The 128,952-nt window shown below is 28.0% G+C and overlaps 1 protein-coding gene across 1 annotated transcript; it reads right to left on the minus strand.

The window, feature by feature from the left end:
- Positions 1–52,118: 52,118 nt before the first annotated feature.
- Positions 52,119–116,416, minus strand: LOC107453043 (small subunit processome component 20 homolog). The gene is made up of 62 exons (XM_016069706.4): positions 116,204–116,416; positions 115,918–116,065; positions 115,137–115,198; positions 113,668–113,738; positions 112,671–112,859; positions 112,497–112,581; positions 112,295–112,354; positions 111,742–111,819; positions 111,397–111,537; positions 111,171–111,314; positions 108,701–108,835; positions 108,275–108,346; positions 107,160–107,326; positions 106,074–106,208; positions 105,420–105,626; positions 103,676–103,811; positions 103,309–103,368; positions 102,617–102,769; positions 102,383–102,536; positions 101,045–101,255; positions 100,470–100,646; positions 99,338–99,589; positions 97,544–97,634; positions 97,329–97,414; positions 95,516–95,641; positions 95,269–95,435; positions 93,244–93,322; positions 92,961–93,156; positions 92,166–92,243; positions 91,957–92,036; positions 89,515–89,750; positions 89,285–89,417; positions 89,096–89,183; positions 87,968–88,041; positions 87,761–87,884; positions 86,492–86,653; positions 86,195–86,353; positions 85,889–86,026; positions 83,349–83,635; positions 79,675–79,781; positions 78,972–79,111; positions 77,501–77,643; positions 75,541–75,697; positions 74,343–74,441; positions 73,461–73,628; positions 72,365–72,528; positions 70,727–70,865; positions 69,559–69,675; positions 69,307–69,477; positions 67,945–68,073; positions 67,751–67,861; positions 65,660–65,809; positions 61,330–61,449; positions 60,701–60,763; positions 58,813–58,944; positions 58,596–58,728; positions 57,750–57,910; positions 55,854–55,925; positions 53,930–54,097; positions 52,961–53,087; positions 52,702–52,847; positions 52,119–52,334 (listed from the first exon to the last, which is right to left on the minus strand). The coding sequence occupies exons 1-62, from the start codon at positions 116,246–116,248 to the stop codon at positions 52,188–52,190; spliced, it is 8,250 nt and encodes a 2,749-aa protein (XP_015925192.1). The 5' UTR covers positions 116,249–116,416; the 3' UTR covers positions 52,119–52,187.
- Between the last annotated feature and the right edge of the window lie 12,536 nt (positions 116,417–128,952).

A 128,952-nucleotide genomic window follows, 5' to 3' on the forward strand; every position in this document is an offset into this window, starting at 1 on the left:
ATAAACCTGACTAAAATTAAATTGACAATTATGAAATCGGGGCACAAATTATTTGAGATGGTGATATTATGTAAAATACTCCACAGATGAAAGAAATAATAATAATAATGGATTGAAATTATGAAAAGACACATCTATAATGACGAAAAACTGAACTTCATTTAATTTGTTAGGGGGGCTCATTTGATATTGTTTGATAACTTCATTATCAAATAACTTTATTGCTTATTCAGTAACTTCAAAATCCTATAATAGGACTTGACCCTCTATTTTCAGTTAAAGATTTGGATTATGTAAAAATTATTTAATTTCTTTTCGTATTTCGGGTTTAAAATCTATTCATATTTTAAACTACCTAATGATATAAATTAAAAATAAACCCACTTCAATTAAATGAAATTGAGATCGAAAAATTATCTCAATTTATTTACAATTTAACGACAAACTCAGCCTTCCACAAAGGATGGGATTTGAATCTATTGCGATTAGATATCTCTTTTCAAGTGTGAAACGTGTTTATTTTTATTTTTTTCGAAGTAAGGTGTATTTCTTGAAACACATAATTTTTAAATAATTTAGTGACTTCCGATAACCCTGCCACCAGAGAATCAAAATGAAAACTGCTGCAGTTAAAAGCAGGGAACTTTTTTTTACTGAAAAATTAAAATCTGGAATTAAAAATGGTGATTCCTACATAAGACTTCGAAGCTGCCCTTCTTCACCGCCCCACCCCCATGGGTGAGGTTGGGGTATCGAGACCAGTGAATAGATCTTTAGAAAATATTTGACACATTAGACACCAGATACTTATTTCTCAAAATATTTGTCTGTCCAATACTTCTCATTCTACACCCTGCTTATTATTAGACACATATTTTTAATACAATAAATTAGTCTCCATGCAAGTCTTAAATAAGTAAGAAAATAAATTTTTATTCGCGATAAAAGACATAAATAAGCCACGAACAATTTACAAGCACAGATGTATTCATCTACTGGGAAATACTTGCGTTTTAAACCCATTCTTCTGAAAACGCTGGCACAGTTTTATGAGAAACACAGATTGCTGGTAGTAGGAATTTTTAACTCGTTAAATGACTATCCTCTTGTTCTGTAACGCAAGGTAGATAAACAATATTTCAATACAAAAGAACAGTTTTCTGATTTCATGATTCAAAAGTAGATAAATATCAGTCCAAAGTAACTAATATCTGATTTTATGATTCAAAAGTTGAAAAACAATATTCCAAAATAACTCTTTTCTGACTCTGTGATGCAAAACAAAATTCCAAAGTAATTTTTTTCTTACTCTATGATGCAAAAGTATATTAGTGGTATTCCAAAATAACTCTTTTTCTTATTCTGTAATGCGCAAGTAGATGAACAATATCCCAAAGCTTCCAGTAGAAGAAATCTAAACTATAAGCATAATAGTGCTCGCACTCCTTATCGAGTCCTTATTTGTTGCCTAATGTATTTGGAGTCTTCTTCAATCTCGAAAATAGTTTAAGATTTAGTTACTTAGTAATGCATAGATCTGTAAAATTTAAAGCCTTGGCAAAAGATTTTTTTTTTGTAACTTTTAATAAGAATAAAGATAGTTTCTCTAAAAATATTATTATTTCTCAAAAATGCCATTTAGAACCTTCTTTTACTAAGCTCTTCAATTTTTTTTCTTTAATCAAAGCAATGCGGGATCCGTCTCTAGATCTACAATAAACGTGTGTGGCATCCAGTTCATTGCTTTTGTTTGCGCATCAAAGAATTTACAATTAAAATACAAAGTAACTTTTTAATGCAACTTTCAATTGAAGATAATTGTTGAAGCAACTTATTCAAGCGAAATCCGTGCTATGCGAACAGGTAAAGTTATTTAAAACAACAACAAAAAACCCTTTCACTTCGCTAAGAAGGTTAAAAGAAAAGAATAACCTTTGCATAAGATCTCCTACCATACAAAGACTATGAACAGCATAGAAATCACCTTATTAAGTTAATGGACTCTAAAAAGGATGTAAAATAAAATTTAAAAAAAGAACTTCTTTGCTTAACTGGTTTTTGAAATGTAATACAATGTTGCAGTCAGTAACTATAAAGTGTGTTGGGTAAATCAGCTTGATTGCATTATTATTGATTTCACCCCACCCCCATCAATTAAATAATGGAACAAATGTCCCCCAGATTGTACACTTCAAGTCAGTTAAGGTATGTCTAACCTTGTAAATGATTAGTTTGTCTTACCACCAGGTAGCGTTCTGAGTTGTTATGAAAGCTTCTATCCTTTGACATGTTGGAAAATAAATAATACATAAATTAATGAGTAAGCTTATTGAACGAGATAAAATGACAGTATTTTGAAGATGTTGGGACATTTTTCTCTTTTTCTAATTGCTCTTCCCTGAAACTTTTCATTTTTTTCATCCAATATATTTAATCTCTGCCATGTAATTTTTTTAATGCTTTCCGCATAAACAAATTTTGTAAACCGAGCATTTAAAAGGGGCATGCATTTCTAAAATTTAAACTTCGTTTTCTTAAAACAGCGTTGTTGTTGCTCGCAGGTATTATTAAAGTAAGGAAGAAATGATATTTTTTTATGAGTATTGTAGTATGCTTTTAATTGTTTTTCCTTAGAGGATTTTTCAACTACTGCATTTAATTTCAGTCATGTAATTCTTTTTAATGTTTCCCGCATAAAAATAACTGAGATACAACCAATTTTGTAAACCAAGCTGTAAAACGGGAGCTTGTATTTTTAAAATTTAAATTTCGTTTTCTAAAAATTTCTCACCGTTCATCTTTACTCGCATTTTTAACAATAAAGTAAGATTACTTCAAAATTATTAGAAAGTATGTTTCCAAATTTATAAGAATCATTCAAAATGAAAATTCAAAATATTTAATTTTTTATTTTTTATTTTTTTATTTTATTTATTTATTTTTTTTTAAATACAGCTGTTCAAAGTGATGATATGTAAACCTTTTTCTTGGCAAATCACAAAAAAAAAAAAAAAAAAAAAAAAAAATGTGCTTCTGCCCTGCATAATAAAAAAATGAATACATCCTTCAAAGACATCATTAAGAATAAATACTACAATTTTAATTCCAATAATTTGTAACTCGATTTCAATATCGAATTACTTTTCACAACTCATTTTGTTATTTACGCATTTTTACTAGAAATCATCAGCAAATTGACAGCCAACAGCAAATAAAAATATCACATCCTGTTACAAAACAACAAACTAGGATCTAGTAGGTGTGAAACAGAAAATACATTCTAGAACGCTTTTCTTGGTGGAATATTTTCATTGAATATTCTTTAGCATTTTCCGAATGACCGATTCCGGTGCAGCGGACGTCTGATACCTGTAATTTATACCGCTAAATATCATTTTTCATTCGACCCTCTTCGGGCAGTGTATTTGTCCGCTTCCCTGACGTGAATACTTGGCATTCACCTACCAAATAAACACGCCACAAATCTTTGGTAAAATGTCAAGCTGGGAGATACTGTAGCAATTTTTTAACCTCGCACCAAATATTGTCAAAAACAGATTTATTAGAAAGAGGAATTTCTGAAATAACTTATGTTTTCTTTTTTCAGTAAAGAAAAGAAAACACTGCAATTGCGAGGTACTTATTTCGTTTTTCTATACATAGGGGAGAGTGGGGTCAATTGTAACATTTTTTACTTAACTATTCTTAACTAACAAAAAATCCAATATATTATTAGTATTAATTGACAGACGAGTAAAGTAGACTATCCTCTACTAGAAAAAAAATAACTACCTGGTTTTAAATATTATTATATAAGTGATTAACAATTTTTGACAGTCGTGCACTTGTTACAATTGTCCCCACAATTGTAACAGTTCATAAATTCAACTAAAACAGAGTTAATTATGCATATTATCATAGTTGTGATATATTTTTTTATTGATCAAAATAGTAATGATATTTTAGGAGTAAAAATAATAATGAGCAGAGACCTAAAGGGTTAAACTTTTAACTTTAAGGGGTTAAAAATTTTAATTCATGCTGTGAAAGGTGACAAATGAAATAATGCAACATAATATAAATGATATAGGAAACTATTGGTGGTTCTTAAAGAGTTAAGTAATGGTTTGTAAACATAAGATTATTTATTTTCAGCTGTTACAATCGTCCCTTTACTTATTGTTACAATTGTCCCCAAGACGCCATTTCAGCTTCATTTGTTAAAAACAATGCTAGTTAATTAGCAAAACTAATCTTTTTTTTTATGGAAATGTTAATTAAGGTGTCCACTTATATATTCGGTTACTAATTTTTATTTGTTTAAACAAAATTACTTTGTTACAATATAATATTCTAATACCAAAAAAAGTACTTGCGTGGCGTGAAAATATCTTTTGTGATGTAACTCTTTCAAAAGTACATAAAAATGGTTGCCATCTGGGGTATACATGTAGATTTATTAAATACACCTTGTGCGCCACCTAGGAACAAAATCTAGAACCCGACACTCAAAATTTTTGCTCTGTTACAACCGTACCCTGTTACAATTAACCCCACTCTCCCCTACATATATATATATATATATATATATATATATATATATATATATATATATATATATATATATATATATATATATATATATATATATATATATATATATATATATATATATATATATATATAGAAAGTTCAAAATGTAGATAAAACATGGATAAAATTACGCAACAATGAAAAAAGAAAAATAATAATAAAAATAAGAATCCGGAAAAAAATCCAAAAAAGGGGAAAAAATTAATAAAAGCCCGGAAAAAGATCCGGAATAAGTACATATATACGTTCAGAATTGAAAATACAAAGAAAACAAGGGAAAAAATATACATTTAAAGAGAAGATGAAAATTCATTACTAAACAAAATGCTTTTAAAAATACTGAAAAATTCAAAAAAGTGAAAATTTAAAAGAAATTATTTTAAAAAGCGCAAAAAAAAAGGAAAAGATGGAATCTCGTCGTCAGCTCACACGGTTATATCAGCAAAGAAGAGTGCTGTCTAATATTGTATTAATATAGCCAAAGCAAAACATATTCAATACAATAGTGTGAGGAGCACCAAAGAATTGAAACAAAAATAAAACATATTAAGCAAAAATTACAAAATAAAACATATCGAGCAAAAGATAGAAAATAAAAATTCAATAAAAATGCAAAATAAAACGGAAAATTTAACATATGGAAGATAGTAAAATAGCAGAACAATTAAAAAAATAGCGTATGTATTTGACAAAAATTAAAAAGGAAGAAATAAATAAAATTACAAAATTTTTATGTTTATATTTATAACTTATCACGCACACACCTTTGAGAGATTATTGTTAATTGATGCGTTAAATAAAATATACATTTTATAAATTTGTAAAATATTGAAAGCTATTTGGCTAAACTTAAAATTAACCCTTGCATATTAATTTTTTTATTATTTGCATTTAAATAAATATCTAAGTACCTTAAATTGAATGGGTCATTAAATTCATGTAATTGTAAGAGAATATATTGCTTTCTCCCCCGTGTTTTTGTCTGAGTTGTTTTCTCCTGTCTATTTTTCCGTGATTCCCGATTTTTTATGAATGAACAAATATTGTGTTAAATTTATAAATATATATTTAAAAAAATAATAACTTAGCTCTGCAAGGAGGAAAAAAAACCGTTTAAGGAAGAGTTGGAAAGTTTATCATGCAATTATTTTTAAAAACAATTTTTTACTCCCGTTGTGGCTCTTGCCAATGTGGCCCCTGCTAGATCTCGGGGGGTTTAAAATAAGAGAAAAAGCTTAGTGCCAAATATTTTATTAGTACACAGATATAGCACACGGATAAACAAACATAAATTTAATTAATTAAGAAAAAGAGAAATAAGTGTAAGGTCCATTCAGTTCGAAGTCTGAGCATTCACTGGCTTGTATGTGGTGGCGCTGTAGTAGCTTAGCGATGTGATTGCTATACCTTCAAATTATGACTTTTATAGCAGGGCACATTTTTGAGCTATTCTAATTCATAACATTTGATTTATTAGCTTTTAAAAATGCTTTTCAAATTAATTAAACCTCTTATATCTTTAAAGGGTTTCACTTATATTGAGGATTATCTGTCTCGCTAGTTTAAAATAAAACAAAATGTTACCTGACAGTAATGAAATAGTAAGTTTTTAATTTCCTATTTATTCTTAATTTAGCACACAATTTAAAATTAGTATATTTTGAATCAGCGAATAAACTGCATTTAATAAAGACTTCTTTAATCTCAAAAGACAAACTTTATTTTTGAAGCGATTCTTTCACAGTTTATTTCATACCATCATTCAATTTGTTCAGTCATGCAAATGTGTCAACTTTAACATGTCATCCCAATAAACATGGAAAAAAAATCAAGGTAGTTAAATTCATTCAAGTCTGTCAAGTGGTCAAAATTCGTTCGGACCAATGTAAGAAGGTAGGAATTTTAGGAGGGATGGATTTGCCTTATTAAATTGGTCAAATTATTAAAGTTTATTTGTATTATCATTATTTTTTTTATTTATTTTTTTACATTTTCAATTAATGTCTATGTATTTTAGTTTCCAACCCTCCTCGTTTTTCTTTTCCAAAAGACTCAAGTTAAATTAATTCAATATAACAAAATAATTATAAGATAATCATCTTTTTCTAATTTACAATTTGGTTTCAGCTTAAAAATTTTTTAAAAAAAACATTAAAATAAATAAATAAAGCTGTTTATTTAAATTTCCTCTATGGTCAAACATACCAAATCTCAAAATCCGCAGTTAATGGGCCTTAACATTGAAGTAAAGCTATAATTTTAAACTATATATACCATCTTGGCATGAAGAATTATCTGGGATTTAGGATAAACAAATTACTTAAATATCTTAAACGTTAGTTTACCTTTTTAAAAGTCATCAATCTGGCGTCATTTTTCCACTAGATAAAAATTATCAAAATCACTGTCTTATTCTCAGTTTTTGCAAATTTTTTAAATCCCAGGTAATGCAGCCTTAGAGTAAGTTTTTAAATATCAAATAGTTTTTAAACAATAAATGTTTTTCATTTTTACAAAGCAGTGCTTTTTTCCATATTGACGTTTTGAGCCATTTTGAAATAAGCATGATCAGCGCTGGTTTTAGATAGGCAAAACTTGACCTGGCTGTCATAAGTAACTGCTGTAAACTCACAACAGTTTTGAAAATAACATCTTATTTGCAAAAAATTATTTCATATAAGACGCCAGAGCCTTCGAAAAACAACCTTAGAACACCATACTACGGGAGAAACTTTTCATCTCGAATTCCCTTTACATCCATAAGTAATTTAAAATGTGTAGTACAGAAAAAGTGATTTCAGACAAACCTAGTGTGAGCCATGGCAATTTCAAATACCGAAAAGAAAATTTCAAAATATCAAAATACGCAATAGGAAAATTCTTTTCCAGTAATTTGTTTATATTTTGATATTCTAAATATTTCTTCTCGGTATTTGAAACTTTATGGCCTACTCTAGGTTCGCCTGAACTCACTTTTTCTATACTTTAAATTTGATAAAAATTTTCAACCACTGCATGGCGTCGGCTTAAGTTCAAAATATGGTTATAAATACTTAATTTTTTTTAAAGTTTATCCATACTTTCTCTTTTTCCACGTTTTTGAAAGTCAAAACATCCTGTTCTGGATTACAGGAAACATAAATGGTGGAAGAATAACGTCGATAGTAAAACTATTACTAAAATATGCAGTGTCTTAGCTATTTATATACAGAATACAGTAAAAAATGTTCAATGAAATTAATATTAGGAAATAAATCAGCTAGCACTAGATGCATATTGATTATTTTTAAAATTCTTTAGGTAACAGCTGCAGAATTTTTCTTAGTCGTCTTACAGATATGAAAACCCAATCATCCAACTCCTTTGTTTTGATAACTTCCTTTCCTTATATTCCTCAATGTTTTATTGTTTAGGTCAAACAAGGATGACCTGTTAACACAATGGTCGCCTCTTCCTTACCCCAGGCCATGTCCAGAATACAAAAAGTGTGTTAAAACTCTCTTCACTCATGCAGAGCTCCTATACACACACCCTCTCACCCACCCACATATTGGAAAGGACACCTATCTCATAAATGATGCACACACACCATACTGCGTACCCATGCACGACGCGCACTCTAGCGCAGCATTGTTATGCGATGCGTTCCCATGGGTATTTGCGCAGATGATGCAGAAAATGGAGATTTTTATTTAGAGATCTTCATAATTCAGCTGCTCTCTTTGGTATTAAAAAATAGTGCCTGAAAATGAGGGATGCGTTCTCTAATTAGAAGAATGAAAGGTTCCGTGGGAAAATGATAAAAGATAAAATGTTTTGTTAGAAGTTTGTGTAAAGAGACGCTTGATGAAATGTGTGCTATGAACAATAGAAAAGTTGTTTTGAAGTATTCAAAACAACTTTTGGGAGCCGCATTTGATACTTCACTATATTTTCCACAACTGAGAAATGTAAATAAAACCCTATTGAAATAAATATATCCGGACATTGCTTTTTATCAAGTACTTAGTAAAAAAGACATGCTGAGTTGAATTTTAAAAAATGTTAATTCTCCAGGTTTAAGGAACATGTTAGGCTACATTTCAAAAACTGTGCATTCTCCAGGTTTAAAGAACGTGCAATTCATAACCATAAATTATTAAAATGTTAAATATATATTTCACTTAATTTGACCTAAATCAATACAAGATAATGAAAAAAGTATGAAAAATTTGTTTAATAAAAAAGTTCTACTTCAAAGGGCTAATAACATGTTAAGTTACATTCTATAAACTATTAGTTCTTTCAAGTCTTAAAAGGATTTTAAAAATTGTTAATCCTTCAGCTCTTAAGATTATGTTAAGTTACATTTTTAAAATTAGTTAATTTTCATGAGCAAAAGCATGTTAAAATTTTAAAAACAGATTTTAATTCGCTATTAATTCAGACCAGACCATCTATTTAGTCCCCCATGTCTACAAATAATGCGGTTTTCAAAGAGAAAAGATGTTTATCAAATAACTTCCAGAAAATCTTATACATTCAAACGATACCAGTATTTCGACTTATCAGTATATAACGCTTAATTTTAAAAAAAAAATCAAAATTTTAATTTTTTTAGTGTTTAAATATTTTTTTTTTTTTAAAAAAAGCTTTTTTTCAAAATAATTATAATTAATTAACAACTATTATTAACAATTAATAAAAAAAAACTTCCGGTAAGTGTATGAAAAGCAACTTCCTGTACTATGGTAAAACCTAATTCTTCTCTTGCATTATTGTTAGGCAAATATTTACTGTGCATTTTTTTTTACATCCGTTACATATTTGAACAACAAACTATATTTTTTGAACATGGCTACATTATTAGAAATTCAGACCATTATATCATGCAAATTTTCTGCAGCCTAATACAATGTCAAGCTTCATCAAATTATCGCACAACATAAACTGGATCAAAACTTCCAGGGCTTGGGGCCGGGCACGAGGCCACTTTGGAGTTCCTCTGAAAGAGTCATTAAGTTTCAGCTAACATATAAGATTTTTAATCACAATATCAAAAGATTATCTTTTAGACAACAGCAACTTGCAAATAACCTAATAGATTATTTAGAAGTAACCTCATATGAAAATTACAAGTAGGGGGCCCTAGGCACGCGCCCCGAATGCCTTCCCGTTAATCAGTCCCTAATAACTCCAAAGAAAACTGGGTTCAATTAAACTATTCTATTAAGGTAACAGCAAATTTGAATAACGGTATGATTGAACCTATTTCTTTAAAAGTGTAGCACGAACCTTTACCTTTAAAAATGTCCAATAGTAATTACGTTTCTTTCATCTGTAAGTTTTGAGCTTTTGAATTAAAAAATTCCAAGTTCAGATGCTTTTTATTCATTGGAAAACTATTATTGATTATTAAAAATTAGTAAATTTGAGTGAGTATTTACAAAAAATATGTCTGGCTTTTTTTTTGCTCTGAGGTAAACAAAAACTTGTTATATGTTACAGTGACTTGTTACAAATTGTAAACGAAATTTGCGTGCACACTACATTGCAGGCATGTGCAAATTTTAAAATAGATTCAAAACTGTGGACCTCGATTCTTTAATAACTTTAGAAACATTTAAATAAGTCTAACTTCTTTAGTTGATATGATGCTTGGTAACAAAACCAAAATCAGACCAAATTTTAAAGGTCACTTTGGCAACTAATCTTCGGAGAACTGACCCTTGACCAAGAATTTCGCCTCAAAAAGAACCATCAATCCAACTTCGTTTCAAAACTAGAACCATCCCCACCTAAATATATTCTTTGTGGGGGCCAAGTTGCAATAATGAAAATCCAATCGACTACCCCTCCTTCTGGAGGCAAGGAAACATTCCCAGTTCCAAACCCAACTTTTTCCTGGAATCGCCATCCAAAATATAAAAGGAGACAGTCCGTCGCCAACGGCGAGCCTAAGTTTAAGCCACATGTAAAGGCAATAAATAAAAGGTACTTTTTTTGTAATATCTCCAGAATGCGACTGGGGATTTCCCCTACTGTGCTATTCGCAATGCTTACTTGTGATCATTCCGCCTTCTATTGGCAATGAACCGCAGGGTACCCATATTTAGTGGAGTGTCAGGTACCCTGGCAGGGGGGTTTGATAACGGTGTAAGCAACAGCTATCTGATGTGCTCCGGATGATTGAAGAATGGAATTATTCCAGCAATCATGGCCGCAATAAACGAACGCCTGTGGTCAGATTTCCTTGAAAAGGTAGTCATTGATGACTGAATAACGGATGATAATGGTTTAACGTTTTATCAGTTGATTCAATTCCGCGTTTCATTGTTGCAATTTATTAACTTAATTTATATTGATAAAAAAACTGCAATGCCTCACACTGTTTCAATAGTTTTGTTACTTATCTTCCAGAAGGCTATTCTTACAAATGAAACGAAATGTATCTTACTATTTAAAATATATTTCTAAAGCTAAATATAATTTTACTATACATTTAATACTACGATTCATTTCTTTATTCATTCGAATCTTTAGTTTTATTTGAAGTATTTGTTAAGACTGTTCTGTGCATGAATGCCCCCAGACCATTCTTGCAGACTTGAGTTCGACTATCCCTCTGTTTCACTCCCCATCACCCTCAGTTTTCTGGCGAGCAACCACCCCACCCCTATGTTTATCACTTTTCGACAATTTTATGGTTGTGGCTTTGATTTGAATGGGTTGAAAAATTATCTTAGCTCTTAAAGCTCTTAAATTTCTTCTGAGGGGCTAGAGAGCTCAAAAACTTTTAAACGTGGACCAATGTAAGAAGGTAGGAAGTTAGGGGAAGGATGGACTTGACATATTAAATTGATCAAATCATTAAAGTTGATTTGCATTATTATTTTAATTTTTTTTTCCTACATTTTCAATGAATATCTATGTATTTTAGTTTCTAACCCTCTTCCTTTTCTTTTCCCAAAGACTCCAATTAAAAAAATTTGCTACAATAAAAGCTAAGAGGGTGTCGATATATGTTTATTATTTTGGATAAAATGGTTCTAAATAAAGAAGATTAGGACTGTTACCTAATATTATATTATATTATATTATATTATATTATATTATATTATATTATATTATATTATATTATATTATATTATATTATATTATATTATATTATATTATATTATATTATATTATATTATATTATATTATATTATATTATATTATATTATATTATACTTAATAATTTATATTTTGAACGCTACTGTCCTTTACTACAGGGAAGAAATGACGGATAAATTTTATTAGGAAACATTTCATATAGATTGTTTAATACAGGATACACGTATTAGTAGTGAATGAGACGGACTATAAAAATAAATAATTCCTTACGTATTGTCTCTACAAAGTATGCGGAAAAAGTATTAAAAGCATTTAAGACGTCATGTAGACTGCGGTTTAACTCCTACATAAAAAATAAAAGATACATAAAATTAAGTAAATATGTGTGAAAAACAGCTATAAACTAGGAAGTCCTCCAATAATACTTTTTTGCGATCTACACTTTTGAGCTTTTCTACCTCCGTTTTTTACCTATTTCCATTATGCTGGAATATGATTTTTGTTATTTAAATTTCTCTTATAAAAAATTTAATTTAAATATTTGAATAAAATAATTTTTTATTTTTTTTTAATTTCTTCTCTTTCTGTTTTCTTCGTCTTCTTTTTTTTAAAAAAATAATTTTTTTAGGCAAGTAGTTTTGTTTCAGTCTTTTAAATTACTTTAACTTTTATTTAGGAATGATATTAATTATTTAAATAATAATTTTCCTGCACAATTTTATTTACATCTTTATTCTGCTTTATGAGAACAGAATGTGTGGAAATATAGTGCTTCCAAATTTTTAAAATGTATGTAAAGAAAAAAATTCGGTATTTACTATAACATATGTGTCCTCGCTATTATAGTAGTCAGTGCCCCCTTCCTGTCACTAGGGTCGAGAGGTGGGGGTTTGATTCCGCGAAGGGGAGAACTTTTCTAAGCCGTTCCTACCCCCCTTAATTATTCCAATTACAATTCTGTTTTTATTGCAATTAATTAGCAGTTTTGTGACCACTAATGTGATTGGATAACACTCCAAAGTCCGCAAAGAGTGTTATTCAATTACTTGTTGAACCTATCTAATTTCTAGTAGAAGACCAGTATTTTATAAATAACTGAGTACATTTCATACACTCAATATTATGAAATAAAATTAAATAAGTAAAATGCATTTATTAAAAATGATTAACAAAAATATATTTTGTTATTATTCATAAGACTATTAATATAATTATTATTTTGGTAAGCAAATTATGGGCAGAATCTTTGTATTAAAAAACACGTAAGGGGCCACTGCATTATAAATAAAACATTATATAATTTAAACAAAACATTACTTATAAATTACAAATAATAATATAATTATTATTTATAATTATTAATGATTAATCAGCTAATATAACATCGATATTTATAATAAATTAAAGGAAATTTTAAGTGTTTAATAAATATCACCAAACTTTTAAGTAGCCATCATTCAATACAAAAAAATATTGATCTTAATTAAATGTAAATTTTTCTTATTTTCGAAGAAGTACTTTTTTAGGCTTTAAAATTTATATTTCACAAAAAGAAATATCACGTTTGTATGAAAAATACAAGTTTCATCTTAAAAATTGCAAACAAAATCTTGCTTTAGTATCTATCGTAGTTCATTTATACAATATCTCTCTGGCGGAAGATATTTATATCAATATTTATAATAAATTGAATGAAATTTCAATTTTTTTACAAATATTACAGTGTTTATCGATAGCCGTCATTCAAAACAATAAAATCTTTACATTAATGAAAGATACAATATTTTTTTCAGCTGTGTTCTCATTAGTTTTTAATAATTCGTTCGTAATAGAAAAAATAAAATGTCGATATGAAAAATAAAGATTTGATCTTTAACATTGCAAACGAATTCCTACATGAATGTTACCTGAATATCTATTTGAATCATTCGAAGATTGTAATTTTTAATTATATCAACCGCTTGCAAGCTCGGGCCGATAGCTCAGTTGCTTAGAGCGTCGTGCTAATAACGCGAAGGTCGTGGGTTCGATCCTCCCATGAGCCATAGCTTTTATTTCATACAATCCACAGTAATTGAAATAGTTCACTTGCAAGGCTCATCTACACAATATTTTTTTGTAACATGGAAGTATTTTTTATCAATATTTATATTAAATTGAATGAAATTTTAAAATTTTTATCAAATATCACCACATTTTTAATAGCCATCATTCAAAACAAAGAAATCTTTATTTTAATTAAAGATACCATAAATATGTATATATTTTTTGAGTGGAGTGTGTTTAGTTTTTGAAAATCCTTTCGCATTAGAAATGAAAATGTTCGTTTGAAATATACAGGCTTAATCTTTAACATTGGAAACAAATTTTTGATGAATATTACACAAATATCTATTCGAGAAATTGAAAGATATTAATTTTTAGCTATATCAACCAGTCGTAAAGGCGGCCTTTTAGTTCAGTTGGTTAGAACGTCGTGCTAATAACGCGAAGTCGGCGGCTCGATCTCCGTATGGGATATAGCTTTATTTTCCAATAGTCTATAATTATTAAAATTGTTTATTTTCGTTGAATCTTAACTTCAATTAGAATCGATATTTTTTTTTTTTTTGGAATTGTGCTGTTTTTAGTTTTAAAAGTTATTTCGTAAAGAAAAATTAATTCTGTATGCACAATGCGAATTTTATCTGTAAAATATTAAACAAATGAACACCCAAAATTTTCGAAAATTTTTATTTAAGCATTTTCTTTTGATAAAATCAAACAAATATGATTGTGGCCCCTTAACGTAATAAGTTAGAGCATCGTGTTAATAACATGAATGTTATGTATGCGTCATATGCCCCTCGGCCAGTGTTGCTATTGTTATTATATTCCATAATTTTTGACATTGTTCGTTATTGAGATTCACCTCTGCAATATTTATTTTTTTGATTGTATTATGAAATTATAAACAGTTATTTCATATAATTAAAATATAATTAATAAGTATAATCAATACCTCTGAGGGTATTGGGTCTGAAATTTATCATGTTCTGGCTTAGGTCAAAATTACGATCTATTTATAAAACGGGATGTGACTTATGTATATTGTCTCTGGATCATCCTCGGGAATTTTTTCCGAGACAGTAACCAATAGCTTTTAGAGCAGCTCTAGTGTGATCGAAATAAAAGTACTTTACAGTAAAAGTTAACAATTTGCCTCCATTAATTGGCGTTTTGTAATTAGCTCATACTGTTGTTGTTGTTCATTTACGTCGCACTAGAGCTGTACAATGAGCTATTGGCGACGGTCTGGGTACGTTCATCACTGAGTATGTTCAAATGACATGCCATCACAATTTTGATCCTCTGCAGAGGGATGGCATCCCCGCTTCGGTAGCCCGACGACCTGCACGCGAAGTCGAGCACTTCACGGTAGAACAGCTTAGCGAGGACCAATACCGCACACCCTCGGTCCCTACACAGACTGATCCAAGTGGTCACCCACCCTCACACTGACCGCACCCAGTGATTCTTGTATTTGCTGATCTGCTGGAAACCGTGTCTTATTAACGATCAGTCCACTGCGGGACAATAAGCTCATAAATTTTCTTATTTGTAAATAAGGCGTGCTGAAAGAATTTCCAGATAAATTTGCAATTCTAAATGGTATTGGCAATAGTATTCATATACATCTGTTGATTTATGTTTTTTTAATTTTTTTTATCTAAGTATAAATGTCTCGCAAATGATCAGAAATGTGTTAATTATTTGTTCTTGAATTACACATATTTCTATTCTCTATTTGCATCTCTTTTCTCTCTGTACATCATTGAAAAATTTGACTTTCATGCATCTTTGTTCTCTTTAATGAGGATGCAGTAATTCTGAAGTTTCCGTTCTCTAAATTTTTGCATTGTTAATATATTTAATTTCATACATACAGTGGTTAGACTCTCCTGTCGGTCGTGCGGGAGACTGAGTTCAATTCTCCGATCTAGGAAAGTTTGTTATTTTTTCTTGAGTTTCAAAACAATTATAACTATTTAAATTCTAATCAGTTAACAATTTTCTATTCGCGAAAATGACCTTCATCATGTTGTTAGCGGAATCGTCATAATTTAACTAAATTGCATAGGTTCTCCACTCTGGAGTAAAATCTCTCATTTACAATTAAGTCGCTCCAAAACAATCCTAAATATTTGAATAATTTTTACATCAATAATATATTTGTTGCCTGCCTCAGCATCCGCTGTTGTATAGTGAACCAGTATTCTATCCTGTCATGCGAGAGACCGGGGTTCGATTCCCCGCTAGCTACTATATTTTTTGTCCCAAAATAATAATAATTTGGCAACAACTTTATGTCCTTAAATATTATGTCTCTATATCTAAAATGTCTCAGTGTTGTATTTAGGCCAAAAAAGTAAAACACCTAAATGTTAATACAGTATTTGGTTCTGTGACTCAGTGGATGAGGGGTAATTTAATTTCTAAGATAGCACTGTTTGATATCGTACTTTGAACAAATTGCCGTTTAGGCTTTAATTTTGAAATGGTTGTTGTTGTTGTAGTAGTTTTATTTACGTCGCACTAGAGTTACACAATAGGCTATTCGTAACAGTTTAGGAAACATCCCCGAGAATGACTCGAATACGCGCCATCACAATTTGATCCCTGGCGGGGGGTGGTGACTCTTACGCTTTGGTAGCCAGAGAACCTGCGTACCGGGTCGTCTACTTTACGCTAGAGTAGCTTAACGAGGACCAATACCGCACACCCTCGGTACCTACGCAGACTGATCCAAGTAGTCACCCACCCGCACACTGACAGTAGCCAGTGATGCTTGACTTCGGCGATCTGCTGGGAACCGTGTCTTAACGATCAGCCCCCTGCGGACTCAGTTTTAAAATGGTTCAATATCTGAATAGTAAAAACTATTATCACCATCATAATTTTAGAAAAGCTGAAGTAAGACATTGCAAAAAGGGGTTAGAAACTGTAAACTCCATTTTTCCTCCTTTGAAAAAAAATTCTGAATTTTTTTTCTTTGTTTTTAAAGAAAATTTATAACGTTACTAACTCTTATCTTATTTAAATGGGCGTTGACTAGCACAAATACGCCTATGAGGACATTGTTTCCATTGATATCAACTTGTTTGGCCTGTCAACCTTTCAGTTCAATTAGTCGACACCATTACGTTCAGTTAGTCGACTGACACATCGACTAACAATTATTAGTTAATATAACAATTATTAGTTAGACGGTGTGTCCCCCATTAGATTCCTAGGTTGTTGCATAAATGATGTAGCTATCATTGCCCTTTGAACAAAAAAAAAAAAAAAAAAAACACGCTGTTTCGTTGTTTTTCAATAATTCATTTCAAATAATTAAGTTATTTTTAATTTTTTAATTTAGTTAGTTTAATTTTAATTTTTTTTGTTTAATTTTTAATTTAGTTTTACGTTAGTTTAATTTAGTTTAGTTTTAGTTTTAATTTAGTTTAATTCAGTTAGAGAAAGTCAGTTTCCATGTTCCGTTAATTTTTAGAACTTGTTAAGAGATCATCTATTATAGCATAGTTTTGAGTTCTTGAAAAGGGAAAAATGAGCTTCTAGAAATTCACGATCGCAACGTACTATAGGGAGCGTTGTTATATGAGACTAATACCTGCGATTTTTATATGAACAGTCATTCAGTTACTCTGGAGACGTCTTTAATGTAGCGTGTAACATTGTAACGTTCCTTCTTTATAGTGGCTTATTAACTTTAAAAAAGAAAAGTTTTTGATATCCTTTCTTATGCAACCAAAAACAAAATGGTATCTCTTTTTTTAAAAGAAGGAACATCCAAAACACATCTGAAAAATATTTTTAAAAAAACAGAAAAAAATATGTATCTTCTTATTAGAATTAAACCTGATGCCTGAAAAATAATTTTACTAAATTTAATGATATAACCTGAAAGGCCTATTTAAACTTTACATTCCATAGTTTTAAGAATCATATTACTTCAAACATTAAAATAAGCAAAAAGTATACACAAACTTCATAATTTTATATAATTTAATTTTGTGAAAAAAGCTCTTTAACAACAATTTTTATCAAAAAATTTTAAGTTCTAATAAAAATCATTATTTAGAAACTAAAAAACGTAAAATAAAGAATGCTTACGATGCAAAGCAAAAAAGAAAAACCAATTCTAAAAATTCCTTGCATTAAAATAAACAACTTTCATGTTTTTTCTTTTTTGATTCATGCAGAAAACCATTCTATAGAAAACTATCATCAAATGAGAAAAAAATTTATTAAAAGTAAAATTTTTCATTTTATAAAAATTAACACTTACCTGCTTTATAAATCAGAAGAATTCCAAAATGATTTGTTATTCGATTTTTGTTACCATTTTTTAGTGCTACGAAAATGCGTCTTTGGGATTTGCCAAAAATAGAACAAGATGCAATTTTATTTTTTCAGGAGCGAAATATTTTGTCCATTGTCCACCGAAATCCGATAAACTACTTTGATTTTAAACAAAGTGTTTTATTTTATGATTTGTCTCAAAAATTTTGGTGTAGATCGGTGGCACTTAAAAACCGCCAAATCTGTAGTTGCGGTGGCGTTATTACGTAAGTACCGAATTTTTATTCCATACTTTTTTGAATCATATTACTTCAAATATTAGAATATGCAAGAAGTATACATTAACACATAATGTTATACCATTTAATTTTTCAAAACAACTATTTTAACTACAATTTTTATCAAAAAATTATAAACTGAAAAACGCAAAATAAAGAATTCCTAGGATAAAAAAACGATTTTAAAAATTCCTCATATTGAAATAAAAAACTTCCATATAGTTTCTCTTTTTATTCTTATAGTTCTTAATCAGACGTAAAAAAGCATTCTGTAGAGAACTATCATCAAATGAGGAAAAAAATATTTACAAGTAAATTTTTTGTTATAAAAATCATAACACTTACCTGATTTATAATTCCAGAGAATTCCAAAATGATATATATGTTCCTTGTTTGAAACTTTTTTCTCAAATAATAGATACATAGTTTATCCCTTCATTTCTTTTAGATAACATACTACACAGCAAAATTTTATAATTGTAAGATCTTGATATGAATTTGAATATGTAGCTAAAAACAAAATAGCTGAATTCTAGTTGAAATTATTCTTTCAAAACTAAAAAATACTTACCAAGAAAACGATAAAAATTAATTAAGAATCAGCGCAAATGGCACTATTTCAAGTAATTTGGATAATTTTTTATTGTTGTTTTCCGAATTATATGGATACAAAAATATGTACTATTCTATAACGAAGAAGAATATTCTATAACTATTACAGTTCTGTACGTTCTGAATTCATATTTATTTATTGGAATGACGAAAGCAATATTGACTTCACTTTATTTTGTTGTAATGAATAGAAGACAGAAGAAATGCATTTTACCTTAATACACACATCTGTAACAGAATGCGATAGCGAAATCGGAAGTTATCAGTTGCAAGTTTGTTGATCACAGAAGTTAAAAATTATTGAGGAATTTTTCTTCAAATGTTTGACGTGTTCTTTTTCTGAAAGATTTACCAATATTCTGGAGAGTTTTTTCAAGTTCTTCTGCCTTTTTCTTAGGGAAATTTTGCTTCTTATTTGCAGCTAAGAAAATGGCGCCTGATTCTGCCAATGATTTTGATGGAACTAAATGAAAACGTGATAAATTAATGTCTGATATTTATAGGCTCCCGCTAGAGGGCGTACTCGAGCGTTGCGATCGCGAATAGTAAAAAGCGGGAAAGGGTCAAAATAAGTTTCCAATTATTACCTTAGAATATATTTTCTCGTAAGAATCATCAAGAACAAAGGCTAACATAAGCAATAAATAAGTGCAACACCTCGAGATAAATTGGAAAAGCAGACGCCATTTTTAGAACTATTACAGATATAACTTAGAAAGTCAGAGTTTTTTTAAAGTGTTATAGGTAAACTCGTTACGAGAAAAGAAAAGTATTTTGGATTATTCGTTTTCTGATTCGAAGGTTGAGAAATCGAATCATCGCCCATATTTTTTGCTTCTATAACTGAGAAAAATCGTCTAAAATGATTGAAATTGTTATAGTCTGAAATGATGAAAGCTTCCTTATTTATTTATTATTCCTTATTACTTTATTTTAATTAATGTCGCTTTTTATATTATCTAGTTCGTCAATTAAAGCACTTAGTTCAGTCTGACAATTTTTTCTAAAAGCAAAAAACATTCTTCCATTCCACCCAATAGTTTTCTGACATCGTATGGCATAAACACAAGCGTGAGTACTGATAAATGTATAATGTATAATCATCTTGCAGTTTTAACTTTCACTTATAGCAGTTTTAATATAAGATTGCTAAAGCATCTCACGAGAAACGATGTCATGCTATTGGAAAGAAGACGAAGAAAAAAGCACTAAAACATAAAATCCTGCTCTCCATGTTTTTCTTTATTTTTGTAGCGCAAAAACAGCTGTAATGATAACTTAGAGAACAACCGCGGAACCTTCACATCTAGGAAAAGAACTTTTCTTTCTTCTTTCTTTAGATTCTTTTTATTGTTATCACCTTCGATGGGCCAACCAGATAGATATAAAAAGGCCTTGAGAGATAAGTCCAAGTTCCGCTTTTAAATGGTGCTGCAGGTAGGCCTAAACAGCCTTAATCACTTTATTAGAACGAAGCGATTGATGTGTACCTATTGAAAAGAAGAAAAAAAAGAAAAATTAATCGGAACCACCTGAGATAATCGGCATCTCCCCCTACAGTTCCCCCTTAGAACATAAAAGTCAGTAAATCACTTGGAAATGAAAATATGGCGGATCTCTTTGGAGAGAAGGTCCCACGGTGGAGGAATGTTGTAGGAATCATTTAAAACCAGGGATATAAGAAACTGACAGTTCGAAATTTAGGAGGAATGATTTTTATTAATAGTTGCGTCTTGGAGGTATTATTTTGTAGATTAAAGACTAGGTAAATAAGAATGGAAGATGTATAGCGAAAAGTGATGTAATTAATTATTTGTTTGAAAAGTATGGCATTTCATCTATTTTTATTTCGGTGTTGTGTGTATTTTAAGTTTTGAATTCTAAAAAAAAATTACTAATTTGTAGAGTGAATGAATTTTAAATTGGAAATTTTAATATAGAATGAAAATTTGCGCATGATGAATCAAGTAAAAGGAAGAAAAAAATTTAAACATTTTAGTAGTGTTCCCTTTAAAGTTGGTTTTTACTTTGATATAAACCTTTTACCTTCTCGTTGCAGTTCAAAATTCATACTATTTATTAACTATGAATGCAAAACTATTTATGTCTCAAAATCTTATGACGTCTTCGAGAACTTTCGTTAATTTTGTGAAAAAGATGATAGATAAAAATGATAAAAGAATATGCGATTCTTAACTTATCTATTTCGCCATAGCTATTTTATTTATTTATTTGATACCTTTTGGTTAGTTGGCGCAAGTATAAAATCACCAAAAAATGTAGACCTTTACCACTTACTTTTTCACTTTTAACTATTTAATTTAATTTTAAAACACTAAAAAATTTGGACGTTCACAAACCCCGGAAAAAAAGCACCTCTTTAGCAATTTCATGAATTTAGTTATGGTCGCAACGCTATTTAATGTAATTAAATATTTATTCAAATGAAATTGGATATTTTTTTAAAAATAATTATATAAGGATTAATTTAGAGCTTAAGGAAAGGAACTGCGCCTACTTCAAATTATTTAACCAAAGGATTGTGACTCTTGAGAAATTCTGAAATTGTTCTAAATTTCTGTAATAATTTCTTAAAAAATTCTAAAATTGCTCTAAATTTCAATGATTTACACTTATTGTATTGTGGTAGAATAATTATATACACATAATACTTTTTTTTTAAAATGTATTAAGTTAAATTTATCATTTTTGCTTATATTTTTAACTTATCAAAGGATTAAGCTCCTAAGAGATTATCTATATATATATTTCTCTTAGACGGCGACAAAAAAAAACCTCATTACAACTCCCCGAATGGCAACGCTAGAAAATCGACCAACGATTGCCGCTAAAAAGTGTCACATGCCAAATCTAGTTGAGGTGGCTCAACATATAGAGCTTTTAAAAATGGAAACTGAAATAACCTTAAACTAGGCAGAAGTGAATAGTCTTTGTCGATAGATCTCTATTTTAGTATTTTGTCGAAAGCGATTTTTTTCACGAATTTATATATTGCGAATTTATTTGACGATTTTCGATTTATATCACGAATTTATTTGTTTTATTATTGTTATTAGTTATTCATTGAAAAACGAGTCTCAGTCGTGCTGCTCCGCTTAAGATTTTATACTATAGCGCATTTCTAATAGGTTTAACGAATTACATGTCATTTATTTGCATTCAAATTTATTGAAGTTATACTTCTTATGCGACTTCCAACAAGGTTGCGTTAAACGTTTAACGCTACATTTTTATTGGCCGGGAAATCACGTGGTAGGATCCAGTTTTCCCTCATTCATTTCCATATTGTTTTGGTTCTCACTAGCATAAAAGTCATAAAAGTATTGTTTTTCTATAAATATTTTTTTAGCTTGTTTTGATACACATATAATTTAATAGGGCAGTATTTTTTATTTTCAAATTTAGTGGATAACAATTGTAAAAAATGAGTGAAAACAATCCCACGGACAATGCGACGGATTTAAGGTTATGTCAAGGTACGTCTCTTGTGAATATCAATTGATTGTTAGGTTTTCTCTTCTGAAATTACATTATGACGCATTCACATACATTATTAATACAAATACATTTTCCATGGCGAGACGATGAGGCAACCATAAGCACTTCCACTGGTTCAAGAGGTCCACGAGGGAAAAATGCACAATGATTACAGAGTACAGAAGCGAGCGGAGCAGAAAAAAGAGTCGTTGAATAGAACTAGTGATCCTTCTACGACTGCTGATTCTTCTACAATTAAGATTGCGCAGGCGGTGAAGTTTCACTTCTTCCGCGCGGACCACGTACTATTTTTTTTTAATGACTTAGTATTTACTAAAAAGGTGAATATTTTTTTTTTTTTAAATTTTGTTATATGGATTTGAATGATTGTTTTGAATTCTTAGAATTTTGTGTACTTGCAATGTACCTAAGTTAGTAGCGAGCGAAGCGAGCTTCGTTTGCGAAGCAAACCATATAAGATTGCGTCGCAATTTCCGGGGGTTGGCGAGCGTTAGCGAGCAGGGGGCGCAGACCCACTAGTTTTAACTAATACATTAATTGTTACAATACTGATGCATATAATATTATATAATAGCAATTAAAACATATGAAATATTAAAAGTTAATTGCAATCTACTTCAAATTAAACTTAGTACATCAATTAATTAACTAAAAAATATCTAGTTACCTTCGAATAATTATTATTATAATTTTTTAAATATATAACAGTCGTTGAACAGCAGCCCCAATTCTGGGTTTACGACTATCAATGTCCACCTCCGTGTCCTTGTAATTTTGATCCCAATCCAGAAGACAAGGGAGCTCCTGGACCAGTACCCCCAGAGGTATTGATTTGTTATGGGAACATGGAGGACTTTGTGACCCGACCGATTTAACGTGCACTAGTCACCATTTACTACACTGGGAATCTTCTGCCGGCGGGGATTGAACCCACGCTCTCTTCGATATGGCACCAGTGCCCTACCAACCAGGCTATCCCGAATAATTATTTAATCACAATAAATTCGGGTTCAACGGTCCGAATGGAATCGGACGCTAAATTTATGTAATAATTAATGTTATGCTTTTTCTCCTGCACTTTTTTTCGGTGCGTTTTCTTCTGGTGCTTTTTTTTCGAGTACTTTTTTTTCCTTACCTTATCAGTGAGTTTCGCCTTAGTGTTAATGCCAAATTTATTCCATTTTCAACAAAACGAAAAGAAAAAAATAATAATAAATAAATAAAGCATATTTGCATCAAGTTTGAAAGATGTCCACACTTTCACCATAAATTCAAAACATAAAAATCAAAGAACATGTACCGCTTGCGTGACACTTCACTTTATCCATTTTAAAGAGTCATGCCTAATTAAAGGGCTTGCGTTGTGTCACATCCGCAATACGGCATCACACGCAACGGGGATGAGATGGTGTGCGTATTACAGCACAGATTTTTCACAAAAAGGGCAGGTGCTTGACCAAACCGTTATGATGATAAAATGGGGCTTCATGCATCGTAGGTATGCAGGAAAAGTGAATAGCCCCGGGGCTGAAAGGGGTGGCCCCGTTACATCTACCCTTTCGATGTCGCGTGACTGTTCTATGTAACCTTCACTAACCACAGAGAAGTCACAAGGGTATAAAGATTCTGGTGATTATTACTTAATGAATATGAACACGTAGTATATACATATTCTGATATGCAAGGTGATCACATTCAAAACATATACATAAATTAAATGACTTTTTATGCATACTAAATAGGTCGTAAATAATGAATCACGTGTCTTATACCATTGAACTATATATAGTAGCGGATGATTACTTATATCCTATACCGCATTGGTCGTTTCTTAACTTGGAACGGAGTATATAAAATTGCGTTGTGGGACGATATTTGCTGTTCAGTTATTAATTTGCTTCAAATGGAAATCGAACAAACAGTATTTTAAGAAGATTTTAGTTTAATATTTAGCACATAAGGTAAAATATCCTTAAACGAATACTTTTCATAGCAAGCAATAAAATGAAATTGAGGCAATTAATGATAGATATTTTAAATTTTTTATACCCCTTTTGTACAACATTAGACCTACAAAGTGGAGCGTGTACTATATTCAGCTGGATACTGTATTCAGTTCACATGGAAACTCCGTCTTTCATAATTATGTTTGTCTGCCTAGAATCACCAAGATGTAATCTATAAATGTATGACAAACTGTAGGAAGATTGTTTTAAAGTTCAGATTTTATAGCTCAAGACTGAAATTCAAAGTTTTCAGAAACTAAACGATAAATTAAACTGAGCTGCCTTGTCCTTCTTCGAAAGGAATGTTTGAAAATTCGTGGTATAAATTTTCCAGCATCTATCTTCCCATTTGAAAGATAAGTAAGTTTATAACACCTTCTTTACGGCAGATAGGTACAACACCTAGCATACGGCCACAGGTGTAATGTAATCCATAGTTTAATCAACAATGAATCATAGCTGTAGCCCGTGAAGTCCTTGATAAATGACAATTAAATTATTTCTATTGGCATTTAGAAAATGGATGGAAGAAAAAAACGAAGAATGCTGTTTTATTTCCTTTTAAATTATGGATAAATTATGAAATAAACTTGTATACAAACAATAATGAGAGTATGTGAATATACAAGAACTTTCTTATAAAAAAAAATCTAACGAATTTTTCGTATTAATTTGATGAAAAGTGCTTAAAAATTTAAGAACTACTATTATTTTCTCCTTTTTTTTCTTCTTTTTTTTTTGAAAACTTGACATGAGGTGTGTTTAACATTGTTTTCTGTGGCTCTTGCTGGAAAGGGAATCTAGTTTGACTTGCTTGCAATAAAGTAAACATAGAAAGGAAAAAAAAAAAAGAAAAACTGCGTCGTTACCCTGAATTTTTTAGGCAAAAAGTAATTAATATTGCAAGGCAGTTCTGGACAATGCCTCCTACTATTCTAAAATGACCTTCCACATTTCAAAGATGACGTAACCCGCTTAAGTTGTCAGATAATATATGCCAACTTAGTTCAGACAGCACGCAGACGATTTTTTATTCACTTCTTCTTTTTTTTAATGACAATAGTAAAAACTTAAGTTAATTTGTATAATAAGAAAATAGAGATCATCTATTTTTCTGAATTTGTTTATCTTTTCTTCGCATTATTATTATTATTTTTTTTTTTTTTTAATATAGTTATTTTTGTCCCCAATACGTTGCGAATGAAAACAAATATTCTTTCTTTAATAAAATAGTTTTGATTTCATCTAAATGAAAAGATTTCAGATAAGAACATGTCCCCATTATTACCTAGATTCAATAGGCCTTGTTGGATGGACTGTGATTACAGAGGGGGAAAGTTTTCAAAATCAATTCCGTAATTTTAATCTGTAGAAAATTTCCGTAGTATGATACATGGCCATGGTCTATGAAATCATGATCTATGGAATAATCGCCCAGTCTTGTCAACTGCGGGGCAGTAGCCCGCTAGAAACTAAGAAAAAATTTTAAAAAAATCACATATATATTTTTAAGTCTAAAAAAATCCCTTACATTGAGTTTTAATCTGTTAACTTGAGCCGCAGTGACTCAGGGGACAGAGAGTTCGCCTTCCTAGGGGTACAAGGTTCGAATCTCAGCTGCGGCTGGTTGAAACGAATTCTTCTCCCGCTGGCACCTACCACAGTGCTGACGGAAAATATCCTTAGTGGTAGGCGGATCAAGGACTAGAGTCTCCTTCGTGCTGGCCGTGGGAGGTTTTCGTGGTTTTACTTTTCATACCTTTCAGGCGGATTAGTTCCATGAAAGAGTCCTTCGCGAAGGCTAGTTTGTCCTAATGCTTGAATTGGGTCTGCTGTTCAACGCCGGCTATAAAATAAAATATCTTAACTTATAACTCCGAAATATCACCCTCATCTGCAAGCTTTCAAAATTTTTAAGAACGTTTTGAAATTTTTTTTTCCATGTTGAGAATGCCATGTTGATCATGTTTTTTTTTTTTTTTTCTTTCTACATATTTATTTTTCAGTTTGATTTCAAAGTATTCAGTAATACAAATTTTTACTCAAAATTTTCTAATGGTTGTGGCTTTTGTTAAGCCGTTGAAGTTCAAAATTAAATATTGGAAGAAAAAAAAATACTCTATATGCAGAGGGGATGGATCCAAACCAAAGTCTTTTTTTAAGGAAAATTTCAAAAATGCATCATAAAGCTTAAACTTTTCGACTTGAATTAAGTAATGCGTTCTTTTAAATTTCATCTCTTAATGCTTATCAAGAATTCGGTAGATAATGTTATAATTTTTTTTTTATTTATCTAAATTTTCTTTCTCCAAGTTCGACGTTTATAATAGTTTTTTTACAATGCCAAAAAGTAATGCAAGTACGGGTCAGTGCCATCAAAAAGGGCTAGTTTATCCCAATACTTGATTCAGGAGATTCTTTGTCTTCTGGTTTGGGTTCAAAATGACAAGGCTATAAAGTTATAACATTATTGGTCATAAACTCATAATTTGGCAGACTTTTCAACTCCGGTTATAAAATGAAATTTTTAAAAAAATATTTTTTCAAGAAATGGAATTCTATTTATTTCAACTAATTAATTTTTTTTTTTTTTTTTTTTTTTTTGCATATGGCATACAATTGCAATTGTAATAATACTTTCTTTTGTATATTAAAATTTTTTTAATTTTATTTATTCATTTATTTATTGAATTTTTGCTTTGGATTTCTAGATTTTTAGCATTTTTAGACTTTTTCTTTTCATCTAAAATAAACATTCTAGAAAAGATTATTTTCCCCCCAAAAGAAATACGAAACAATGTCGAAAAAGTGTGACTTGGAAATTAATAGATCAATAAAAAACAGTTAACGTTCAATATAAACTGAGAATATATGACTTAAACACATTTAAACAAAATGTTGATCAATCTCTTAATAGTTTCCTGTTGCTTCAGTTGTTTTTAGTATATATATATTTTTTAAGTCCTTATGCTATTTTTTAAAAGTTTTATGTCAACAAATCTAAGAACACAAACTCTTCTTCATATGAAGGGCAGAAAGTGTTTTTCTTTTGGATAGTTCTTGTCTTCTGGATGGATAGACAAGGAACAAAAGAGGCACTTTTTCTTGAAGCTGACAAAAGTCAACGTAGAAGACTTATAAGAACGATTCGGATGACCTTGAGTCTGCACGAATAACTTCCTGTGGTCGTGCACTCGCCTTGGACCACCCGAACAGTCGACAAAACCTTCGAATTTTTACAGCTTTACAAGAGGGGCGGTGCTCTGTACACATGCTGTTTAGAACTTGCTGAAGAAAATATGATTTTTAATGATAATTTGTGGAAGGAATATAATATAGAATTTTATAAACAGAATTTCGGTTATAATCTATACATAATAATAAAAGCGGCTGTGTGTGTGTGTGTCTGTAATCACAATATATCGCCCCAGAAGCCTCGCCCAGGCACGAAACTCGGCACATAATTGTGTTTTGACATAATGAAGAAGTATTTTTTTTCTTTTTTAAAAATTTGGATTAGTTATTTAGTTATCAGTCATTTTGTAAGTCTATGCTTTTCGTCTGCTTTTTCGTCTTCAAAGAGCCATATTCAAAAAACTATTAAAAAATGCATATACTTTTCCCCACTCTTATAAATGTATGCTAATGCGAACCTTACAATTGAAATATTAATTTTCGACAACTTAAACCAATGATATACGAAGGAATTAATAATTTAATTGTAAAGTTCGCATTAGAATAAAAATGCTGATGCCAGCCAATTTTTTGAAAGTTAACTTAGAAATAACAAACCAAACGATGTTAAATAACAAACCAAACGATGTTAACAAAATGACGTAGAAAGCGCAACTAGATCAAAATTATACAAGCACAACTAGATCAAATTATAATACCTGAGTGCTTGACGTAACAGATATAGAAATAGAATTTGATACCATAAAAAATTATATAGAAATAGAAATTGATACCATAAAACATTTATTCGTTTTCGTGTTCTTTTCATGTATTTAGCATTTTAGTTTTTTTTTTCTTAAGCGTTGTAGCTATATAATTTCAAACATCCTCAAGAGCTATAACACATCTGCAGCAGAACTGGATATGAAGACAAAATTGCAGGACAGGAACACTTTAATTGTCCACTAATCTTCAGATTTCCTGCTACGTTTTAAAAAACTTAATTTGTGAAAACCTTCAGCGTGGCGGACAGCTGGCCGCCTTAGGCGGCTAGTCAACAATAAGCAAACGATTCTCAAAGCGGATATACGTCACTTTTAAATCTTAACTTTCAGTTTTAAAATTAGAAAACAAGAGAACTTCTAAACCACGTATCCAAGAAAACTTACCCACGAAATGGGTAAATAAGTAGTTAATTTGTAGTTATTGACGCAAACTATATCACAGCTACAATCTTTCTAATAGGTTTATAATAGGTATTTAATTCCATTGTTTGGCATCTCATGCTGCTACAGATAAGTCCTGGAATGGGCTCTGAGGAACTCATAGTGTTCCGGATTCACCCCGTGCTACTGAGGTAGCCATGCTTAGACTTTTGACCGGACATGATTGTCTACGTTCTCATTTATTTCGCCTCAAGCTGACAACTTCATCAGATTTTCTTTTATGCAACTCCGGACAAGCCATGACGACTGCGCATATGGACACATGCTCTGCACTAAAAGACTTTGGCTGTATTGGTAAGAAGCACTGGAGAGCTAGAAGCCTATTGACCTAATGGTCAATGGCTGGTATTTGTTTAATAATAATAAGTATTTAATACGTGAGCTGCAAGCTGAGAGAATGATTAAACGAACCAAACGAAAAATAAATGAGTTAGTTGAAGGGAAGAAAAAATTGGCAAAACTTGATTGATCGATAAACGATAACAATTTTACTTTTTTTCTGCACCTATTTAATTATGCAATTTCTTTTTCAAAGCCTTAATTTGTACACAACAATCCAAGTCACGAGTAATTTTAAAGAAAATCAGAATATGTGCGAAAAAATAAATAAATAAAGTGTTTATCATGAATCATCTTATTTCTCATATGAGAAGAAAACGAAACACTGACCACCATCGACTGACTGAACTTCATCATCCTGTCAACATAAAAATGAAAACCGAAACCTATCCAGGGAAGATTCTAAAAAAGGAATTCCTCACCCCCACAGCTCTTTAGAAATAAATAAAGAGAAGGTGGGGAAAAGGTTGTTTTGGGGGATGAAGTAGGGTTAAGGGGTGGGACGTTAGGACATTTGATCTCTGAAAGTGCTCACCGCAGCTTCTTGAATGATTGTGGCCAGGCAACAAGGACCCAAAACCGAAACGGAAATCGTCCATATGTAGCATCCGCCTTCATCGCAGTTCTAGGAGTTGGCGATAAACTGCATTCCTCAGTTTTATCGCCAGTTTATATGTGTGTAGTTGGAAATCATAATAAAATACTTGGTCCTCAGACGTGAAGAAAACAAGCTATAAGGGAAAATGAGAGCTGCGTCTTGCCCCCTTTTTGTTTCTAAGTTCACTTTTAGAATTAATTTAGACATTTATTTGACTAAAAAAATTTCCATTGTTGTTAACATTTCCTTATCATAATTTTATTTATAACTACTTACAAAATAAATATATCTTATCAAAATATAAATCAGCGGATGAAAAAGCTCGGAAAAAAGATCACCGAAAAAAAAAAAAAACACCTCAACCATTATTTATATTTAACGATGAACCAGTACTTAATGCCATTTAATAATTATTTGAAAATAATTAGATATTTTTTAATTAATTAATTGATATACAAAGATTAATTAGAATATCGTGGAGAAAAGAACTTTTGAACTATATAATCCATATTTTTGGTTAATTTTAATCTATTTCTCTTATGTGGCACCATAAACTAGGGTATTTCTCTAGTGTCTTGGCAACACCATAAGTATTATTCATTTTGTTACGTTATCTTATGTGATAAATTAAAGTAATGTTGAATAGTTAGTTATGAGTTAAGGATTTATTTAGATTCTTTTTGTATTTTTATAAAAACAAAAACTTAGTTACGAAGTAAATATTTAACTTTATTTTTGATTCATTCCTAAAGATAGGCGGAAAGAGAGCACCGGAAAAAAGCACTTTGTTTGGGGATAGAATTTCTTTGTAATCTTGTAACAATCAAACTTTCGTAAGTAATTTCAATTAATGTTTTTGCACACTAGAAAATTTATTAAAAACTAACTTTAAACATATTTTAATAATAATAATAATTCAAAATAATAAGTAAATGCGAAATTGTATTTATTTTATTGTATTCATAAAATGGGTGTTTCCAAAATGGTAAAAGTAAGAAGCAAATTCGACTTAAATAACGACTTTTTACTGAAAAAATATTTTAAATACACTTGTTAAAAACATTTTTTTTTATGCTGCTTAGTTTGAATTAAGTTTACTTGCTAATTATAAATTAATACTTATTAGATCTTAATATCAATTCAAATAAAAAATTTTAAGATTATTTACTTTAGTTGTAATTAGGACTGGGCTATAAATCGATATATCGCGACATATCGATTTAACGCCTATATCAGCAAACCGATACAGCAACTTTCATTCCAAGCGATGCATCAGAAATCTGATTTAAGCCGTCGAGTGAAGAAGACGATATAACGATATAGCGATACACGCAAGGACTTTCTCTTACGTTCCGATGCCAACTCGTGCTGTGGAAGACGATATTGTTTCGTTATGTTGAGACGGCCTTGACTGATGAGCGGTAGAATCAGAATCACTTTTGAGACCTTATATCGTTATATCACATGTTCGTTTTAGCACCTTCGCGATTTGAAATCGTTTCTTGTAGATTATTTTCAATGGGATTAACTTCGTGATCGCCATCGTAACCTTGTTCTGAACGCAATCTATTATTGAAAAGAATTTATAAAGAAAAGTTTCTTCATTAATTAGGCAAGTTTTTTATTTATTTTCTGACAAAACTTTTTTTATAATTTTAAATGTGAAAATTATCGGAAATCTAATTTAAGGCACCCATAAGGAATTAAATTACAAAGTAAATAAATTTGTTAGGTTATTTTTTTACTTTCTTTTAATTTATTAAAAACCTTTCGGATAAAACTTCTAATAATTTAATGGGCTTCTATTACTGATTTTAAATTTATAAATCTTGAGTTGTTTTTATTTTTAGAAATAAAGTTAAAACAAAACTTATTTTTTGGACATAAGTCAATAAACTTTATTTGTTCAAAAGAATTTGAAAAGTTTGCGAATTTTATTCATTTCTTTCTTTTTTTTTTTTTATCAATTACTACTTCGTTTTATTAGAGAGTAAAATCATTATTTTTTTTTAATTTTTGTTTTATATTATTAGTTAATTAGCTAAATATATTACCGAATATCACAATTCTTTTGTTTTTATTTTTAAGAATTTAATTAAGAAACTTTGCCTTACTTTGTTTTTGTTCATAATTCGGTCATTATTTAATTTAATTTAATTATTTATATGAAATAATAATAAAAATAGTGTTTAAGAAGCATTTTTTTTCTAAAATTTATTTAGCTCTTTGTTTTAAGCATACAAATAATTTTTTAACGAACTTATTTTTTAAATTTTGTTCCTATGCTGTTGGGTAAATATATTGATAAATTTCACTTTTATTTATTTTTTTATTTTTAAACTAAGAAATCTTTTGTTATTTGCGTGATCATTTTTAGAAAATATAACAAAACTTGTGTTTACTTCTTCATTAAGAATTTGAACATTACGATCGAATTTAATAATTCTGTAATTATTTACGCATAATAGTACAAGCAAATATTGATTTGTTGAAAAAAGTTTCTTTTTTTAAAAAAAAAAAAAATATTTTTAACACTTTGTTTTAAGTGTATAATGAATTTCTTAACAAACTTTTTTTTTAATTTTTTAAATTTTCTTTCAATAATTTCAGCTAGATATCTTTATAAATTCCCTTTTTATTTTTAAACTGAGAAATCTTTCAGAGAACGAAAATTTTAAGAAATTATTACAAATCTTATGTTTACTTTTTAGTTTAAAATTCGAACATTTTTAATTTTTAACTTAGGCTTTTAGTCAATCTAACTTTTATTTTAATTAAAATATATTTTGAAATTTTAAAATCAGCTTTTGTTTAATAACAATATTTTTTTTCATTAAGGGTGTTTTAGGGGTTAACTTAAATTAAGACTGCTTATACCTTATAAACGATAAAGAAGTGCAAATATTTCATTCTGTATCTACACACATTTTTTCAATAAATATTTTAAGTAAGATTTGTACATCTTAGTCAATTTATTTAATATCTTTCTTTAGCAAAACATATATATTTTCAAATTTATAAATTGATTTAAATCAATATGCGTATGAAGTCTTGATAGAAATCTGACTTTCTGTGCCTTAAAGTAAATGAAATTCAAAAATGCTATATCGCGATACATCGCTATATCGCGATGCAAAACTGACGATATATCACGATATACAATTTCTAATATCGCCCAGTCCTAGTTGTAATATTAAGTTAAAATTATTTTAATTTTGATTACACTTGCTCTTTTTAAAAGCAACAGCAGATAAAATAATTAACTTTATTGCTTGTCCACACTTATCCCTTTATTTTAGATCAGAACTCTAAAAATACTTGTATTATGGATCATAAAATAATGTTATGCATGACTATTAATTAGTCATTAGATTCGTACGTCTTAGGACAATCATACATTTTTCAGAATTCTTCGCATCAAAACTAATAATTCTGTTTTTTTTTTTTTTTTTTTTTTTTTTTTTTCTTCTTTTGTGTGGTATTACATGGATTTTTTCCGGTGCTTTTCTATCTTATCTCCTTACGACAGAGATGGAAATAATTTTAATACTTCTGCTGCCTTTTAAAAAATAACTGGTTGGAAAAAGATAATTTGTGTGTTATTATAGTATCATAATACAATAAGTGTAATTATTGAAATTTAGAACAATATTAGAACTGCCTAAAAATCCCTGTCATTTCGTAGCTTAAATATTATGTAGTGAGGAAAAATCTTTTTCGTTAAAAATTAAATTCTTAATTAATATTTTTTTTAAAAAAACTTAATTTCATTTGAAAAAATACTGAACTACATTTTATCAGAATTGAATCAGTTGTTAAATTTGAGGAGCTTTTTTTCTCGCCTACTACATATACCATATTATACAATAAAAAATTTTCCGACAAAATAATAATATCTCAGTTATTTTTATCTCGATATTCTTGAAATTATTCTTTCACATTCACTTTTTGAAATCCACTTAAAACACATCAACATTTATGTGTTATAAATAATTCAAATTAACTTCACTCACTACAGAAACAGTAATTTTGCATAAATTATTCGGAAGCGTTACATATTACATAATAACATAAGCCCGTGCAAAAATGTTAACCACACCCTTTCTTTGCTTACATTCCCAACCCTCTAAAGGGGAAAAGACAAATCCGGGAAAGTGATAATAAGGAATACAGGTGGGTTTGAAACATACATGCAAAAATGTTCCATTGTCACAACAAGCCACTTCAGAACCTTCACAGCTGCCAATGTCAAGTAGGAGAAAAAATCCCTTTCCCCCTTTTGTTTACCACCTGACAACCATAATCCCTGCACCCCCCTTCCAAAGAAAAAAAAATCTACCACTACTTACACAATAAACATTACCTTTGATGCTGGTACCTACCTGCCGCTTTTTTTTCCTTACAGCTTTCATGGATTCTTTGTCCACCACTTGTAGCCTTGCCACTTGGACGGATATTAAGGGATAAGTGGTGTGGGAACTCCCTAATGGAAGATTTATGGTTCTGAATATGCAATTAGTTATTTGGACCATCATTTGGACATCCAGGAACTTGAATACCTAGGTGTGAAATTTGTTGATGGAATTACTTGGTTTCTTTCCTTATTTTTTCTTATTGCATCCAAATAGACCACCAAAAGCTGGTAAAACGTGTCTCTGAACCATTTCATTTTATCAGTTTTAAACGTTATAATTGTCGGCGCTGTTTTAAAATAGGTTATAATTGTAACGTGGTTGTTTATGTTTGCAATCGGAATGTCTGTTCGATATACGAATGCGTTTTCGAAAACTTTAGATTGATAAATGAGATACTTAAACTTAAAACACATTTTTTTTAATTGCATCCAAATACCACTTAGACTACTAAGTTGGCAAAACGTGTCTCTGAACCATTTCATTTTATCAGTTTTAAACGTTATAAAATTGTCGGTGCTGTTTTAAAATAGGTTATAATTGTAACACATAAAGTGACTGTTTAATGCTTGCAATCGGAATATATGTTCGATATACGAATTCGTGATAAATGAGATACTTAAGCTTACAACACATGTTGTTCTTAAACAGATAAAATCTTGTGAATGAAAAATTTTGATTCTGAATGGGCTATAATCATCATCTGGACAACTAAGAATTTGAATATCTAGGGGCGAAATTTTTTATAAAAATTGCCTAATTTCTTCTTCATATTTTTTTTCCTATTGTATACGCTCGTAATAGTCCACAGAGTTGGCAAAATATGGCTTTGTACAAGTGAGTTTTATTAGTTTTTAAAGTTATAACTGTCGATACTGTTAATAATTGTGCCACATTTATAAAACACATAAAGCAGCTATTTATGCTCGCAATGATAATCTTTGCTTAATTGTTTAAAAAAAAAAAAAAACTAAGATACTGAAGTAGTCTGTAAATGCATTTCTACCCACTAAAAATCTAATTTTGGTACAATGAAAAAAGTATTACTATTTTCTAATTTTAAATTTATTTCTAAGCATAAACGTTTCTAAGCAATAAGCATGCATTTCGTAAATGGTAAAGAAATGAGTAAAGTTTGTAGTTAAGATAAATAAATAAAAAAAAAATCTTCAAAACTTTTATCCTTTCAAGAACTGTCTCAATTCCATAATTCTGATCGCGACCCGGTAACCACAATACAAAACATTTAATCTCATAAAATTTCAAATAAAATTTGTCATTTCTATGTAGCAGGAAATACATGTTTGCAAATTAGTGTACTAGATTATTTTCAAACGGGCATTCTGTTTCATTTCTTAAACAGAAATCAATTCAGCAGTATATCGTCGTCGGTCCTTTTTTAAATGGCTTGAAACCAATTGTTACAATTTTTCAAAAGTTATGATGAACCAATAAAGATTTACAATTTACGATGATGATGAACTATCTCTTTAAAGTGAAATAAAAAAAAAATTGCTTAGAATTATGGAAACAGCAAATATAATTGATTTTATCCATTTAAAATTCCTTCTAAAAAAGAGCGGATGGGTGTCCCTTTATTGGCCGATGAACCGGTTGTATAACAAAAGACATTGAAAATTGAGAGGCGTGGGTTTTGGAGGGACCCTGGCCTTGTGGGCCAAGGCTTTCGATTCGGTTTCTCCACTTGATTGATTCCAATTCTTTTGGCCTCGCTGATAGTACCGACTTTTTTTCCCCGTTCTTGTGGTTCCTATTGATAATCTTCATTCTTAAAAAAACATAAATGGATTCTGTTAAAAATATAGTGTAACTTTTCATATTTTTACAACTTAGTTACTATCATTCAGGCGAAGAGTCAGGATAATGTTCATACGTGACCTGAACGTTACCTGGCGAAACGGCATGTTTTTTAAATTTAATTTCTCATTTATAACAATTATTATTATAAGGGGCGGAATAGCCTGGTCGGTAGGGCTCTAGCCTCATGTGCAACAGTTCCTGGGTTCGATCCCCGCCGGAAGAAAACTCCCGGTGTAGTTAATGGTTACTGATGCACGTTAAATCTGCCGAGTCGCAAAGTCCTCATGTTCCCATAACAAATCAATACCTCTGGGGGTACTGATCCAGGAGTTCTCTTGTCTTCTGGATTGAGTTCAAAATTAGAAGGCTACGGAGTTAAACATTAGTAGTCGTAAACCCAAAAACTGGGTCGGCTGTTTAATGACGATTATAATGATAATTTTATTTTATTTTATATTCGTCGTTGAACAGCCGACCCAATTTTTTGGGTTTACGACTACTAATGTTTAACTCCGTAACCTTGTAATTTTGAACTCAATTCAAAAGACAAGGGAACTCCTGGATCAAATATTGAGAGAAATTTTGCCTTCTTGGAAGACTTTTTTGATGGCACTAACCCGCATTTGCGTTACATGGAGAGGAAGACCACGAAAACCTCCCACGGTTAGCTTGACAGCAAAGGGACTCTAACCCATAATCCGTCTACCACTGAGGATATCACTTTGGTCGTTGCAAGCCGGATGTGGCTTCATATCAACCAGCCATCGCAGGGATTCGAACCCGGTTCACCTCATTGGAAGGCGAACGCTCTATCCCCTGAGCCATCGCGGCTCAATTTCTTATTTATAGATGAAAATGTTATATACTTTTCCTATTTTGGAACATAGAATCTATTTCTTTACAGTGATAATGAACACATTCTCCGCTGGGAGGGCACATGCTTCATTCGCTCTTTATTTAAGGAATTTAAAAATAAGTAAAAAACCCAAAAATAAAATTAAAGCAATAAGAAATTATTCTCCGTAATGACAACAAAAAACTTATTCTCTGACGGGAGGGCACAGGCCCTCTTTATCCAATAAGAAAATGCAAGAAGGAAAAAAAAAAGTAATGGGGAAAAAAACGAAAATAGACATAAAATACAGACTTAGAAAAAAAATCTTCAACAATTTTTTTTTTAAATGAATAATGTAACTAATTAGTATTGAAAAGGAATTAATGTAAATAATTAGTTCTGATATTTTAAAAAAAATATTAACTTATCATATTAATTTTAAATTAAACATTTATTTTTTATACATAAAATTAATTACAAATATTTTTAAAAATTATAATGGATTAATTTTTTTTAAAAAAAGGAAATATTTTCCTGACTATTTCATTTATTTATTTAATTTATTCTTGCTCATCATTGCTTAGTTATTTTTTTTCTCCAATAGCGCCGAATTCTCACAATTTTCTAAGTTGTATTGTCACCAGTTCTAAGTCACCAGGTGATCAGTTCTCACTTTAAACGATTAAATTTCAGTAAATTCAATCGCTTATTAATAAACAAAAGAATGAAGGCCTCTTTTATAAATGTGGACCTTTAAGTTCATTATAATGTTATATTGAACTGGTCCCTTAAGGGATGATTCTTAGAAACTCTTGTTTTTTCTCAATGGCTATTACACACATTTAGAATATGTGAGAAGGTCTCATAAATACACAGAGAAATGGAGGAGGAAAGATGTGGGGAGATGAGGGGCGGTGATAACTCCAGGAGTTCCTATAAAAGATAGTAGGAGGACCCTCTAAACATTCCGGTGGTCTTTAATTCAGATAATGTTGACACTCTCGATACATAACAGGGAAGAACACCTCATTGTAAACACTTCTGAGAAATGATTCTTATTCTTTTTAAGAATACTAGACTAAAACAATTGGAAAACTTTCGAGAATAAAGCCAAAATAATTATTAGTTTTTTTATGACTAAAACAATTTTAAAGGTTCATACTAAGACTACTTAAGGAAAAATATTTTATAGGTTCATACTAAAACTACTTAAGGAAAACAATTTTAAAGGTTCATACTAAGGTCACTTAAGGAAAACAATTTTAAAGGATCATACTAAGACTACTTAAGGAAAACAATTTTAAAGGTTAATACTAAGGTCACTTAAGGAAAACAATTTTAAAGGATCATACTAAGACTACTTAAGGAAAACAATTTTAAAGGTTCATACTAAGGCTACTTAAGGAAACAATTTTAAAGGTTCATACTAAGACTACTTAAGGAAAAATATTTTATAGGTTCATACTAAAACTACTTAAGGAAAACAATTTTAAAGGTTCATACTAAGGTCACTTAAGGAAAACAATTTTAAAGGATCATACTAAGACTACTTAAGGAAAACAATTTTAAAGGTTCATACTAAGGTCACTTAAGGAAAACAATTTTAAAGGATCATACTAAGACTACTTAAGGAAAACAATTTTAAAGGTTCATACTAAGGCTACTTAAGGAAACAATTTTAAAGGTTCATACTAAGACTACTTAAGGAAAAATATTTTATAGGTTCATACTAAAACTACTTAAGGAAAACAATTTTAAAGGTTCATACTAAGGTCACTTAAGGAAAACAATTTTAAAGGATCATACTAAGACTACTTAAGGAAAACAATTTTAAAGGTTCATACTAAGGCTACTTAAGGAAACAATTTTAAAGGTTCATACTAAGACTACTTAAGGAAAGATATTTTATAGGTTCATACTAAAACTACTTAAGGAAAGAAATTTTAAAGGTTCATACTAAGGTCACTTAAGGAAAACAATTTTAAAGGATCATACGAAGACTACTTAAGGAAAACAATTTTAAAGGTTCATACTAAGGTCACTTAAGGAAAACAATTTTAAAGGATCATACTAAGACTACTTAAGGAAAACAATTTTAAAGGTTCATACTAAGGCTACTTAAGGAAACAATTTTAAAGGTTCATACTAAGACTACTTAAGGAAAACAATTTTAAAAGTTCTTACAAAGGTTACTTAAGGAAAAAAATTCAAAGGGTCATACTATGGTTACTTAAGGAAAACAATTTTAAAGGTTCATATTAAGGTTACTTAAGAACAATGATTTTAAAGGTTCATACTAAGGTTACTTAACTATAATGATTTTAAAGGTTTATACTAAAGGAAAAAGAGCACCGGAAAAAAATCCCCCTTAAGATGGTAATGCCAAGCCGAGCCCGAATTCAATGTAACTCTAATTCGAATGCACAAAATATTATTTTAAAAAATAATAATTTACGAAGTTTATTTTAAAGCTCATATAAAGGGATTTTTCAGATTTCATACTTTTTGAGGTAAATGTTTAAGAATCTAAAATAGTTCTAAAAATACTGAGTAATAATAATATATAAAATTATTTTCATCCTTACAGCATCAATAATAAAATTAAATTTTTTTTTTAAACTAGTGATTTTTTTTCTTTCTAAATTGTATTGAAATGAAACAGATAAGCATTTATATTAATATTTTTGACTCATCACAAGATTAACACTTAAAAGAATATTTTTAATTGATACATCAGCCGTGATAATACTGTTAAATAAATTAAAATTATTAGTTAGTAATTAAGAATGATAAAAAATACAAACAGTTTTAAAAAACGTAATATTTAAAAAATTCCTTTCGGTAAACATCAATTAATTTTTTTAAGATTATTTAATTACATTGGAACAAATATTTAATGATATTAAATTCAGTCTCAACACACCGAATTGATTCGGTCGTAAAATTAATATTGTATATTTAGAGCAAACATCATTTTGTTTATCAGTTTTCCATTTCAATTGTTAAAGGAATTTTTTTTAAGCTTTTCCCAGAGACACTTATCCGGGGGGAATTTTCCCCTTCAGTTTTGTTTAAAACATGGATAAAAATATTATTCTGTTATTTTTATAATTTATAAACTTTTTTTTATTCGAACAATTTTTTAAAAAAAATATTAAACACCGAATTTTTAAACTCTAAATTTATGACTTACTTTAATAGATTCATCCGGACGGCGTTAGCCTTTTTTTTTTTTTCATTGATTCTGGCCTTTGAGCCCGAATTTAAAGTAATTAATTATTGATATTTATTCTAATTAAATTTGATATTTTTTAAAAAAATAATGAATATTCTAGGGTTACAGTTCCTAAAAAGGCACTTTTTGCACTTATATTACCAAAATGCCTAAGCAGCTTTAAAATTTTTTTTAATTCCAATAATTAAACTTATTATATTGCAATATGATAATATGCAATCCAGTATATTATATAATAATAAGCTTTATAAATTAATTAATTAAAAAATATTTAATTGCATTTGAATAACAATGATATGAACCAAAGGATTCTAATCAATTGATAAGCTGTTGTACCTAATCAGTTTCCACTAAACTGAAACAGTTGATACAGCGGTTGTTGTGAATCCAGTTTGATACTGATTCAATTTTGATATTAATTTCAGGCCATTGGTTATAGAATTGATTCGTTAGATTCCAATCAGTGTCATAAATGATGGTTTTTCTTGCTCAATTCCATTGCAAATTCTCCTCAAATTTTAAAATTAATACTAAATAAAAACGGGAACATATCAGTGTTATGAACCAGAGGATTCTAGTCAATTGATATAAACCAGTTTATAATACTCCTTTAATCTGAAATGGTTGCCATAAATAAGTTAGTCCAATTTGATACTTATTTAATTCTAAAATTAATTTCAGGCCATTGATTATTATTCTCTGATTCGTTAGATTCTACCCAGTTTGATAAATGATGATTCTCTCTTGCTAACTCTATATGGTAAATTCTCTTAAAATTTCAGGATTAATGCTACATATAACGGGAATGTATCAATGATATGAACCAGAAGATTCTAATCAATATCAATTTGATAAATGATGATTGTTTCAGCCCAACTCAATGGTAAATTCTCTTAAAATTTCAATGTTAATACATAAAAACGGGAACGTATCAATGATATGAACCAGAGGATTCTAATCAATTGATAAATAAGTTTAGCCTAATCAACTTAGAATACTCCTCTAAACTGAAACGGTTGATACAGCTAAGTCAGTCCAGTTTGATAAAAAATTCAATTCTGATATTAATTTCAGGCCATTGGTTATAGAACTGATTCGTTAGATTCCAACCAGTTTGATAAATGATGGTTCTTTCTGCTCAATTGTATAGTAAATTCTGTTCAAATTTCAATGCGGAGACTAAATAAAAACGAAAAATTCTTCAGACCAACCCCTTTTCACCTGCAAAAATACCAAAAATAGAAGAAAAAAATGCCAATTTTTCTTACTTCGCCTTAGCAACAAGCAAGATATTCAAAGAATATAATGCATTGGTTGTATACCTTATTTTTTTTCTTTTCTTTAGCAAAAGAAAATTCTTTGGGCTGAGTAAGGGGCAGAGGGGAAAAGATCAGTGCCCGTAATGAGTATGAGTGCCGGGACCTCCTAAAGGTAGATAGGGGACGTTTTTCCGAGAACTGGGCTTTCAGAAGACGGGGACTTTCGGCGAAATACAGGGGAGGATGGGGCTTATAAGACATATGGGGTGGGTAAGGAGAATGACCGTGAGAATTCCAGAGGATTTAAACAGCTGAGGATGTTTATAAACACAGTGGTAATTGCTTACAGCGAGCTGCCGTGAATTACATTGGCTACAACTATAATTTTTATACCATTATGAGTTATTTTCCTTGCCTTACCAGTTATCCACGCAAGGGAAAAATTCCTATTCTTTAAATTAATATTTAGTCATTATGCCTAGTTAGAAAAACACTGTCCAGACAATTAAATAAAATAGCAGTAGACGAATTAAAATAGTTCGTAGTTGTATATGGATTGAAATATGCTACTTTGACTACAATTAAAGGATAAATCTTAATATAAATCAATTTGTTGTTGAAGGTATTTTACAATATACAAATTCTTACGTTATTTTAAAGGCAATTTTAGGTAACAAAAACCAAAGAATCGATAAAATAGTTCCTGATAAATTATAATTTTAAATTGTATTTCAAAACCACTATTTTTTTTTTTTTTTAAATCTCTGTTACTTAGAAACTATTCAACTGATTTCGCTTAAACTTTGTATTTAAAATTTCATTGTTTGAAATTTTTAAAAAAGATATTACGATTCAAAAATTTTTGTCAATTTTGAAATTATAAAAAATAGTAAATAGTCTAAAATAGATAGTCTAATGATTGACTTTCCACGTAATAAAATAGAATGTTAATGTTTTGAAGGGTTGTCCTTAAATATACTACTCAATAAGTGCAGACGATATTTTTAGTTACGTGATCAATATTAAAAGTCAAAAACATAACTTCCCCGAAACTCCGAATGAAAGTACCTTTTCTCAGTGGCTTCGGATTTTTGACCCTCACAAAATATTCGAAGTAGCAGTATTCTGGAAAATATAGCATTCATAGTTTTATCAGAACAGCTGTCAAAAATTGAGAACTTTTAACGTTAATATCACTTTTTGGGTATTTCATCATGTTTCTCGAATTATTAAAGCGAATCTAAAATATTTTACTCGTAGTTGTAAAGCTCGTTTATTCAAAGGTAATTTCATACGAAATATATATATTATCATTAAACTGACAACTCTTAAACTAAGGAATTTATCAGAAACTAGTGGGCTGCGCCCCCTGCTCGCTAACGCTCGCCAACACCCGAAAATTGCAACGACATCTTATATGGTTTGCTTCGCAAACTAAGCTCGCTTCGCTCGCTACTAACTTAGGTACATTGCAAATGCACAAAATTCTAAGAATTCAAAACAATCATTCAAATCCATATAACAACTTTTTTTTTAAAAGAAAATTACATCTTTTTAGTAAATACTAAATCATTAAAATAAATTTGAATTCAAATAAATGACATGTAATTCGTTAAACCTATTAGAAATGTGCTATAGTATAAAATCTTAAGATAAAATTTCTAAAACTGATATCTCTTTAAAAAGGTTAAAATTTTGGCTATAATTAAGTCTATTGAAAATTGAAATAAGTGAATTGCAATGGAAAAACCTGCATAAACAAATAAATTCTAGTAAAACAAATAAATTCGTGATATAAATCAAAAATCGTCAAATAAATTCGTAATATATAAATTCTTGAAAAAAGCGCTTTCGACAAAATACTAAAATAGAGATCTATCGACAAAGACTACTCACTTCTGCCCAGCTTATGCTCTCTCTGGTTATTTCAGTTTCCGTTTTTAAAAGCGCTACATGTTGAGCCATCTCATCTAGATTTGGCATGTGACATTTTTAGCGGCAATCATTGGTCGATTTTCTAGCGTTGCCATTCGGGGAGTTGTAATGAGGCTTTTTTTTTTGTCGCCGTGTAAGAGAAATATGTATATAGATTGTTCTCTTTTTTTTTTTTTCCAAATGAAATTATTAATCTATTGTTGAACATTAAGCTCCAAAAGATATTTCGAATAAAGCCCTTTTAAACAATTAGAACTAAATTAAATTTTAAAAAAATTTCAATGTAAACAAATTAACACTGTTAAAATAACTTCCCTCATTTAAAAAAAAAAAATCCTATTTAGAAAATTGTGCAAACTTATATTTTCCCTCTTAAATAGCTAATTTTTTAAACACTATTTTAGAAATTTTTAGTCTGTGCTTATCTTATTAAAACATGTTTTAAACTCAAGTATTTTGAAAATTGAATATAACCTATAAATTCAAAGAAAAAATGATATCTTTTAATTAAAAAAAAATTTTTTTTTTTTTTTTTTTTTAGTTTGTTTTTGATTTGCAAATTCAGGCTTCAGTATCTTTAAATTTTTGTACATTTCCTGTCTTTTAATTATAAATGAAATTAGTGAAGTGATTATTTGTCGTCTTTTGAAGCTTATAACCTTTAAGCAAAACCCACCGAATCAAAGCATCCTGCTATCTCATTCATATTCTCAAAAGATATTTTATTTTTAATCATTAATTTCATTGCGTATTGTCGGCAACGGGAACGGGTTACTGGCTGACGATATTTTCTCCGGATATTCTAGCTTCCTTCCTCAGCTTTTTATTATTTTTTTTTAAGTGGTTTCCTTTCCGAAATCTTGGCGGACGTTATCGCGGAGATCTTCGTGGGGGAGGTGAAGGAAACGATTTTTTCAGGATTTTCTAAATCGTAATTATCTCCGCGAGTACAAGTACGCTTATAATTTGATTATTCGCCACAATGACCAACAAAAAAAAAAAGTCTCCAATTTGGATTCTAAAATCAGATCAAATATTCGGTCAACCATTAAAGTAAATTTATCGCGTTTTTGGCGAAAATGAAAATTTAAGAATATATTTCATTTATTTTTTATTTGTTGTTATTAAAACAGGAAAAACATGATGGCTTCTTTTAAAGGGTAAATTCGCCACGATTTTTTTTTTTGAGGCATTAAACAAGAATATTTGTACCATGTTTTTTTTTCTTTTCTTTTTTTTTCTTTGAGACTTTTAGCTTTGACATTTATACCATAATTTTTTTTAAGGCTTTAAGATTCTTCTTTTTGTTCCTAAAATTACAAGAAAAGCAGCTTAAAATGTAAATTTGGCCTCAAAATGATATTTTTTTCGATTAAAATCAAGAATATATATATCTATTTCAATGTTGTTCAAATTAGAAAATTAAAGGTTCCACGTTCCTGGGGTGTTACTTATCCACTTATGACATCTTTCTTTATTCGCTGTTTTCTTTTTGTTTGTTGGTCAGCAGACATAATTTTTTGTAGCCTTAAATTATCTTGAGCAGAAAGAAAAAAAAATCGTAAATCCGGTCTGTGCTTTTCTTAGGCAAGGGTGTCGCACTATAGTCGCATCCACAGAGCTTATGCCATTAATCTCTGCACTCAATTTTTCTTATTATTACTTTTAAATAACGAAATAACAAAAAAACTTTCAATATTTCGTTTGGAATTCCTTACACTCTTAAAATTATTTTTCTGTAGTATAAATGCTATCACCATTCGAAGATATTCCTAAAAAATAAAATTTTTATAGTTATGGATAATTTTTTTCAGTTACTGTTTATAAAAAGCTTTCGGTGTGTAATAAAGAAAATAATAAAATTTATAATTCAGTTTTATTGCGAATTATTTTTAATGATTTGAAATTTTTTTATTAATATTTTTTATTTGTTTTCTGCGTGGAAATTCAAAAGTTTTAACTTAGCGTAAAACTTTAGTTTAACTTGTGTTTATAAAATTATATAATATATATATATATATATATATATATATATATATATATATATATATATATATATATATATATATATATATATATATATATAATATATATATATATATATATATATATATATATATATATATATATATATATATATATATATATATATATATATATATATATATATATATATATATATATATATATATATATATATATATATATATATACAAAATTAGTAAATACAGAAAAACACGAAGAAAATTAAGAAAAACAATAAGTATCAATAAACAATTTCTGTTTTATTTTGTTTTTTCTTTTTATTTTATTTTATTTTCTTTTTTTACGTGTTATTTTTACTTATTGTGTTCTATTTTATTTGTTGTAGTTTTTGTGAAAAAAAAAATTTTTTTTTGAGTGCTCCTCACATTATTGTATTAATATATTTTGCTTTGGCTATACTGATACAATATCAGAAAGCACTGTTTTTTGCGGATATAATCGAGTGGGCTGATGAAAAGATTATATCTTTTATTTTCTGGATTTTTAAAAAAAATTTTATCCCCCCCCCAGTTGTTTGTTATTTTTTTATTATTATTTTTCTTCCCCCCTTTTTTTCCATATGTCTGTAATTTTCCTTTGTTTTATCTTCATTTTGAACTTATCTTCATATATATATATATATATATATATATATATATATATATATATATATATATATATATATATATATATATATATATATATATATATATATATATATATATATAATATATATATATATATATATATATATATATATATATATATATATATATATATATATATATATATATATATATATATATATATATATATATATATATATATATATATATATACAAAATTAGTAAATACAGAAAAACACGAAGAAAATTAAGAAAAACAATAAGTATCAATAAACAATTTCTGTTTTATTTTGTTTTTTCTTTTTATTTTATTTTCTTTTCTTTTTTTACGTGTTATTTTTACTTATTGTGTTCTATTTTATTTGTTGTAGTTTTTGTGAAAAAAAAAATTTTTTTTTGAGTGCTCCTCACATTATTGTATTAATATATTTTGCTTTGGCTATACTGATACAATATCAGAAAGCACTGTTTTTTGCGGATATAATCGAGTGGGCTGATGAAAAGATTATATCTTTTATTTTCTGGATTTTTAAAAAAAATTTTATCCCCCCCCCAGTTGTTTGTTATTTTTTTATTATTATTTTTCTTCCCCCCTTTTTTTCCATATGTCTGTAATTTTCCTTTGTTTTATCTTCATTTTGAACTTATCTTCATATATATATATATATATATATATATATATATATATATATATATATATATATATATATATATATATATATATATATATATATATATATATATATATATATATATATATATATATATATATATATGTAAATAAGAGCAAAAGCAAATTAATTGAGAAATAAATTTAAAGATAGCAATTTTAAGAGACATGTTACAGCCGAAAATGCCTTAGTAAATAAGTAAATTTATTTTATTATTATCATTATTTTTAGATACTCCTAAGGGAGGAATTTAAGTTGGCGAGTTAAAACGAAAAAAAACTTCGCCAAGTTGCATCATTTATTTAAAAAAAAATCACTTTCTTATAATAGCGTTCACCTCGGTTTGCTTCCCTTCCTTTCGACTTACCCAGGCGAAAAATTAACGAATCCCTCGTTACACGTGAATCCGTTACACACGAATAGAATAATAAAAAAGAGACACTTCTTGTTTCCGTTTCTATTCAAAGCTCTAAGCCCTTCCCCTTTTTCTAATATGCCTATGAAAAGGAAAACTTATGCCCCACAATGATAATGAAAACAATAGATGGACGTGAAGAGTGTGTTATGGTCTTCGTAGTTGGAGATTAACGGAATTTAATTGCTTTCCGGTAATGTCCTATTGTGATCCTTTAGATAAGATGACAACTATTGCATTTACCATCTTTCTCATGGTTCTGAAAACATTGATTTTTATTGATAGTGCTGCCATCTGTGAGTAGTAATTTTAAATAAACTTTAACCCGAGAAAGATCTGCCCCTCCCAAGTTTTCGATTTGTTTCGAGATTCTCACTCTATTTAATTTATTGTAAACGACAAAATAGTTGTCATTAGAGTATCGGTCATTAGAAATATGACATTATACGATAATCAGCCTTTAAAACCTACGGAGGTAGGTATATTACAGTGTTTTCATTGGAGAAAAAAAATGGGTGAGAATTTCTCACCCTTTCTCAAAAACAGGGTGAGATTTCAAAAATTCGAAAAGTTAAGTGAGATTTCTAAAAATTAAAAAAAAAAGAAAAAAAGAAGAGAGACTTGAAAAAAAAACCACTTCTTTAATTATAATACATTTTTGACATCTTCTAATTTTTAAAGCATTGAATATTTTTGTTGCATCATCATATGGAAAATGTTCTATATCTACTTTTTCATCAGCTATTCTCATTAGGTTGCTCAAATGCGTATTTGTTTCGTTTTGATCGTTTCTACCCACATTTGTTTCATTTTCATTTGTCCGTTTCGGAGTAGAAGATATTGCCTTTACAAGGTATTTGTCCATCTTGCATTAATGTACAAAAAATTTGAACGTCTTACGTGAAGAAACCACGTGGTAAACACGTGGTTGCAGTGAAATGCGTTCTGAAAGAGGTTCGGAGGGATGGTGTTCTGTTGTTCTTAAAGGTTCTGAACAATACTGGTAAATAGGGATGGGGCAGATGTTGAAAATAATGAAAGATCCAGGAAGAAAAGTGAAACGGATTTTATTCTAAATGGCGCAATGAGAATTTTTTTTTTCAAAATGCGAGAAATTCGCGAATTTTGAAATTGGTTTATAGAATGCGCGAATTTCTCGCGGTAATCATTTTTTTATTGCGAGAAAAGAAAAAAATATGCGAGATTCTCGCGTTCTCGCGCTGTAGTGAAAACATTGAATTATTGTTCTATTCGTGGGAAGATTTTCGTATTCCTGCGCTGAAAAAGTTCCCTAATTTTGGTGACATCTTGACAGTTGCCCTCAAAAAATTTAAAATTATAAAAGTAAAATGAGCATTCCAGGTTGAAAGATGGGTGTAGCACATAGCCACCTCAGAACAACTACTACAATCATTATTATTTTTTAAGTATAAAATCCTCTTCATGTACCGATATGGAAATAACTCCCGAATCACTATTAACTAGAAGCAAACGAAATTCCCACCAGCAATAATTTTTAAAATTTCCTACTTAAAAAAAAAAAAAAAAATTAAAACATTTTCTTCCATCTATAAATTATTTCTTAACTTAGTAGTAAATGAATGATGATCGTGAAAATTGTGTTTGTTTGGAATATTAAAAGATTTCTAATAAACACAATGCCCCCTCTGGATGGTGTTTTTAATATTAATGCATATAACAACGATCTCGAGCTCTTGAACTGCTTTACTTTCGGTTAGAAAGTACACAGCTGCTTACTTCAGCTTATTCTGCCAGGCGATATTTTCAAGCAGATAATTTTGTTTTGAATAAAATAAAAAGTCATGTAATTTCTGAGATCAAATCTACTGTATTTCATTAGATATTAAGTAATTCTGGTGAGTTTGAGGTGAAAATTTGTTTTAGTTATTTATAGCTGTATAGTAGTAAAAGGTGACGTGGTTGTTTGATTCAGAAGGAACTCGCTTTTTCGGCAGTTCTAATTTGGTCTCTTTTTACTGTTTCTTCTTGTTGGAAAACCGTGCACCACCATTGAAAAGAATCTAACAATATACTAATACAACCGTGCACTTTAATATTAGCATATTGTTGGAGCAGCGAAATAAATTTCGTTTTAAAAATCATCATTTAGATTTGAATTTTGAAATTAGTATATTGTTGACAATTTAAGAAGTGCTTTATATGATAACGATTCCTACGTCTTGAAATGACAAATCTTCAATTGACGATACTTAAAACAGTTCTTTTTAACACAAATCCGGTAACAAATACAAGCATACAAGAAATACTACTCAAGAAAGTCTCAAAACACAATGATCACGTTGGGAGTCAAATGGCTTCAAAATACACCTGAAACAGTAACCCGGAAATATAGTCGGTAAAGAGTTTGGAGCACACCCTTGTGTAGAAAACATTATCCCTGTTGTTTCCAATCCCAGCTGGGATAGCGGAGCTATACCAGATCCATGAGTCTTCAAAAAAATCGATGAAAATGAGAGATCTCTCAAGAACCTCTTCCATGGGCATCATATCCGGGCAATCAAGTAGATGGTGAGGACACGCCTTGCACACCATCCCTACCAACGTCAACTTTCGACTATTGAGATGCCTAAGCTGACGTCACTTCTTACATGTACACTGATCAATTTGTTACAGATAGCAACAAATAAGAATAAATTATTGGGATGGGATCCAATAGAAAACGCATATGACCATTGATTTATTCCACTCAAATGATGCAATTTAGCCTCTGGCTGACCATATATGAAATATATATTTAAAATATCCTACTATACAATATATCTTACAGATCTATCACCACTGCCAGTGATGAATAAGCGAGGTTGTGATTCAGTGTTCACCTACAAATAAATTTGTACGTGAACACATAATAGATTTTTTAAGAAATCTGAATCACATAACAAATTTTTTTTTAAATTTGTCTTTTTTTGAAAAAGACTTTAAAAGGCAACAATTCTTTTTACTAAACTGTGAACTTCTTTTTACTAAACTGTGTACTATAAATTTATAATAGAGGTATTAAAATTACCTTGTACGAATTTAGATATTTAAAAACTTTTAAAATATCCCCTGAAAAATTACATTTGTAATATTTCGAACCACTCCGAAGTCCGGAACTTTGACCCGTACTTTTTATGCTTATAGTGTTTAAAAAAGTAAGAACGAAATTCTTCCGTTTAGTTGTAAAATGTTGTTTTGCTGTATACAGACATTTTGAGCTGTGTACAGAAAAAAAAAAAAAAAAAACTCAGACGAGTGGCTTTTATTTTGTTATTTCATAAATTCTTTCCTCTTATTGTCAATGTATACAAATTATGGTTGGAGATATTGCTTCTTAGGTTCAAAAGGTATTTGCTCAAAATTGTGATATGATTTCAGATGGCTTTTCTCTATTTTTAAAGCTCATTTTTCTTATGCCCTATCACTATCAAAAGATTTGACACCTCTGAAGTCCTGGCCTGTTATAGCCAGGACTTCCAGCTGCCCTAATAATCTTTCGTATTTTTATCCATATTTTTACATCAGACTTAGTTAACAAATAACACCTTTCGATTAATTTACTTTACAGTCTGAGTGAAAAAATTATACCCACTTAATTTTGCAACATAATCAGCAATTAACCCCTTCAAAAAATAATAAAATAGTGTATAAGGATTTTATTTTTATAACCGTCATTGAACAGCCGACCCAATTTTTTGGGTTCACAACAACTAATGTTAAATTCCGTTGTCGTGTAATTTTGAACCCAATCCACAAAACAAGGGAACTCCTGGATCAAGTTTTGGGAGAAATTTGCCTTCTTGGAGGACTTTTTTGATGGAACTAACCCGTATTTGCATTACACGGAGAGGGAAACCACAAAAACCTCTCATCCGTCTACCACTGAGGATATTTTACGTCAGCACTGTGGTCGCTACAAGCCAGATACGGAATTCGTATCAACCAGCCATCGGATTTCAAACCCGGTTCACCTCATTGGAAAGCGAACACTCTTTCTCCATAGACATCATAGCTCAATTGTATAAAGATTGACTAAAACAAGAGTTATGAGGCAAGAGAAAATAATTTTATTTGTTTGTTTGCTTTTAGAGATATACGCTGTCTTTTTTTTCTGAGCACAAAAAATATAATCTTTTGAGGGATATTATCAGGCTATTTGGTCCCCCCTCAAAAAAGAGAAAAAGCTGGTAGTAAAACAATTTCATAACTAGCTTGTTTTCAGGAAGAATAAAGAACCCTGGCGAACAAGATTTATTAAAAGTTTTTTGCAGAAAATAACTGTTAATAAGTCTTGATAACTAGGGACATTTATTCCTTGGGTCAAAAACTAGATATGAAATGGATTTTACTATCAGTTTTTTCACTTTTCCAGAGTACAAACAATCTTGTTTTTATGCTTAAAAATGTTTTTAATCATATCACTGTAGCAAGAAAACTGCTAAAAAACTTCATACAAAAAAACTTTTTCCCCAATATTATAAGTTTTAGAAGATTTCATGTTTAGGGGTTCCTTCTTGGGGGGGAGGGCAGCCTATATGGGATGAATTGTCTGAATGTATTATTCTCATAATATTCAAGCATGCTAGAATATTAAAAAGAATAAAACTTAAAATTCTTCCTTCTAATATAACTTTATTCATTACATTCATAATAAATTATAAATTTCAAAAGTATAGAAAAACTATTTAAGGACTGCGTTACTCTGGGCGCCCAATAATCTAACCATGGCTTTTTATTTTAAATTGTACTGCTAATATTTATTGCTTTAAGGCAAAATTGTGCCATAGTCATGTGCATATAGCTGCACATGACTATGCACATGACACTTCATAAACAAAATCTAATAAAAATTATCAGATTTTTTCTCTCTCTCAAATTTTTGAAATTTATTTGCAATTTAATTATTTGGAATTAAGACATCAAACTTTTAACAGTAATATTTAAAAACAAAGCGTTTATGAAATTAGATTACATATTTAAGGCTAATTTATTGTAATTGTATTAATTGATCACGATTGCAACTATGATGAGACTATAAACATAATTAGTAATTTGAAATACTGAAATAAAAAAGGAAGTTTTCTTAAAAACAATTTATTCAACAATAAATTATCAAAACATATTTACAAATTAGGTATAAAATTTAATTACGATGCAATTACTAAGTCAGCTAATTTTGGTTTTTTAGCTTTCCTTTTTCCTTTAATTTTCATTATTTTCCTTTTCTTGGATTCTTTTTTACTTTTTTGTTTCTTCATTTTTCTTTGAGCAAATTTTTCAGGGTCCGTAATAGCCTATAATGAAACATTGCATTAAAATTTTTTAAATAACTTGATAATAAAATTATAATATAAACAATAGATTCTGCTTAAACAACTTAATATATTTTAACAATCATAAACAAATAGTGTTTGATATTTAAACCATCAAAGATGTCTTGTACAGATGTGTCCAAAAAGCCTTAAATTTTAGACAGAAAGCCTAACCAAACTGTGTACACGCACCTTGTGCATAATACATATAATTTAAAATAAAGATTGTTTTTGTTTTTAACTTGTAACTTTCTTGATGCTTCATTTCCTGCCCCCCTGATTACGCAGTAGCAGATTTACACAAGTTCTGTCATTAAAAATTCTAAATTAATAAAAAAAAACATAATACCTCTTTAGCTTTATCTTGTTTCCTTTTTGCTTTCTTTTTCAACAAAAATGTTTGCACATCAGCGTAGGCACTTGTAAAGTCATCAATTCCCACAACACGTTGAATTATATTTATGACTTCCTGAGCATTCTTTTTCAATTCCTCATCTGGAAAATAATTATTTCAAGCATTTTTTTTAATAGGTAAAAAGTTAAATACTGAGTATAATGCACTGCAATAATTATGTATGATACACATAACATTATTAAAATTTATTTACCAGCTTGCTTAGAACTATCTGCAATTTCTCTGCACAATGGTAGAAGAATATTGTTTAGGAGAGGAATTATTTTTTCTTTCCCAAGTTCATGAACAACAGCTCCCAAAAACAAGAAAACACATTTTCTCTGAAAAATAAAAGATAACTTTTTTTTAAAAAATTTGATGAACAAGAAAAATTCTTCATACACTAATGACAATATCAGTAGAATATAAATAAAGTTTTTTTTTGTTCATTAATTTTAAATAAGAGCATTTTTTTTTAATAGGAGTATTTATCTAAGCAAATTCCTAATTCATGAAATAAACAATAAATCAAATTAGATATAAATTGAAATCTCAAAAAAATTTGTAAAAATAGCAATGTTTTAAAAGCATAAATAATAATAATGATGTAAAAAATTGCATAATTTGCAATTCAAAGGTTTTCAGACTATTATTAAATAAAATAATAAATATTTACTAAAAGTTATAATTTGCATGAAATTATCTTTGGAAAAAACAATTTTATAATTGTATGCAAAAATGTTTCGATTCACTTTGAAAAGTTCTAGATGTATAGTCATAAACGCATAAAGTAAAACTAACGTTAAGGGGTTGAAAGTTTGAACCGCTATCCTGTCCTAACTATAGGGACCATATTTCTCTGATTATGGCTACCCCCCATATTTTGGGGGTTAGAAATCCAAATTAATGGTAAAAAAAAGTATGTTTATTCAGAAAAAGTGCCTTTTTGTGTCTGATTTCATAATTTAAAATATCATCTGCACTAATAAAGTAACATATTTGAGGTCACCCCATTCAAACTATCAAATTGAGTCTTACAACACGAAGATCTAATCATTAGATTAAAAGCTGTTCACGGTGGTCAATTTATTTATTTATTTTGCACTGCACACTCTTCCCACTTAAGTGTCAAAAATATAAATTCAAAATATAATATTGTTTCAAGCATAAACGTGCAGCCTACCCTTTGAGATGTAGATGGCTGTTCAGCAACTTCTTTCTTTACCTCTCGACACAACTTGCGAATCATCCATCCCAGAGTAACCTGGACACAATCTCCATCCTCCTCCTCATTTGTTGTTTCAGGAAGAATGGATATCACTTTTGCTAAATACACAAGATTACGAATTACCTAGAATAAACAATTATAAAATATTAACTATTTAGGAGTGATATTGAGCTACCAATCATCTTTGGTTTCTGTTAGGTAAACAAAGCACTAAATACACAGATAAGTTTGGTAAAAGACAAACAAAGCTGAAAATCGAAATTCTAAAATGCTTTATGTGCAAAAAATATTTTAAATAACCGAAAAAATTCCTGAAATTTGAGCAAGAAAAAAAGTGTATGTGGGAAGCATATATCCATAGAATATTATCACTGTTTTAATAAAAAAATATTGATGCATGATTTTGTTTAAATTGTCTGAATACAAATCTCAATAAATGATTCGAAAATTATGCGAATAAGGGTCTCGATCTACAGGTTTTAGATCACAGGAATGAATCATAATGAGTAATTTAAAATCACACAAATGTAGACTACGATGTGTAACTTTAAATCTTAGCATTATGATCATGATTACAATATGTTATTTTAAATCATATGGAAGTAATTTTAAATTGTTTGAATGAAACAAATATTTTACTTAGGAATTAACAGAAGAGGAACTTTCTTTGAAAAAGTGGATTTTTTTTAAATTAAATTAAAGGGAAAAATAAAAAACATCATCCCTGTAAATCTTTTTTATTTTTTGGTTTCCATAAGCAAAAAAGTATGCCACAGTTACACTTGTCACCTATTTATTTACACCAATCATAATAGCATGAATGTGAAATAAATGTTATTTTTTTGATTAACAGTCACATTTATCTGCTTCCAACATTTTTTCTTCACATGTGATGATTATGATTGCTTTATGTGGATATGATTGCTTTTTTACAACTAACAAGAAACATAACACATTGTGTTAAGTAAGAAACACAATGAGGAATACAGAACGCACTTAACTATTTATTATTTACAGAAAAAATGTAAAATGTCCACAAGCAAATTAACAAAAAATTTTATCTATTTTGGGATGCTTAACTTTTGAAATTGCAACTTTTTTTAAAACAAAAAATGTGAAACGTTAATAATTCTTGTTTAGTTACAGAAATTTCTTAACTGTAAATTTTATTATTTACACCCATGAAGTTAATGAGGTTTAGGGTGAATTGCAGTTCATAAAATAGCATTATATTAGACTGAAATTGGAACTACTAGAATTGAAAATTAGAAATTATCATAATAGAGAAAAAAGATTTAAAGCTGCTAGATGCTTTTAGTTAAGTTTTCAATGAGGTTCATCGTCACACATTTTACACCAGATTAAAATTATATATATACATTAAAAATTGTTAAATTTTTGCTTCTTTGTGTGGTTATATTCTGAAAATTCCTAAAGCTTGGAACAACAAAGTTTAGGATAACATTTAATTTCTGTTCTTTTGTAACTTTTGGAACTGCATTTTATCAATACACAATAGAAATTAGTGAAGAACACGAGCTGTCATATGGTCGCAAAAGATTTAACTATTAATACATATTAGTTAACAAATATGAACAACTTAAGAGATTATTAACAACATAGATTGTTACAAGTTTATTACTAATTCATTCACAGATAAGATATAACAGTGTTATGAAATTAACTTTTGCTTCTTTAAAACAATACATAAACAGAGTGCCTTAAAACTTTTGTATTTGCTCGAATAATTTACTTATTTATTTTTTAATTTTACATCTTTCCATTCAAATTATTTTATGCTAGATTTCCAAAAATAATTTTCTAAACAGCTAGTGAACATTTTAAGAATATTTTTGGAAGAATGTTTATTTTTACTTACTTGTTCACTTAATTTTTCATTTAAATAGGGACTTTGGAGTTGTGTACAAAAATCGGCTGACAAATCTCTAAGCTGAAAGAAGAAAAAAAATTAGTTAACAAATTTTAAATAAGTACTTTAATATAAATTTACTTTGAGTAAAATTGTGCTTTAAAAAAATATATTCGACAATATTATTTTTTTCTTGATATAGCTAATTTGCTTAAAAGTGCATTACAAGACAATGTGTTTGTTGCCTCAATTTAAGGGTGCTCCCAACTGTTTTACCAATAAGCATAAGCATTTTATGCATAACATAGTCCTTAAATATGTCTTTTAAAGAAACTTATGCTTTGCCAGTCTGCTATCTGCTCATAAGCGTAAGATAGTTAAGAAAAGGGGGGGGGAAGAGAGGGAGAGAGGAAAAATATGCTAATTATATTAGAAAAAAAAATTAAAAATACATTTGAAAAAAAAATTTAAGAAACTATTTTGTGTGCACTAAATTTACTATTTAGAATATTTTTGTTTAAATGTTAAAGAATAGGAAAGAAACATAAAATTCAACACCAGACAATCAAAATTTACAGTTATATTTTTAAACTTTTAACAAGATTTAATTTACAACAAATAAATGAACAGGTAGGAAAAAAAATATAGAGAATCTAAAAATATTAAAATTATTTTGAAATAATAGAATGTTAGTAAAAGTTTTAATAATGTAAGCTTAAGTTACTGTACGAAAATAAAACTAATAATATAAATATGAAAGAATAAGATAGAAAAACTGATCATAGAAAACTCATGTCAATTGGCATCACACAGGGTTGCCACAGAAAAAAATGAACAAAATAGTTGCTTTTAGTAGCCTAAAACATGAAAATAGTAGCCAAAAACTAGGAAAATAGTTGCCTAAATAAGAACAAAAATTCATCAAAAATATGACTAAAATTTTGTTAATGATTTAATTCGTATATACCATGATCCATTCAGTCAAGTTGGTGGCAAATATGATCATTTTTATACAAACGTAAATGTTTATATATATATATGAAAAGTGATTACTCAAATTCGAAATTCACGCATCGTAATATCGTATAAATTATTATTTTTTTTAAATCATGCAGAATTTCGTAGAAATAATCATTAAAAAGGTGATCGAGAAATGAAATAGACTTACAATAGAGTCTGTGCAAAAAGAACAATTTAAAAAGTGAAGACTCAAATTTGCTACATTTTTTATTTTTTAAGAAAAAAAAAAGTTCAGTGTGTTCAGAAACCATCTTGTGGGGTGTAGATTTTAGACCAAATTTAAGCTTCTTAAAAAAAAAAAATCGCTAGGAGTACAGAAAAGTCTCCCAATAGTCTCCTTTTCCTGAAAATAGTTGCTTTTTTAGCCTTTTCAGGCAAAAAAAGTTGCCATAGTCGCCTCATGACAAAATAGTTGCAAATAGTTGCATTTTAGTCACCTAAGGCAACCCTGCATCACATAATAAATTCACAAAAAATAATTAAAAACAATGAGGTAAAAAATATTTCTGAGAATACTGCTCCATAAATTACAGGATATGTAAAATGATAATATGTAAATAAGAATAAGGATATGTAAAATGATAATATGTAAATAAGAATAAGGATATGTAAAATGATAATATGTAAATAAGAATAAGGATATGTAAAATGACTCATAAAAAGAATCATTCAATAACTAATTTTTGGTTTAAGGGATGTTAACTGCATGCATGTTTTTCTATAAAAGAGTTTAATTTTATATGTAACTTGATAAGAATTTCAAAATGTTGATGATAAAAATAAATCGAAAATAAACAAAATAATACAGTATCAGAAAAACATTGATTTAATAATAATTTTCCTTTTAATAAACACACAAAGAACTTCTCTTAAAATATGAAAAACCTTTTGTCTATTGTTTAGGTAGATGAAACTTTCTCCATTCTGGTTGCAAATTGCAGCTTGTACTTCATCCACTGAATAAACGGAGAGAAGGAGCCCAAATAATTGACTTGCAGCAAGACGCACCCACATATGAGGATACAGTATTAATTCTTTCACAGTATCTTAAAAAGAGAAGGGAAAAAAACTAGAGCAATTATCTATAAAAAATACATATATAAAACAAGATAATTACATTGATAAGATACATGCAGAGGTGTCAACTTTCTAAACCAGCCATCTGTAATCAGAAGTATAATAATACATTTAACTTATAATAAATTCAACTAAATGTGTTTTTACTACTTAATTCTATATGAAGATACATAACTAATATTAATAATATTATGCATGCATTTACTATTAAATAGAGAAAGTAAGACTTAAATTACTTTATTTCGAATATTCGCAGCATACAACTAAATTTTATAAGTTTTTGTAGTTAAGAAAAACACAACTTATTTTTAACATATTATGAAAATTCTCAAAAACCATAATCTTGACTATAAAAGCGTAGCAATTACCGATAAATCGTAATAGTTGGCACCTCTTGTAAAGAAAAAGGCTTTCTGAAATAGTGACTAGAAATTAATATGTTTGCATAAGTATTGTATTTTCTGTTCCATTTTTATAAGTAAACTAATTTACTAAAAGACATTCATATAAAATTAAAAAAATCTACAGTTAAAATGAGAACAACAATGATAATAACAAAAAATTAACAAAAAATGTTACAAAATTTTTGACATAATATCTTTGAGTTTATCAAGTAGTATTGTTACAATGATTTTAATTTAAAAACTAACTTACCCCACATTATATTCAAATCATCAGAAAATTCCTCTTTTTTAATTATGGGACAAAAAGTAAGCATTTTAGCTAAAGCATTCAAAATATGGAATAAAAAGTGGTCAGTGCTTCTTTCATCAGCTGGACTCTTAGCCTAAAAAATATTAATTTTCACAATTATTTTTTGAGTAATTTAAAATAATTCTCATATGCCAATATAGGTTCGTCAAAGACTTACTTCTTCATTATTGTAAGTAATGATCAAGTCAACAAGAACAGGCAAAATTTGGTGCAGGTGATTTTCAAATTGTTCTCCTTCCACTTCAGCAAACATGCCACAAAGTTGAGCACCCAAGCGTTTATGAGAAACCTACAGAAATTTTAGCATTTTGAAGTGAGCATGATTTTGAACAAGCCAAATATTTAAATGGGATGAAATACTCATGAAAGATTTTTTTTTAATTATTTATTAATTATCAGTTTTTGGTTTAAAAAAAAACTTATTACAACTTTTTTATTGGAAAATTTAAATTTATTGGAAGTGATTTTAATGCAAAATTTAAAGAAAAAAATTTGATTTAAAACACATTGAATATGCGTGTGCACCAGTAGCAATATGGATATTGTTACAAAAAAAGAATAGTAAAAAAAAAACTAATAGCAATCAGAGTTCGCCAAAACGCATCTAGATGCACATTTCCCGCATCGGATTTGATTTATACTCCCAAATTTTTTTTTTTACTGGAAATGAAAATACCTCATACATTTTTTTTCCTGTTTTTGAATAAAAATAATCACTTAGAAAATCAGTTAATGACAGAGTGATAACAAATCCTTTCATGTATTCTAAATTTAGAAAAATAATTCCTAATGCTCGAACACTGCCAATAGCTTCAGCTGCTTTTGAAAGATATTGAAACTCAAAATAGAAAAAAAATCTGAAAAGTATTGAAGCAATTTTATGATCTTTCTAGATTGTTTTCTGAAGGGTGAAGAACACCTTTTTTCATCCCACCAATGAAAGTGTTAATTATGACGTAAATTTCGAGCATGCTGTTAAATGGAAGGAAAAAAGATACATGAATTTAAATTCAATTTATTTATAACGTACTTAGTTTGTTTTAGAACCTTTCAGAAACTGTTAAGTGAAACAAATTGAAAATAATAAGGAATAATGAGTTTTTGGTTAAAAATTCAAGTCATAATAGTTTTATTAGTATAATTTATAGGTTAGTTATAACATAATTTGTGTTGTATGTAAAATGCCATTATTTTACAAAACTAATTTATGTTTTCAATTTCCATTTCTTCTATTTTAAAATTCACTCAGCAAAAAGTAGAGTAAAACTGCTCTCATAAAATTTTTCTTTGGATAACACTGAGTGCAATATCCTTCCTTTAGAGCAGTAACTTGTTATCCTATTACGGAATTTTTCTTTCTGCAATAGCACCAATAGAATATTTTTCAATAGATGCTCCTATAATCCAAAAACTAAACTAAAGCTAATTCATTAAAATAATAAAATTCGATATAAAAAGCACAAAAAATTCACATGCGTTTATATCCATTTTTCTCTCATAATATTCTTTTACTTTTTTTTCAGTATAACTTAGCAGTTTTTATTATTATAGACTTTAACCATTTCATAGTCCTTCCTGAATTCAGTTCAAGTTGGTACAGGGTTTCTATATTTTACATACAATGGAGTTTCCTTTGTATTATCAGGTTTATTATTTACAAGTAGGCAAATAAATTTAAGTAGTGTAAATGATATGGTTCATGCATAATCTTATATACTATCAGATCGTTAAAACATTATTTTAAAACTTTTTCATCAACAATAATTACCTAAACTCTTATTTATTGGATTGATAACATTTTAATGAGTTTCTAAAAATAATTGTTTTGTGGTTAGTTTTTCTATAAATATAACAAATAGTAATAAGCATTATCATCCAAATGTAGAGCCCTAGGGAAAAATTGTGTTTTGATTTCTCTTTTACGCACTTGATTAACGTGGGAAAAACAAAAAGGAAAGCCATCAGCAAAACGTTCAAACAAAGAAGTGATTAACACTAAGAGAGTTAATAAAATTATAAGCATGCATTTAAAACTATCTACTGACCTTCTTTGCTTGAAGCCAGGTGAAGGTTATTGAAAACAGAGATAAACGGCCATCATGCTGAACCTGAAAATGCAAGTAATACAATATCAGGCAAAAATGTTTTATATACATTATATACAATAACCTATAAAAACTGCCAACAAGTTTTAGGATTAGTAAACTAATGAGCCAGTTTATAATATAATAAAGTTAAAAAAAAAATCAAACAATTCTTTGATTAAAAAATTTGACACAAACATTCAGTATTACTTCATACAAAGATGAAATGAATTTTTTATATAAATCATGTTAAATATTTTTAAGAAATCAAAATACCTACAAATTTAAGTATAAAAAATACAGGATTAAAAAGAAAAACTTTTTTAGAATTAACATTCAAACAAAATGGCTATTTTAGACATCAAACAAAATTAAAGAAGAGGTAAGAAAATATATTAATTTTTTTCATCAACACAGGGTGAATAGTTTTATACAATTAATTTCAAGTAATGTATTTCATTTTATATTTCAAAAATTGCTTGCAGCCAATGTTAGTAAAAATATAAGAGCTGTTAAAAATTTCAACTTAAAAAACATTTGCATAGATATTTTGTTAGTACATACGCCAGAAAATCAAGACTGATAATTACCTTTGTTAAAAGCTTCTTGATACATTGGGCAGCCATTTTTCGACAACTAGGGGACTCATCATTAACAAGCCTAACTGCAAGGGGTATTAGAAAGAGAGCAGAATGCATTTTCAATACTTCCTGAAATTGTTAAAACCAAATTTGAAATTGAGCTATTTTAATTATAATTAATGATCAAGATCACACTATTGTTTAGTTTTATACTGACTTTCATAGTTTTGAAACACGATAAACCATATACCAAGTCTTTAGAAAATTTATCTTTTGGAGCGATTGCAATAAACAGAATTAGGCAATACAAATTATAACATGCCGTCATTAGTTTTTTATTAAGGATATTATTAGGGTGGCGACTCAAATCAGGTTTCAAATTTCCCTGATTTTTCCAGTAACAATCTTAAAATTTCCAGGTCAGCGTATTTTCTTTTCTCATAAAGTGCAGGTGAATACGAGAAAAGTGTCAATATTATAAAGTATTTTATTTAAAATGTTATTTTTTAAATGTATCATCTTGAATAGACGTGAAGAAAATAATATATTTAGCTTGTTACTACTAAAGAAAAAAAAATGTTTTAAAGTGCTAGTTTTGTGGTTTTTGCACAAAATGTACCAAATAGCTAATACAGTGACCCAATTTTTTTTTTTTTAATTGCCTTCTTTTTCCCGCTGGAATGTATGGATCAATGTGTTTACAATTTTCCATCTTGTAAAAGTTAGTTGAAAAATCACTACTAATTTCAATTATGAAAGATATATTAACAACAATGTAAATAAAACTCATATTTAAGCAATATTTCCTAAAATTTACTAATTTTCTAGTAATTCTGCTAAATTCTAGTTTAGCAGGGTAATAATGGAAAGAATTTTAATGCAAACAAAGTATTACTAAGTTGATGATATTTCAACTGTTTGACGATAAATTTCAATTTAAATAAAGTGTACATAACGGATGGTAAAATAATTCAAATTAAGAAAAATTCCAGCCTTTCTTTAAAATTCCCTGATTTTTCCAGGTATTTATCCAAATTTCCCTGACTTTTCCAGGTTTTCCAGGTGGGTGGCCACCCTGATTATATAATAAAAATATGGAATCATTATCAAGATAATAAGATGTTTTTTTCCCTTTTGAAGCATTTAAAAGAAAATGCTGAATCAAAACAAAGAGGAGTAATTTCTTAAGTCATGCAGGGTAAAAGAAACAAAATAGTAATATTACCAGCTATTTTAAACCACCTGTTCAAGGCGACTCATATGCACGCCATAATTCCTGCATTTTTTTAATGTTTTACAAGTAAATTTCCTTTCCTGTACTTCACTTCTTCTTAGACATTTGTGATGTGAGGTTGTCAAATTTTACTTCTTATGTTTTAAATAAAACTATTTTTGTTAAACTGTTTTTTAGTGATTTTTTAAATAACATGTCTCTTTTACTAAACCCAACAAAATACTTAAATAACAGTATGATGTATTAAGAAAGTGGTGCTGCAATTAAACAAACCTGCACAGTATTTTTGATGGTAGCACACTGGATTGCATCTCTAATAAAAGCAAAGTTATTTCAAATGTAGATATTGATACAAGTTGCTATAAGATTTAAATATTTCATTATAATATGTAATTTTAAAATTTTTTTTTATATAGTATTAAACCCAGGGATGAAATTTCAGTATCAATGATACTAATCAAACTAAAATTTTTACACACCATTACTTAACAATTATAAAAAATACAAACAATTTTTAAAATGTTAACAGAAGCATATGAAGAACTTTTTGGTAACAAAAACTATAAAAGAACATAGAAACTTAAAAATTGAACCATATTTATAACAATAATATTAATTCAAAATAAGCTTGTCTTAAAGTGTCAAGCTTTTTATGGTTTCCTAATGGTTTGAAAGATCTGAAGTGGGCGACACAGCATTTTCTTTTTCTAAATAATTACAAAAATGCAATAGCTTGATATCAGAACCTTCCTACACACTATTTCATGGAGGCAAGATAAAGTGAATATGACTTAAAACTCAATATTTTAAAACATGAAACTTACTTGTCAGTCTTAAAATATTGACAAGTGGCAATTCCATACCCTGATTTAATATAATTGTGTTTCAATCAAAATACAATTTAAAGTAACAAAATAAAAGTTGTATTTGCCATCTAATAATAGACTAAGCCCTATATATATATATATTAGGACTGGGCTATAAATCGATATATCGCGACATATCGATTTAACGCCTATATCGGCAAACCGATACAGCAACTTTCATTCCAAGCGATACATCAGAAATGTGATTTAAGCCGTCGAGTGAAGAAGACGATATAACGATATAGCGATACACGCAAGGACTTTCTCTTACGTTCCGATGCCAACTCGCGCTGTGGAAGACGATATTGTTTCGTTATGTTGAGACGGCCTTGACTGATGAGCGGTAGAATCAGAATCACTTTTGAGACCTTATATCGTTATATCACATGTTCGTTATCGCAACTTCGCGATTTGAAATCGTTTCTTGTAGATTATTTTCAATGGGATTAACTTCGTGATCGCCGTCGTAACCTTGTTCTGAACGCAATCTATTATTGAAAAGAATTTATAAAGAAAAGTTTCTTCATTAATTAGGTAAGTTTTTTATTTATTTTCTGACAAAACTTTTTTTATATTTTTAAATGTGAAAATTATCGGAAATCTAATTTAAGGCACCCATAAGGAATTAAATTACAAAGTAAATAAATTTGTTAGGTTATTTTTTTACTTTTTTTAAATTTATTAAAAACTTTTCGGATAAAACTTCTAATTATTTAATGGGCTTCTATTACTGATTTTAAATTTATAAATCTTGCGTTGTTTTTATTTTTAGAAATAAAGTTAAAACAAAACTTATTTTTTGGACATAAGTCAATAAACTTTATTTGTTCAAAAGAATTTGAAAAGTTTGCGAATTTTATTCATTTCTTTTTTTTTTTTTTTTATCAATTACTACTTCGTTTTATTAGAGAGTAAAATCATTATTTTTTTTTAATTTTCGTTTTATATTATTAGTTAATTAGCTAAATATATTACCGAATATCACAATTCTTTTGTTTTTATTTTTAAGAATTTAATTAAGAAACTTTGCCTTACTTTGTTTTTCGTTTATAATTCGGTCATTATTTAATTTAATTTAATTATTTATATGAAATAATAATAAAAATAGTGTTTAAGAAGCATTTTTTTTCTAAAATTTATTTATCTCTTTGTTTTAAGCATACAAATAATTTTTTAACGAACTTATTTTTTAAATTTTGTTCCTATGCTGTTAGGTAAATATATTGATAAATTTCACTTTTATTTATTTTTTTATTTTTAAACTAAGAAATCTTTTGTTATTTGCGTGATCATATTTAGAAAATATAACAAAACTTGTGTTTACTTCTTCATTAAGAATTTGAACAGTACGATCGAACTTAATAATTCTGTAATTATTTACGCATAATAATACAAGCAAATATTGATTTGTTAAAAAAAGTTTCTTTTTTTAAAAAAAAAAAAAAAATATTTTTAACACTTTGTTTTAAGTGTATAATGAATTTCCTAACAAACTTTTTTTTTAATTTTTTAAATTTTCTTTCAATAATTTCAGCTAGATATCTTTATAAAATTCCCTTTTTACTTTTAAACTGAGAAATCTTTCAGAGAACGAAAATTTTAAGAAATTATTACAAATCTTATGTTTACTTTTTAGTTTAAAATTCGAACATTTTTAATTTTAAACTTCGGCTTTTAGTCAATCTAACTTTTATTTTAATTAAAATATATTTTGAAATCAGCTTTTGTTTAATAACAATTTTTTTTTTTCATTAAGGGTGTTTTAGGGGTGAACTTAAATTAAGACTGCTTATACCTTATAAACGATAAAGAAGTGCAAATATTTCATTCTGTATCTACACACATTTTTTCAATAAATATTTTAAGTAAGATTTGTACATCTTAGTCAATTTATTTAATATCTTTCTTTAGCAAAACATATATATTTTCAAATTTATAAATTGATTTAAATCAATATGCGTATGAAGTCTTGATAGAAATCTGACTTTCTGTGCCTTAAAGTAAATGAAATTCAAAAATACTATATCGCGATACATCGCTATATCGCGATGCAAAACTGACGATATATCACGATATATAATTTCTAATATCGCCCAGTCCTAATATATATATATATATATATATATATATATATATATATATATATATATATATATATATATATATACTTGTATTACTCCCACATAAAAATTGGAAATTTTTTTAGAGAGATCAAGTGAAGTGAAATGCTTGCTTTTACCTCAGGAAAATTGTTGACCATCGAATTAACAATTTCTAATGCTGACACTCTACCAGGTTCAAGATGATATTCTAATTGACCAATGAAAAAAGACATAGGTTTTTGAAGTTGCTTGCCTAAAGGATAATCAAGCATGTATTGCATGCAAGCCTGAAAGAAATACAAGGTGTTTACTATTTAGATAAATATTTCAATAATTTTTCAAAATATTGTACAGTGAAGGAAAAAAGTTAACCATTTTGCCAAGCATATATTTGTTTAAAGTCGCATTTTGTTCACTTCTAATCTACTAATAATAAGTAATGTAAATAGAACTGAACATTTAAGCCATTGGAATTAATTTTAATAATAAGAATAAATCACACTTTCATCTATTGTCTTTTTTTTCCTACTGTTTGTGATTCATAAAAAGCATGAGAATAAAAAACATTTTTTAAATGCTGAAAAAAAAATTTTGCAAAGCTTTACGATAAATCTTTTAAGACTATTCAAGTTTAAAATTTTGTTAATTCGAGATTATTAATGAGTATTATGTATATTATATGATTTTGAAGAGGCGTTTACTGGAAAAAAATTCTAAAATAATTCACACTTAGAAATAAAACAAAAACGAATTTCTTATATGATGTAGTCTATTGTTTTAAAAGGCTAGATAAAAGTCTGCAAAACGTTAGCATGAATGTTCGATTTGAGAAGAAAAAAGTTAAATTAAGATTTTAGTGTTTTAATATCTGAATGTCAAAAAAAAAAGTAGCTCTCACCAGTCAAAACATGACTCGCAAGTCACAGGTTAGTTGTTGCTGCCAGAATATAAATAAAGAATTAAAAATTAAACTCTGTTAACAAAAAATAACCTTGATAATATTTTTTAAATAATATCAAAAGCTTTAATAAGACTGAGCAATATATCGTAAAGTATAGCAGCTTTCACGTCTCACAATGTAATGGAACTTTGACTTAAGCTACCAATGTAAGAAAATGCTTGGGATTTAACACTCATAGATCATTGCCTAAGCTGACAACGTGCACAATGGAGACTATTTTGATTCCGTCTATCTTCGAAGACAATGTTTCTGTTTTTGATGTTGAATGGCAAGGAGAGAATCGAATCAGAAGTCGCAGTTTTGTACATGGATCGGTGTCAGAATGAATACATTGTTTATTTTTAGACCTTTTTTTCCCCATGGGATTTTGCATTTCCTGATGATTATTTTCAGTGAGACTTTAATTACTTTGTAATCGCTATACATTATTTTGCCGGAACTTAATGTTCCTAGTAATCATTTTAGTGGGACTTTTATTTTGCAACAACCATGCATTATTTCGACACTTTTCTTTTGTCGGGGTTTAACATTTCTTATAGATTATTTTTAATGGGACTTCTGCTACTTTGCAATCGTTGTTTATTAGTCTTCATTGTTTTTTGTTTATTTCTACTTATTTATTTTTCAATTTTTTTAATGCTTATAATAGTTTGGTGGAAATTTATTACTTTTAAATCTTCAGACATTTTTATTTTCAAAAAATTAAAACTAAACTTACATTTACTTGTTATTCAGTCATTAGTCTATTAAACCTTAATATTTTAAATTTAAAAAAATTCCATTTTTTGAAAGCAGCTTATTTTTAAAATCTTTTAATGGTTAAGTGATTGAATCTCAAGCCGTTTTTGATTGGGGGAAAAAATTAAACAAACCTTACACTTGTTTTTACTTTTAGATTTCAGTTTAAGTCAATATATCTTTATTATTTTAATTTAAAAAAATGAAACAATGTTATTTATGTTAGAAAAGAATTTTTTATAATTAACATTTTCTTTTCTTATAAATTTATTTTCTTATTATTTATTTTAGATTGATTTAAAATTTCTGATAGAGTGGTTTTGATTCAAAAGAAACAATACATAGCTAAATCGCAGTGCCTAACAGACAATGTATCAGAATATAAAATTTCTTACATCCCCAGTCCTAATATTTAACTGTTTGTAGGTTATTTAAAGTTGTCTCAATGTCTGAAACCTGCCTCATAGGTAGGTGGTCATTGTTATCTCAACACATTTACGAAAAGCAAGTCGAATGAGCATATAAATACCTGACGACATTGTACTCGGATATGGTCTTGTTCTGCAGTGATGGCCATTTCTGCAATTTTACTCATTATACCCTTCAATCCAGGAGCAGCAAGTCTTTTGGACAAAATAGCCTTTAATACAGGAAGAATTAATATGCAGAAAAATATCAAATGAAGCACAAAATTATTAAAGAAAGCTGGAAAATGTTACCTACTTTTAAGAGAGAAAAGGCAGTGGCTTGTCTGGTGTAATCATAAATATCTTGTTCAATATAACTTAATAAAGACTGCAATTGTTCCTCACTCAGCTGGAAGTTTGAATCCCTCACAAGAGCAGTGAATAACTAGGGTTTAAAATATGCCGAATATACATAAGTGAAACAATTGTAGTCAAAGCAGTTAAATACTAACATTCATCTAACATATTTTAAAAACATTATTATACAAAATGGATCTCAAATACAAGGATATACATAAATCATATTTTGTCTTTGAAATAGTTTTCAAAAGAAAATAAGAAATTTGTAACCATTCCAAAAATTAATGGAAGAACAGATATAAATTTGGGAGGCATCTGCACCCGATGCTTGACGATTTTCTTTTCCTGCCAAGTTCGGTGATAGCTGATAATAATCTGGCTTGAGTTATAACGCAGTTATCACGGTTTTCATGACGTAAACACAAGTGGCATTTCTGCCCCAAGGAAATGACACTGACTAAAGTTAACACTGTTAGCGAAAAATCATGTACCTTCGATAACATTTTGAAGTCAATAGAGGAAATCCCTAAGAAAAGACCAACCTCCATTAATGACCATCTTAGTGTGGAAATGAGAGTGGGCACTCTCGAGAGGTTTCACTGCTCATGTTTTAAGCAAAAAATGACCGAAACACACATGAACTTCTAATTTATTAGGGTTGCAATATTTGATTCTGCTTCCTGCATGTGACAAAAGCAGGGCCAATAAATAATGTGTCAAAAGCGATTGGAGAGAAAAAAAATCACCAAACAATAAGGGCAGATTGCATAACAAATCAGTTCCAAAAGTCAAAACAAAACTATGTAATTAATTTCAGAGGAGATGGATTTAAGTGATTCATATATTTAATCATTGTACTCATTTTTTAGTTTACTGTTTTTAATCATTTTTGTTTTTTATTTAATCATCGTAGTTATTTTTAAGTTTGTTGTTGTTGTTCTCATCCCCATGACCAGCAGAGCTAGATCAGGTCCATGAGCTCGTTCACTCTAAGAAAGTCTAGCACCAGCAGGGGAGCTTGAACCAGGTCCTGCCTGGTAAGTCCCTGACAAGATAAAATGTGGTCAGGGGAGGCCTGGGCAGCAGAACACTTAGTGCAGATTTCAAAGTGTTTATTACCATCATTTTTAAGTTTACTGCTTTTTGATGACAAATGAAAAGTTATTAAGCAATAACCCAAACAAAAAAAAATTAAAAACAGTCATAACAATTCTTATAATTACTCAAATTCAAAACACTTTATACGCCCTTTAAATCTAAAGAGACAGTCATTTCAATAGCGGACAAAATATTTTAATACTATAAATGTTTCATTTACCTTAAAACACATTACAATCATTTCAAAGTTTTCACCTTGTCCCATCCCCACAGCAGCATACTTATTGACTAAAATAAACAGAGATGCCACAATTTTTTTAGAGCAAGTTGTAAAAGATGGTAATGTGTATTTGAAGAGAGGGTTCAGGCAACGCAGTGCAGTTGTAATAATCTGTAATGAAAAACAAGCATGTAATTTAAATTTATACCAAAATGAGTAACACATACAAATTAAAGAAAAATTAACACTCACCTTTATGTGTTTGGATTCTAAGCAATCTGTCAAAATTGAAACAAAGGGATCCAGCATCTGTAGAATTTCCTTTTGATCTTTCTCAATTCTATCCTTCTTCAAGCAAAATTGGAAGAGCTAAAAAATATATAAATGGCACTTCAATACAAAGGTTTTAAATTTATTTTGACTGACGACAGTTAAAAAAATAACATGAAACAAAAAACACTCATGTTCTAAAGGTTTTATTTATGTACAAAAAACAATGTTTTCATAAAATAATTTTTTTATTTGAAAAAGAAAAAAAAAAAATACTGAGTACCATTAATTATGATTAAAAGGTAACATATTTGCATGTTTCATTCAATACTTTTATACAGCAAAGCTAATAACATTTTAAGATTAAAACTTGATCTTTGTTTAAAAATAAAAAAAATTTTACAAACCCGTAAAATTGACAAACTTTTTTTTTCTATAACAAACTCATTTTTGACAATAATTCTAAAATTTAACTAAATCTATTGAGTTGGTATATGGATTATGTATATTATACAGATTTCTATAATATATGTTTATTACAGAATGTAGATATAATGGATAATATTTATAAATTTCTCAAGAAAGCTTTTTTATTAGCGCTTATTGAAATCCACTGAGGTATTACTCGTTTTAATCAAGGTTGCATTCTTATTACCATCAACAGATTACATATTGCAGGTATTATACAATAGCAACAGTAGAGATGGATGACTTGTGCAAAAACATTTGATGCGTACAATAAAGATCAGACAACAAGGAGGTTTTTTAGAATTTATTAATACCAAGAAACTCTAATCCACAGTATAATAAATCTTAAAAATTAGCATCAATAAAGTATAATTAACAGACATCTGATTGAGGAAAGAAGAAATTATCTGAAATTTTTTTCAATGTATAGTTGTTTCTTTTAAGCACTTAATTTTTTAATTTTATTGTACATAGAAATTAAATAAAAGACTTTCAATTTAATGCATGAAATTAACATTTATAAAAGATTCAAAAGAAATTTTTTTATTTCATAAATTTTGTCTTAACAACACATAAAAGAATTTTCAAAAAAAAAAAAAAAAAAGGAATTGCATAATCCTCTTTTTTTTGCACTTTGCAAGTGGTCATCACATAAAAAAAAAACATTAACTAAGACATTTACCTGCAATCCAAATTCAACAAGAACGTGAGATGTAGTTCTTTCATTAACTTTAGCTGGAGGTCCACTTCTTCCAGGTTCTTTAGGGACCAAATATATATCTGGACGTTCATACTTCAAAGGGTTAGTGACTGGAATTTTCCTTAAATAAAAAGATGTATTCATATATTTATATTCAAGCTATGATAAAAATACAGTTACATAAATAACAGACCTTTCTAATAGAACCCTATTTTATTGAAGACAATAGCTTTAAAAAAAGTTCTTTGTTTCAGATTTTCCTTATTTGATTTTATAACTTGTATATGTTTATGTAGATATCATATCTATATTTTAGCATTTCAATAACATTTGAAAATTCAGAAAGCCAACTCTGACTATGATTTTAAGGATGTTATTTTATAGGGTTATGAAGTTCAGTAGCCATGCAAAATGCAACAGTTAAGAGTTCTACAACTTTTTATAAAGTATTGCAGCAAACAGACAACATTGGCAAAGGTAGAAAAAAAAATGGAATCTCATTAATAGTGATTTCAATAAATTTAAGAATTAATTTCCAGCAAAATAACTTACAGTAGAAGTTAATGCTGCTACCATTTTTATTTTTCATTATTTTTATATTTTATTGTTTCTGAAACAGTTTTTGTACCATTGCTTTAAAACGATTAAAAAGGAGAAAGAAAAAAGAGAAGAAACTAATCATTAAAATTAATTGCAGCTGAGATATTTATAAAAACATTTTATGGAATAGTTATTGACTATTAAGGTCAAACATTTTAAAAATTATTAAACACATCAACTTAGCTAAAATATATAATTGGTGATATTTTGCTTTGAATTAATAAAAAAAAATTACTCTGTACAAAACTTTGGCACATATTTCTTTTTAAACCATACTGAATATTTGAAGCTTTATCAAACAGATAATTTCCAAATCTCCTTTTTTTTTTTTAACTAACACTAAAAATGATTTTTTAGCAGTTTTTTTGCTAAAAACAATCATTACATATAGTTAAATGCTTTTAAAGTTTGATTAACACAAATTTTACAATAAGGATACTATAAATTTTTTCCCACAGCACTGAAGTGAAGCTTAAAGATGAATTATTATATTTAGCACAGCAAACTCCCTGTCTTGTCAGATAGTAAACAAATTAACGATAGAAAGTGAGCATTCAATGGTCACATTTAAAGTTTTCCTAAATATTTTGCTTACAGGGTTTTTCCTCTATATTTCAGAACATGCAAGTGAACAGAATGTACTATTATAGACCATCATTAATATTTTATATCAAATATACTTAGGTGAACCTAAAACATCAATACCTGCTTGATTGCCTGATGAAACTTGATGGTGTTTCTAATAATAAAATTTCCCCTCATCTCTGATTCTCCAGAAATCAAACAGATTTTGATTTTCACAGATCTACCCTCAAACCTAGCAATTTGCTTAAGTGTTTTTGTTTTTCCCACTCACTTGATTATTAATTCACAACCCCATTTTCAATAAGAATTACAAAAATATATATTGAAGGTAGGCTTTATGGAGCACTCAGTATATAACAAAAAAAAAATGCATTGAATAAATTTTTAAACAGAAGCAATGTCATTATGAAAAAGATGGAGGGAAAATGCTCATACTTCTTTTTGTTAAGTCCAGGAATTGATTCATTAATAATGGCATGAATGAACAAAAGTTGACCTTTGCTTGTCAGGCTACCATTTTCACTCAATCCAAGCGCGATGTGACGAAGGCACTCAGATACTTTTCTCATGATTTTATGACTGACTTTCTTGGAAAGGATCTACAACATCACATTAAAAGTTAAATGAAAACAAATAAACAAAGATATATTGAGTAAACAAAGCTAAAGAGAACTGATAAAAAGAGACATAACAGTTACATATTTTATTATATGGTATACAGATTTTTTTAAAAAGCAAAAATATTTTTTAAAGTTTGGAAGAAAGATTTTAAAAACTAAAGAACTTAAAATTTTAGCTAAATATTACACATGTTGAAAATCAAAACATAACTTTTTTAAGGAAAAATTTATTTGCTATTTAGTTTTTTTTAACTAATAAATGTTTAATAAATTGTAAGTAATTATTAAGTTTAATAAAAAATCAACTTAATAAGAAAATAAATTTATGCAAATAAAAAAATATTAGTTAACATTTTAATAAAGTTATATGATAGGTGAAAAAACACATAAAGGGAGCTAACATCCCATTAAAACTTCTTACAAGACAATGTTATCAATACAAAAGACAAAATTTCTGAAATACTTAATTTGCTATGAAAATACATTAAGAACTTGCATTAAGTTCTTAATTACATGCATGCATCATATTTAACTGAAACTTAATATTAATGGTCAGAAACTGCCAAGAAAATAACAATACACAGGTAAAAAACAAACTAAAATAGCAATTAAACAAAAAAAATATTTTAAAGTATTTGTTTAAAAAACTACATACAAAGGTTATGAAATTTTTTAACAAGTATATTTTAAAATTAAGATAAAATAAGGTGAATAAAAGTTAACATTAGAAAAAAAAAATATTTTAAATATCAGGCAATAAACAAGACTAGATACAAGAAAGTGTATATTATTTAAATAAAGAAATCAAATTTATATCAAAATAGACCAATTAAAGTACAAGAAATCAAAACTATTTTTATAACCACATCTTAAATGCTAATTGAACAAACACAGGAGAAACAAATGCTTACTTCTTTTAAAGGCACTATAAGCTCTAGAAGAATATTCTCTGATATATATTTGCTCAATATTTGAAATATTGAGTAGCTTTTAAAGCTACGAGCTTCTTTAAGTTTACCAGTTATTTTGGAGACTTCTTTCTCTTCTGCCATATCAGTGAAGAGTTCATTCATGCAAATCTACAAATTATTATTAATATAAAAATAAATAATAATCAACAAGAAGTATTTTAATGAAAAAAAAAATTTTTTTCAAAATATTACAAAAACATTTTATTAATGGAACAATAAGCAAAAAAAAATAATTGACACAGGAAATATTTGATAACTCAGAGCAGTAAAAACTGCTTATAATGAATAAACTTTTTAAAATTTATCATAGATACAGGAGCATTTAATTAGAAAAATCAAATTTCACGACATCGAAATATATAGCATATGAGTTGAGAAATATATTCAAGATTATACTGTTCATATTACATTATACTTTTACAAACTGTCAAATTTTGAGAAACATCATAAAATAACATTTAATTGATAGTAATGGTTATAACAGTAAACTGATATTAAATCTTATAACACTAATTATTAATGAACGAAAAACGACAACAAACATTCATTTCTAGAAATTGAATAATAAAAGTAAACTGATATTAAATCCTTTAACACTAATTATTAATGAACGAAAAACGACAACAAACATTCATTTCTAGAAATTGAATAATAAAAGTAAACTGATATTAAATCCTATAACACTAATTATTAATGAACGAAAAATGACAACAAACATTCATATCTAGAAATTGAATAATGACTAAACAAATTTTTTAAACATAATTTATGAATACAAAGAATACATTTTATCCAATAGTAATTATTGAATTTATCAGTTACCTCGGTTAAGTCTTTGACACAGGAATCTAAATCACTTGGTTTCATTTGATCAGCAATATTAGTAAGCACAGCATTGATGGTGAATGTCATGACATGCACCTATATAATGTATTTTTTTTTAAATTTATAAATAAAAAATTTTAAGGTCAAATTTTATAAAATACAAAACTCTGCTTGGAAATTTAAAAATATGTTTTATTTAGTATTCCTTGAACAATTTTATCATGACATGCATCGTTTCAATCACAGTTTAACAAATTAGGACTTAATATTTATTTGTCCACTGTTGTTTTCAACCATTTTATAATTATTATTTTTTTAAATATGTATATAATTATTTTAGTCTTCAGTTAAATTGGAAATAGCTCTTTCATCGCATAAGACTTTCAATACTTTACAATATTTATTTAATCTTAAATAATAACAGCCCTGAAGAAAAAAAAAACTTTTTGACATAACCTATCAACGCATTCAGTTGCCCTTTGATTTACGGTATTGCAGCACTGTTGAAAAGCCTGACAAACTACTATTATGCCTTATGAAGGTATAACAAATAAGCAAAGTTTATATATTTGTTCAACAGATATAGTATTCTGCGCATAAATATACATAAATATTTAAAATTGCATATAAATATAGAAAAATGTCATAACTGCCTACATTGGAGAAATAAAATAATGGAGATTTTACTAGCAACATTTTCTTAGGCTTCGAGTGAAGTTTTGATACATCATGAATGATCTTGTAAGTGAAAAAGAGAAATTCAAAACTGGAAATAATATAAGCACTAACATTTAGCGAAGTAAATAATATGTATATAAATCTTAATTATAATTTTTACTTCGTTACCATTGTTTATAATTACTTAACCTATAAACACTCAACATACTGCAGTACTGGCAATAGCACCATCACTTTAGGAATAAGAGTTGTATTTTAATTATCAGTGGACATTTTACCCCCAAATGTTTTTTTTTTTTGCTAAATTTTTTCAACAAATACAGAGAAATTTGAGAACATATGGGTAAACAGAAGACAGTCTCAAAATACAGGAGTCTTCGTCAAAAAAACAGGAGACTTGGCAGGTATGCAATGTTGCTTCAACCCAAATCTCAAGATAATTTTCACCATTTCTATGTATACTATTAACAAAAAATTTAATACCCTTTCCAATAAACTTTTTTCAGCAGTAACATACCTGATAACCTTTTGTCATAACACCTTTTATCTCCGATAACAAACATCTGAAATGCTGAGGTCCTAGAGACTGCATCATCTTTATTAAAGTTTCTCTAGTTGTTTCCCTGATGCTTTCAGTTCTTGACTTCAACAAACCACACATTTTGAGAAACAATCTAAACAAAATAATAACAACACTTAATTCTTTAATATCAAAAAAGCACTTGTAATAGATTGCAAGGCGATTCCCAAATATTTTTGCAGGCCAGCAAGATATATAAAAATAAATATATAAAGGTAAAGCTAATAGTACAAATATCAGAATTAAATTTTGATAAAAATAGATCTTGATTTTTTAAGATTCATATCAGCAGAGATGCCAACTTGCTCCGGACAGCAATTACATATTTCAAAGTGGTAGTTTATCAATTATGATTCTGGATTTAATAAATTCAATTTAGTAGATTTTTATCCACCACTATTTCTAAATATTTTGCTGGCTTATATAATTCACCACATTATAATACTTAAGTCACGGTATGCTTTCCAAAACGCAAGCAAAAATAGTAAATGTTTGCAAAATTTACTATGTAGTTATTTACCGTTTCTTTAATTATTTTGGCGCGTTCGGAGCAGTTGGCATCTCTGTATCAGGAGTAATTGTGACACAAAGTGAAAAAACCCTGAAAATTTTATGTGCAAAAAATTGATATCAAGATACTAATTTATATACTAAACATGTTTCTTATTTACCATAATTTTTTGAACAAACATTTATTAAATTACCTACTAAGAATATCACGCCTTTATAGTAACTAATTCAAGAAGAGACTTACTTCTTAGAAGAATATATGATATTCGATATGGTGTGAATAAAAATTGCTATATCGTGTGAATATAAATCGCGATATATGGCTTTAAAAACCTGTAAATACAAAACGCGATATTGGATGTTTAAATCATAGGAATTGTGATGCGTAGTTCTAAAATCACGCACAATTACGAAAACTAGATTTTGATATTACAACAGCGTGAATATCAAACGAGACACTGGATTTTTAAATCGAATGAATACTAATCGCAACACACAACTTTTAAATTAGGTAAATATGGAAATCGCTGTTTGATATTAAAATTGCTTAAATAAGAATCGCAATATTAACAGATTCCAGTGCAGGTCCAAATATTCAAAAATCAGCGAAAGAATCACATGTATTCACAGAAAAATAATGGGTCCGGAAGAATGATATAAAAACCCCAGAATACGATAACCTCTGTCACACATAAATAATTTAAATTTGTTACAGACGAAATCATAATTTTTAGTGCTAAGTTTACAAATATAAAAACAAACCTGTATTACTTAAATAGGATTCTATTAACAAAAAATTCGTTTAAAAAAATTAATATGATCCTTATCAATGGCTATGTATTAAGATATGCTGCAGCTTTTTTTCCCCTACTATTCATTTTGTTTGAATTTAAATAGAATCTATTCTTAGAAATAAAATTTTAAAAAATTTCTTTTTCCTACTTTAACAATAGATAAATTCAAAGAGAAATGTTGGCAAATCAGCTGATTAGATATTTTTTTCTTCACAATTTTGCTTTGTATGCATTTTTATAATCTTTTTTATTGCTTACTTAAAAAACAATAGTAAAGTTAAACAAAAAAATAGCCAAGTAAGCGAGTGTATCTATAGCCAACATATATGTCACTGAGGTGTGGTAGCTACATTTATGTTTAAGGCAAAAATATTGCATTTTAAAATTTATTACTCTTTATGAAATATCAAATAACTGAAACATACATATAGAAGATAAGAATTTTAAACTTGGCAAATATGCAAATGTTTCTATTTTACAATAATCAGTTCGTATAATCTTTCCCATTCATTGAATAATTTGATGTTACATACATCTTTTAGAAATAACTATAATTAGTAAATTGAAGCAAAATAATGATGCAAATAAATTACCCAGGAAGATTTCGTTCAAGTAGTCCAGTAGGAAGCTTTTGAAGTAATTTTACCATAGCAAGGGCTATAGGGACTCTTAAAATCTCATCATTTTCTGGATAATAGGGTGCACCAGCTAATTTATGTTCATCTTCTCTTTTATTCTACAAAAAATATTAGAAAGAAATAGTTATATTTTTGATCAAAAAATTGAATTTTTTTTTAAAGCTTTGCATATGTGTTTAAAAGCATGTGCGTTTATCAGCACAAATGAACAAATTTAATAAAAAAAAAAAAAAAAAAAACGACAAAGCAAAAATCTAGCTTCACTTTTGCTGTTTTGTTCACTTATTTTGACAAAGTTCATCAACACATGTTTATAGTTTTATTAAACTAATTAGGAAACTGGTAAGTATATATTTATAGAAATATATCAAATTTCCACAAAAAAGAACTAACAGCTGAAATAAAAAATTATTACTTCTCATTGCATTTATTGCATTTTTATTACTTTGAGACCTCCAGACATAGCAAATATGGCAAAATGCATAGCTGCCTACCTTAAGAATCAAAAATTAGGAACACTATATGCGACAAAATTATACGCACCAATCACGAGAGTAAGACAAAAATTTAACTATAAATAATAACATTAATAGAAATATCATTAAATTAGTAAAACAAAACAATAAACTCCCTCTTTTGTGTGAAATTTATATTATTAATATTATTTTATAATTAGGAATACCGGTATAATAGTTTAAAAACATCCATTACCCATTAGTATATAATTATTCTTCTCCAAATTATAAAACACAGGTAAATAATAGTCTACATCATAAACAAATATTTCTGATGCAAGTGTTTAAATACTACAATACATTTCTTAAAAAGTAATAATAATTGTTTAAGATTCAATTTAGTGAAATGATTAGCAACAGCTATTGGAATAGTATTTTCCAATAAAAAGCTACTAAAAATTACTTCTGCGAAATAATACCAGGAACCGCGCTTGAGGCGATCAGAACAAGGGATTGGTTTTAAAGTAAAAATACTGCAGTTTCATGAAAATTCAGATTTTTTTATAAACATATCAGATTTTCAGGTTTGATTTAAAAATTAGGAAAAAATCCGAAAAATTCTGAACAGTTGGCAGCTATGCAAAATGGTTGGGAATATTCCTGTTATACACTTACTCATTATTTTCTCTTAGAATAACATGGACAAAAACTGGCTTAATGTTGTGAGAAAACGCAAACAGCTTTAAGCCAAACATAATAGTTTTAAGCCTCAGAAAAAGACAGAACTAATAGTCAGAGGGTTAAACAAAACTAAAACATTAAAAAACATACATATTTCTTTATAAAATATACAATTGTGATTATTTAAATCTAATCTGTAATTAAATACCTTAATAGCAAAAAAAAATATTAATATAACAGTATTGAATAGTATAAAGCATTAATAAAAAATATATTAGAATGTATCATACCTTCTGCATTAAAGAGCGATGTAAGTGAGGCAAAATATTCTTCTTTATAGTACTGTGTATTTTATTAATGTTATTGGCAGCAACGAGTTGGCTTTCATTTTTGGTTTCAGTAAGAACATTGCCTTCACTAGACTTATTATCTGAAAAAGATTATTACTCATAATTAAAGAAAAAAATGCAAAAATTCAACATTGTTATTACAAAAAAAATCATTTAATACAAGTGAGTTATTCTTAAAATTATTTCCGTATAGCACCTACCCAAAAAAATTAGAAAGAAAGAAAAAAAAAACTTATAATACTACATATGAAAACGATATTAGACCTGCGAAAATCTATAGGCAAAACTTATACAATATAGGAACCTAAATCAGTTTTGGAAAGAAAACAAAAAGTAAGATTTGAAAAAAAAAAAAAAAAAAAAATTTCATATTAATCAAATCATATTTTTTATTTTTAAAATAAACTGGAAAAAATTAGACCTTTGAATTCTTAATGGGCTAAATATTTCACGGCCAAACTTTATTTTATTTATCCTATCCACATTTACCTAATTTTTGAATTATGTATTTAAATATGAATAAATTTGTGCTTAGTACTTTCTTTTACCAAACATTTTTAAACGTGCACCAAGGAAGACAAGCTTTATAAGTTGTAAAGAAAAATTCATAGAAAATGCATTTATTTAATCTAAAAAACATTACCAGCAATAATTTTGCTTTCATCACAGGGAGCAGTTCTTTCTTCAAGGGTGGCAGTGTTTGGCTTGGATAGATCAAAATGAAAAGCATTGAGTAGGGAAACTATAATTCTAAAGAAAGAAAAAGGTAATGATAATTAGATAAAATAAATTTGAATCATTCTAAAATACATAATTAAGCAAATTAATAAAACATGCATTTTAAAAATAAAAATTTAATGAATAAAATAAAAATAATAATGCTTAAAAATAAAAATATAAATAATACGTAAGATTTAAGTGGATTGAAATGCAGACAAAAGTAAAATTTAATCCAAAAGCTGCAAAGTTTTACTGGAAATATTTTCAATAACAATATTAATTGACAATATTCCACATTTTCAAACGGTTGTTACTTTTCTTCTTAACACCACTGCCCAGTTTGAGAACTTCCACTTTGTTTTCTAAGTAAAGTTAACGAATTTTGGTAGACTCTACATTTTGAAATTGTTTATTAAAAGGGTAGAAAATAGGTATCTGATCAGAACATTTACATGCCAAGATATGATCAGCAATAAAAAATTTTATCCCTGACAATTGCTATTCCTTAGTTACACTTTGACTCTCAAAACTAGACTTTGGCTAACCAAAAAATAAATAAATAAACTATAAAATTAAGGAATTAATAGTAGTTAAAATAGACTAATATTTTGATTATTCATGATTGAATTTTAAAGAAGTCAACTATGTATGTCACAGGTTAAATTAAAAAATGTGGCTCTTTGCAAACTGCTGAAAACACTTTGCAATGCACCTACATGATAATAAGCTTGACAAATGATGTCAGAAATCACCAAAAAGCTGGATTTTTCTAATCATCCTGCGACGAATACATATAAATTGGCTTGGGAAATTTTGAAGACACAATTTACACAAGAAAAATGTTTGTTTTTTAGTGAAAAATAACAAGTTACAGTGTTATGTGTCTAACCAAAGAACTGCTCATGAACTGAGTCTGATGCTTTCTCTTGCTCTAGAAACAAGACAAAATGCATTTTAAGGAGGGAGTTTTTCATACATTTCTTACCAACCCGAGGCAAAAGTTATTCTAAATATTTACCCCCACCCCCTACATGAAAATAACTACATAAGTTAATAACCAGCCACAAAAAAAGCTCTAGAACAGCAGATTCTAAAATAAGTTCATGTATCGGGGAACTCTAGAGTTTCGTGAAAGGGTTACAGAGGCTCAAAGAATTATAATCTTTTTTTTAACCAGCAATGATTTTTGAAACACGTAATTTTACTTGGATAAAATCAGTAATTAATAAGGAATATATAATAAAATCAGTAAGGAATAATATTAATAGAATGCCAGTGAAAAAGAAAGAAATAGCAAAACTTTATAATACAGATATGTAAGTATTTTTTTAAAACAATGTATTGAATAAATTATAAAAAGGATATGCATTTATACAAAATTACATTAATATTTACTGACTAGCTTTTCAATTCAATATAAAATAAATTCAACAATAAAGAAACATATGTTTATTGATGACCATCCTCTTCCATGTTAATAACATTTTTACTTTCATTTCAACAAAACCATAATTGAGCTGATCTTAAAATCACTTTCAGATCATTATTTAATGTTACTTTCACCTAATGGATACACAAAAACAAATTCAGTTGAATGTCATTCTAAACATGCAAATTCAATTGCTGGACATAAAACATAATTATTAGACTACACTTTTGCTAAAACAATGAAAACATTTCCTTCTTCACATTAAATATTTTTAATCTAATTAATAGTCTTATTAGTTAATACACTTACAATTGCTAATGAACATTATTTATTAAATAAGTGCTCCACCAAAAGAAGGTCATCATTTAGGATAATAATAATAATAATGATTAGGAACAAGACTGGTGAAAGGAGTCCTTTAAGTGGTTAGACACTAAGCCACTTATGATTTTAAAACAAATATGTCAGAAATTAAATCTTTTTTCTTCTTTCCTTTAAGATCTTTCTATTCTCTTGAGATCTTTTCTTTCCATTGAAAGCTGTGCCATGCATCAGAATTCATATTCTTGTAGTCTGTTATAGAAACTAAGGAACGTTTGGTGAATTTTTAGAAATTTTTTTCTTTTAAAGAGAGACACTATGTGATCTTTTGTTATTAAACAAAAATGGTATACTTCACATTTCTACTCATTTAAAATGCAAAAAATATTTTACTTGTGTTTATTTGTGCAAGAAACTACAATAAAAATTAAAACTTCAAGGAATCATTATAGTAAATAAAATATTAATTAAATTAATATATAAATTTCAAAAACATATTTAGTAGCTTCACTTTAAGTTATTTTACACTTTAATTGATTTTAACTTTCATTACTTTCTCTTCTCATTCAAACTATTTATTATCAGTAAGTATAATCAAACCAGTAAGTATAATCATTAACCAGTAAGTATAATCAAAACCTAATATTTATTTTTTATAAAAAACTTTTTTTTTAAAAATCAATTTTGAATAGCCTCTTAGTTAACAGTGTAGAATTTTTTATGACTATTAAATTGCTAATTTGATTAAAATTATTTTAAGTAAACAGTAACAAGAGATCCAAATATTTAATACAACTAATCCATATTAAATAAGATTTGCTTCAAGTAAGATTTGTCTATCATATAAGATAATCCTAAAAGATGGTAAATAAGTATAAGATACCAATTCATCCTTATAAATTTCACAGTAAGAAAATTAATTAAATTATTTATTTCATTACATGATTCAAGATACTTTAAAATTTAGAAACCAATCTGGTAGAATCTATAAGATACTTCAATCACTTTTGTATGCTTTGTAGATCCCCAGTTCTCAATTTTAGAATAACCAATTAAATATTTTGATGGAAAACAGAATATGCATTCACAGAAAAGTAGAATGTTTGATTTTATCTATATTAAATCAAATGAATGAAAGGAACAAAAAAATTTTGTAGTGATGACACTTTGTCATAGTTGACTTTTCTAAATTCACATAAAAAAACTTTATTAGTAAATTATCCCCAATTTCAAGAATTGCGGTACTGATCAAATATGCCTCCAAAACCTAATGTATTATATCGACATGAACACTGAGGAGAGAAGTTTAAGTGAAAAGTTAGACGCAACTGCAATTTTAACATAATAAATTTTTTTAAACTGATTTTCAAATCTATCAATAGAGGATTAAAACGAACTTCACATTGAAAAACAAAAAACAGGCCCATTAGGGAATCCTATTGAATAGCATAAGTTTTAAGCTTACATTTGAATAAAATAAAAGCTATTTCAAAACATTCAATAATAATACAGCAGCTTCAAAAAATTTATAAATAAAATCGAAGTTTTCTCCCTTTCTATCAGAAACATATAAATAAAAAAAATTTGATTCTCAATGACAAAGTTTTATAGGACATTTTTAAATAAATTGGAACTGAAAATAAAAAACTATAGCATATGTAATAATTATACATAATAAAATTTATAAATAAAAAAAGCACAAATAATACTAACAAAAAGCACAAATTTAAAACTTATATAACACCTTTAAAATTATAATAAAAATAGCAAGCTAACAGAAAAAAAGTAAACAGGAACAGAATAAGCACAAAGAACAAGATGTAATTCTTGTAATACTAAATTCTTACTTTACAATTGTTTTATGATGTTCAGCATCTTTTGACAACAAAATCAAATACTGTTTCAATAAAGGTTCATAATGATGCCAAGGTAAAACCATGGCTACTTGACCTAGAGTCTCTATTGCAGCATCTATTACATGGACATGTTTCTTGTATGCAGTATCAAAAAGAAAGGATTGAACTATAGGGAACATATATGCGACAATATAATGAACTGAATTATTTTCTTCTTGAGAGTTACTATCTTTCAAAATATTGGCAAAGCGAAGAAGCGCTCTAGCCCGTCGATGAACCTAAAAGTTGAAATAGTTTTAAAAACAAATAATAAGACATGCAAGAAAAAAACATACTTATTGAATAAAACTGCAGTAATATTTTTAATAAAGCTTTTAATACGTATGACAAAGAATTTTACAGTGGTTTTGAATTTAAAAGGGCATAAAATATTTCTTTGTTATTTTATGCATAATAAAAGAAGTTGGAAATTTAATGCTTGGTATAATTGAGAAAAAAATTAATCTGAAAACATACAAAAAAATATCTCTGTAGGCACTAAATGTTAATAAAACAGATGCTAAAGAATAGCCTTTACTGTGGAAAATAAAATGAAATGATACTAATGATTTTGGAAAATATTTAAGTAGTTTTGTTTATATTAATATTCTTAACATAAAATTTCATTCTCATACAAAATGAAATACAATAGCACCTTGATCGATCATTTCTTAAGGGACCGTTCATTATGAGCGACAGATACAGGAAAACGACGAACGACGGTCAATATCAAATCTGACTAGAAAATGAGCAAAAATTTATACATTTACAGTAAGTATAAAAAATTTCAGTTGGAAAAAAAACTAAGCAATTCCTACAACAATATTTAAGATGTAAAAAGAGAATAAATAAATATATTTATTTATTTAAGAAATTTGGAATTCTTGGTTTTCTTTCTTTTTAGCGCAAACAATATATTTTCAACATTTTTTACTGATTTTATGAAAGTTCGTGTGAATACAAGAAGTTCCATATTGTTTTAAAGGCCTTCCACAAATGTTTGCTTGAATTGGTTGCGTTAAGTACAGTCTTTGTCGGCATCGCTTTGCACTTCTTTAGCTTCTGCAACCAATTCTAAAATCGATAATACCCCAGATTTCAACATTTTTATCAACAGAGGCATAAGCATCCAACCTGTTGTTTAAGGCGCTTTACTCAAACTGCAACAAATCCCCATTTTCTTCCATATTAGCAGAAGTTACTGTTTATCCTCTCAAAAGAAATGAGCTTCAATTTCTTTCAAATGTTGATAGAATTTCTGAATGATAGAAACAAAATCTGCTAGTTTCAAAAACGTTCTAAATTTGGTATTATTAATATTATATGAATAACATTTGTGACGAGACCATTAAAACAAGACGTTATAAATTGGAAAATGAAAGATGGGGGAACGATGGATCGAGGTTCACTATATAAAAGAAAGAAACATTTATAATGGAAATAAAAGATTACACTGAAGAAGCTAAACATGTTAGATTATTTTTGAGTTAAATGCAAAATATTATACTAAAAACAATTACAGTCAACTTGTGAGAACTCAAATTTGATGCGACTGACAAAAAACTTTGGACATATTGAAGTTCAACTCATTGTTAGTTTTGATTTTTTATTGTGAAATATTAACAACCGTTTTTTGGCAGTAGGTTCTTAGATTACAAAAAAGAATGATAATTCTTTCCATTATAATTACTATACTTACCATATAAACTTCATGTTCAGAATTTTAACTACATCATTAATAAGATTAATTTATCTTCTGAGTTACAAAGTTTCTAATTTTCCCTTAGAAATCTTTAATTAAAACAAACTCCTTTCGCACAAACTTTACAATAGATCATAAACTTTAACAATATATCATAAACTTTAACAATAGATCATAAACTTTAACAATAGATCATAAACATTACAAACTTTACAATAGATCATAAGTTCATTTAGAACATGGACGGTAAATAATGTACAATATAATTTTGAATGCACATATTTACATGAAATTCTTTTATTTCTAAATTCCAATCCAGTTTGATCAAAAATCAAATGCAATATTAAAGCTGACAATAAATAAACTATATGAAATAAATAAACTATATAGAAAACACATTTATCTATTCCCCACTAGATTGTCCCTTATAATGCATAGATTACAAGAGAAGGGGTAAGAATTATTATCGGTTTTAATTATAATTTATTTATTTACTTTTGATCTTTTTCAACTATAAATGATCGAGTATTCAAGTATAATAAACAAGGAATTAAAGATTAAGAAAAATCATAAAAACATCAAGTATAGTAATAATTCAAGTTGTAGCAAATTAGCTATAAAACACACAAAAAGACTTGCACAAAAGGAGAAAATAAACACGCTAATTTTTTGTTACTTTATGCAATAAACTAATTTAAATGTATTAGTAAAATTTAAACAAATCAAAAAAAGTTAATTTTACTTCGGAGACACCTTTTCACAGTGTATAGTATTTTAAATGAATTTTTACCTGTAAATGCCTGATATTTTCCCAGAAGTCGACTTCTCTATCTTCATCACAAAGAAGAGCAAGATCTTTGAAGTTTGGTAAATCTTTGAAAGTTCGCACAACAGTTGACAGTATCAGAATAAATTCATGCCTCACAGACTATTGAGAAAAAAAAAAAAATTTTTTTAATGTATAAGAATTAAAAAATAATAAAGCTACAAATTTTCATTGAAAAAAAAAATATTTTATAATATTTAAAATAGTTAAAAAGAAAAATATTTATAAAATTAAACTGACACTTTTCAAATACCATAACTATAAAAATACCTCAGATGGACTTTTCAAGCCTTTTTGCACTTCTAGGAGCAAAGTATCAAACAGCAACATTCTAGCAACTTCAGGCAGTGAATTAATGAACAAACTCAGAGATTTAATTATTTCTTGCATAAGATAAGTAGCACTGTTGCGTAAAGCAATATCATCACACTAAAAGAAAATATATAAAAATAGAGCAATTAAAAAGGACTATTTCAGTACTACCTACTAGTACCAAATTATTCATCTGTAAACTAAGTTCAGATAATAATCTGATATCAAATTTTTGTTATATATATCTTAACTTACTTTTCTTATTGTGAAGGAGGAATTGAAAATAATTATTCTGATGAAGTTTTCATTGAATGTTGTTTCATCCATCTGTTTGATTGCCTCCAAAGCTTTTTTATGACCATCTAATCGTTGTTGGTAATCAGGCTCTTCAACTAAGCTAGAGTCTAAAGCATTTAGCTATGAAATAAAATTTATATACCTTATTTTTCTCATCTAAAAATGAACTTAAAATACACATTTTACTTAAGGGAAAATTAAAATTCCTTGATGTTTTTACAAGAAAGGATAAAAGTCGCCATACCTAAATAATTTGGGGCAAAATGGAAAGAAATTTTATAAACAAAAATCAGTTACAAGTGAAGCTTCAAGCACCATATTTCAGTTTCATTCCTCAAATATTTTACCGGGAGTGAAATTCTCCTCTTAAAATTTTGATTTTTTTCTGCCATTGTAAAATAGTAATTCCTTCAAAAATCAATCAGTAAGTGTAAAGCATGTAACAATGAAAACCATTTCATGTAATTTAAGAAAAATTGGCATGGCTCTAGCATTACCAATAACTACAGCTAAATGTAAAAGAGATTTTTCAGCTAAAATTACATTTAAAAAAAAAACAACTTCTACTTGGTGATGAGCATTTAACCAACCCCAGAGTGCTTTTTCAAAAAGCAGATCACCAATAAAAGTGACAACTGCGACATGAACTTTGAACACATTGTTAAATAGTTAAAACAAAGAAAAAGGCAGGAAAATTTTAATTCATTAAATTATATTATTACAAATAATATTTTTTTAGAAACTTTAATGTAATTTATCGTATTAATTGTGAATAAAAAAATTTAAAATAAGGAGTATTGGTCAAATATAAAAGCAATAAATCTAGAATAGTATTAACTTTGTATAATTTATTTGTTCATTATTATGGAATAAGTGCTAATGTGAGAGTAATTTAGAAATGCAATTTCTGTTTTGTAATTCATTGATCAATTTTATATTTCTTCAACAAAAATAGAGGACTTAAATAATTAATCCTAATTATTCATAAATTAAATAATTAGCACTACCAATATTTGATATCACATTTATACCCAGTAATTATAGTAATGACCACAATTATTTAAAAATGAATTGAGGATGTTTAAGCTATTATGAAACTAGCAATAATAAATATTTATAAAAATACGCTCATAAATAAGCTAAAATCAAAATAACATGTTACATTTCATTAATATATAAACAATGAATTTGCTTGACTACTAAAATAAAGTAAAACATTTTATATACCATTGAAACAGTATCAGCCACTAGTTGCATTTCTGGTTTTACTTCAGCCAAAGTAGTAAACACATTAACTAAGGCGATACGAGAGCCTTGGTGTGTTAGTTTCCCAAACAATGGAGCAAACAATCTAGAAATATAAATTATTTTTTCAAAACACAATCAAATTATACAGCTTTTAACACCTTTTATTGAAATTAAATGTATTCTTACTTTATAAAATAATCAGGATTTTCTGACTTCTTAATTAAATTTGATATATTATTCAATATCAGAACTTCATTATCCTAGAGGAGAAAAAAAGAAAGGATTAAAAAAACCTTTTTTAAAAATAATAACCATAAAAAGGTCGTCTGAACATAAACAATTGACGATTAATGTGATAAAATTAATTAATTATTATTATGATAAAATTAATTGACAAATTAATATGATAAAATAAATTTCTAGAAAACAGGGAAAATATAGTTGTAGTTGATTATAAATTATATTAATTACTGAGCCATGACTCAGTGGTTCTCCACAAGGCAAGGAACTGCCATTGTGGAAATTGAGGTTCGATTCCTGGTTGTGGCTTGAAGTCTATCCAGCTTTAGATTGTTGGAGTGCCAACTTGTTTGGCAAGTAAAGGTAGGCAGTGCTCAATGCTGGTCATATTTCCACCAGTGTGTTATTGGTTATGAAATTGTGGAGCCTTAACCTCCATTATCCCCACAAGCTAACAATGAGGTGTAAAAGGATTGTTAATTGCTTACTGCCACTTTAATAAATTAAAAAATGCTTTATATTGTGGCGTAACTACCACTACAAATATTAAACACCAAATCACAAGTATATAAGACACGCTAACTTGATTCTATCACGAGGTACCTTTTGATAGATGAAGGTTGACATAGTCTAAGATTAATTCCCACAGTTGGTGACCCGGACGTGATAGAATCAAGTTAACATGTCTTATATACTAGTGATTTGGTAATTAATATTTGTAGTGGTAGTTACTCTACAATATAATATTTAAATTAATCATAACAAAATAAAAATAAATCTCCAAATCAAACAAAGATTTCATTAAGAGAATAAAAGATCCAAATATATAATTTGGCAATAGATTCATAATACAAAAACTGAGATTCTAATGCTTAATCAAGAATTAAAATAACTTGTTTTAGAACTAGAGTAACACAATAAGTAATTTATTACAAAAAAAAAAGAATACTCTTTGATAGAGGGGAGTGTTTAATTGCAACAAAATAATTTATGTTAAATTGAGACATGATAAATAAATCATAAATTAATGAAGTTAAAAGTGAAAATTGATTTTTATGAATATAATATACTCACACCCTCCAGCTTAGGTTTCAGAAGGAAAGGAGTTAACAACTGGATTAATTTAAAACAAAGTTTGGAGTCGTCCACAAAGCAACTTATCCTACATAAAGATAAAAATAATAAAATTTTTATTTAGTAATTATGAATAATTATGTACATAAATTCAAAGGCAATATTTTTTTATAATTAGAACAAACTTACTTCAATAAAATATTAAGATCTCTAGTAGACAAAGACTTTTTAATCCTTTTTTTAGCTAAAGCACAGGCTGTTATTTCAAACCTTGTCAGAATTTTGTCAATGTAGGGCAGTAGTAGCTGAATGCCAAAATTCACTACATAGAACAAAAATTTACAGAGAAAAAAGTAAATAAAAAAAAATCTTCAAATGATAACTTCTAGAAATTTTAAAACATGAACTATTACACTCACCATCTGTGCTCAAATCACTTGTTAACCCCACACAAAAATTTACTTTTAATGGTGGCAACTGCTTATCTTCTTCTTCAGGCTCATCATCCTCAAGTGTTAATAGCTGAAGAACTATTTTAGATATGACACCTACTACTCTTGATTTCACTCGATTGGAACTATACAAACTCATAATATGAGGTAATGGAGTCAAAGATTTAGCAGTATCATGGTGTTTGGCAAATAATGGGAAGTACCTAAACCAATAAAATATTCATTAAGATTTGGAGGAAAAAAAATAAAGTTTAATAAAAAAATTTAACAACATAAAACACTGTCCAGTAAAAGATTAAAAAGAATGAGGGCTTCAAAATACATTACATACTTTATATGTGTCACACAGAAGAATACTTAATGCCTTAATTCACTTTTTCTCACAATAGATTATTGTATACAAATTCCTTTCAAAATATCTAATCAAAACTAATAAATAATAATTTAAAATGAATGTTTTTATGATACAGCTTGAGCAACAATCAGAAAAGACCATTTTTGAAATAGTCATTAATAAAAATTGCAAACATGAAACAGTTTGCAACCTGTTACCCAATTTAAATGTAATTATGTACTTGAAAATAGCATTTGGAGATTTATCTCAATAGTTTAAAAACATATGCACAATGACAGATTTAGAAAGAGAATATCATTATGTTTTTTTTTATAAAGGGATTTGGTGTTTCTGATAGAAAAAGGAAAGGATAATTTGGGATTTTGTTTCCAGTTGCACAATGAAATAAATAAAAATTTTGAAAGAAGTTTTATATTTTACAACTATTAATCACTTAGTTTAAAAATAAATTTATAAAAAAAAAAATTTAGAAAATTGAAAATTTGTGACATATATTTCTAATATGAGAAAGGAGATTTTTTTATTAATTATTGTATGTTATAAATTTTGCTTTTATCATTTATCTTAAACAACAGTATTTTTTAAGGCGCGGTAATAAAATTTTTTGTTTTGTGCCGAAAGAAAATTGGTCCCTGTAACACAAATCAATGTACGTTATGCCATCTTTTATCAAAAATAAAACTTTTTTTTTTTAAATGCTTATCAAAGCTTGTACAATTTGTTTTCTTCTTAAATCATATATTAATACCGAAAAAAGAAAAAACAATGATCCATATCGCTAACATTTAGTGTCTAATGTTTAAATCCTTGGAAATCTCAGATTTTGTGTGAAACTAACCCTGATTTTGTTAAATTGTGAGAAAAATCACAAATGAAAAATACCTCCAGTGATAATCTTTATGTCAAAAGATCTTTTACTCAAAACTGGTTTACTACATCAAGTATTTTGTATTCCTTAAGGTTGATAAAAAAAAAAAGAATACCAGTTCCTACTGTTAAATTTTATATCCGTTCTTTTCAAATATTGGAAATATGAAAACCATGGACAGTTTTAGCAAATTTCAAATAACCTTTCATTTTCCAAGATCTTATCAGGTCATTAATAGAAAAGTTTATGCTAATTTGGATACTATATTTTCTATTTTTTTAAACAAAAATATGATAAATTGATTTTGATTTGTAAAATAAATAAATAATAATTCTTTTTTATTGATGCAAAATGTTTACAAATTATGTAGAAATATGTTTTGCTCTATTATTCGATTATAATGTTAGTTAAAGGGTTGTTTGAATTAGGCAATGTAAATTTGTAGCAGAATTACGGCTTTATTTTTCTGTAAACGTTCTTGTAAAATTGTTCTTTACTGTTTATTTTATCTTATTATTACCTTTCATCGTGAAACCCTATTAAAAGTAATTATGTTCTATAGTTTTTTAGTTCATATTTTTGAGCAACAAGACATAGAAAAGCCACTAATTTTTATTTTATCATCGCAGTGCGCTTAAACACACTGCAATGTTTAAACATTTATGTATAACATTTAAACAATGTAAACGTAACTCATATTTATTTCATTGTACAATAAATAATTTTGAAAATCCTGAATAAATAAAGAAATATTGAAAAAAACTTCTTATGGCTTTGTAAAGAAAAGAAAAAAAGAAATGAATAATAAAATAAAAAATTTCAAAAAAAAATTTCTCAATTTCTTAATATAATTAAAAAATTACTCAAAAGTAAAATTCATTGAAAAAGAAGAAAGTAATCCATTTTGTATTTTTTCCCCTGGCAAAAATGTATCTGCTAGCACTAAAAAAAAAATATATTATAACAAAATATTATAACATTATAAATATTATATCAAATACAATTTACAATAAATTGCAATTGATACATCAAAGCAGATGGTATTCATTGATGCACTTTTTATTTGAATAAGCAAGGTCTCTTACTTACATATGAATATGTATGTTTCTAAGTATAAGCATGTGCTTAAACTTGAAAGTGGATCTTGAATGTAGACCTTACATAAATAAAATAAAATAATTCTAACCTTTGATTTTCACTCCATGTAGCCATGAAACGCAACAAAGGAGAGGGTTGATTTACAGATTCAAACTCCAAACGAGGTAACTATAGCAAATATTAGGAAGAAAAAAACAACATGATCAAAAACATAGATTCAACCAGCACTAATTAAATACAATATGACCTATTAAATTAAGAGGTCCTTTAGTATAGTATACTCTTTCTTATACTTACCATTGACCACACAATACTTTCAAATATAGCATCGATTTCTTCACAAGAATATTCATAGTCTTTAAATGTATGGAAAAACTAAAATAGAAAGAAATATTTATAGTTTCATATTATATAGCAATAACACCAATGAAAAACACAGACTATAATTATATTTCATATTTATTTAAATAAGGCATCATCTGATACAGTGAAATATTACATGAAGCTTAGTTATAAAATAACTTTAGTTAAGAAAAGACTAAATTTTTTCTAAAAAAAGTGACTAATTTAAAACTAAACATTTAACTACATATTTATTTCAGTAATATTTTTAATTTGAAGAACAATATTCTTGATTGAATGCATAATCTTCAGCCAACAAATAGACTAAAGATTATCATTAAGCAAAGAACAGGTGGCAATGATTTTAACAAAAATATATCAATTCAAACTAAATTTTGTAAGGCTCACATAGCGCTATTAATCATTTATGCAGCACAACTAATTCTTATTAGTGGCTTAGTTGCCACTAGTAAGAATCACTAAATTATAAAAATAGAACTTTTATAAAGTCATGCATGAATTTCAGCTCTACGTCCCATCAAATTGGTGGTTAATACATAAAGCCACAAAAACTTATACATTACTTATTCTTCCTTAAGAAATTAAACAAGCTAAAGTCAAATTTATTTATAATGCCTCGCCCAATAAATAGATTAAATTTCATTCATTGGTAAAGGTAGTAATCCTGAAAAAACTATTTCAGCAACAAAACAATATATAAAAATATTACATATTTCAGCAAGAGTATACCTGCATAAGTTTCATAACAGCCAATGTTCTGACAGTTTTCAAGATGTTTACACATTGAGGAAGAACCTCATCTCGTTTTTCTAATAAAGTAGTACTTGTGGCAGTTATAATTAGCAACACTTTTAACAGCCAAGGTAACAATTCTGGTATCAGATTGCCCAAATGTTGCAGGATCAGTCCCAGTGTGTTTAATGCACTGAAAGATAAAAAAAAGTTTAAAATTTTTATTTTTTATTTTTGAATTTAGATTAATTTAGAAGTTATCATCAGATAGCAATCTTACCTATGTTGCCTTCGAATAGGAACTACAGTTCCTAAATTTATGCTTTCCCTTATCTTTTTCACAGCAGTAAGAGTATCATCTAGTGAAGAAAGATATATCAAAAATTAAAAGAGTAAGAGCAAAAATAACAATAATTAACATAGGGAATAGATTATTTCTGTCATTCACAAAAAAATTGATGTCTTATTTTCACTATACTTTCTTGAACTATTTCACAATTTAAGATCTATTTGGTTTACATTAAGCCACTGACGGTTCTGCACATAAAAAGTTGTATTTTAACCTGTACTCTTCTCGTATAACAAAACCGGTTTTTCTGTGCAATTAGAGTAATAGTGTATTGGGGAGAAACATTCCCTCACTTTCGCCCATTTGCTAAACCGCCAGTGGGTTAAAGAAAAGGTGGGTACAGCCAACATAGGCTCGTTCACTGAAAAAAGGGTTCGGGAGAGCTGGGATTTATGATAAAATTATCATAAACTTTTTTTTTACAACTTTTAAACAACATTTGGTTACATTATTAAGTAGAAAAAAAACATAGTTTATAAAATATAAAAATTTAAGCAATTTTTTTATTATTTTTATTTTCATTATTATTATTTTTATTTATTTATTACTTTTCTTTTAAAATTCTATTTGGTGCTTTTACTTTGTGAGGCTATCACTAACTGTCTACTAAATATTATTTAGCTTAATATTTTGATTTTCTGCTTTTAATTTTCGGTTTAGTCTTCTTGGAGTTTCAGTGGTTACAGTTTTTCTCTTTTTCTTTCACGGGTTGCTGATAGAACAGTTTTAATTCATTGATTTCCTTGACATCAAATTCCTAGTGACGAGGTAGCAAAATTTAACCTTTATCCAACGTATATCTCGGGCTCTAAGCAATCCTAAGTACCGGCTCTGATTTAAATTCTTCGGATTCAGGCCCTCAGAAGCGAACCCACACTCATCTCTAATTTTTACATTTATGATACGGCCTACACAAATAATTAATTTGAACTTTAATTATACTGATACTTGTTTTTGTAACAGTGCACTTACTTAAATTTTCTAAAGAAACAACAGTCAGGAGCATATATTTAAAAAGTTAAAATTATAAAAATTTAACATCTCAAAGCAGACCAACAAAAAGCTAAATATTCATAATATATGGAGTAAAAGTAAAATTTTATTTCCGACTTAATAATTGTTTAAACCCTTTGTTTAAGAATTATAAATTTATAAATAGCGTAAGAACAATAGAACTACTCTCTTCTTCTAATTATAATTTTATATTAATGAATAGTTTTAATAGTTAAAAATAAATTAAAACAATTACATGACAAAATTCAAGTCCACAATTTAGTCACATCTTATTTTCTAAATAGGCTATACAAATATTTAACAGTTTTAAAAACAATAATAGGGCACGTAGCCAAATCTTTCAACAAAAAATAAGCATCTTTTAAGTACTTTTTAAGTGCTCAAAAAATATTTTAAAGCATCATATACACTAACAAAATGCAAAATAATTTTCAAAGACTTTACATTAATATGAGAAAATAACTAGTTTCAGACAAAGAATTCTTTTCTTGATTATATTAGCCGTTATAAATTGATAGAGAAATTTTTCAATTCAATATCAGAGGGTGGAAAAAGACTGAAATTGAGAATGTCTTGCAAAATGCAGCAGAGTTGCACATGAGAAGGCAATAATCTCACCGAACCCAGCTCAGTAGACTCACATACGAACTCTCAAGTATTTCATCAAACATGTCAAATGATTGGCGCTTTCATGCGTTATGGACTGACGGTACAGCGTAATGAATTGTGAAAACGTTGAATAGAACAAAGTGAAAAGCACGCTTTTGCATAACGTGGCAGAAATCGACATGGTAACAAAAACAAATCTCATTTTTGAAAAGGGAAAATTAAGCACTTTTTAAAAACACCTAATGAAAATAGTACCTTTAAAGGCTTTTAAATAATGAAAATCGAAAATAAGCACCTTTAAAAATGCTACACACCATGAATAATAATACTAACCATTGAGCTGTTCTTTAAAAGGTAAAAACACTAGATCAAAAAACATTTTCAATTCATCCGCTTTGCATCCAGCTAAGAAACGTAGAACTAAAGACCGCCTGGTGTTTGCCTGTGCTTTGCCAACAGTATTGTTCCCTGTTTTATAAAGCATTTTCCCATACAACACCCTGTCAAATAAAAAAGCACATATATCTATTATTTGACAATAAAAAATGAATAACATCAATAAATATAAAACAAAATGTACCTCATTAAAATAGCCAACACATTCATTCTGTGTTCATTCTGGATAATTTCATTTTGAGAATCTAAACTGAACAGAACCACTTCAGTCTTGAATGTTTTATTCTCTAGAATTCTGTAGAAATTATCTCTGGAAAAAAATATTTCATATTTAAAACGGGCATTTTTTCCTACTGAATGTAAGCAAAAACATAATTACACAACCACTCTGTAAAATCTTTTTCAGCGACTCTACAAGTTGACAATCATGAAAATATTTAAAAAAAACTGACATATTTTTTGATTTAAATAAGAGATTTGGAGAAAGTGGCAAAATCAAGTAGTCAACTAGATTTTCTAATGGAGTTGGTAGGTACAGTAAATAAATCGAAGTTCAATATGCAGCTAATATAATCAAGATTAAAACTATTAAGTCTAAATTAAGACGGGCTCCATAGTGTGCCAGAGAGGAAAAAAAATCAGAATTTTTTTTTATAAAAAAAGTCAGCCTTCTTTCTAACAATACACATATACCAAACTATTATTATAAGTCCAACTAAAAAGAGTACAATTTGCTCCACTTGCAAATTGTAACCAGGGGTAAAACTATGATAATAAGGGAAATTTTACCCTGGAAGTATAAGAAAATATACTTTTCTTTTCACTAAAGCAGAAACCTATATAATTTTATAGATGAGCACTGAATAACTCATTATAGTTTGAGGTGAATATAGGTTTTCTTAGATCTGCTGCATTAAAAAATTAGCAGAATCAATCAGCTAATATTCCCTCAAAACAATACTTAATTAAAATTTGCAATCAAGTTTAAGGCTTCCTTAATCAAATAATGTAAAATTAGGGTCTTTATAATCTTGAAAAGAATACACAGTGAAAATGCTGATTGACATTTTTGTACAAAATTAATTTAATAGGCCTTTGATTCACCATTTAAAAATTCTATGATATGATTAGAGTATTGTTGATCAGAATTGATCATTTTTTAAAATAAGATGAAAGTAATGAGTCAATAATTGCAAAACTACAAAATTCCCCCCTACAAAAGCAATTACTACATTTGTTGAAAATATAAAAGCATATAAGTCCAAGTCCTAAATTCATCACCATAAAAATTTGATAATATGAAATTGCTAATTGAGTTACTTTGTCATAAAATGACTAAAATCAAATGTTTAAAGCAATGCACTGTGCAGGTAAGGCTACATGACTGAGCCATGTATATAATTCGTAGATGATTCTTAAATTTTAGCTATAAAATTTTGCCATTTTTACTAGTATTATTAATTAAAATAAAAAGATGTTGGATCAAAAATCCTAATATATAGATACTTCAAAGTGAATAATTTAAAACCCACATTTGTATTCTAAGAGAAAAGAATGCTCTAAACACACATAAAATTTAGGAATATCCGAGCAAAAATCTAAAAATAAGGACAAATAAGGATAAAGCATTTTTTAACAGGAATATCAAAAAAATATATATTTTTAAAATATAAAACCAAACATAAGAGTAAGTAAAAAAATATCATAGCATTAATAACATAACTCCAAATCACAACTAAAATGTTTTAATTATTTTTTCATCATTCATTAAATTGGGAAATTTGTGCAGAATTTGAGAGATGCTTAAAATTAACAAACTTTATTTAAGATTTGCTGTTGGCTTAGATAGACTTTTATAATATAAATATTACTACTTATAAAATTACTATAATGCTTTAGTAAACACAAATTACAAGCAATAAACATACCATAACAGAATAAAATCATTAAATTCATTTAAGATGAATGAAATATTAAAAAATATGAAAATAATTTACTTGTAAGGATGCAAAAACTTGTGGTTAAAAGTTAGAATGCAATCAAATGCCAGCTTCTGTATAACTGGATCGTAGTAACAAAGAAGCTGAAAAATACAATTAATAAATTAAATAAAGATGAATAGTCTAAAAATATTAAACTGATAATTTTAAACATAAATTATACATAAATAAGAATACTAAAAAAAATCACATGTTTCGATTATTCGACTAACCTCTTTATAAAGTGTTTCCAATTCTTCTGCTTTGTATCCTCCTTTTGGATTCTTGAATTTTGCAAAAACAGATAAATAGGCAGCAAGTGTTCTAAGATAAAAAGTTAGGAGAACAATTATCAGTTAATATAATTCATTAAATTAAAACTGATTGAAAATAAAGCTACAATAAAGAGCATAATGTAACAACTGAACTCATAGCCATTTTCCAAACGGGAAAAAACTATACAAGAAAATTGTAGCTAGGAATATAAGCAGCAGAGGTATAGGAACGAGAAAAATTCAGTAGAATAACTAGAATTTTAAGCAAATAGAGATATACATTAAGGAAGAGATAAGTAACCATTCATAAAAAATTTATTCATCACAAAATTTTTAAAAGTGTAAAATCGCCAATCCGAAGATTTCCAACCTAGCTGCTAATCAGTTAAGCTCCACACTGCCTAACATATGCTTTATATTATGAATTTTTTTTTTTTCAAACCAAATATTTTAACCATAATAAAAGTAAATTACTTTTAAATGTTATTTATCAACAATGCGAAATGTGAAAACTATATATGATTAAAGTTTGAAACTTATTAATAATGATTCAGATTTTAGCAATGTTTTTAGAAAATCTAAATCATTTTAGACCAATAAGCTAAAAATTCTCACCAAGTCATTTTATAGTTTTGATCAAAGATTTTACTCTGATGATGAAGTTTGTCAATAACAATAAAGCTGCTGTAAGTTCTTTTTTTTATGTATTTAACTGCATTTTATTATCACTATCGAATTAATTTAAAATATTCCGATTGTAAAAATTCCTTTTTTTAACATTGCTTTAAACATCATAAGGGAGTAAAATTCTTGGTTAAAGCTTCAAGCTATGATAGATATAGTGATAGAATAGCTCTATATTTACTATTATTTAAACCCCCAAGATGAATCTGGCACTATAATGTTTTTTTTTTTTACTATATAACTCAACATTTTAAGCACAAAGACATTAAATTTTAAATAAAAACTATGGCAATTAATTTTTAAATTTCTAAAAATAATATACAAAATTTAATCAGAACTTTGCTTATTTTTAATTATAACATTCAATACAACTAATAACGATATATAATACAAATTTTAACAAGCTTTAAATGCTATGCTAGAATTAAAAAAATTCAATAAATTACTTAAAAGTCAATAAACTATTTTAATAGATTTCTTAGTCTTTAAAAGTATTTTACCAATCTTTTTGAACATAGAAAGGTCAAACAATAGTAACTAATAATTAACTATGCAAAAAAGAAATAATTAAAATAAGGATGTTGCTGCATTTTCAATGAAAAAACACAATAGCTAGATTGATTTGAAATAATATTGCTAAATTGTAATGAGACACGTTATGCTAAATATGAGTTATAGATAACTATATTTAATCAGTTAATATCAAATTGCAATGGTAGTATAAAACATACATTAAAAAAAGGAAAGGATTAACAAAATGGGGGAAAAGACTATATTAAAAAAATATATGGTATAGGAAGATAAAAATGTATTTTTATGGATGTTAGGATGAGATATTAAGCTGGAAAATATTGACAAAAAAGGTCGAGACATAGAAAATATTGATTACGAAGAAGAAAAAAATCAATAGTATTAGTATAAAGTCAATGTCAGAGGTAGACGGCTGAAAAAATTCAAGGTAAACCAAAATTTTTTTTTTTTTTTAAATCATAAAACATAAGTTTCATTTAATTACGACAGAAAAAAAAGTCATTAAACAACCAAATATACAAATTAAAAATTCATTACTTTGAAACATGGTATTTTCTCTTAGCATAATTGGCCTTTTTAGGTGCAACTGTAACATGGCGTTCTTCTTCCTCCTCCTCTTCTTCAGATTCTGATTCTTCCTCTTCAGAATCCTCTTCTTTTTTAGACTCAATTTCTTCTTCAACTTCCATATCTTCTAGAATTAATTCTGCAGACTGCGTTTCAGAATTTGATTTAGTATCAAAACCTTCCGCTAATTCAGATGATTTTTCAGATTCAGAATCTTTTTTGCTAGAAAAAAATAAAGATTTTTTCATATACTTTATTAAAAACAAGTGTAGTAATGTAACAAAGGATAAATATTCAACACACCCTTTAAACTAAAATTATTAACCTATTTATCCTTTCTATTATTTTTCTATAGTAAATCCAAACGAAAGAGAAAAAAAAATTAAAGGGAACAATTTATCATCCAACTTGCAAAAAAATTTTTTTTTAAAATTTTATTTGAATATGGGTATGGGCAGCAGATGGTGTTCTAGAGAGCTTTTTCCACCTTCTCAGTAAAATACTGATAAAAGCAGAAACTTTGTACGGCTCTCAACCTTGTTCCCCCCCTTTTTTTTCAATGAAAGAATCTTTCGGAAGAGGCAGTTATCTCACTTAATCCTATATTACAGAAAAATGATTTTAAATTTTTTTAAATAGTATTTGAATGAAACTTAGACAACATTTTAATTTTACAGATAATCGAAAATTTTTGAAAATGTGTGAATCACGAAATATCTATTAGAAAATTGATAATTCCAGGATGAACATAACTTCACACTAACAAGGAAATAGTGTAATTTCTGTGAAGACTGTGCAAATAAAAATAAAGTTTTAACTATACCAAAATAAAAACTACAATTATTAAAGTATCATATGAATCATATTATGAATATAATATTTATAATAAATATAAATATGAAATATTTATATAAATATAATAATATGAATATAATATTTATAAAAAAATTATTCAGATTAAACCAACAAGAAAAGTGATCAAATTAACAAGTAATGAGTGTGATCCAACTTTTCAATTTGCATATGCTCGAAATAAATAGAACATATTTCCACAATTTTAACTCTTCTTATTCTTTGGCACTTTAAAAAGTATGATACTTACAGTTTCTTATTCTTTTTCACTTTCTCTCTTGTGCATCTACGTTTCCTCTTTCCAGATTGGTTAGTATCTTCATCCTCAGATTCTAATTCAAAAGTAGAACTAACATCCAAAGCAGCCTGATTTCTGTTGATATTTTCAGTGCTTGCCATTGAAGTTTCAATTTTGTGCACTTCTTTCCTAAACAAAGAAGAAAAAAAGAATATTATTTGTAAGACAGTCGAAAAAGTAAAAAATACCACTATTAAGAAAAGGTAAACATAATTTTTAGTTAATCGAAATTCATTTAATATTTATCACTCAAAATCAGATTCAGCGGATAAAGCTTATACAAGCTTCTCAGAATATAAAAAAAAAACTTATTTAGTAACTACTATAAGATTACTTCACCGCTGATGGAGAAAAAATCCCAAGATAGTGACAAATAACTAAAACCTTTAAGAAATTGTAGAAAACTAATTTTTTTAAATTCTTGTAAATCTAATTTTGAATGACAATAAATTTAAATTATGTGCCAAACATCAAGGCAAATTTTTTTATACAAAAACCAAAGTGCTAAAAAAGAAGTTTGTTCATACATAATAAATTGGAACAAGAAAGGTACAATTATCTTGTTTTTTGCTTCAACAACATTCGGAAAATGCTCCATAGCTTTCCAAAGCAGCATTCGATGGTTAAGCAGATCAGGTTTTTCCTTTGGTTTGCAAAATGATGTGAAATGATGACAAAAAGTACTACTGTCCATATCCAAACTAATATCAGTAAATGATAAATCAGATGTGTATTGTTCTGAAAATACAATTATTAAAAAATTAATACACAATATAGATATAATTTACTGTCTTTGAAAAGAATTTTCAAGTAATTTATGGATAAGAAATGTTATTACATGAAATATTAATTATGTTTAACTAGGCTCACGTATGCACAGAGTCAGCTTTCAGAAAAGAAAAAAAGAAGAAAAAAAAACATATTTCTGGGATATTTACATGGATTCACAGATATACAACTGGTAATAGTTTCAGTAGTTCTTGCACATAAGCAAAAAAATTAAAATTTTAAAGAAAACTCAGATTTTTTTTTTCTTAAAGTTATGTATAAAATATGAGAAAAATAGTATAAATACAGAAAAGCATTAAGTAGCAAAATATAAGGATTCTGTTATGAAAATCAGTAGAGTATGATATAGTGATGGAGGGAGTAAAGAGTTTTTTATATATTTCTCCCACATGGAATGTTCCATACTGTCAAGTCAAGGGAAATTGTCTCTAACAATGGCAGCAAAGTAAACTAATACTACACTTGACATGCTATGAAGACTTATCTATGAAAATGCTCATTTTATTACATACTTTGTTTCATGGCACATAACAAAATTTCTGAATTTTAATTTTCTTCAATTCTTTTTAGATAAACAATATTTATATTTCGCTGTTAGCTTCAACAAAAATTTGGAAAATACAAAAATTTCAGGACATTTATTGAAATTTTTAATAATTAAGGACCCTTTAAAGAAATTGTGGACAACTTCAAGCCCTGAGCAAATATTTAAACAAAATAAAACATAAATAGATTTAATTTTATAATTAAAAGTTTTACCAATAGTTATTTCTAAGCAATTCATCATTGCTAAGCAATTGCAAATAAAAATAGTTTTTAACCATAAAATTAATTTTTTTCAAAAAGGCTTTAAGACCTACTCAGATAAACTTAGGCATGGAACTAAGAAGGTCACATTCCAAACTGGTGAAATTCAACTGAAATCACTGTAGTTCTTGAAATTTTTTTTGAATAATGACTTTTCAGAATCAAGAAATTCCAGAAATATCACATTTTAAGTTGAAAGTCTAGACACATATCTAGTTTTAAAATATACACAAACAAAACACTTTTAAAATAAAGATTTAAACAATTACCACATAAATTTGTGATGTTATCAAGATGAGGAAAAAAGACATCCCAAAACAGCTTTGTTTTTCCATGAGCAAAGCTTTCTAAAAGTAATATTGTAGGATCCCAAAGCAGCTTGAAATTCACATACAACATACCTAGCAAATAATATACTGGTACCTATGGAGAGTAAATAGTTTATTTATAAGCATTATTTTTTTTAAAAAAATCTACTAGAGACTACCAAAACAGGTACTCACCTTCAAACATATATTTTCTAAATCAACAGGAACATCTTTTTCTATGAAGCTGTATTCCAATTTTCTTAACCATTTCAGTTTCTCTCTATAGTTTTGAACATCCAAAGGGACTTTTTCAGCTTCATAGCAAATATTTAAAATATCCAAAATTGCCTGATAAAAGGTTCAAAATTTAGAATCAATGCATCAAGTTCCAATAAATTTCTCGGTAATTATTTTCTAACAAGCATACTTACAAGATAAACTAACACTCCACATAAGACATAGTATATTAAAAAAATAGAAAATAGCAAAAGAACTAATGTAACAATTGAACATGCGCTATTAAATAAACCGCTACAACCACCGTACATGAAATTAAAATAATTTAGAAAAAAATGTGAAAAACACAAAGCCAATTTAGAAACAAGTCAAGATGAAAAGTGCAATCTGAAAAGTGAAGAAAAATACACAAATATTTCTGAAGATTACAGCAAAGCGAGTTCCCTAATAATCCTAAAAATTTTGCAACTTCTAGTTTCTTAAATCTCCTAACCATAGATAACTCAAGTTTCTCTTGACCTAAAACTCAGAAACCTAGATAACATTAAGGAGAATAAATACTTTGTAAGCACTCAATTTCTACGAATCATTATAATTTTTTTAATATAAAATCATCACTAACCCATTACATAATAAAATTAATTTATTACCTTATGTTGCAAATTACTTGAAGTTATAGAACATAACAATCTTAATGTTGACTGTCGAATCTGTAAGAAACATTAAAATCTAATTATTATACGAAGAAAAGTCTTAAGCTTAAAAGATTAAAATACTAACAATACAATACACTTAAAAAAATTCAGTAAATGTTTTGATATCTCAAAAGATAGGTTAAGAACGGGGCAATATGCATTCGTAGAGGGAGAGATGGCACATGGATTCAAGAAATAAATGAAGCAATGGATAAATATGAAGTCTGTTAAAAATTGGGTAAAACGGCTTCAAAAATAAAATAGTATAGATTTCATAAAACAATTTTGCAAACAAAGAGCTTATAATTGAATGGTGACTTACCTTATGATAAGGTGAAGACAAATTTGGAAGGAGAATCATCATGACTTCTTCAACACTATCAATTTCAATATTTTTTAAGCATGAACTAAAATAAAGGTCTACCAAGTGCAAAATTGGTAAGTTTAATGGGTATTTCCTAAAATGAAAAACAAAAATAAAAGATATTACTTTTCTAAAGAAATGAATATAGTAATTTTAAGGAAAAAAGAAGACATTTTAATAGAATATTCTACTTCTTAAACACAAATTATTAGTTTTGTCTAATATTTCACACCTTAACTGCTCAAATCTAAATGGGAAAAGTATATGCTTACATTTAAAAGGCAAATACTTATTGGCCTATTATTTTAGTTCTTTGTTCGCATGTATAGAAGAAATTCTAAGATTAGACCAAATGTTCAGCCAAAAAGAAGAAGAAAAAAAAAGCCCAAATACTCAATATTTGGTGGTCAAATAGTAACATTTATTTTTTTTAAAAAATCATTAATAAATTTCATTTTTTATATGTAAATAAGTTAAGTCATTATCAAAAAATAATTTAATCTTAGCTATATTATTGGTATGAGGTAAAAGGAAAAAAACTACAATATAAATATTTAAAATAATAAAGATATTTAGATATTACAATAATTAAAAATATTTAAGATAAAAAAAAATTTTAAAAAAAAACGGACAGCAATTGGATGAAAAAAACATTAAGTTAAAAAAAAAATATCCTTTTAATACTTAAAACAAAACTTTAATGCTACTAGTAATATTTTCTGAGAAAAAAAAGTATTTATACAAGGTTAAAAGCGATATACTCTGTCAGAAATGCTTTTAAAAATGTTGCTCAAACATAAAAACATCAATAAAAAAGAGATTACACAGAAGAGCAAAGCAGAATAAATAAAAATCGATCTTAATTTTTTAAAGAAAACATTAAATGAAAAAGTGAAGAAAAAATAATAAAGCCTAATAGAAATCCTCCTAATGAAAACGTCTAGAAAAACAAAATTTTAAAAAAAGAAAAAGCTCAATCAAAACTAAAATAAAACAAAAAAAAATCAATCTGAATTTTTAAACAAAACATTTAATGCTAAAAAAGTCAATTCAACTCTTTTACTTTGTTGTATTTTTAAAAAAATGCTTCCTCTCAATAAAATTAGTGATAAAAAGAAAAGTTAATATAAAAAGTAAAAGAGAAATCTTGACTGAAATTTACTAAGTCATGAGGAAGAGTTAAATTTAACATTAAGGATCACACTTTTCTGTTAACGGTTATCTGCCTTACTATACAGGCAAAGAATTACAATAAAGTCTATTAAAAACACTAAATTTAAATGCTTTGCTTTAATTAAAACATAAAAATAGCAAAAAAGAAACGAAAATACCAAAGTTTTCATTTCTTAAAACAAACAGTGTTGAGAAAACTACAAAATTGATTTTCCTGAATATAATTTTTACAAAAATCAGCAGTACAAGACTAAGTTGGTTTAGTATAAAGCTAGTTTCTCCTATTTGCCACATCATAATAAAAAATGTCTATAAAAAAAAAAATTTTAAAAAAGAAATTTTTTTTCTTCTCTTTTCCCATTTGCCTTTCAGGGCATAAACTAACAAGTTCTAGAACTTAACAAATATGTGTAAAAACTATTTCTAATAATGTATAGTAAGAAATACGATTCTAAATTACTCTTTATTAAATCTATTCTAATTCCTTAAAAAAAATTGCAGAAAAGAAAATCAGCAAAAAACAGCTTACCTTAATAAATCAGTAAAAAAACATGTAGGAGGAGAGTTGTTTTCTTCATCTTTATTAATGAGTAGCAAAGAGTAGTAAGCATTTAAAAGAACAAATGAACATTCTTCTACATCAAAAGAATGAGTCGCCTCATTATCCAGCAGCTGCTTTTTAATATTTATCATAAATTCATTGATGACACTAGTAGCTTTTGTCTGGTCAACCAATCTGTTTTAATAAAAGCAATATGAAATTTAAAAATAAAATATATGAGCACTAAAATACTACTCGTTGAAAAATTTATTGTTGAAATTGTATCTAAAAACAAGTAAAGGCTATAAATTTTTCCTAAGAGTCATCTCATAAGTATCAATTTTTGAAAAATATGCTTATATTTAAGAATCATAAGAGAAATAATTTTTAATTTAAAAATGAAAGTCAAAGATCCCAACTAAAGAATTATGCAAAACATTAAATTTATCATTCAATTAAAAATATTCAAAATTTTATGGCGTTCAAAGTCACAAAAGACACTTAACATATAAAAAACTTGACGGTAATTTAATCAGATAATATTAATTTGCATTAATTAAAACTTAAGAATAAAAAAGTGATTAACATGAAAAAAATTTTATAACTTTTCTCTAACAAAATATAATAACACTTCCTAATTACCTAAGATGAGGCAAGCAAATAAGAGCGGACCAAGCTTCAGAAAGGCTTTCTTTAGTAACACTGCTGAAGCTTAAGGTTTGCAGTAAATACTTTTCTAAACTAGCAAATTCCATAGAATTGTTTCCTTTCTTAGATCTGAAAATTAAAAAATAAGCATTAAAACCATCAAGAGCAAAAATGAAAAATTCAGTAATCATTTTTAATTATTAACTTATCTATTAAAAAGTGGATGTGATCATAATTAGTATCCTTCCATTGAATGGAAGAAAAAAAACTGATAAATAAATAGCGAAGAAAAATTTAATGAAATAAAAAAAGAGACAATACCATTTTTTATACAGTTTCTTATACATTATCAATATTTAGGAAAAATCCATTATAACGATAATTCATAATATCAGATGAAAATGTTGATATTGTAAGCTTGTTGTCACAAGTAAATACACACATGTAATATTAAAATAGCAATAAAAAGACCAAAAAACGTAAATAAGTGCCTGACAGGATTTCTAAAAGTAGCGTAAAATTTTTTCCTTTGTTTGGAAGAAGGTAACTTAAAAAAAAAAAAAAAATGGTTATAAAAATTACATGTTATAAAAATAAAAGGTTAAAATTGAAAGAAAAAAATAGTTCCTTTTTTCTTCTCTTGTCTGCATTTTCACCAAAAATAAATAAAAAGGCCTTTCATTTAAATCTTTTTCATTCAACATTACTCACCTAAACAGCAGAAAGTGTATATCATATACATATATTTGCCGTTATAACAGACTTATCATAATATGCCCCACCGGTTGTATTGAGCTTTTACTATATGTCATAAATACAGTACGAATCACCACATACAGAGGTCCATGTCTATGTTTGAGATACTTTTTAAGAAGCAAAATAAATTAATCTTACTTTCTTTTTCAACAAAAAAATTTTTTTTTGTAATTCCTTAAAAAAAAAGGCGTTTGTGAATTTTTTTTTCTTTCATTTTTCATTCAAAAGATTTTTCTGCAATACGGCAGCTCACTGCACTAGAAATTGTGCCATCACAGCTCATTTATCATCAATCTAAATATATTATAAATCAAAAATACTTACAGGCTAGAATAAAAGTACAATTTTGTAAAGGACTCAATGTCTTCAAAGTTTAAAGTTACTGGCTTCAATGTTGCAATGGTCTCAGAAAGAATTTCAAGAACTTTAATATTGGTATCCGGCTTTTCTAAAAGACTCAAACATTCTGACAACAAAACAGGCAAAAGATCCTGAAATAATGAAAGGAAAAAATGAAAATTGTGCCAGCAAAATTGTTAAATATTTGTAAATAAATGGTTTTTGAAATTTAAAAATTGCTAACTTTGAATAAAAATGATATAGTTGACAAAAAAGCAATTAGTCTTGAGAACATTATAAAAAATTTTATTACTATTTTTTTCTTATCTAAGAGCATTATGCTGCTATTTAAAATAAACTATAATTTATTAACCTATCTTACAAGAATTTTTCATATAAATCAGAATGAGAAAACTGGATTAAGTACTGCAATTATTTCTGATGGTACATGATAAACATTAATTATAAGATTTCTTTTTGTTTGGGGGGGGGGAGTAAAAATTTTAAAATATTAAACGGTAAATCATTCTAGCTAAAAATAGGGGTAGTGAGGGTACACTAAGAGCAGTATATATTCATGAGGAGGGGGATTAAAAAAAGTAGGCTGGGACGCAGAAGTTAAATATCTTCTGGATGCCATACACCGCCATCAACAATGCCGTTTTTTTTGGGGGGGGGGGGATACAGCAGAGTAACGGAATCAAAGAATGTTCTTTCCATCACTTTACAAATCTATTCAAACTCCAAAGTATAAATGATTTGTAGTGTGACCTTATAGTCAGTGGCACAACGAAAACAATTAGATCAATTACAATCATATATGTAACAAAAAAATATATAACAAAAATATTTATTGTTACTGTTACTTATTAGAATTCAAGAACCACTGAATAATTATAACTACACACAATCATGATCAGAATTAGTAACATTTTTCCGACAAACTTGATTTATTTTTAACAGCTTTAAAAAATAATCACAAAATGAAAGTAATTAGATTTAGCAAACTTCTGTATCTATATAGTTTTTCATTCTTATATGCATCGGGTACAAAATTAAAAATTTAAAAAAAATAATAATAATAAAGTGCTTTTTACTACCTTTTCAAACATTCCATATTTGTACATACATCTGGTAAAATAAAAAACGATTTCTGTTGAATGAGAGTATATCTGAAAGAAAAAAAAAGAAAGAAATAGAACACACAGGATATTAGAAAATACTTTGATTATATACATATATTTATTTTACTTTTAAATCCAATAAATGAAATGTGAAAGAGAAATAAGTACAAAAAAACTAAAATACACGGTATAACTATAAATCATATGTTAAGAATTAAATACTTAACATAATATCAAAACAAAGGCAACTTTTTTTTTATTAAAAAAAGGAGTGAAAATTAGAATTGCTAAAACAATCATTCTTAAAAATCGCAAAAAAATAGTAAATTATTAAATTTTGTATTTCCTAAAGAAACTTAGAAAAGATAAGTTATTCTTTTATGTTTCTTAATAAATTATTACCTTTGATATAGCTGATTTTGTTTGATTAACAGGTAATTCTACACAGCTTGAAATCATAACAGCAGACATAATATCAACTACAGATTTCATACAGTACTCAGGCAGACTCTTCACATGACATAAGGATATCAAAACCTATATTTTTTTTTTAAAAAAAAGGATATTAGTGATGATAAATGATGTATCAATGATTTTAAATTTAAAAATTATAATAACAAATCAGATATAAAAGTCAGCATTGAGCAAATTTTTCTAGTAAATAACTAAAAATTATGACAAATAACTATGCACAATGATTCGGAAAGGAAAAAAAAGAATCATTTGGCAAATAACTTTTTCTATTATCAATTTTTTAAGCATTTAGATCTAATAACTATAAAGTTGCACACATTCTAAACCACATTATAATTTATATTTTACTTTCTCAAGTTATAAATGACATATGAACCAATTTAATCTGCAACAAGAGTTTGCTTTCGAGATTTTTTCTTATTAATTATCAGGATACTTAGCTTATTACACAATCATTTTTGCATTTTGATTTGTCAATTGCTTTGTTCTATTGATTACTATCTATTAAACTCAGTTGTAAGCAGAATTTTATATTGATGTTATTTATATTAGTTCCTTTCGTACATTATTCAATAAAAAATAAAATAAAAAAAGATTTAACAATAAAATTTTTATTTGAAATGATCAAGCAATTAAAACAAAAATATGAAATAATAATATAAGATACTATTTTTTGAACATTGTAAGTAATTGCAATTTTAAGTAATGCTTAGCAATCACCCAAATTCTGAAGTGAAATAGATACAAATAGCTTTTAAATGTGATTATTTCCAACAGTTATCGCTCAAACTATTATTCTTTCAACTTAATTATAACATATAAATTTTTAACAAACAATGATAATTTAATGATTTATGAAACTTTTTGTGGATTTTCATTGAGAAGAAAATTTACTACTAGCTTTATATAAAGCTGTAATTGCTAATAATCTGTTTTTCTATTTGCATGCATTTCCTTTTTTTTTTAATAATTGGCACTATTTTTAAAATAACAACAAATGTTCTTAATTTTTCCCATACCCAACCTCAATGCTCTTAAAAACTACAAACAGCAAAATTTTCATCTTAATGATGAATACAAAAAACGAATTTTTCTATACTGTAAATGTAATGATATTACATTTACAGTTTATTTTGCTGCATAGTTAGCTGCATTTATTACAATTTTATACAATAACTATAAAATAATAATAAGAATCATCTTCTTAAACTGCAGTAAACAATTCAGATAAGAAATCCTGCAGTAAAGAATTCAGATTCATTATAATAAATCCTTTCGTACTAAAATGTTTAACTGACACACGCACACACAAAAAGCAGCTTTTACAAATAATATAAATTTTATGCTAACTAATATGTAATAATTAAAATATTTCATGCACAGAGAGTTTAAGGGATTTTCTTTGTAATTATAATTATAAATTGACAGTAATATTTTTCCATTTATGATTGACACTAATAAGTCTTTTAAATATAAAATATCTTTAATATGTTAGTTGCAGTTTTGAATTTGAAGTAATATATTTAAGATAATTATAATATGCTCTTTAACCAGTTAGTCAAAATAGTAAAAAAAAAACTTCCAATTGATTATAATAAATTAACTTTATTATTTGGCAGTCACATTTATTCAAACACAATAAACAAGGAATAAACTAAATAAAAAGAATCTTATTTGATATGGATTTATTTTTTTAGAATTATATTAGGAGTGTTCATCGAATCAAGAGATCAGAAGATACTGGTGAAATCCAACAGAGTTGGCATTAATAAAAACAGTCAAAGAAATTAATAAATACTATATTTTCATTTGAGTATCTATTGACACAGAATAATAATTATAAAAAAAAACAATACATTTGCACTTTTATTGAATAAATTTATTACAATTTGTTTCAAATAAAAGCTCAAATTAATATGAATATGTTAATATAAAGATGAACAACTATTAATTAAAAGTGCACACTGAAACATAAATCTCTAATCATCATATTTTTTTCTTTTTATTGACTGATTCATATTTGCCTAAAACATTTTAAATTCAAAACTGGATAACAAAAAAACTTAAAACTATCTAAACCAGGATGACTACAGTCACAAAAATGTAAAAAAAAAAAAAAAAAAAAAAAACTGGTAGAAAAAGATAGCTGAAAGAAGATGTTTAAGATGATGGTAAGAAACAAAGCTTATGAAAAATCTATCAAAAACAATAAAGTTGTTAAAACACTAATTGAGCACAATATTCAATGTATGATGTATGTAATGTTATAAAAAATTTTATGAATGAAATAAATAAAGAAATATAAAAGTACATAAGAAAATACGGTTATTTAAGACAATACAGCAGTAATTAAGCATGGAATTTGTTTACAATTATAACTTGATGTAATCTATTTTACCTCGACAAATAAGTCATTTGATGTAATCAAGCTTCCCTTTTTAAATTCAATCCAAATGAGGAATAGTTTCAAGATTCTATCAAGGTGATTAGCAACACTTGATTCCTGAGTATCGAGCTTAGCGATTAATTCATTTATGAAATCCTGCAAAATAAATTTTAAAATAAAGAAAGCGAAGAATAAGAAAATAATAATGTGAAATATTTAACTGATAAAATCCACTTACACAAAAAATATCTTGAATTATAACACAATGAGTTTTTACAGTATGCTTACACATAGCACTAAACATATGCTCAAGAGACTGTTGAATTAAATGAGCAGAACAATTTTCATTTCCTAAAAGTCCGAAGAGTAATTTCAAAACCTATAAAAGATGATAATGCATTAAAAACAGACATAAAAAACGATCACAAAAGGCATGATAAACAAAAAGAATAGTTAGAGATTTTTTTTAAAATTAAAATTAGTAGCACAAACATAAATAAAACAATAATAAAATAATAAAGCTAATTCAAAAAAATTACAAGGGAAAAATGAAACTTATTAAACAAAATGCAATCTAACTCACTATTTCTGCACAACTGTGAAACTGTTGCTTAACACCTTTCACAACTTCAAAGAATAGTTGGCCAACTCCTAAATGTTTCTAAAATTGAATGGAAAAAAATTAAAAACACAGATAATACAAAAGGAAACAGTCTATCAATTTCAAAGAGTTCCATTGGTAATAAAAAAATATAGATTTCTCTCTAAAAGAAAACAAGTTTTAATTTCACCCACCTTATCTCTTTTAGAAAGTGACCTTCTTAAAGTTTTTAAAAACAGTAAATTCAAGCTTTCGATAGTTACATGGTATTTTTTTTAATCAAAAGTATAAACCGTAAAATAATTTAGACTTCAATTAAATATAAATTTATTTTTAATTCGAGAGATTAGTTTATTTTGATTTAAAAAGATGTACTGAAAATTAATCATTCTGGAAAATGGATGATTTGAAATTGCATATTGTAGTGTAATTCATTACTGATCTAATAAAATAATACCCATAATTTAACATGTACAATGGTAGAAGACTATTGAAAATATATTGTAATGAAAAAAAGAAACAAATAACTACTAACCTCAGGACTCTTTTCCAGTTCAGAAAATATAAACAGGAACAACTTTTCTTTATTCTGAACCTGATAACATAAATAAAAAATTCATAAAAACCTTTTAAATTATGAGAGAGGTGGCACAATTAAGAATATAAATGTAATCAAGTACATACATAAAAATTGAAATGCACATTCATTAATATAAAAAAATATTTTAAATATTCACCTTTCTTATTAAGAAAGCAAAACTTTCCACAGCAAAAATTCTTATGTGCTCTTTATTAGTGTCACTCAACAAGGTAGAAAACAGCCTAATGAAATTTAAATTAGTAAAAATCGTGCAAGAATTGTACTAGAAAAAAGTGCTTTTGGGACTCAAAGAAAAATATATATTGCTTACCTGTACACATTTTCAATGTCCTTGATCATGTATTTCCAAAGAAACTTAAACAGGTAGGCTAATGCAGTAAATAACTTTTCAAGTAAGTCAGTGTCATTTGTAGTAAGGTGAAATGTTATGGAGGAGAAGAACTTGGGAAAATATGGATAAAAATCATGTTGAAGGTCTCTAGCCAAAGCTACGACCAACCTAAAAAATATATGTAATTTGGTGAAATTTTGACAGCAAAAATAAGAATTTATGGTTTAACTAATTATCATAAATTCTAATAAAAAAGAATATTAGTTTGGTAACCTTGTTGTTCAGCCTTAAGTAAAATACAGTAAAGCTAATTAAAACTCTATTACCTGAGAAAAAAGAATACAATCAGATAATAGAAGTAAGATAAATTTAAGACGAGCTAAATTAAACACAAGATAAATTTAACACAATAAAAACATTTAAAATCACTACTAGTAAAATCTATACATGCTTCCGTGCCCCAAGGTACACCATCGCCTGAAGAATTAAATTGTATGGACAGCAAACAAGGATGATACAATTTAACAGAGGTTACACCAACAGATAAGATAAACATATTAAGATTATAGATTCTTCTGAATCTTTTACATTTTATAATTTGAGTGAAATAATTAGACATACTATTAGTAAATAGTCAGCAGACATTTAGTTTAAAGTCAGTCTACTCTAGTCTTCGATGCAAAAGATTTAGAAAGTTTCTTTAGTTATAAATAACTTAATGAACACTTTTTCTTAATACAAACAAGTTCTAAAAACTAAGCTTATGAAACAAAATAAACAAGAACTTCCCTGTCAAGCACTACAGCTTACTGATGATGAATAATATAATTGTCTTGAAAGCCATATCATTTTAGTGTTAATAAAAAAATTTAAAATTAATAAACAATATGTAGAAAAATAATTAATTGACAAGAACATTTTTGAATTATCTAAAATCAGAAAAACTTAGATACACAGTAATATGAAAAATGCTTACTCTAAAATAGCATCTAATGCTAAGCTTTCTGTTTTACTCAGATGTTTCAAAAGAATTTCAATTATTTCATCCTAAAAATAAAATAAAAATAATAAGAAAAAAAGTAAGAATAATTCCCACTCTTCAGATAATCTTATCAAAATCAATTTTTACAAAAAATCTATAACCTCAAATATCAAAATATAAATTTCTAAATTGTAATAAAATAATTTTTAAACAAAAAAAAATATTCATATTTTTCTACCTATCACAAAAAATTTATTTTATTGTTACTTAATAAAAATTACCTCAAAAATAGATTTTTAAAGGAAGTAAACTTTTTTTTCAGATATCAGATAATAAAAAATCATTAAAGGATTTTCTTGGCAGTAAAACATTTAAATAAAAATGCTTTTGTTTTACTTGATTATATTTTATATCATTCCCTTCCGCAGAGGATCAAAATTGTGATGGCATGTCTTCGGATCATCCCCCGGGATGTTTCCCAGACCGTCGCCAATAACCCATTGTGCAGCTCTAGTGCGACGTAAAGTAACAACAACATATTTTATACCCCTGCTCAATTTGTAAAAAAAAATTTTTAGCATTAAATAAAAAAATTATGCCAAAAAATCATACAAAAGTAAATTATTTAATTAACAAAATAAATTTTTTTAATTAAAATATTAGTTTGAGCACAAATCTTGTTTCTTTAAATGTTTCACATGATTATGTAATGAATGACAATCTGTGATTTTTTATATTAAGTGATTACCAATCGATATTGTGATGTGTGCTTTTTAAATTACACAAATTCAAATCCCCCAGTGAGATGTATAATCACATAAATGCGGACACCAAATTACGATATTTGGTATTCTATTGTGGATTACTTGGATGAATGCGGATTAAGGGTTTTAACTTTCAAATTGAATAAATACGGATCACAGTGTGTGATTTTTTACACACAAATGTGGATGACAATGTACAAAAATTAAATCATGTAAATAAAAATCATAATGTTAGATATAATATGGCATCAATGCAGATTGCATTATGTTATTTTCAAATCATATGAATACAAATAGCAATTTGTGATTCTTAAATCATGCAAATATAGATTATGATCTGTGTCTTTTAAATTGCACAAATGTGAATCACGTTGCGCAATTTTTAATTCATGTATACACATGTCACAATGTGAGATTTTCAAATCAGACAGATCTATGAACTGGTAGTTTCTACGATTATTTTAGCATTTAGCATTGAAAATATAACAAATTTTAATCAAGGTTGCAATAAATGACTTATAACAATATTCAATAACTTTTCAAGTGTTGTTTTTATAAAAAATGTAAAAAGCAGTATCAAATAAAAAAAGCTTAGTCAAACTAAACTAAAATATTTATAAAAAAAAAAATGGTAAACAAGTCACATAAAACAAAATTTCTTAAAGCAAGAAACAAAATATGAAAAAATTAGTACCATACCTTTCTGAAAACAATTTGTGATAAGGTTTGTATTTCAACACCAATATCTTTACGAAGATTCTCTGAAATAATGAATTTTAGTCGAACAGATTAGAAATTATATATTAAGTTTCATATAAATAGATAGATATATTGTACTAAACACAGGGGTTCAGATTGATTGGAGATGAATAAAATAATCTTTAAGACTCAAAAATTAATTATCAGAAATTTCTAGAAAAAAAAAAGCGATTTCCAGCGCTTTATTAGAGCACAAATATCAGTGCAGCACACAAAATGCAGTCTTTACAATCAGAACACTATTGCAGTTCCAAACACACTAGTGTTCTATTATCTCTCTGCGAGGCACATTAATATTGATATAGACTTGACCATGGAACCCTGGAACTTTTCTCATGATTCTAGACAATTCTTGTATAAATTCATAAACATTAGTCCTATCACATCAGAACTTCATTTGGTCGAGAAACAGAGTTTCCCATAAGAAAATAATGCAGAAATATTAAAAATTCTTGTAATGTTGAGAAAGTCGGAAATTCCGCCCACAGTTGAAAGAATCACAGGTCTGTATGATGACCATTATTCCGTTTTGTTTGCATTTTAACAACTAAATAAACTCTTTACTCAATTCAAATGTGCGTTTTTCATTAAGGTTTTAACAAAAATGAATTTCAATGGAAATATTTTTTTCAAAAATTATCCTAACAAGAAATCCCGGATTGACACATGTTAAATCACCTACAAAAACAATTACAAAAATAAATAAAGGAAAACAAATCACCATAATCTAGGGTAAAGTTTAAATCTATCCATTTTTCAAAAGCTTCTTTGAAAAAAGTATCAGCTTCATCAGGAGTAGAAGATATCTTGCGATAATCATGTATCACATCGATTGTAATACTACTTATTCGTTCAGCAAACGTTTGAAACTGTAAATGAAATAAGACTAATTACGAACAATAAATTAACAAAAATGAAAAAAACTACAGAAAATAACTGCATTAATAATAACTAATTAAATAACTACAGAAATGTGTGACAAACATAAATTGTCAGAATTTTCTTACACGAAAAGTGTTTGAATTTTTGTGCGAAACAGGTTTATCCTTCATTTTGAGTACGTCTTACAATATACTTTTTTTCAAATTAAATGACCAATCATTCTCTGCAATTTTAATAAAAATGCATAATTAAAAATTAAAATCCAAGTCGAGTAAACACGAAAACGTGTTTCACGCAGTTGAAATGAAAACAAATAAAGACCGGATGATGAAAGTTACAGTTAAGGGTGCAACATTTGCGAGCAGGCATAGTTACTAATGAAACTTTTATATTTTATAAGGGAGCATTCTCACTGCATCTCGTTGCCACACTTTCGATCATTATCATGAGACGAAGAAAACCTTAGTGGTGAGTTTTTCTCGGATTGAAATATTTTACCAATCAGATTTCGTAATTCCTCGACAGCAATCGGAGCTGCGTGCATCACATAGTGAAAATACCAGAGTGTCCCTTAAATAGTAGTAGTAATTCTTCATTTAGATTATACTAGAGCTGCACAATGGGCTACTGGCAACGATCTGGGATGGATTCCGGAAGCACATCCCGGAAAGTTATCCAGAAGACATGACATCACAATTTTGATCTTCTGCAAAGGGAATGGCTCACCCGCGTTGGTAGCTTGACGACCTACGAGAAAAGTCGGTAAAGCAGTTTAACGAGAAACGATAGTGGTGCAACTTCAGTCCTTTTGTATTTTCACATTCTGATCATAGTGGTTGCTCAACCACACACTGACCCCAGGCAGTGATGCTTGACTTCGGTAATCCAGTGGGAACCGTATCTTACGATCATTTCGCTGTGGGACTTCATATTTTAAACAGAGACGTCGAAAAAAATTTAACAAAATTTTTTCCACTGCACCTGATTGCGCGTTAGAAACTAAGCATAAAAAATCTAGATATAACGGAACAACCCGAAAAACTTTTGATCTAATCGGATCTTCAATCGCTAAATGTTAATTATTTGAAAACAATTTCTTCTGTTGAAAACAATAACTGGAAAAGGAGATTTAACTTTGAACCGTACAAGATCTATAAACAAACTGATATTAATAAATATATAAAAATAAACAGAATGAATGAGATGACCCACGTTTTTTGAATAAGTGATAAAAATGCAATAAAAAAGATACTGCTTTTTAGACCCACTGGAACAAGAAAGCGGGGAAGGTCGCGGTTGAGATGGACTGATTCGGCGGTGACTGCTTTTCTTCCAATTAATGAAAAGAGTTGGAGATCAAAGATAAATCAGAAGTCGTTATGGAGAAATCTTCGGAGGAAGGCATTGGCCCTCACTGATCTGTCTGTCCCATACCAACTACGAGGATGATGATGATGAAATGTTAATTTTAATTTTTGCGTAGTTTGACGTATTTCGAGAACTTTTTAAGCAAATCGAAATATTTTTGTATAAAATTATCGAATTCATACATCTAAAGAGAAAGAATACCATGTAAAAATATATTGTTTTATAATTAAGGCATTAATCTTTATTATTTTATTTAATGATAATCGAAAAAAAAAATTGAAATGCATGGTACATAAATTTTAATTTTAAAGAATGTAATTTTCTTAAAATTTGAATTAAAGCGATAAAATAGTTCCTATGAACTAACATTTTAAGTGCACGACTTTTTTAAAATTTAATAGCTCGGAAACTATTCGGCCAATTATAATTTCTTTTTCTGTCAAAAGGGAATTAACAGATGAGAAAGCAGTGGGACAACCAGAAAATTTGTATGAATGCTAAAATTATTATTTTAATATAAATAAATTTTCGAATACAGTTTTCTGCAATAGTTATCTGGAACTAACAATTAACTATGAACGGTGATTTCAACAAAGAAATAATTCTAAGCAAATGCACAGAAACACAAAAATGTTTCGCTCACCATGTTATCACAAATTTATAATTACTTATCCCACAAGGCTATATTTTTAAACACTTGGTTTTGTTTTTGTTGAAACAGAGAAGCAAAAAAGTGATTCGAATTAAATTTTTTAAACATTCATAAGATATTTATTCAATCATTTTATTCAAGTAAATATTAAGGCATTATCGTATTAATTTAGATTCAGATTTTTAAATAGATAGTATTTTTAAACAATAATATAATTATTCTATATGGCAGAAGCGAATAGACTCTCAAAGAATAATACACATAAATAAGGGAGAAATGAAAAAGTTAAATACAATAAACAAGTTCTATTTGGCATTGGGGAACATGATAAGCAAAATACTTTTGAAATTCTTATACATGCTATAAAGAAACAGATTAAATTGATCACTTTGAAATTTATAAATTTTTAAAAAAAGTCAACAAATCAATAGTTTTTGACCTAGAGTTCCTTTACGTAAACAAAATGTAAATGGAGTTACTGCATAGAAATGACAGCCTGAGTTTGACTGAAGGCTAGGCAACGAAAGTTTATTGAACAAAACAAAATGAACAGAACAATATTTTTTCGCAAGGTGTCTATGGGCACATGAACAAAGTGTCTCTATTCAGATATATATGTAATCGTTTTTTTTTTTGTCTTTAAAATATAATCTCATTATAATCAAAGTATCTAATCGATGGAGAATAAGTTTTAAATGTCAATATTTGTTGTGAATTAAATAGCTTTTGGAAACTAAATTAATTATGCTTGAGACAATTTTATTTATATTATTTTATATGCTAAAAATTAGCTACCCTTTTTTTTTTTTTATAAAAGTTACTAGTTAAGCAAATTACCAATTATATTTTAACATTAAAAATTTTACGTTTTTGCAATAATTTCTTTGCGTGTTTGAGTAAATAAATTAGATACTTTTATCGAATGTTTTTCTCTATTTTTATAAAGATGTTCATTCCTTTTAGTTTTTTCCTTACTCGATTAGTGTATAAATAATAATAAATAAAAAAATCTAACTGCAACTAAGAAATTTGTAGTTAGATTTTAACGAGATGAAAGGAAACAAGGTTAAAGAGGAGCTTTGCTAAGTCCAGTAACTGACTTCACTTTACTTCTCTGCACTATTCTAAACAATTTTGAAGTTGCTCGTCATAATACACAACGGGCAAAGAGAAGAGCTTTTTGACTTTTTCGTTCTCTATGTAAATATTTTCAACTTTTGTTGATATGCAGAACCTGGAAAAGGTTCCAAAGTGACGAGAAAAGGGGTTCATTCTGTTATGCAACGATTCCTTATTTAAGAAGAAGAAACACTTTTGAAAACCTATATTTGTTTAGATTTGGAGCAAAGTTGCAGTACATATTTGCGTTTTGGCCATGGTTGGGGAACTAAATAAAAGCAATTACAAGATTCTAAAAACCGGAAGAAACGTTTTAAAACTTCTGGTGCATATCTCCACTGATGTTATGTCTACGAGGCAAAGTTTAACAGGCCTGATATTTAAGGAGGTTTATATGAACTTCTCCGATTTACATAAGCTTGAAACTTCAAACTTGATGCAAAAACAATGTCAATTAAAATTAACAAAAGGATAGGTCCAAAAGGCATGTTAGTGGAACACCTATATTAAAAGCCTTATTGTAAAGAAGTTGACCACTTCGTTTTATACAAACTTTTCCGATTTATATAAGCTTGAAACTTCAAACTTGATGTAAAAACCGTGTCAATTAAAATCAACGAAAGGATATTTGTGGAACACCTATATTAAAAGCCTTATTGTAAAGAAGTTGACCACTTCGTTTTATATAAACTCTTCCGATTTACATAAGCTTGAAACTTCAAACTTGATGTAAAAACAGTGTCAATTAAAATCAACGAAAGGATGTTTGTGGAACACCTATGTTAAAAGCCTTATTGTAAAGAAGTTGACCACTTCGTTTTATATAAACTTTTCCGATTTATATAAGCTTGAAACTTCAAACTTGTTGTAGAAACAGTGTCAATTAAAATCAACGAAAGGATGTTTGTAGAACACCTATATCAAAAGCCTTATTGTAAAGAAGTTGACCACTTCGTTTTATACAAACTTTTCCGATTTATATAAGCTTGAAACTTCAAACTTGATGTAAAAACCGTGTCAATTAAAATCAACGAAAGGATATTTGTGGAACACCTATATTAAAAGCCTTATTGTAAAGAAGTTGACCACTTCGTTTTATATAAACTCTTCCGATTTACATAAGCTTGAAACTTCAAACTTGATGTAAAAATAGTGTCAATTAAAATCAACGAAAGGATGTTTGTGGAACACCTATGTTAAAAGCCTTATTGTAAAGAAGTTGACCACTTCGTTTTATATAAACTTTTCCGATTTATATAAGCTTGAAACTTCAAACTTGTTGTAGAAACAGTGTCAATTAAAATCAACGAAAGGATGTTTGTAGAACACCTATATCAAAAGCCTTATTGTAAAGAAGTTAGCCACTTCGTTTTATATAAACTTTTCCGATTTATATAAGCTTGAAACTTCAAACTTGATGTGAAAACAGTGTCAATTAAAATCAACAAAAGGATGTTTGTGGAACACTTATATTAAAAGCCTTATTGTAAAGAAGTTGACCACTTCGTTTTATATAAACTTTTCCGAGTTATATAAACTTATCCGATTTATATAAGCTTTATATTTTCCATAAAGCTGAAGAGCAACCTTCTCAGGTTCCTTGGAAGTTTTAAATTACGGATTTCGGTTTTTAAAAGATCCTCATCGCAATATTAAATGCATTTTCGATATTCTGGTGACCCTTATAGTATGCTTCCCAGATAGATTTGCTTGGTTAGTGAAATTAACCACAGTCTTTAAAACTCTACTCGATCTAAAGTCAAATAGATTGCCGTATTACAAATTATACTGTTCCAATTGATAAGTCTGTCGGTTGTTTAATTCTTCTTCTTCTTGTCGTTTGTTTATCTGAAACTTTCCCCAGACCGGGAGGAATAATATAGGTCTATATGACTCTGGTTTAGTTAGGTCCATATTTGGCTTATTTATAAAGGTGATCCTGGTTATTTTTCAACAATTAGGGAAGGACCCCAGTTGAAGGTACTTAGCTAAAAGAAAAAAAAATTAGCTAAAAGAAAACCTAAACTCTAGCTTTATAAAAATATAATTATATTTTTTGACGCGTCGTCAACGATGAATAAAGATTTCGAAATTTTGAAGTAATTTATTTCAAAATAAAGTAATAATAATTAAAAAATCAATTGTTATTATTATTGATGTGAAAATTTAATATAGATATTTGAAAAAAAAAACAGGTACTTCTTCTCCCCATATTAAAAAATCATAACAGCCATCGTTGTTTTGGGTGCTAACCTTTACGTTACAATTTGTTTTGCTGCTTAAAAACTATAAAATGTAGAAATTTGAATTTACGAAAGCGTGTTGAAAAATGTGCAGGGAGTATGAAGGGATAAAAACAATTAACATTCATTAAATAGTTCTAAATTAGGTCAAACTTTTGACTGCTCGCCTGATCAAACTATTGAGACCATATTCCCTGGATTATATCTACCCCAACCCCCTCGTATTTGGAGAGTCAGGAATCCAAATCCATCAACTATAAAAAATGTATGTATATAGAGAGATTATGATTTTCAGTCTGATTTCATAATTTAAAATATTGTATGCACCAATTAATTAGCATTTTAGAGGTCCCCCCTTTAAAACCATTAAGATTGAGTTCTAAAACGTGAAGATCCGATCATTAGATCAAAAGTTATTCAGGGTGATCTGTTTATTTATTTATTTATTTTGCGCGCTGAACAGCAAATTTAGAAGTATCAATACTAAAGAGGTGCAGTTTAATATAGTAAGAATATAATTTTGGCCATAAACATATGCACATGAATAAGCACAAAATATTACTGAATAACAATAAAGCAAGAAATGGAAAGTTAATCAGCGAACTGGAGATAGATATGATTTATAATATAAATGGGGCCAGTCAATATTTCAGCCAGTCAATAGGGCTCAACACAGGACGGAAGTTTTAAGAGAAGACTTAGAAGTTTTTAAGTTTTTTGAGGTGATGAATACGAACTCAATTTTAATTACGTAAGAGATCTTACTTTTATACTTAGTTTATTTATTTTTTGGCCTAATGTAGACAAATAAGTGCTTATTTGAAAACAAAATAAAAATTAAATAAAATAAAACTTTACATAAAGAAAAATAATTATTTAATTTGATTGATTATTTGATTTAGTTGATTATTTAATGTTGTCGTGTCTATGCTAGTGCAAAGATTAGAGTACTCCAAAAGTCTTGATAACAAGAATTATTTAATTAAGTAATTTTAAGAAAACATTTGTTTTAAGACATTGATTGAAATATAATAAAATTTTTAAAATAATATAAAAAAGGATTTCTACCAGTATAATTAAAATATTCATTTTAATATTAAATATTTTTTTTAGTAATATTATATACTCAATACCCTACTAATTTCTATTAAATAAAACGTTCTTGTGAAAGCAAGAATGGAATACTAAGCAAAGTACATATATATCAGCTTTAACGCATTTGGCGTAAAATTTAATTTTCATAATTAAAGTGGTAGTAAATGTATACTATTTTTTTCTTTAATAAACTTAATTTTTAAATGATTTTGTCACCACTATTCGCGATCGCAACGAACTACAGGGGGCGTTGTTGTATGAGACTAATACCTGCGATTTCTATATGAACAGTCATTCAGTTACTCTGGAGAAGTCTTTAATGTAGCGTGTAACATTGTAACGTTCCTTCTTTATCATAGCTTATTAAATTTAAAAAAGAAAAGTGTTTGATATCCTTTCTTATGCAACCGAAAACAAGATGGCATCGCTTTTTTTAAAGAAGGAACATCCGAAACACATCTGAAAAATATTTGTAAATAAACAGAAAAAAATATGTATATCTTCTTATTAGAGTTAAACCTAATGCCTGAGAAATAGCTTTACTAAATTTAATGATATAACCTGAGAGGCCTATTTAAACTTTATATTTCATAGTTTTAAGAATCATATTACTTCAAACATTAAAATAAGCAAAAAGTATTCATAAGCTTCATAATTTAATTTAATTTAATTTTGTAAAAAAAGTTCTTTGACAACAATTTTTATCAAAAAATTTTAAGTTTTAATAAAAATCATTATTTAGAAACTAAAAAACGTAAAATAAAGAATGCTTACGATACAAAGCAAAAAAGAAAAAACCAATTCTAAAAATTCCTTACATTAAAATAAACAACTTTCATGTTTTTTCTTTTTTGATTCATAATCGGACGCAGAAAGTCATTCTATAGAAAACTATCATCAAATAAGAAAAAAATTACTTAAAAGTAAAAATTTTTATTTTATAAAAATTAACACTTACCTGCTTTATAAATCAGAAGAATTCCAAAATGATTTGTTCTTCGACTTTTGTTACCATTTTTTAGTGCTACGAAAATGCGTCTTTGGGATTTGCCAAAAATAGAACAAGATGCAATTTTATTTTTTCAGGAGCGAAATATTTTGCCCATTGTCCACCGAAATCCGATAAACTACTTTGATTTTAAATAAAGTGTTTCATTTTATGATTTATCGCAAAAATTTTGCTGTAGATTGGTGGCACTTAAAAACCGCCAAATCTGTAGTTGCGGTGGCGTTATTACGTAAGTACCGAATTTTTATTCCATACTTTTCTGAATCATATTACTTCAAACATTAGAATATGCAAGAAGTATACATTAACACATAATGTTATACCATTTAATTTTTCAAAACGATTATTTTAACAATTTTTATCAAAAAATTGTAAACTAAAAAACGTAAAATAAGGAATTCTTAGGATAAAAAAAACGATTTTAAAAATTCCTCATATTGAAATAAAAAACTTCCATATTGTTTCTCTTTTTATTCTTATAGTTCTTAATCAGACGTAAAAAAGCATTATGTAGAGAACTATCATCAAATGAAAAAAAAATATTTACAAGCAAATTTCTTATTGTAAAAATCATTGCACTTACCTGATTTATAATTCCCGAAGAATTCCAAAATGATATGTTCCTTGTTTGAAAACTTTATTCTCAAATAATAGATACATAGTTTATCCCTTCATTACTTTTAGATAACATACTACACAGCAAAATTTTATAATTGATATGAATTTGAATATGTAGCTAAAATCAGAATAGCTGAATTCTAGTTGAACTTATTCTTTCAAAACTAAAAAATACTTACCAAGAAAACGATTAAAATTAATTAAGAATCAGCATAAATGGCACTATTTTAAGTAACTTGGATAATTTTTTATTGTTGTTTTCCGAATTATATGGATACAGAAATATATACTATTCTATAACGAAGAAGAATATTCTATAACTATTACAATTCTGTGTGTTCTGAATTCATATTTATTCACTGGAATGACGAAAGCAATGTTGACTTCACTTTAATTCGTAATGAATTGAAGACAGAAGAAATGCATTTTACCTTAATACACACATCTGTAACAGTATCCGAAATCGTAAGTCATCACAAGTTTGTTGATAATAGAAATTAAAAATTATTGAGGAATTTTTCTTCAAATGTTTGGCGTGTTCTGTTCCTGAAAGATTTACTAATATTCTGGAGATTTTTTTCAAGTTCTTCGGCCTTTTCCTTAGGGAAATTTTGTTTCTTATTTGCTGCTAAAAAATGGCGTCTGATTCTGTCAATGATTTTGATGGAACTAAATGAAAACGTGATAAATTAATGTCTGATATTTACAGGCTCCCGCTAGAGGGCGTACTCGAGCGTTGCGATCGCGAATTCTTAAAAAATTTAAGCATATATATAGCTCGTTCAGCAGTAGTTGGCACTTGGCTCCGCTTTCATCACGTGGTATGCGACGATACTATTTCGCTATTTTTGGGAGAAGGTTGCGATTTGGCGATCGCGTGGCAAAAATATTTATTTCGCAAATTTTATGTGCATTTTTTTTAACAATAAATAATTCATAAATTTGATGATATTTTGCACCATTTTTTATATTTCTTTCTTTTGAGTGAATAGTTTGTCCTTTATGAGACATTTCGCTGGGAGAACAGCAGTTTTTAAATTTAAACTATATTTAATTAGCTAGTGTAACAAAAGGTATAATAGCAGATTACAGCCCCTGAATTAGACAGGCCGACTTATCATCTATTGTTCTTTCTTTCTTTATTTATTTAAACAAAACTGGGTGCCTAGGCCGCGTAGCGGCCTTTACCCCATTCATCATGAAAATTATATACAGTGAATAAAACATTTTGAATTATGTAACAATGTGGTAACATTATAATAAAGTGACCATGATCAGAAGTATGTACAAACTTGATCGGAGATTTACATTAATTGCCATTGAAAAATGAATACAGCCATGATTAGATGGATATACATGAAATACGAGCTTAATCTGTGAAATTTACATTAATTGCAGTAGAAATTTGGAATTGAGCATTAAAAATTGATGATAGCATATATACAGAAAATCGGGATTCAAAATCATGAAGATTCTACATAAATTTTGCAAAGCCTTAATGGCGCCATCTAGCATGCTTTAATGATTTGTGGTAGCCATAAAAAAATCAAGCCGTTTACTTGTGCAATAATAAAACAATGAAAAAATTCAATATGACAAATTGGCGTTTTTACATAACACTAGAAATATTGATGGTAGACTTAAATTAAAAATAAAGATAAAATATGATTTGATATGTACAATAATTGATTTTTGAAAAATGAAAGACATAATTGATGAATATAGATAAATCATACCTTGATATATGATAAAATAACATATTTGGAGAAAATGCAGTAAATATATTTCATCAGAGAAATATTGCTCTTTAAATACTATAGAATTTGCAAAAGAATTTAACGTGCATAAGTTCATAAATATGTATGCATAAATTGGCTATATTATCAGAAAATAAGGTAATTTAATTTAACGTAAGTAAAAGTCTGCAGTGAAAAGTTCAGTGAATTTAACTTTAGAGTCTTGAAAATAAAAATGGAACTCACTGCGATTGAGATGTTTCTCCAATGATCCCCCGCAGAAGGCGGAGCACTTCTTCATTTTTGAGCAATTCCTGTAATTCTTTGATTAATGACACTAATCGGTGAGCAAGTTTAGGCGTCGAATTTGATGTTGCTCGAGGGCTCCTTCTGCTGGGGCGGGTCTCGCACCCAGTATAGTTGGCTGTGCGGCTTTTGTAACAATTACAGCATTTTGGAGGTGTTGTTTTGTCTTTGTTGCATTCATGTGACATGTGGTTTCCAGCACATTTTACACACCTTGCAGTGCATTGCAGTGGCTTTGCGTATGTCCATAATTTTGGCAGTTGTAACATTGTATAGGTCCTAGACCTCCTCGAAATCGTTCGATTTTGATCGGGATCTGCTGTATGTTGTTGACTTCGAATACTCTATGGTGATTCGCCGTTGATGTTAGGATTATGAGAAAAAGTGGAAGGAGCCGACAGGCCTCTCCCATTCTCTTCTTAAACTGCACTATTTTAAAGGTTTCAATATTGTTTTTCTGTAATTCTGTATTGATGGCATCTGTATCAAAATCCACAGGCAGGCCCCGGACCAAAACCTTAATAAATCTGGCTTGCAGTGTTATTTCAGGTTTTCTGGGCGGATCCCGTACTTTGTCGGTATCATCCTTGGGTTTTGTTGTCGGAAAGACAGTAACGTCATCGGTTGAGTTATGGTGGCTAGAAGAAAGACAGCTGTTTGTAGTCATGAGTGCAGAATTATCGTTAATTGTTTTGACTGCATTTTGCTTCTTCTTCTTTTTTATTTTTTTTTGCTGGTGATTCTGTATTATTGTTAATATTGATGTCTGTGTCAGTTTCTGTATATGGTGTTGCATTCAAGTTTTCATCTTTATTTTCCATGGTTATGTCGCCAGTGCTTGGATTAGTTTCAGTCATTATTGATTCGACTTGAATGGATTTTTTATTCATCTCCTTGTTTTCTTCTGCTTGAATTTTCCTCTTCCATCTGACGTGATAAGCTGCATTTGTCAGTTATAGGAAGTAATTGTATTCGTAGTCTCCAGGGTAACTTGATCTTATTTGAATTAGAAGTTTGCTAAGTAATTTATCTAAACGAATCAGCTCCTCTGTATCAAACTGAGTGTAAAACTCTACGAGATCGTCAATATGTTCGTGTTCAACTAGTGGAAAGTATTTTTTTGATATCCCACAGATAGCAATGATTTCTTGTAATGACGTGGATTCTTTGCAGTGCGACGGTGAATTACGACCAGAGAGTGAGACCTTTCCACCACGAGCTGTTTTATGATACGGCATGACTTGAAAAAACAAAATGGCGGGCTCAAAATCCAGACATCAAAAATGGCTAGTTGGCAGTATTATCTCTCCCGACTCCAGAATCTGACGAGATCAAAATAAGTATCACTCACCTCGTAAAGTTCAGGATAATCAGCATCAATTCGACATAACCGGCATCACAAGAAAGAAGAGGACATCAGTAGAGCATCATCCTTCAAGACTTCACTGTCGGAACTGATTTTTCATGTCATTATCATACATCATCATTTATTGTTGGAGCAAAGAGCAAACATTAGAACATGGAATAAATATTTTCAAGTGGTAGTTTAATAATTGTAATTCTTGGTTTAATAAGTTCGATTTAGTAGATTTTAATCCACCACTATTTCTAAACAATGCGTAGGTTTATATAATTCACCACTTTATAGTACTTATGAAATGTTTTACATTTTTAAAAGCAAGCAAATATTGTCAACTATTTGCAAAATTTACTTTGTAGCTATTTACCGTTTTTTTTAAATTATTTCGCTGTATCCAGAGCAGTTGGCATCTCTGTAATAACATAACTAATACTAACATAACGTTAACTTGCGAACTTGTTTGCTCCAATATTGCTTGATAGGACAGCTCTGATAGTATAGGAGCCTTATAGCAGATGATAAAGCAAAGTAAGTGACTGAAAAAGAATTCACTTTTTGTGTTTGACGCAAATTAAGGGTTGTCTCAATTTCAACAACGGAGATGTTTCTCTTCTAACTACCGCGCTGAAATGAACCCTGCGTCCCAGGAGGTGGAGCCAAGTCTCAACTTCTGGTGAACGAACTATATCAATATGTGCTACTGTCATGGTTGTCAGCTTAAGCTTTTTCAAATACAACGAATTTTTTTGCTTATAATTGAAATTTTAATTCCATTTTAATACCATTGAGAAAAATCATAATGGAAGGGATTGAAAGTTGGCAGGTATGAAAACAGGCTAAACGCAGACGCATTGTATTAAAGTCTTGTGTAATGGGTGAGAAAAAGTTTGAATTGAAGGAATGGGAATGAACGAATTCTTCATAGCCTTTTGCTTCTCCAATTAATGTTCTTGGATTCCTGCCGAAAGAAAATATCTGATATTTTTTGAATTAATATGTCACGTTTTAATGACATGGCAGAAGCTAAAGAAACTAAAATAATAATAATATTGGCATCTGTGCATAAAATCTTTGACCGACTTCGTATCGTATTACATGCACAGTCGCCTTACTGCCAAAGCATTTCTCACAGCGTTCATGAGGAAAATTTTAGTTGAGATAAAAAAAGTGGATCCAGATATAGAGAAAAAGTTCCGTAGCTGGATGAGAGGTGAACAATTTTTGGAAGAAACTGAAATACCAAGGTGGATTAGATTTGAAGATTGTATTTGCCCATTTACTGTGTGAGTAGGAAGAAAGGGTGCAGTTTTCATACACTTCATTTGAGATAAAGCCTAGTAGGGGAAAAAAAAGAAACAAGTATTGCAC

The sequence above is a fragment of the Parasteatoda tepidariorum genome, chromosome 9 (genome assembly GCF_982258835.1).
Source record: "Parasteatoda tepidariorum strain Cologne lab strain chromosome 9, Ptep-v5.0, whole genome shotgun sequence".
Classification (NCBI taxonomy): Eukaryota; Metazoa; Arthropoda; class Arachnida; order Araneae; family Theridiidae; genus Parasteatoda; species Parasteatoda tepidariorum.

Coding starts and splice junctions, on each gene's coding strand:
- LOC107453043 (XM_016069706.4), bottom strand. CDS start 116,248: ATGAAGGATAAACCTGTTTCGCACAAAAATTCAAACACTTTTCGT. Junction 116,066..116,203: donor AAAATTCAAACACTTTTCGT/GTAAGAAAATTC, acceptor TTTCATTTACAG/TTTCAAACGTTTGCTGAACG. Junction 89,418..89,514: donor AAGTGATTTGAGCACAGATG/GTGAGTGTAATA, acceptor TGTTCTATGTAG/TGAATTTTGGCATTCAGCTA.